The sequence below is a fragment of the Filicampus tigris genome, chromosome 9, assembly GCF_054856515.1.
Source record: "Filicampus tigris isolate MCC_2025a chromosome 9, RoL_Ftig_1.0, whole genome shotgun sequence".
Taxonomy (NCBI): Eukaryota; Metazoa; Chordata; class Actinopteri; order Syngnathiformes; family Syngnathidae; genus Filicampus; species Filicampus tigris.
This window is the reverse complement of record NC_141225.1, coordinates 25,406,722-25,524,419: the sequence shown is the minus strand read 5'-3', so window position 1 is coordinate 25,524,419 and position 117,698 is coordinate 25,406,722. Positions and strand designations below refer to the sequence as shown.

The 117,698-nt window shown below is 50.0% G+C and overlaps 1 protein-coding gene and 1 pseudogene across 13 annotated transcripts; both read left to right on the top strand.

Moving 5' to 3' along the window:
• The first annotated feature begins 1,894 nt into the window (after window positions 1-1,894).
• LOC147142777 (gamma-glutamyl hydrolase-like) lies at window positions 1,895-3,474 on the top strand (annotated as a pseudogene). Its single transcript, XR_015088100.1, has 4 exons — window positions 1,895-1,980; window positions 2,434-2,543; window positions 2,646-2,736; window positions 3,041-3,474. The product of XR_015088100.1 is annotated as a gamma-glutamyl hydrolase-like (transcript).
• A 6,051-nt stretch (window positions 3,475-9,525) lies between these two features.
• Window positions 9,526-116,855, top strand: ptprt (protein tyrosine phosphatase receptor type T). Of its 12 annotated transcripts, XM_086039690.1 has the most exons (38): window positions 9,526-10,771; window positions 22,891-22,989; window positions 27,337-27,497; window positions 27,618-27,728; window positions 27,882-27,963; window positions 28,593-28,708; window positions 29,862-30,036; window positions 37,448-37,741; window positions 45,112-45,227; window positions 45,424-45,604; window positions 48,126-48,235; window positions 56,075-56,276; window positions 58,521-58,623; window positions 60,926-61,202; window positions 62,400-62,436; window positions 64,332-64,388; window positions 71,686-71,821; window positions 75,709-75,741; window positions 80,542-80,571; window positions 85,278-85,432; window positions 88,048-88,128; window positions 88,758-88,793; window positions 92,500-92,592; window positions 93,271-93,380; window positions 94,367-94,454; window positions 100,703-100,779; window positions 102,406-102,442; window positions 102,746-102,843; window positions 103,046-103,162; window positions 106,222-106,376; window positions 107,976-108,111; window positions 109,740-109,889; window positions 110,242-110,415; window positions 110,996-111,127; window positions 112,086-112,211; window positions 112,780-112,943; window positions 114,470-114,605; window positions 114,694-116,855. In XM_086039690.1, the coding sequence occupies exons 1-38, from the start codon at window positions 10,684-10,686 to the stop codon at window positions 114,745-114,747; spliced, it is 4,527 nt and encodes a 1,508-aa protein (XP_085895816.1). In that variant the 5' UTR covers window positions 9,526-10,683; the 3' UTR covers window positions 114,748-116,855. The 12 variants fall into 12 exon arrangements, with proteins under 12 accessions (XP_085895816.1, XP_085895807.1, XP_085895810.1 ...); XM_086039681.1 differs by lacking the exon at window positions 75,709-75,741 and having other exon boundaries at window positions 9,548-10,771; window positions 80,545-80,571; window positions 100,694-100,779; XM_086039684.1 differs by lacking the exon at window positions 75,709-75,741 and having other exon boundaries at window positions 9,548-10,771.
• The last annotated feature ends 843 nt before the right edge of the window (window positions 116,856-117,698 follow it).

The window sequence follows — 117,698 nt, the reverse complement described above, 5'->3', positions numbered from 1 at the left end:
TACTTTGGAGGCTGAGCTATTTGATTTGATGGACTGTGACGTCACGCAGCGGAACCAATCATAGCACCTTGACTGACCAACAATGAAGTGACGGTAAATCAAAAGGAAAGACGTCCTACCAAAGTCATCTTTTTTTGTCAGCAGGAGTATTTTCCAAAGCAAGTCCTTGTTTGAAGACGTCCGACATGCGAGAGCTCACTGCCATGGAGGACTCGCACTGTCACGGACCAAAATTAATTCCCTTTTTTTTTTTAACTTAGACCCCACCTAAAGATTTGTTTATCACAGACAAACAAGCTTTAGGTTTTGCTGGCACGATATCAGACAGGATCCTTAGATTTCCAAAATCATCACTCCACGGGAGACCCCCAAAAAGCACCAACATTGCTTCAGCACCATTTTCAACTCTTTACATTGGTCAGTGACGTGTAAAAATAACACGCGGACAGATCAGTAGTATAAGTTGTGACTTTTGAGTGGGGGCCCCACGCCAGCGCTTTGCATCTATTTTGTTTGCATGTGTAGTGAACGTGAAATGTCATAGATCGGGAGAAATGGGCTTCCGAGTATGTTTAATTTGCCGTTCCGTCTCACAGGCGCTATGCCCCGTCTCTGGTGTTTAATAGGATAAATGATTAAATATACGGTACCATAAGACGTAGCTAAAAGTTCTCGGTATCGAACGTTAGCCGAATGTTAAGTATGGCAGAGCCTGGCGTACCTAATTGCGTCCGGAAGCCTCGGGTGGGCGGGGCTTGCATTCCAAGAGGAGACTCGCGTGCCCAACTGCGAATTGCAAGTCGGTCTCCCGGACAGCATCGTCGCGTCGTGTGGCCTCTGCGTCCTCCATCTGGCGTCCGGATGCGCTTTGCGGGGGTGGCGGCTCTGCTGACTCTGCGGGCCGCCGCCGCCGTCCTGCTGTGCTCGGCGGCGGCGGCGGTCAACGTTTAGTGTGATTGATGGGGAAGTCATTCAAGTCATGGCAAAAAATGTTTTCGTTCTTCACAATTCTAAATGCTGCTTTTTACTTGACTTTAGATTTGTTTCTGCTTGCACTTGTATTAAGAATGTACCGAGCAAGGTTCGTGATTTATGTGTGCGCGCGCATTCGATTTCATGAAAGCATGAACGTTGATGGTATGCTAAACAATGACATCTCAGCCATCTTGTTTTTTGGCTACGGCGTGAAAAGAACGATTCTGATCAATCGCGGCGAAGAGGAGTACGTCCAGATGTTCTCGGCTATTAACGGGTGAGCTGAGCAGCGTCGTCGCCGTCGCTGCTGGCGTTCAAAACGTGACAGCGTTTTGTGCTTTCTTTTGCCGAGGCTGCTGTTGCCGGGCGGAGACGTCGCAGTACGCGCGAGCCGGGATCTTCTACCGCCTCGCTCTCAAGGTCGCTTCCAAGCTCCGTCTCGCTTCCTCCGACACATGGAGCTATGTTGTTGGCAGACATTACGGAACCTTCGTTGTCTAAGATGGTATTGCGCGCACGTCCTTGCGCCCCCCGCAGGCCAACAACGGCGGTGACTACTTCCCTCTCTGGGGTACGTGTCGGGGTTTCCAGCAGCTGACGGTGCTGACGGCCAACAGGGACCTGCTGGCAACCGCCGACACCGAGGCCGTCGCTCTGCCGCTCAATTGCACGCCGGGCGAGGCAGCGCGCGTCGTCGCCGACCGAGGCTGAGCCATCGACCGCCGTTGCAATAATGTCAGCGTTTGACAAAAGGCGATTTGCGAATGGCAAAGCCTGCGATGGGAGTGCTCATTGTGCGGCGCAGGCAGGGAGAGAAGTCGAGGCGGCGCCGGAAGGCCGTCGCGTCGGGCGCGCGTACGTCACTTCTCCCGCGAGTCCTTGAGGGGGAGAGCTGAGGCTGGCCGCCGCACAGCGCCCGATGCCTCCGCGCCCGACTTGGAGCGCACCGCGGCAAGGGAACGACGGCTACGACTCCCGACACACACGTGCCAAAATGGACGTACAGTACATCCGGAGAAAAGTTTCATATCATTTTGACCTGCTTACCTGCGCTGTATCACTTCAAAAGACGGACTTGTACGAAAGTGTGCAACTGCCAATGTAAAGTCAAAGGTTTGGACTGGGCTACGTCATTCCGTTGCACTGCAAAGTCGTTCAAAATATCGGTGAACTCGTTGAAACACGTTGGAAAAGTTGATGCGACGTATTGCTACAGTCGTTTGAACGTCACGGTAAGAGGTCGGCTAAATGCTGAAAACATGAGCTTTTTTTCGCTCATGCCACGAGCCACTGACTTAGGAGCGCGCGATTGTGCTCGACAAGCCAAGCTCAGTCGTTCTTTCTGGAAAATGCTGCAAATTTCAAATGTTGTTTTGTGCATTGTGAAATTGTTAGCAGGCAATGAGGATATCCGCCAGTTGTTTCCACACAATACCTCTTGGCGTGATGGGGAAAAAGTCTTCTTGCCTCGCGCCCGGCGTCCTCGTCCAGCCGTCTGTTCCGTAGCTTCCCCAAGGACTTGATGAAGTCGCACCGCCAACTTTCACAGCTGGAGTCTCTCACTTCAGGTACTTTGGTCGCCAGTCATCGCTCGCCCGCGCGTGTGCCTCGGCTTCCTGCCTTCTAAATCTACTGTCCGGCCATTGGCTGCCCGCGTGCCCACCCGTCAGAACTTCAGTCGTAACGCCAAGCTGAAGAGGTTCTACAAGGTTCTGTACACCAACGCGGACGGCGCCAGGGACTTCATCTCGACCATGGAAGGTTCTGTGCCGCCTTGTCTTGTTGGCTACAAACAAGCAGAGCTGGGCCTGTGTGACGCACGCACATTTTCTCGGCCATCAACGGGAAACTTCCAAATATAGCATCGCACTAAGCATGGTCGGAAGCCCATCCCCCCCCCCCCCCCCCCCCTCATCTATGTAATCGTCTATTTTTGTGGTAACCCTGCTTTTGGACTTTGTCCCTCCTTGCCGCCTTCCTTTCTGCCTTGGTTTCCTCCGCGCCTCCTCTTTCCTTTCTTCCTCCCTCGCTTCCTTCACCATCCTCCTCTTCTTTTCTCTTTCAGCAATGAAGAACCAGCACAAGTTCTTGAGCCCTGCACAGGAGGAGCGAGCCCTCATTTACAATTTCTCTCCTGTCTTCACCGGCGCAAGCTCCATCTTTGTGCAGAACGACTACTTTGACTGATGCAACATTATGTACAGTACACTGCAAAGGAAAATGTGCGATGGCAATTGTCTTCCACTAGATGACGCCATCCGACCACTGGATGTAATACATGTCCGTTTGCTGAAGGAGTGCAGCGTGCCTTTATTGAATAAAAATTAAATCACAAAAAGTTAAAAAAAAACAACCTATAATGATGACATAATATGTTAAAAAGAAGTAAATAATCAAAATAAGTAATGTACTTCAATACAAACAAAAGTTTCATTTATTTTGTACCTGCTTACCTAAAAAAGCAAAAGTATATAGCGCCAAATATATGCTGTCTACGTGCTTGTGTGGTTATGTTTTTAGGGGGGGGGGGATGATTTTTTCATAATTCATCATTTCCCTGTTATCTCTCTCAGGCAGCCACATCTACTCAGGCACACACACGCATGTGCTCACTCCGCCGCGTGCGTGTATGTGTGTGCGCGTGTGCGAGTAGCGGGGATTAGATTTAGTGGCGAGGATTATCCTGTGTGAGGATTTCCCCAATCTTTCTCACCTATCAATCATTCTCAGGAAGCCCCGCGATGAAAATGACGCCACCGACATCATCATCTGTGCACCTCCGCCACGCAAAAGCACTTTCAAATGCTTCCATGGGTCCAAATGTGAGAAGCAGCCGCAGGCACGTTGCCATCATCCTCCCTCCGGTGATCGACAGCGTGCGCGAAGAAAAATTAGCATTCGCAATTTCAGTTTGTGCATGTCATGAGCTGGTGTTCCTGATCAAGTGTCCATGGCAAGAGCAGGACGCCACGCACGCGCAGGCGCTCCTGCGTTTGCGGCCTAATCTCGTCTCAGATCTAACGGGATTGCGGGGCCAAACCGGGACACGGGTGCGCGTTTAATGGGGCGAGCCGGCGTGGGCGTGGGCGTGGGCGTCAACCCTCATTTTAGCGAGGCGAGCCCAGAACACATGCGGTCGGGAGGGCGCCCGGTCGCATCGACCGTCGTCGTCCCCATCAGTGAAGCTCCTCATCCGGAACAAAGTTCAGTGGTGACTTCGCGTGCGAGTTTGCTGCATGGCCGCCTTCATGTGTCTTGATGGGCACAACGTTTTGAGACTTTTGTGGGTCTACTCATATTAGAATTGTCCATCAAATTTTGTGTTGCTACGACTAACTGGCTCTGGAGGCCGAAGTCTTTTAAAAATCTAGTTTGGCATAAGTGAGCCAAAATGGCCGACGTCCTGTGTCTGCTCTGGCATGGCTTCACGAGACGTTGATACCAATTTCATGTTGCAAAGTCAAACTGCTGACTTTGGGGGCTGAAACTTGATGAATATTATTATTAAATAGCATAGTTGTTTATTTTATAAATAATTTCGCTGAGAACGTAAAACAATTGTCAAAATGGAGCTAAATGCCAAATGTCCTGTTGCAAAGTCCAATTGACTTCGGTGGCTGAACCAAACAACAACAAAGAAAGAAACCCGGCGTGGCTGTAGGGATGCCACACTCTCTCAGTCCACTCGGTGGCGCCATTGCACCTGGAAGCTACTGAAGTATGAGGACGTGAAGAAGCCGGAGGAGGAAGTAGATGAAGGTGACGAAATGGAAGGTCTTCATTGGAGCACGCCTTTAAGACTTTAGAAGGAATGTAACTCATTCACTTTGAATTGTCACAGTAGCTTAGCAAAAAGGCTAACAAACCCCCTTTCACTTTCAAGCCCTTTGAAACCCCAACGTTGCTGGCAAGCAAAAGGCAAACATTTGAGAAAGTGGGCACTCAAAAAAAGTGTAAACGTCATACAAAATGAATGAGGCAAATGTGGATTTTTATCACTCTCTGATGTTGAGAAAAGGCTGCGTGAATAATTCAACAGAAATGGAATCAAAAGCTACAAACAAAACAGCAATCAAACGGGAACGCTGCCAACGTTTAGCCCGCTTTGAAAACGACTCTCAGCAAAAACACCAAGGACAGACGAACGGGAGGAGGACGAACAAGAAGGCGAGCGACAGCCAAGTGAGTACAACAACAACAATGATCACAATAATGACAACAGTGCTCACTCTGGACTTCAAAATGTAGCAAACCAAAGTCAATTAAAGTCCTCTCACCTTTAGTGGCACCTTTTTTGGACATTTACAGGCATAAGTCACGTAACTGTGGTAAAATATATAACGTATTAAAGTAAAATGCACTTCAGGTTTTTAAGAATGAATTGATTCATTTTTTAAAAATCAAAGAAGACAATTGAGATGACTTTTTCATTTGCAACACTAACCTGACCGCAGCCAGCAAAAATAAAAAAAGCAAGTGCAAAAAAAAGCACAAATACGTATACAACACACGGTTTAGAGCCTTCATTTTGACAAAAGCAGTGCTTTGCTACCGCATTGTGGCATCTGTGTGCCAAGGAACTATGTTGACCTCAGTTGAGGAGCGTCATTTGGACCGGGATTGTGCTTTGCCACCATCTTGTGGCATGTCGAGGCAATCTTAAGCCTTTTTGAGTGGGCGTAAAATCCGGCACGCATGGCGTGCACGGCATATTCAAGGCGTTCAGGATGCCGCCTGCGCTTTTCCGGTCCGGCGGATGGCGCCGAGGAGCAGGCCGGGGGACAACATGAGAAAAAGAAGAGTGTCAGGTGTGAAAGGCGTTCCCGTGGCAACCACACCTCGCCGGCGAGGTTAAGCCGCTAACCAGATTGACATCTGCGGCCGGGTCAACGCGGCGCCGCCAGCTGGACGCGCGCGAACGCTCGGCTTCCTTGCGATCTGATGTTTGCCTTTCATCCCCGCAGCGGACGCCGACTTAGTGGGATTGACCCGCGTGGCCGCGGTCAGCGGTGTCAGTGGCCTTAATCGCCCGCCGACGCCTCTTTGAGTCGCTTGCGCCACGGTGATGCAGCATGTGGCTCCTTATCGTTTGGAGCTCCAAAAATGATGTCCCATAGCACAGCCAAAGCCACCAGCCCTGAATAGAGAGGCGCGGTGGCCGCGGAAAGGACGACATTCGCTCACCGAGCTCACGGACTCACCAAGGGGCGACGGCAGACGTTTCATTAGCAACGCTTCCAAAGTGGCCGAGATGGGGACCAAAGTGCGTTTTGATCCGATTTAGCGTCCGACGTCTTCCCGGCCGAAGCGCGGCGGGCGGGCGGCCGGCCGACAACGCGGCGACGCTTCATTCCCATAAAAGACGGCGAGAGGAAAAAGACCAAACATTTGTACGAGGAAAGGCACCGACTCATTTCCCAAAGGAGACCAAAACGACAAACCAAAAGCAAAGAAAAAGAGGAGTTGCGAAGGTTGAAAGGAACGAGGCAAAGCTGAGGAGAGGACGACTGGTCAGTTGAAAGACGGCTTGGTGGCTAGAAAATGCGCCGAGAGATGCGCAGTTACCTTGTAAACGTAACTTAGTAACTTTACCGATGACTCGCTTTTCAAAGTAGCCAACCTTTGCCTTTGCTCTTTACTTAGGTCTGACTCACTGGTGGCGGTAAATTGGAACTGCTTTTGGTGATGAAAGACTTCCAAAACCTTCAAGTCAAAGTCAATAGGTATTGCACGCATAGTAACGTTTTGTACCTTTGATGAGGAACTCTAGTCTGATGACTTGGCTGGAAAAAAAAAAGTCTAAGGCGTGTGACTGGAAAAGGCACATTTTAGAGGAGCGAGCTACCTGGAACGCGTTGCTAAGCATGAGAATGACTGAAAGGAAGATGGCGTCGGTGGCACAAAACGATCGGGATGGATGGAAAAAGATGCGTTTTGATGGATCAATCAATCAATTGCTATAGAGGAGGAGACCGGTGGATCAATAATTGGGTGGATGGCTGCCCGTACATTTTGGCTTCCGTTCGAAAAGCAATTATGGAGCGACGAGCCCCGGCCGCGGGTGGCGGATTTTCAAAATAAGAGCGCCTCCTGCCCGTGGCCCGCTTTCATTTTGACAATTGCGGAGTCACGTGACGACGCGTCGTAAAAGTGGACTGCATGCTTATGAAAGGGCGGGTGCGCGCGCGCGCGCGCGCGCGCATAACGGCTTTCTGCGCGTTCGTGTGATAGGTGCGTGACTGGAGGCGTGCGCGTGTGTGTCATCGTGTGCGTGTGTTGCGAAAAGAATCCCCCAATAATGATAGCATGAGTAACAAGAATTGCAATTGTGAGCGTGCCGTTGCCGGTGGAAGGTGTTTGAGTGTCGTCGTCGTAAACATGCTCTCGTGACGTCAGCCGTCTTGTTAACCTGTTGACGCTCTACGGGGTCGACAGGACGTCGGTGTCATTAAGTGTGTCCTCACTAATGCAACTGACTTTGAGACGTGCGCGCGCGTGGTGTTGATATTTGTGCGCGCGCGCGCGCGCGTGCGTGTGTGGCAGCAGCCGAGTATAAATCCGACATGAGAGTCTTTCACATAAGGATCTGAGGATTCCGATTTGCCCTTGGGCATTCCCCACCCCACGGACACGCGCGCGCGCGCACTCATCAATAACAAATACAAACTGCTGTCCACCCTTTTGCCATCAGTTCGTCCTCATGCTGGTTTTTGCATCCGCGTTGTGACGTCATTGTGTTTTTGAGACGACCTCTTGGATGTTTTCGCCCGTCGCGCCTCATGACGAAACGGCTGGCGAGTGTCGTTGTTGTTGTTGTTGTTGTTGTTGTTGCTGTTGCTGTTGCTGTTGCTGTTGCTGTTGCTGTTGTTGTTGCTGTTGCTGTTGCTGTTGCTGCCGCCGCCGCCGCCGCCGCCGCCGCCGACGCCCCAGCGTGCCTTCAGCGCCATCCGTCACGTGACATGCATGGGCCCGTCCGGACGAACGCAAGCAAAGTGGACTCATGGGCCTGCCGAGGACTGATGCGCGCCCACCTTGAGGGCGTGGTCAGGACGCCACCGAGCGAGCACGTCAAGGACGCGCGCGCGCGGGCGGGCGTCGTTGCCGGGACAAAAACAAGTTGCTATGGAGACTCCTAAAGTATGGCGATGACGTCACCGACGGTCACCTTTTGTTTTCCTTCTGCGGTCACTTTCAGCACTGTGAGCGATTACACAGCCGAGTAGGGCTTCAACTCAAGCCCGGGTCAGGCGCGAAAAATGGCCTGTCGGGGCTTGAAGTTTAGTATTTCACGTTCGGGATTCAAATTGGCCTCTCGAAATGTCACATGAGGCTGTGCGGGCCCGAAGGTTTCGCATATGGATTGGAACCGGCAATCGGGCTTCCAAACTCAGGTTTCAAGCCAGGGTTGGCCTTTAACGACTACGGATTTAACTCTGTGTTAGGGCTCCAAGCTTTCAAATGAGGCTTTTAAGACAAGTGTCAAGTCTTACGTCTCGGATGAGGATGACGGGTTGAAATTTGGGTTCAAGGTTCAAAATAGGATTTCAAGCAATATAGCCCATAATTACTTCCTTCCTTCTTTCCTTCCTTCCTTGTTCCCGTTCACCCTTCCTTCCACCTGCTTTCTTCCTTCATTTTCCTTTCTTCCTCCCTCTATCCTGCCCCTTCGCCTCCTTCCTTTCATCCCTCCTTCTTTGTTTCCTTCCTTCCTTCTTTCTTTCTTTCTTTCTTTCTTTCTTTCCTTCTTTTGTTTTTTGTTTCCTTCCCCCTTGCTGCCTGCCAGCTTTCAGTCCTCCCTTCCGTTTGTACATCCTTTCTTACTCACTGAAGGAAGAAGGAAGGATAGAAGGAAGGGGTCCTTCCTTCCACCTGCTTTCTACCTTCTATCCTTCCTTTGTCTAGTCTTTCTCCCTTCCTTCCTCTCTTCATTCATTTTCCTTCTTCCTTTCTCCATCCTTCCTTCCTCCTGTTTCCCTCCTTCCCTTTTTCCCTTCTCCCGCCCTTCCTTCGTGCCTTCTGTTTGTACTTCCTTTCTTCTTTCCTCTCCACCTCCCTGCCTCTCATGTGCATAATTGATGAGCGATCAATCAATAGTGAAGTAGCAAAAAATCCAAAGTGACGCTTCTGCTTTGGCCATGCAAACGAGCCATCGATTGGTCGCCGCTTAATCGAGCGAAATATTCGTCAGCTGTCAGGCGAGCGGAGGGCGACCAACCGAGAGGAAAGGTCGCATGTGGAAACGTTTGTCGTGGGACGTTTGCTCAGGTGAGCAACTCGTCGGCCTATGTTTCGGGTTTCAAGCAAGGCTGAGCTGCGTGGGTTAATGTTTAAATTATGCCACGTGGGTAGGGTTTGAATTTCGGATCGCGTTTGAAATACTTTTGAGTGTGTAGCTTAGGGTTTCAAACAAGGAATATGCTTTCAGGTGAGTTTAGGCTTATCGCAAGGCCACACGCAGAAGTCGACTTTGCTTTGCCGTCCTTCATCTTGATGAAATCAACAGCAGTAAGATGACGTGAATATTCTCGCTGAAACCAGACAAACACCATGAAAATCTGTGTGTTTCAAAAAATATTTCATGCGCTTTTTTTTTTTTTTTTGTCGTTCATTAATGAGCGCGGATTGACGTCAGTGAGGCTGCTTGCGGAGGCTTCGGGCGCTAGGACCTGGGGCGGAGCTCGTCAGGCTGGCGCTAAGCGGGGCCCGCGTGAACGGAAACGGGACGTGCGCACTTACCAAAATAAAGGCTGTTGACTCACCACGTTTTCAAAAGCAGAAAAGAAAACATGGAAAAGAGATGTTGTCTTAATTACTTTCGTCTTGTAGGAAACAAAAGAGAGAAAAGAAACGTGAAGACTTTGCACTTCGCTTGCCTTCCGCAGCTGCAAAAGGCAACCATGGCCCACGAAGAGACAGTGGGAAGATGCTCATTTGCACAAATCCAAATTGTGTTGGCATTCAAAAATATTTCCCTGCTTTACGTCCTTCCTTGTTTCTCTTCTTCCTCTTTTCCGTCCTTCCTTAAAACGTTTCCTTCCATCTTTTCCTCGTTTCTTGCGTCCTCGTTTCCTTTCTTTCCTTCTTTATTCTGTTCTTATTCTATAACTCCCTCCCTTCCTTCCTTCCTTGTATCCTTCCTGCTGTCATCCCCTCCTTCCTTCCTTCCTTTTCTAATTCCCTCCATTCTACATTTTCTTCCTTGTGTACTTCCTCCCTGCCTGCCTTGTTCCCTAGCTCGCTTCTGTTCTTCATTTGCTTCCTTCCTCATCCCAACCTGCTTAAAATGATGCTCTTATTTTGAAATCTCCGCGCGCGCGACCCGCTGGTGCGGGCGCGAGCGCGAGCGCGAGCTCGAGCGCCGCTGTCACTGGAGGTACGCGATCCGCCTCCTCCTCCGCCGCCGCCGCCGCCGCAGCCGCCGCCGCCTCCAGCAGCAGCAGCAGCAGCAGCAGCATCCGTGCAGCCAGCCGGCCAGTCCGTCCGTCTGACGGCAAGTCAGTCAGTTCAACTTTCCCGCTTGGCGCAAATGTGACCCCAAAGTCCACCTCTTGGATTTCTCCCCGACTTTTTTCCTTTTTGGAAATTGTTTTGTTTTCGTTTTGCGGGGGTGCCGAGTGCAATAGCTCGGAAGCGCGAGCATGTGAAACAAGTTACGCGAACGAAAGGATAACAAAAAAAAAAAAAAAAAAAAAAGAAGAAGAGGACGAGATGGACGCGAGGACTCACATGCTGATTTGGCGCCTGCTTGCCATCTACTTGGCGCCTTTGGGACTTAGTGGCGCGCAGTTTTTCCCAGGTGAAGTCCTGAGCATCACCATCATTCTTTCTGTATTTGTCCATTCATTCTTCTGATGTCTTCTGCATTGTTTAATTGTCCTATCTACGCTCGCCATGTTTGCTGTGTGGGTCGGGTGGGTGCACCTTGCAGCTGCTGGGGGTCCCGCAACGCGTCCGTACCCCCCAAAATGAGTGTATCACGTGACGGCAAATCGCAACAAATTGGGGGGAATTGCCTTTTTGAATCTCCTATCCATCTCCCTCTATCCATCTATCCATCTATCTATCTATCTATCTATCTATCTATCTATCTATCTATCCATCTATCCATCTATCCATCTATCCATCTATCCATCTATCCATCTATCCATCTAGCCATCTAGCCATCTAGCCATCTAGCCATCCAATCCGTCCTTCTGCCTGTGCAAACTTAGTTTCTTTTTCTCACCCTTTCCGCTTGGTATTCAGCCCACGATTGCACGAGGCGCACGCAGAGCCCCCCACCCTCCACCCCCCAACCCCCACTTGTGTTTCCTTGAGCGAACGTCGTGACACTTGCTTACCTTTGACACATTGACTACACCTTGAATTTCTCTTGGTGTGAACTGATTGCGAAATAGCGATACTTGAATTCGTACGGACTGCCCAAAACGTTTTGTGCGTGGCTGCGTGTTTTGGGAGCTTTGGACGAGTTGTTGCATCTGCAGGGCACTTTTGTGTCGTCAGGGGGCGGTAGTGGCCCATCAGATCTCACGCGCACACACACGTAGTGTGAGTGTGTTTGTCGATGACATGTTCCTTGGCTTGGATGTGATTAGTTATTCTCTGCGAATTGTAAAGCTATTTTCAATAGTGTTAAGGCACACAACACTTGAACTGATGTTTTGCCAATGCTACTTTTTTCTATTTAATGAATTGACCGCCTGTAAGCGTGTTACGAAAAGATATGAATTAAAGGCAACATTTTTTGTTGTTGCTGTAACGGTCTAATTTTTATATGATTTGAATGTGAACTTTTTTTTTTTTTCTACTTTTAGAATTTTTTCAAAACAATATTTTTCACAATGGTTCCAAGACTAGGCTGACTGATAGTGTTTTTTTTTTCTTTTTAAATGTTGATGATTTCTAATGGCACAAAAAGGTAATACAAATATTTTTACAAAACAGGACCCCAAAAAGATGTCTTTATCAATACGGGAGCTTAACATGTTTGCAAGCTTCTGGCAAATATGAGATGATTTGCTTTGTAGTGCACGTCTTTGTTGGCCTATTTTTGTGTTCAAGTTTGGATTTGAAATGAAGGCTTTAAAGCCAGATTGTCACTGGCCCACAAGATCATGTGTGCGCGCGCGCGGCGTATACGTACACGTACTGTGTGTATGCGCGTGTGTGCCGGTAGGAGAGCCACTTGGAAAGCACGTTAATGTGTCTTCAACCGGCATTGTTCCGTCCGTCCCACTCGGAAAGCGTTTTGCGGCCTTTTGAATGATCCCGCGACGACGTGTCCGGTCAAAGTTGACCTTGGGGGAGGTCTCGTCTTGGGAGTCGAAATTGCACTTAAGGAGATTTGTTTGACACCGCGTGTCCGTGTCTTCTCCTTGACGGCCGGCAAAGGAGGACGAAGGAGGGAGGGCGGGAGGAATTCAGGAAGAGGACAAAGAGGTAGAAAAGGACGAGGAAACCGAAAGGAAGCCTCACGACTTGGGATGCAGTCACCATTTTTCCATCTGTTTATTTGCTGAAACAATTTGCGCCGTTTCTCTGCTCCAGCCGGAGCAATATTCCTTATTCCTCCTGCAATGAACGAAACAAAATGAATGCATTCAAGTCCACCGAAACAATACGTTAATATGAATTAAAGAGCAAAAAAAGCAGTGTAGGGATGCGGAATGCGAGTAAATGTGCCGAGGGTCGCCGCGTGTCGACATACGTAGACAGACAGTTGACTTGAAGCATACTCTTGAATGTGCTCATTTGCATCAAGTCATTACAGAAAAAAGACGATGACATTTTTCATGCAATCATTGACTGAATATTATGCAATAAGGTCGACCTCTTCAACTATTTGAATCCTTTTTTTTTTTTTCTCATTCCTGCTCAAACTTTTTTTCCGGTAATGAATTAATTCAATGAAAGTCTGTAATTCAAATGTTTTTCCCGTGTGCCTCATATTGACATTGGCGGGGTTTTTGTGTCTCACCCGCACCTCAACCTCTAGCCCCCCCCCACCCCCCCTCAATCCGAGGCAAATCATTTTGAGGCCATCATTGTCAATTTGCCGCAAGTGAACGTTGAAGTGCGTACATTCATCCGCATTAAAGCCGCGGAACGGCGGCAAATTGCGGGGCGCACTTAGCGCTCTCTGCGTTGTGGCATCAGCGCAGATAATGGAGACATAAAACACTGGCAAGCGTCGCGCGCCAACCCCGAGTGCGCGACCCATTTGGCGGCGGCGCTCGCTCGCAAAGCGGCGAGTCAAGTCCCAATTATTGAGGGAGCCGCGTCGAGTGGACGCCTCGGGCGGGGAGCTTCCAAACACCGACCACAAAACAGCAGTCCGACGTTAGCATTAGCGCTAGCAGGGATTTTAGATTGCTTTCATTTCTTCACATATTTGAAAAATGTACACATTTCAGCAGTACTAATGTTTTTCCCGTTCATTTCATTTGAAATGAAATCGTCATTGATCAAGTCAAGTCAAAGCGTCCTTGACAACGATACGTCGGATGCGGCCCCGCTCGTCAAACGACGACCATCTGACGACTCTCGCCTTTGGCGCAATGGGAATGAAGCGGCACAACGCGGCCGTTTTCGTCACGCATTAACATTGACCATAAATTCAAGCCATTAGCATAAATCTTGGCTTCTACCTAGCTTTCAATCTGAGTTCGCCGGCACCGTAAAGCGCTCCTATCTCAAGTTTGTGCTCACAAGTCTAAGCGAAAAATCGCGGCTCTTGACGTGCGTCGTGGTAGTCGAAACTAAACCAATTGGGGAGATAGGAAGGAAAGAAGGAAGTGCGAGCACCATGGCGACTGTGCCGGCCAGCGTCTGCGCCAGCTTGGATGCTAATGAAATGTTCCGCTGCGCCCCCATCGCACGCTCCAGTGTGTGCGTGCGTGTGTGTCTGTGTGGAGACACCAGTGGGACGGTAACAAGGCCCTTGTCTTATTGTCTAACCCTCTTGAGGTCCTATTAACCTTTGCTTAATGCGCACACACACACACACACACTTAAGTGTGAGTTAATTGGCTGAGGCAAATATTGTGCAGTAAGTTAATGCCACTGTTGCACATGGCTGCCCGGGGAGCCATTGCGCGCGCGCGTGCTTGTTTCAGCGATTGACACAAAATTTGCAAAGCCGCTTGGTCTTGACAGGATGCACAAGAAGGTCTCAAGGAGCCATGTCTGAATTTGAACACAAGTACGCTTCCATTTGGCATTCACTCACGCTCAGGTGAAGTCGGGAAAAAATGGCCCCCCCGACACCAATTTATGTGATGCGTGAAAAAGTCTGAAGGAGTCGGACCATAAATTGAACAGGAAATCCACCATTTTGGTTTGAAACTACACTTTCGCACTGAGGCGAGCTCCCTGGAAAGTTTGAAAAGATTAGCGCCCGACACTAGTAAATCCAATCGACGCAAAATGTGGGCCACGTGTCGATCTTAACCAGATGAACAAAAAAGTCTCAAGAGGAGCGGAGATGGCAGCCAAAGCAGCTCGCTCGTTAGCCTGTTAGCGTGTGCTAACGTGGATCTGATTTTCCCCGGGACTCCAAAGTCGTTTTGATACGAAACGAAGCGCAAACAGACAGAGAGCGCGCAGGCGGGCGGGCGCGCTCGTTAGCACGTTAGCACGCTTGGCTGCTAAGTAGCTAATGAGGGTGAAAACAGCTGCAAGAAGACGCCAGCTCGCTTTTCCATGAAAGCCAGTCGGAGCGGAACGTTTAGTCCCGAGTCATTGAGCTCACAATCTGGATGAGGAGGAGGAGGAGGAGGAGGAGGAGGAGGAGGAGCGGGGCTTAAAAAAAAAACAACAAAAAAGCCCAACAAATCTCGGGAAGATCAGGGCTTCAAAGCAGTTAGGGGTGCAAAGAATGCGCAGTGTTGCAATTTAGATTTTCAAGTCCGGTATATTGTTTTAGATGACTGTCTTTGCAGACAGGCTTAAAATGTCAAAGTTAGGGTTTCGAATTAGGGTGTCAAGCCTTGGCTGTGGTTTCAAACAGCCAAAGAACAAGCCAATGCAAGTGAATTTTTCCTTTTGTTTTTCACTGAACTGCCCTATACTTTGTCTAGCTCGTGCGTGCGTGTTTGCGTGAGCGCCAGGCCGGAAAGACAAACGGAAGTGAGTGAACGCGTCCTCGGGCTTTTACAAGTGGAGGTTCTGACCCGAGCCCGGGGCGAGCTGTCCGAGGCAGTCAAGAAGATGACAGGCGGGCCCGTGCGTGCGTGCGTGCGTGAGGTAGCGAAGGCTGTCATAGCCAAAGTGGAGGTGAAGAGAAGTCCCCGAGGTGTTGTGTGCGCGCGAGCGCGCGTGCGCGTTCCGCTCGAGCACCTCGGTCTAGACCGTCTGTCAATCAAATAGCCTCCCTGCCGGCCCACCACGCAGCTGCTGGGACCTGAAGGGAAAAAAAAGGGAAAGACATTGCTTGTGTCAAGTGTTGAAGGGAAGAAAGACGAACAATAGAAATAACGCACAATGTCAAAGTAACCCAAAATCCAGTACGTGTCATACAATGAAAGAAAGGTCCTGTTGGCAGTGGCCACAATGGCTTCTTCAAAAGATGTGAGCTTCGTTGACACACCTAAGGCCCACTCATTAACATTGGATATGCAAATGAGCTTTGCTCCGATTGGCTCGCTGCTCTTTTTAATTTCAGATGGAATACCGCTTTCCTCCGATGGGCAGTTGGCGAGATGCGCGCGTGTTGTTGCCACCATCGAAGGGTCGAGGGGATCCCAGCTGCGCGCCATTGGCGACGCTAAGCTAGCAGGGGCATCGGCACATTGCGCCGCATATGCTTGCGCGCGGTGCCTTGAAGCACAAGCCAACTGGGGATAACCTTTCCGAGGCAAAGACATTTTTGCGGCTAATGATAGCACACATATTGCCATTGACAAAATGAAAATCATCAAAACCGGTCGAGAAATGAGCGAGCTGCGACTTTGTTTCCATTTCCATGAATTGTCTTTGGGAGCGTCGCCCCCGCCAACATGGCTGCCACGTAGGCACGTCGCTGTCTTCATATCTGTGGCAACAGGACGGCTTGGGGTCCCCCGAAGTCAATTTTTTTCCACCTCCGCTGTGACGTCTGATGACTTTGCGGCCGCCCAGAGACGACTGTGAGGCCAACTGACCAATTTGTGTCTACGTGCGGCTGTGTCGCAAGACGCAGGCGCCTTGTCGCTGTTCGGCCATTGTCTTGAGCCGAGTGGGCGCGTGGCTAGCCAGCCGCAACTCATTACCGCGATTTAGCTAAGCGCCTAGCATTCCTCTAGCCGAGAAGGCAGAAGCATGTGTGACCGTTGGCCGTGTGTGACCGTGGGTGCACCTTTTTCACCCTTAGCGTGACATCTTCAACATTGACATTGTTGCGATTCGTCGGGAGAGCCCGAATGGATGCCGCGGTCCCAATTTCGAGCGTCCGCCGTCTGCGCCGTGCAACTCTGCCTTGTGCAATGAAAATAGAAAACACAACCACAGTTTCCACAATAAAAGTGGATGCGAGAAGGCACCCCCGGCGGCTGCGTGGGTCCAAGGTCACTGAAGGGTTAGCCAGGGTAGACAAACAGGAAGTAGGCCAACAAAACACACACACACACACGCACTCGTGTCCAGCTATGAAAGGTGCGCGCACCTGTCTAAAAGTATAAACATAAAAACAGGCGCACACGCGCCCTTGGCTATGACTGTCCTTGCTCTCTCTCTTACACGCACGCACATGCACATCACAAAGCGCACTGTTTAACCTCAGGTAGTGAAAGCAAACACATGTACATAGACACATAAATGCATGTTAGTGCCTTTGGCGTTCCATCAAGGCGTTGTCTTCGGCTTATCCCAGGCCGGCTCGCGGGGGCAGGAGCTTAAGCAGAGAAGCCCAGACTTCCCTCTCCCCAGCCACATCGCCCAGCTCCTCCCGGTGGGTGGGGGGGCGGGGGGGGGGGGGGGGTTCCCGAGGCGTTCCCCGGCCGGCCGGCCGGCCTGGAGACAGACGTCTCTCCGGCGTGTCCCGGGGCGTCCTCGGGGCCCGCCGCTGGGACGTGCCCGGAACACCTCACCAGGGAGGCATCCTAATCAGATGCCCGAGCCACCTCGTCTGGCTCCTCTCAATGCGGGGGAGCAGCAGGTGGACGCTGAGCCCGTCCTAGATGACGGAGCTTGTCAGCTTATCGCTAACGCTCATTTCGGCCACTCGTGTCCGGGATCGTATTCTTCGGGTCACGGCTCACGGCTCGTGAGCATAGGCGACGGGGGGAACGGAGAACGGCCGGTAAATCGAGAGCTTTGCCTTGCGGCTCAGCTCTGCCTTCACCACGGCGGACCGATACAGAGTCCGCATCACCGCCGATGCGGCACCGATCCGCCTTTCGATTTCCCGTTCCACCCTCCCCTCGCTCGCGAACAAGACCCCAAGATACTGGAACTCCTCCCCTTGGGGCAGAATCTGGAGAGGGCACTCCACCCTTTCCTGACCGAGGACCATAGCCTCAAATTTGGAGGTGCTGCTTTTCATGCCAAGCGCTTGACACGCGGCTGAAGAAGTTGAAGAAGCCAACGGCACGACATCATCTGCAAAACGCAGGGACGTAATACCGAGTGACACCACCAAACCGGAAGCCCTCAACACCTGGGCCGCGCCTAGAAATTCTTGGCCGCCGCCCGGCTCACAAAGCGCCCGACCCCTTTGACCCCCCCCCCCCCGCCCCAACCCATTTACACACACACTAACACCAAGGTGACATTTTTTACATCAAGTCTTTACTGCGAATGATGAAATTATTTGAAAAAGCATCCATAGACATGAATTACGATGTACTGTCGAGACTGGAATGGTCTAGAAACAGAAAATGATTGAAGTATTGTACATTCCAAACAGGTACATTGGACTCAAATACACATTAGCTCAGCTTTCTTTTCTTTGCTTTTTTTTTTAGTTGTGCGGTCTTTTCTTCTGCTTTTCATCTTTTCATCAGCTCACTAAGGAATAAAAAAAAGAAACAGCCCATGCAGTAAAATGAGACTTTTCCTATTCAAGGCTGCTTGAAAATGATGAATAGATCCATAAAATAAAGGCCCAAACTCATAAAACGTGTCAGCTCAAGATGATTAGTGCCACACACACACACACGCACACAAACGCAGGCGCGCGCACACCCCCGCACAGTGAAGCAGCTTGGGGAAATGCAGGCGAATAAATAAAGCGCACCTTCACTGAGTTCAGCGAGTAGATGCATATCCACAGACACGACCCACACATTAGGATGTGTGTGATGAAATGTGCATAATGTCAACGCAGCTGAGATGCGATGAGGAAAAGGTTGACATGTGGGCACTAGCGAAGATGGCGCTGGGCCTGCGGGGGGGGGCTTCTGGCCGGGGTGTTGTCGATGCTACCTTGTGTGTATTTGGGCCGCAATTGCGGCCTCGAGTCATTTGGAATCGGATTCCCACAAGCTTGGCACACCCACTTTTGGTCCATTTAGCCCCTTGCTAATATTCGCTGCGTCTCCAGGGGGCGCCTTTCAAGACTCGTTATGAATATTCACGTGAATTTCAGGACCTCGGGCTGCGTTTGGAAGTCACGCCAGCAAACAACAACAAGCTCGCTGGCTGGCTGGCTCGCTGGCACGCGCGCCCGCCCGCACGCACGCACGCCCGCACGCACGCACGCACGCACGCGCACCCTGCAGTGTTCAAGATGAACGGCGCTCACGCTAACCTCGGGGTGGCGGCCGCGCAGCGATCGGCGGCCTTCCCGCGAACCGGCGCTAACGCGCGGCGACACGAGGCAGCCAGTCGCGAGAGGCGAGCCGACGAGACGAGCGGCTCGGACGGGACGGGACGAGACGAGAAGAGACGAGAAGACGCCTGCCGCAGGCGCGCTAAACACTCTCTTTGCCGCTCACTTAGATCACGACGCACACGCGTGCGCGTCGGCATATGCTTTTAAGCGGCTTAATGGGAATATTTCAAGACGTGGGCCTGCTCGCTGACAGCTGATTTAATGGCTGCTAACAAAGAGCCCACGTCGCGGCGAGGCGCACGGAGAGAAGGAGACGCGCACACAGCGATCGAGCAAACGCGCGCACGGTCGACAATTTCACGGCATTTGTGGCCGGCTCGCTAAACATGATTGGGAACACGCCGCACGCTCGCGCTCGAATAAACACGGCAGGTGTCTTTGAAATTACGCTGATTGAAAAAGACTTCCCGGTATTGGGAGGTTATTATGCGCACATTCCTTGACGTTATTTTGGCTCTGAAACGGGTCCTCCGGTAATTCTGGGCTCGGCCGTTTATTCCGACTCGAGTACCGGCTCTTTGACATGTAGAAGAAGTCGAGCAACGATGGTTCTTGCGCCACCTGACACAAGACGCCGCCAACGCGGTAAGAAGGCCGACTTCGCGATGAAGTTGCCAAATATTATATCAACAGCAACACTTGGAAGCGCTTTTATTTTCCAATGTCCAATCAAGGGCGCTAATAAAAACAATACAATACAATTGTATTTATTTAGTGCATTTCATAACAGCTAGAGCCGTAACAAAGCACTTTACCACAAAATGGAATCAAGAAATGAAGATAAAACACTATATACGATAGACACCGGCCGGTAAAGAGCCGAAAATTTCAGCCGAGAAAAGAAAGGTGCCTTAAAAGTGGACAGAGAGGGAGCTTGCCTAACGCCCAATGGGAGCTCATTCCAAAGGGAAGCAATTTGAAAATCTCCAGCGAAATTCGCACTAATGCTTCTCGAGAGGAAAATGAAAACCAGCTTGTCCTTCATTATTCAGTGGAAATAATGGGGTTTTTTTGTCTCCTGTAACCATATATGTATATGTTATGTGTGTATATGTATAATCCGAATACCTGCTTATTTGAAGAGGATATCCCAATAGCCAAATAGGGGGATAGCTGCAGCCCTATATCTGATTTTGTAATACCACAGCATTGAAGTTGCAACCTCCAAATGGCTCTGCCAATTTTGGGATGAAAGTTCCCTCTCCTGCCAGCTTTGTTTGGCGTGCGCGTGTACAAATGCGTGTGTGCGCGCGCGCACATATGTTTAGGAACTTTAATTATGTGCAACACGAATTGGGTTCGGCTACCTAGTAACCTTTTGTTCCACTTGAGCGAGCGCGACAAACGCGCGCACCTGCTTTGATTAATGTGCTCGCCTCAAGTTGCTCTAATTGTTTTTCGGTTTCCCAAAACGCACGCGCGTGCACGCGCGCGCGCGCGCGGATCAGGGCCCGTCACCGTTGCGCCTCATCTGGCTGGAGGATTATGTCGTCGTGACGACTTTGGAAGTCTTCAAACAGCTCATTATCTGGCCACACTTGCCGGGTGCTTTGGAATCAAGGGGGGCTTTATTTGGCAGCACACACCTAATCCCTGTCACACACGCACAGCCGCGCGCGCACACACACGCGCACTGGCATTGATGCTGATGCGGCGCGTTTATACAAAAGTCAAAAGATCAGCAAGGCTTTTTTTTTCTTTTTCTTCTTCTTCTTCTTCTTCTGGCTATTTGAGCCCATAACGATGATGTCATAGCAAGAACACGGTTGATCCCACCCCCCACCCCCACGCTGCTGAGCTTATCTTGTTTTCCAAAATATTTGCCAGACAAAAAATGTTGTCTTGTAATTTTTATTCATGCGTGTGCTTGTGTGTGTGTGTGTGTGTGTGTGTTTTGAAAAAGTGGAAGCATGCCCCGGCTGCGGCCCCCACCCCGTTGCCCTCCTCCCCCATGGAATATTGATGTTGCTGCTGTTTACATCCCCCGACTTTGATTTCTTTGCTTGCTAACGAGATGAGTGAGGGGGCGCGTCATTAGCATGACGCGGCGCCACTTTGAGGAAGGCGTCAAGCTGCAGCTTCTTTTCATACGCGCACGCCTCACCTTGGACTCCAATTTTTCAAGTGGACGCACACGCACGGCAACTCCACGTGCGCATGTGCACGCACACTAGCTCTCACGCAGAGCTCCGCCAACACGACGCACATTCGCAAGACATGTATTCCAAAGATAATGTACACCCGCACACACACATTCTTGACGCAGGTCAAACACTCTGCGCGCGCACACACACTCACATAGCCTACACGCACGTATGCCACATTCTCACTCCCTCACTCACACTTTCCACCGACTCAACTATATGCACACACACACACACACACACACACACAAACGCTGATTGGCACGCACGCCCATCTGGCTGCGCACGTTGATGCAAGCGTTGCGGTTGAAGACATCAGCGATGACATCATCTTTGTTGGTTTTTTTAGTTCGGTTTTTGCCGGTCAGATGCACAAAAGTTTGACAAATGGATTGTAACGAGCGAGCGAGCGAGCGAGCGACTGGAGCCTCGGAGGACCATCAAACGTTGACGTCCAACCTGACCTGGACTTTTTGGAGACACGAGCCGTCGCTCATCTGCCCTTGTTTGTTGCGTTTTTTGGAGTTGCTGGCAAAAACAGCCACCTAGCCCTGAACCACATCCAGCCACTTCCAAAAGTCCATTAGCTTAATGCTCACAGACAATGAAAAACACCACGGACGGGCTAAAGAAGCTAGCATTGATGTCGCTGTAGGCATCATCCAGCCGTGCCGGTTTCAAACCCTAATTTCCGTTTCAAACCTGACTTGAAAGCCTCACCCGAATTTGAAAGCGTGACCCCTGTTTGCATTCCTAATCTGCGACTGTGATTTGAAAGCGTGAAAGCTTTCATGTAGTGGCCCCCCGCCAAGTGTCTCTCCAGCGTACGCGTGACAGACGCCGCCAGCGACAAAGCGTAAAGACGAAGCCAACGCTAATTGATTCCACAAATACATCCACGCAAATTAAACGCCGCGCGTCAGAGCATACGGCTAATTAGCGCGGCGCGTGCGGGAGTAGGGGTTGGGGGGGAGTAAGGCAGCGAGGGTGGGGGAGTGTTTAGCACCCCCGGGCTAGCGGCGAAGGCTAATGCGGCAGAAAACGTGGCGCAAAAGTAGCGGAATGGAGCCGCGTAATCGCCCTGACACTTTGGCCGCCGTGTGGAGCAAACGTGCGCTGCGCACGCGAGCCCCGCAGACACGTCGTTAGGTACGCCGATACAGCAAGTGGCTCAAAAGATCATTTGAAACCCTAACTCAGGCTGGAAACCCTAATCGCAAAGCTTACTTGGAAATTGCTTAGCCTGACCTTCTTTCAAAGCGCGCTCTTGGCTTGAAACTCGCAAGCGGCCGACGCCCTAACTGGAAAGCCGGAAGCCGGCCTGACATTTTTTGCCTGATACCCAAATCCTTGTTTGGAGCCCCAACCCTGTCTCGAGAACGGAACCGTGTGCACGAAAGCCTGACTGAAGTCCCCACGCCTGCAAGGAAGCCGAAATAGAAAGCATGAATTGCTGCCCCTTATTTGGAAGCCAGTTTGTAAGCAGGACCCCATTGGAAAAGCCTACCTCTAGTTCGCCACCTTCATTTCCATCTGAGGGGAAAAGCCCAAAGGATAACGACAACAACGACGACAAGGCCGACAACCTGTGCTCGCAGGCATCTCCTTGTTTGAAAGCCTGACTCGGTTTGGAAACCTTCCCCTGGCTTGAAGCCTTCATTTGAAAGCCCAACTTGCGGCTGTGTAACCTTAACCTCCTTACTCTAGTTTGAAATGTTCATTTGAGGCCCCAACCCTACTGTGAAACCCTAAACACTGTTTGCTACCTTAAGCTTTGAAACCCTCATTTGAAAGCAACTTTTATTTTGAAAGGCCCCGCTTCCTTCCTGTTTACCGGCACTGAAACTCTCTTGGTCCGTTTGTGGCGTGTGCCTGACGGTTTTTTGCCTTTTTTGGCTCCCGAGCGTTTTTGCGCTTCCGGCGGCTTTTTTGTCGTTGTTGATTTTGTTTTCTGCCTCGCAGGCGGCTGCACCTTCGAGGACCCGTACAGCAGCTGCGGCTACAGCGTGTCTCTGGGAACCAGCGGCTTCACGTGGGAGCAGGACCGCGCCACGCACGCAGGTACGCCCGCTGCGGCCGGCTGAAGCATCGGAACCCGAATCTGGAAGTCTGGCGTCGCGCCGGCAGAGGTCGAAGGCCCTGCTCAAAAGTGTCTTCTTTATGCCAATCGCCTCACATTTGCCTTCGTTAATGTCAGAAAGCACTTCATTGTGACCAAGCACATCAAGTCAATTCAAATTGACGGTCGGTATTCGGCCAATATTTTCTCAAGGCAAATAACCCTTTTTTGCCCAAAGTGTGGCCAAATCTTTGGAGAAGCCAACGTACACCACCAAAACGCAGCAAAGCGCCCCGATTCTTTTGTGCGAATGCACCGGCGTGTTGTGCAAAAATCCTCTTTTTCAGCTCACAAATGTCAGCGTGCACGCTGGCGGAGGCTAATGCACGTTTTGAACACAGGTGCCGCGTCGGGGCGGCTCTTTGTCAAGAGCGTTTCTTTGGCAGCTTTCAGCAAGCGCTTAACACGCCGCCGCCTCGCCTTCGACGGCGGGCGGATGAAGTGCGCGTGAAGAGACCGGCTGGCAGACGCACGCCTTCTTTCTTTGGGGAGGAGCGGCGGCGGATTTGCAAACGACTGGCTGGCAGGCAGAGAGGCGGCGGGAGGGCGGGCGGACGGGCGGGCGGGTGCGCGGCTGTCAGCCGACCGCTTTGAGCTCTCGGATGGAGCTTGTGTAGATAGAGCTGTCAGCGGAGAGCGCGACGCGCGCGCCCGTCGCCGAGCGCCAGCGCCGCTCTTAACCGCCTTGGCCCGCCCGCTGCTAACTTTTGGAACCGAAGCCGTTTGCCTTCACGTCCTTTGCGAGATCAACGTGGCTCTTTTCAAGCTATTTTCGTCGGGCGAAAACAACTGATTGGCAACGCTCAAATATTCAAGCTCCAATTGGCTCTCTGTTGCCCTGATTGGCGGGTGGCAATTTGTGGGCATCTCTTGATGCGTGGGCCTCGGGCGACGGCCGTCCTCCATCTCCGTGGCGACAGTGAGGAAAAAGTGCACGATGTTTTCATTCTAAAAGTTTCAAGCAAATTTGAAGCATTCAATTTGAAGCAAAACATCAAAGGCAGCATCTTTGTACCATATTCACCTTGCTTCTATAGTTTGTGTGAGTGTGTGTGAGAGAAATGCACTCAGACAGAATGAGTTAAAAAAAAAAAAAAAAACTAGAGGCAAAGCAGACAGTGGCAGAGCATCCATCAGGGGGAGCAATAAACGAGCATTTTTAAGAGGCAGGCAGCGTATAAAAGCCGCCGCGCTGGAGTAATGGCTCCCCGCGGGCCCCGGATAACTCTCGCTGTTTATTTGCCCGTCTCGGAGCCGCGCCAATAATGGCGCGAAATGACACGCCAGCCGCCAGCCGCCAGCCGCCAGCCGCCGCCGCCGCCGCCGCCGCCGCCGCCGCCGCAACAAAGAGCCGCCTTGGTATTTTTCTCCTCCTTCATTTGCAGTTAGCACGCCAGATGATGATGCGGCGCGAGTCCTCATTGCGCCATGCGACCCGATGCCAAAGGAGCCCTCCCACCTTGAGCCTTTGTGTCCTTTTTGATGGCGGCGGCAGAGTCCCAAAAGTCATTCCCGCCTTTCGGGGGAATGGAAACCAAAGAGCCACTTGCGCTGGAAAACCGCAACATTCGCGGCAAACGCACGAGTTTCAAAGACAATTTAGGCAACGCAGTCCGATTTGGAATGTCAAAATCCAGTTGGTGTTGAACTAACCCATTTTGTTGAACTTTTAAGACAAAAGCATCAATCAACCCAACAGACAGTTTCTTGGACTTGTCATGAAACTATCATACATGTTTTGTTTTTTTAAACGTCTGGTATCCATCAAAGTCAAGTTGTCAGTGAACCTGTTCAAATTGTTTGTAAACGTCAGAGAAAGAAGCCCCCGACCAGCGGTCGTGGTTTTTAAACATCAACGCCCATTTTTACTTGTTTTTCAACAAACCAAGCGACAAAGTCGTCAACGAACCTGAACCGGTCATTGGCAAGCGTCAAAGAAACTCCTTCTCAAGTACGGCCTCGTTTTTTTGTCAACATCAAAGACGATTCTGTGTCGGCAGCAAATGTTTTTTTTCCTTAACATCGGTCATCGGCGAACGCAACGCGGACCTTTTGACAATCGTCAAAGACCGCTTTGAGATGTCAACGGAGCTAGCGTTCACCTTTTGGGGAACATCGTCGACAATACACTCGTTTTGTACACATCGACAATGGGCGCTAGTTAGCGGCTAGCTCGAGCGTTGCTTTTTTCCCCGACCGTCTTTTTTTTCTTCTCTGGGCTTTTGACAGTCGCTGCTCTTTTCGTTGACTCCGGCACAAACCGTTGCGTCAGCCCGCTGAAGAAGATGCTTTTTCTTTCTGTCTTTTTCCCCCCTTTGTCCTTTTTCTCTCGTCTGCTGACAACCGGCATTGAGACGCGTAAATTATCCATGTGCCGTGTTGCCGTCACAAGCGGCAGCGCAAAGTCAAACTCTTGCGTCGCCGCCGAGTCCCGCGGGTGCTAAAGAGACGCGTTTTACATCTCGCATGAAGAACAAGAAGCAGACAAAGATGAAAAACAACAAGAAGGAGAGAAACAAGAAGAAGGTGGCGCTCGCTCGCTCGCTTTTGACGCTAAAGTTAGAAGAAAAAAAAACGCCGCTCAACTTTGCTGAGTTGGACCCGCTTCCTTCAAAGAGTCAAAACCACTGGCAATTAGCTTTAAAACAAACACACCAAAAACAAGATACATTTGATGTCTTTGACCTGGGTGAAGCAGCGGGCGGCCCCTTGCTCTCTTTCATCAGCTTTGTGTCCATTTGTTTTCGATGAATTGATAAATCCGATAAAAAAAAAGGGAAAAAAGAAAAACATTCAAATACATTCTACCTGAATGCCCAGCCCGTTATTCTACAAAACGGGTCGTTCTTTCAAATCGACGGTGCAGAAAATGCCAAAACACCCGTTACGATTCAGTCACTGGTTTGCTCCATCCGTAACGTGCGCAGAGTCAAGGAAAGGGTTGAGTGATTGGTTTTGGTGATTGGCAATGAAAGACATTGATCCATATAAGCCGATCGCGTACCGAAATCACCCCATCGCGATCGATGGCCGATCGATTGAAGCGCCTCTGTGTGTATTGAACCCAGGCTTGATCGCCGCGCCCCCCCGCGTCTTTGAAGAGCTCCAAATGTGTAACCGTCGACATCAATGAAGCGCGACAAGAGAAACATCAGTCGGATCCACAAGTCGTGCATAGCGACGGCGTGCGGAAGCTGCCGCTCAAGCTCAGCACACGCGCACGCGCGCGCTCACTTCATAGCATTGTTGCGTGTTTAACAAAGCACATAATCACACCAGTAAAAGATGAAAGAAAGAAACAAAATAATACAATGCACAGAAATATCCATCGGCCGGTCTTCGCAGTTTGATTGATTCTTCGCGTATACCTTTTCATTTTCCTGCACCATATTTTTTGGTCTGTATTTATTGTTATGGATGAATTCTTTCATCGGTTTTTATCTCCACGCACACGCGCGCGTGCCTGCGTAGTGATTGAGGATGTGCTGCGGGCGGAGTAGCGTGTAAATCTGGCGCTGGCCTGTGGCGGCGTTCCAGAGAGCAGACCCGCGTCGTAAAACACCTTCAAACGCACTCGATGGCCAGAAGGTTTTTTTATGTGGCGGCTGCCGGCCCCCGGGGAGGGGGTGGGGTGGGGGGGGAATGGGCTCTGGGGGGGCGCTTGCGTCGTGTGGAATGACCGCGCCAATCTCCAACGCGTTGTGACCCGGGACACGCTGTGTCATGTCCACCCGTCTGTGTCTCCCAGAATGCATCGCGTGGCACAAAGCACCCCGTTTTGGACCGCTCATATATGCGCCCTGAGTTGAATGCCTGTCTTATTTATCTGCAACTCTTTTTTTTGTTTGTTTTTTTGAAACAAATGGTAACTTTTGTTTGTGTTTAAAATGGTGCCTTTTTGGTCAGGTCAAAATCACAATCCCGAATGATATGTTTCCATAGAGTCAATGAAGGACTGTCTTGAACTGATCCCTGTTGCATACAGTAAAGCGCTCAATGTTTTAACCGAGTTTCCGGCGTACTCGATTAGAAGATCATCGTTATGTTTGGACAAATGCTTCGGGTACGCGAAGGGAAAAAAAAAAAAGGTCCAATTTCCGGCAGATTTTTTTTTACCAGCGTCGGGCGGAGGTAATCGGCCGATTGAATCGGCCAGTTGATCGATCAATCGGCTGGGCCTCAAAGTAAGGATGTGAAATCACCAGTCATCAACAGTTTTGCGTAGCAGCGCATCGTGACAGCTAGCGCCTAAGTGTCGTTCCCTTTGGGTGCGTGGTGTTCCGGCGCAGGCGGCGTGATGGCGGTGAACGCCTCGGGCCGGGCGTCGGGTCAGCGCGCGCACCTCCACATGCCCAAGCTGAAGGAAAACGACACCCACTGCATCGACTTCCTCTACTCCATCCGGGGCCGCGACGGCGCCAGCCCCGGCACCCTCAACGTCTACATCAAGGTCGGTGCGCGCACGTGCGCCGTTAGCAACAGCGGCTGAGCTAGCGCTCGGAAGTGAAGCGCCGGCCGGGAAATTGCCTTGCGGGCGGGTTGTGAAGCGGCTCAAAAACGCCTCCTTCAGGTGAACGGCGGCGCTCAGAGCAACCCGGTGTGGAACGTCAGCGACGCGGTCACCGACGGATGGCTCAAGGCCGAGCTTGCCGTCTCCACCTTTTGGCCCAACTCCTATCAGGTGAGTCACGCGCACACGCGGACTTGAGGGCGCAGGCACGCGCCCCGGACTTTGCGAGTTGTCTGGCAAAAGCTCCCGCAAGTTGTCGCAATTCGAGCCCGGCGCGCCCGCGGGCGCGCTCGTCATCTTCCTCTGCCTCCTCTTCCTCCCCAGGTCATATTTGAAGCCGTTTCCGTCCAAGGCCACCCGGGAGCGATCGCCGTCGACGACGTTCGAGTTCTGGCCCATCCCTGCCGTAAGTGAGGGCGCGCTAATAGCCCAGCCGGGCCCCGCCGAGCGTCATAGGCATTCTTATCTTATATGCGCTTCGGCGCGCACACGCCGACCGATTGCGCGGCTTGTGGACAGATGGCACAGAGGCGGGACGGCAGCTCCTCTTTCTCAGGGTTTTCATCGCTCAAATTTGACAAGAACAAAGTGGAGGCAGCAGACCTCTAATGCACCCTAATTCCATCCCACCTCCAATGTTTGTCATTTATCAGTTGCGCACCTCTAAGGTGGCGTATTTACATCGCGTTTGCTTTTCACAGTCTAACTCACGTCCCGTTTTTTACTCCCGCATTCGGCGCTAATGTTGCATATTCAGTGCGGACTTGAGCACATTCAGCTCATGTTTAAGTTCGATGCCATCGATTGTCGCATGTTGACATGATGTTTTGGACGCATCAAATAGCACTCTAATGACATCATTAGTCAAGTCTGTAGGCTAATTCTATCCGATTTGCGTACGCGTAGTCCACCTCTTCTTTGATGATGCGCATCATATTTATTTGCATCCTATTGAATGCGTCCGGCGTGTCTTTTTGCGCCCGCCTCAGTCCGCCGATTTTGCCCACTTTACTTTGTTTGTTTCCGCGCTCTCAGGGAAAGCGCCTCACTTCCTGCGTCTTCAGAACGTGGAAGTCAACGTGGGTCAAAACGCCTCCTTCCAGTGTACGGCGGGGGGCAAGTGGTCTCAGCACGACAAACTCTGGCTGCAGGTCCGTACCCCTCTGCCGTCGCCCACATCCTTTTCCCTCTACTCATTTCTTTTTCACACCGTTTCACCGCACTGCAACATTTCCTGCCACCGTGCCGCCGATTTAGCAGCGAGGTCAGGCGAAAAACGGCAGCGGACCAGAATAAGTCGCAATGGCAGCCGCAAAGCAGTGAAGTCGTACGTACGACGACGGTCACGGCCGGCCGGCCGGCCGGCTTCACTGCGTCTCGATGACGTCATCGCAAGCGGGCTCAAATGCTCTTTGCTCGGTCACGTCACGTTGGCAAGGCGCTCGCGCCGTTGGTTCGGGCCCCCGGCGGAGGGCGCTCATGTCCGACACGCGATACAACCGATGAATTCTTCTACGGACGCAAGAAGACCGCAAGACCGCCTTTGGATGGCCACTGACACATGCAAGCGGCGAAAACACAAAAAGGCTTGGGAAAGAAAACAGAGCTCATGGACTTGATGTGCAATCCAAAGTTGTAAGCTTTAAAACGAGCGCCGTCGCGAGTGTTGTGTTTAGCGTCCGCGGTTGCCCTGAGAGCATTTTGCCGCGCAGAGCCGACTGAAAGCTTGGTGCCGGCCAGTCCCGCCGCGCACTTTGCCGAAGGCTTCGCTAGGGAGGATGAAAAACGGAAGAAGGGAGGATGAAAAACGGAAAAAGACAAATACCAGAGCAGATGTTTGGCTTCATGAGGACCGGGGAGACAACAACTCGTTCGTGTCCGCAAAGAAGCACGGTAGCAAAAGTGACGCAAAAGCAGGGGGGGAAAAAAAAGCACAGAGTGAGAGCGTGACCGAAATATGCGACATAAAAAGCGAAAAAAGCGGCGCCAAGTGACTGTGACACCAAGCATGAAAGCATCACGGAACACAAAACCCCCCAAAAGAGGCACCGAGTTAAAGAAGCGCGACGGCAGTTTGTTACGCTTAAGCCTGAAAAAGAAGCGCGGCCCCCCGACAGATGCCTGAAAAAGGAGCAGCGTGAGCACAGTGACGGAACAGGACAGCGGCGTGTTCAAAGTCTGACAAAGGGGCAGAGTGACCAATTGGGGAAAAATGAAAAAGACAATCAAATCAAATGAGAAGTCAAAAGTGTTAAACGATGATGACCGTTTGTGCGTGCGTGCGTGCTTGTGTGCGGCGCGCAGCAGTGGAACGGCAGAGACACGGCCCTGATGGTGACGCGGGTGGTCAACCATCGGCGCTTCTCGTCCACCGTCAGCGTGGGCGACACGTCGCAGCGCGGCAGCGCCCGCTACCGATGCGTCATCCGCACCGACGGCGGCTCCGGAGTCTCCAACTACGCCGACCTCATCGTCAAAGGTAAGACGCCTTCCTTTCCTTGCGCTCAACGTAGACCATCCACACGGCGTCCGCTCCATTTTTCGGACTCGTTTCGTGCCGGGACCGGATAAATATGCCGGATTTCCACTTTTCTCCACAGCGACTCAAGTAGTCGGCGAAGTCGTCTTGCTTTGTGTCTGCATGAGTGTTTTCCACTGCCCCCCGCTGGCCAAATCTTGCGCACCAGAAGGAGCCGCAACAAATTCATCGAGGCCCACAAAGTCCATTGAATGACGTTTTCACCTCCCGCTTGTCCCCATTTTCCCTTATGGTCGAAAACGTTTCGTTTTTGGGTGGGGGGCGGCTGCGACATAACCCAAACATCTTGGGGAAAAAAAGATGTTTGGGTTGACTTCCTCCTGAAGCTTCCGCGGGGGTGCATCAGAGTCCAAGATGGCCGCTTCAAACCAAAAGGGACAAATTCCCTTCTGATGCTGTTGATCTTGGCACGATCAACTTTTGCACCCAATTTTGTGTTGAAAGCTGGATTCTTTTCCTCCCCAACTTTCCAGTGGACAAAACAACATGACTGAGTTCCTGTTCAATTTTCAGACTTTTTTGCGTATCCTGCAATGCTAGTAGACACGTTCGCCAAATTTTGTGGTGATGAGTGAAACTGATGTCGGGGCTTGATTGATGGATTTTTTTCGAATGCCTGACTTCCTCTTCGATTTGACGCATGGCTCCTTGCGACTTTTTCATCTGGCTTGTTGAGCTTAGACGCGTCCACCGGATTTCAAGACTCTTTGGGGGTTGAAGCTTGCAAAAATTTCAGGAGATGTTGTGCATTTTTTTTTTGTCATCCTACCTTAACACGCGAGTGGCCCGCAAATCTTTATTTTTTTTCCCCCCTCCAATTCAGCCATCTTGACTTGGCAGCATGACATTTGGTCGACCCGCCCGAAAAGTCCGAGTGTCCATTTTCGGTCCGTTTGCAGGTGCGCTTGAAAGATGAACTCCTCGGAGAGATTTTGCGGCGTCGCTCAAAAGTGTGCAGCGCGTCTGCTGGACAGACGGACAGCGCCGGACCGCCAAGCATTTGAGCGTCGGCTCTTGCGTGTTGCATGGCCAGAGCCGCTCACGCCACCAAAAGGAACGCGCAGCGCATCCCCGCTTTGAACGTTGTCTGGAATCGTCTGACAAAAGATGCGGAAATCGGGAGGCAAGCCGGGGTGTGTGCGAGCGCGCACGTGTACCCGCGAGCGTGTCACGTTCTGATGAGTTCAGGGAGCCAAACTGTCATGACCATCTGTTAGCGCGACACACGCTCGTGCACTGTGTGTGTCTATTTGTGTGCGCGCGCGCACGTGCTCAGCTCAGCTCAGCTCAGGTGTTGTTAGTCATGCGTCGTGCCAGGGGAAATAGTCCACGATGCCATCAGTGAACAATATCGCGCACACACACCCTTTTCCCGTATATTTGTGTGCACGCACGCGTTGCTAAATCCGGCTCCTCTGTTATCGTCCCTCTGGCAACGTTTGCCTCCCCCCAGATTGTGACGTTCAACTTTATTATTTGAGGTACACGCACCTGTGTGTGTCCTTAAGTGTTCCGACTGTTGTGTGGCCATTTGTGTGTTTGTCGTCCTGCGTGGCTAAGTGAAATCGGGGTTAATTAGTGTTGAGAGCGCTCAGGTGTGACCAAAGAGGCCAACTGCGTCTGCGTGCGCGCGTGTTGCATGTCGCTACCTTTTCAATATATGGAGCGTGATCACATTCACTTTTTCCTTTCTAGTGGACTTTGAAAAGGGCATTGTTGTTGTTGTTGTTGTTGTTGTTGCGATGAGAAAATGCCCTCGACGGCAGAGCGGATGACTGGCCGTTCGGTCCACGCCACGGCTTCTTGGACTGGACTCACGTTGCGGCAAGGTAGACCCGCGCAGCAAATGTGAGGTTGCTGAGTAGCGCTGAATTTTTCAAAACATTCAATGAGCTTGTTCCAGCAGTCATCAAATTGGCGGCGATGCTGCGAGGGCCGACGCTTCAAACAAAATCCAGGCCGTCGTCGCTGCAAATGTGCTGCTGTCAAAAAGAAAACCACATGCTCCTTGGCACTTTTTGGGGTCCGTCTACGCGTGCTGGACACGTCTGCTGAATGTTATGTCGCTACCTGAAACTGGCCCTAGGGGACTGCATTCCCCCCCCCCCGACCCCCCCCCCCTTCAATCCAGTTGGACACAGCTGAGTCAACTGAACCCAAAATGTCTGCTTGAAAGCATGAAGGCAGACTTTATTATTTGACCCTAAAATATCATCCACTCAATTGCAGACTTGCTGCGTCTTTTCGGAATTGGCCTCTTGAGACTTTTTGGTGCGTCGACTCTTGCTAAACGTCGCTACCAAATAGTGCACTGCTCATGTTGCCATATGTGAAACTGGCGGCCTTTTTCTCGAATGCAGTTGGGTGCAACGCAGCAAAATCTGCCTAAATTGTCCCATTTGGACCAAAATGGCTTCCTGTGCGCACCTTCTTTCAGACTTTTTTTGTGGGTCTACTCATGACAAAGATTTCATATTGAAATTTGGCGAAACTGTGTTTTGTCGGCTTCACTTTTAGTCAGAGTTTTGCACAACTGCGCAATTGAACCTTAAATCTCCAGTTTGGACCAAGTTGTCCGACTTCCCGTGTCTTTTGCGAATTGGCTTCTTGAGACTTTTTGCTGAGACTCGTCATGATAAACATCTCTACTAAATATCATATTGTCATTTCAAACAGGTTTTGTGGGCTGCGTTTTTTGTTGTTGTTAAATCCAGCTGGGTGCAAGTGAGCAACTTTGGCCTAAAAATGTCCGGGTTTTGGAGCAAAAGGTCTGACTTGCTGCGTCTTTTGGGTCGTGGCTCCCGGAGACTTTTTGGTCTGTCCTGTGGCGATCGAGTGCGCTTTTACATTTCGCGTGGCTCAGTCAAGCTGGCTGCGGGGGCTGAATTTTCAAATATTTGGCAGTGTTGTGTCCACGCATCACCGTGTGTAGTTTGTGCTGTCCTGCTTTTATTGTGTTGTGTGTGTGTGTGTGTGTGTCGTCTGTCCGTCAGAGATAAGACTCAGTGGGGTGGAGCTTAGATATACAACTGCCAATCAAAACCAGTGGAGGTGCGCGTGTGTGTTCAAGTGTGTGTGTGTGTGTGTGTCCCTCTCCAGACACTCCTGGTGGTCCTGATTGTGGTCCTAAAATAAGACCCCAAGTGTGTGTGTGTATGTGTGTGCGTGCGTGCGCGTTGCTATGCCCACATACATCTTCTATATATTTGTCCACATACTGTAATAAAAATCAATCGACGCGTGGCCAGCACTGGTCCTGTGGAGGCTTGTTGGGCTCTGCAGTCCGCCCACAGCCCTGCGTTGGAAGCACGCACAACAGCGCCACCACGTGGCCACTTTTAGCGACGACCGGAGAGAGCAATTTGTTTCGAAATGATGAGTGCGATGGCAGATGCGCAGCTGAAACGCTGCCGACTGAATTGACTTGTTGGACATGTTGATGACGAGACTTGAAGTTGCATCCATATCCATCAAGAAATGTGGAAGGAGGAGGTCAATATGTTAGACAGCTGCACTTGCACGTGCTGGAAATCTCTCTCTGCAAAATGTGGAATACATTTTTCAAAAAGGAGGGGGGCGACTGAACAGTTTCTAATTGGAAAGATCTGTCAAGAAATGAGGAAGGAAGAGGTAAATACGTACAAGGGCTCTTCATTTGGGAATTTTGGCAATGTGACCAATAATAGGCAGAAAAATCATCTTTTCCCATTGAAATGAATGGAAAGGCCGTTGATTGGTTCCGGCCCACTCCCAAAACGGTCACAATGTGTATTTGTAGGAGGGAAATTGTACTTTTGGGAAAAAATACAGCCAGGCAGAACTGAAAAGAATCCAACATTTTTTTTTTTTTTTTTTTTTTTTTGCCACTCTTGATCCGCTGAATGCTGCTCCTCCGCAGCCAATCGTATATTGTCCTACCTTTAACTCAAGTAGAGTTCATAATATTGTCTCAAATCCTGTCTGAGCTCATTAGTACGGCACTTATATTAGTCGTTCTGCACAGAGGATGAAGAATATATGAGTGTGGACACTCTTATCTTGTCTATCTTCACGTTGCTGCACTGTTTGTGTTCACTTTGTTGCTGAAAGGGTTCCATTATAAAGATGCTGATTAGCATTAAGCGAGTAGACTCGAAGGCTATGTGGCTGTTGTTGTTCTTTTTATCTTAGTTTTAGAGTAAAGGTCAAGTGGGTGTGGTCCAATATAGTATCCTCCCACCCAGCCGGCCGGCCAGTCGCTGTTCCGGGTGCCGCTATACTGTTGTTGTTGTTTGTACAGTTGGTAACTGCGCTTTGTTGGGCCATCCTTCCATGCAACCAAGCGTTGCCGGATCCCATCCCGGCGGTAGGCGGGCTCCACCCACAACTGCTTCATTCTGGCTCCCATTTCGCTGTCGATGCTGGCAAAGCGTCGGCTTCAGCAAGTTTGAAAGCAGGAAGTATTTTAGCACGGTCGTAGTTACCGTACGCCACATTCTCTTCAGTCCTGCATTTTACGTCAACAGAAAGCAACGTCTTTTTCCGTTCCCTGCATCTTTAGGCATGGTTGTTGATGTTGATCAAACGGAAACACAGAGAAATTGGCTCAGTTTTACACTGGGCAATAATTTGGTGATCCCCTCTCCTTATATTCTCGCTTGTAATGTTTTCCTAATCTATTCAAAGTGCGTTTAAAGACCTTGAAAGTAATCGAGCGTGGTAAAAACATGCCGAGACTTCTTGCGGGGCTTGGTGCGGAACGTCATCCCCGCCCACCAAGGGAGGGGGCTCTTCGGTCTTTCAACGGCAAAATGTGGAGGGAAAAAAAAGGCCGTGCTCTTTTTTTCCAGCTCAGGAAGTTGTAAAGTCAGTGGCGTCGTTGATATTCGTGGCCATCCTTCCTTTCCTTTCCTTTCTTTCATGTGCATCACCCTCGGTGTGTGTGCGCGCGCGCGATGGCAAGATAGGACACTTGTGAGAGAATTGCTGAGGAGCAATATAAGTAATGCATGAGCAGGTATGAGGTGGAGAGGATGACTGAGGAAGAGGAGCAGTGGGGTGAAAAGTTGAAACGAATCAAGCGGAGGAGCAACATGGAAACACGAGCACGAGTCACTCCAAGACATGGGAAGGTTTCAAGCCTCGGCTAGGCGGCCAAAAGTAGGGCGGTCGGTGTCAAGCCACGGCCGGGCCTCCAAACAAAGAGCGAGTGGCCGCGTCGAGGGATGGGCTTGGAGGCGATCGAGGCTGCGCCTTATTTGGCCTTCCGAACAAAGGTTAAGCTTTGGAGCCAAAGTTATTGCCTTTCGAGTGGAGGTTGCGCAACTGCCTTTCAAATGACACCTTCTACCCTGGATCGGAGTAACATGCGCGCACACACGCAGTGTTCACACTGGAGCAACAGTGTGAGTTTGACTTGAGCAATTGAGACTAAACCACCGCCAGCGCCTCCTCCAGACGCTTGCCAGCGGCTGTCAATCAAACGCTCGCTCGCTGGCTGGCTGGCTGGCTGGCTGGCTCGCTCGTTCGCTCGCTCGCTCGCTCGCTCGTTCGCTCGCTCGCTCGCTCGCTGGCTGGCAGCTGCTGATCGTGAAGAGAGCTGATTATTTATGTGCCGGTTGTGTTTATTTCTCTTGCGCAAGATGGCACTGCCTTGAGATAAGGGCGCAATTTGTTCCTTTTTTTCAAGGTTCTCTTGTCTTAACAAGCAATACGTCAATCTGTATGACACTAAATACATGTTTTGCGTAAACTAAAATGGAGGCAAATCAAGTACGAATGACAATGAAAGACAGTTGACTCAACTGCTCCCGTTAGAGTTGTCAACTTAGGAACCACTTTGGACTCTGCTGCGCGTTCGCAACTTGACAAAATGTGAGTGTGGTGTCACCAAAATGTCCAAATATTCTGCTTTTCATCAAACAATGCCATGAATGAAAATGGCATTCTACTGATGCGCGTTGCATGAATTGTTCAGTCCCGTGCCGCCGCAAAGCAGACACTTGCAATTGATGTTGTCAAGTTGGCTGTTGCCATCTAGTGGTGGGAGTCTGAAGTGCATTCATGTCTGGAATTTGCCGTTCAAGCTAAAATCCAAAACATCGGTCCAGGCGCTCGTATCTCTGGGCACCGTTGTGTTGCGAGTGGTTGCGCAAAGGTGTCAGCGAGTGTGTGTGTGTGTGTGTGTGCGTGCGTGCGTGCGTGCGCGCGCGTGTGAGCGAGTGATTGACAGCTGGCCGGCCGGGCCTGCAGACTCCAGCCATAAATTGTATTCATAAATATTCCGAAGCGGCCTTGAGGGAAGCCAAATATTCGGGTCAGCGCACCTTCTCCCACATGTTAATAAAGCCAGTCAGTGTATAAATCTAAATCCAAATATAAATATGAATATAAATATACAAACGTGTGTGTGTGTGTGTGTGTGTGTGCTTGAAATTGAAGTCGTAAAGCAGCCAAAAGCTTTTAGATGTGACAGGCTGCTTTTCAACATGCTGTCAACAAACGTGACAAATGAGTTTTACGGCCAAACACTTTCACTTCTTACTTTTGATCAACCCTTTTTTTTTCTTTTTTTTTTCTTTTTGTTCCTTTCACTTCACATCAGCGTCACTTAGCATGGAGCCCGAGGTGGCCTGGCCTTTGACGGACAGCCCGGGCAGCGCGAAAGATCCCGGTTTCATTTTGTCAGCATGAGGAGAACCAACGACGCCACCAAACTGTCCACTTCCAAGCAAAATGCTCTGAGACTTTTTCCGGGTCTACTTATGACAGACATGTTTACCAAATTCATCAGGTTGATAAGCAAACTTAACTTTGGGGGCTGCCTGATGGGGGAAAAAAAATCAAATCAAATAAACCAAAATGTCTGCAGCGTGTTATCAAGAGCATCCAACTGGGCCGGCATGCCAAACGACAGCAAAATGGCGGCCATCTTGTGTCTTTTCAGGCATGGCTTCTTGAGACTTTTTTCGCGGGTGGACTCATGGTCGACATATCTGATTGAAAATTTCAGCGTGGCGCCACCAGGAGGCAATAAACTTTGCCGTCACGACACGTCTTCCCCTCATGTCTTTGACGGTGCGTGTCTTTTTGAGACATATTTGCGGCTTTTCTCATGGTAGACCAAAATGCCGAATCGCAGAGTGAAAGCGAATTTCCCCCCCCAATCCACGCAGTGTTTACAAGCCATTTGTTGGCGTCGCTAAAGCCGAACGGGGATTCGCGAGTATGGGAAGCACGTGCAAATGTCGATTTCTATGGCCCCAGATTGGCAAGGACAAAGACGTGAAGCGTTCCCAAGAGGGCCGCAGCACCTAGTAACTCTTTTTTTTTTGTTTGTTTTTTTTTGGTACCTTTTTGTTGCATTTCCCAGCGCCACCCACCCCCATCGCCCCGCCTGAGCTCCTGGCGGTGGGCGCCACCTACCTGTGGATCAAACCCAACGCCAACAGCATCATTGGGGACGGGCCCATCATCCTGAAGGAGGTGGAGTACCGCACCACCTCGGGAAACTGGGCCGAGACCCACGTGGTGGACGCGCCCACCTACAAACTGTGGCACCTGGACCCCGACGTGGAGTACGAGATCAAGGTGTTGCTGTCCAGACCCGGAGAGGGGGGGACGGGACCCCCGGGACCGTCGCTGGTCACCAGAACCAAATGCGCAGGTATGTGGTCCACCTCTCAGCTCTTTCCGAGCGTGTTGCGTCTTGACACTTTTGGCTCCTCGACAAAGCCCTTTGGAGCAAATTTCAGCTGCCATTTCCTTTTCAATCCAGTCGGCTGCGAGCGAGCGAGCCAAAACGGTCCGCCTCAAACCATAACGGCGGACTTCTCGTGTGCTTTGGGGCAGGGCTCCTTGACGCTTTTTTGTCCAAACGGCTTCGGGGGCGGGGGGTGCTGAATGATCTAATATCCCAGCCAGTGGGAGGGCTTCAACGGTGTCATTTTCGCCGGGCCTCGAACAGCCAATGAGGTTTGGCTGCCGTAATTTTGCCGCGGCGGAGCGCCGCTGACTGCCTTGAGTGTTTCTCAAGCGTGCCAACGCAAACGTGATCAACCAGCGGCGCGGAATCCAAACGGCGTCCGTTGAGGAAACGCGACAGCGGAAATCAATCTTGCGCCCCCCGCAGGTCGTCCTCTTTCCCGCTGATTCGGACTCTGCGATTAGTCAGCGACCAATCGTCCTCATCGGTGGTCCTGATTTCCATCACTTTTGTCTTCTCGCCACTCGTTTGATGTTTAAAAGCAACAGATGGCCCAAATAAAAAAAGAAGTTTCAATCCTGAGCATTTTCCATCAATGAAATGATCACAAAGTACTTACAAATATTCCAAAATTTAACTCGAGTAACTATGAATTAATTGATTAAATAATTAATTAATTGACACTAAACCTTGTCAATTTGTCTACTCCCAACTATTGTAAAATAATGATTTTTTTTTTTTTTTTTATAGAAACAAGACATTGTTTTCCTCATAAAATGAACTGTTTTGTCACGTAAAAAAAAACAACAACTTTATGTTCTTGAGATTACGACTTTCTTCTTGAAAACAGTATGATTCTTCTTGGAGAATTTAGGTATTTTCACCTTGGGAAGCATAGCAAAGATTATCAAGTGGAAAACCCCCCCCCCGTTATGCTCATCAGATAATGACGTTCTCCTTATGAAAAAAAGATGGCACGGGGGCGGGTCGGAAACCTCGAGAAGCCGTCAAAAGTGCACGAAGGGAATAGCGGCCAATGAGGAGGCGATTGAGGCGGAGGCCGGCGAGGTCGAGCACCTGCAGGCGCCGTCTAATTGGCTGACAAAGGAAGAGTGACGGGCCCCCCCGGCCCACCTCCCGCCCGTGGGGAGCTGACGCCAAATGTCAGTGAAAAACCTCGCAATCGGCCTCGTTAGGCCAATTAGAGCCCATCGCAAGCGAAAGGAAAGAAAATGTCTTTTCCGGTTGCTTTTTTCGGGCCCTCCCGCCGCAACCTTTCATCAAACCAAGAAGCCGTAAAGAGCAAACGGATTGATGAAAGGCGTCGTAAAGTCACAGCCGAATGTCTTTTGACAAGCGGGCGCTCGTCAATCTTTAGCGCCGCTCTCGGGGCTTTTCATCTTGTTTTAGGACCGTTGTTGTTTGACATTAGTCGAGGAAAACAGCAGGCTGGTCGCCAGTCAATGTCAGGCCACCAAAGCCAGCCCAAAAACTCACATTCGAAACAATCTCCATGACCTCAAAGCTCAAAATGAGTAAAAAAAAAGTCACAAACCTGGCCTGAAAACGAATGAAAGCAACTGAATTGGAAAAAAACAAAGTTGAAAAGGAAACGAAAAGTACCACCAAATGAAAAATCCCAAAGTCTTGTGACGCAAACGACATGGAAACGAGACTTTGCGCGTAGCCAGTTGTGATGGTGACGGACGCTCGCGGCGCTGGTGCGATGAAGGCGTTTGAGCGGTGCCAGCCTTTTGAAGCCTTCTTGCGCCAGCTTCACAATCATCTCAAGAATAATCCCGTCGGCAGCTTTCGGAAAGCCGACCTTCCGAATCCGCCGGCGGGCTCGAAAGGCGGCAATTTTTTGTATTTATTTTTTGACGTCCGTTGACGCAAAGCTACTCAAGCGCGTGTCGACAGGACGGCGCCGTTTGAAAAGGAAATACATCCCCCAAAAAATCAGCCAAGAGTCACGTTGTGGTGGCCCCGCGCATTTCATACTTAGCGTCTTCATACTGTACCATTTCACCTTTTTTTTTATGTCAGCAATTTGCAAATTGAATCCAATCGCGCATTTGATGCACAAGGAATTGTTTTCCATGATGAAAGTCCAGCTAGTATAAAAAAAAACAAAAAACCCGCAATAGGTCACCGTGGACGTTTTCTACGCGCTTTCTGTGAGTCATGGAAGGATTTCATTTGACGCGGAGAGAAACAAAAGGGGGCGGCGTGGTTAAAAGCTCAGCCGTGTTTGATCCGTCAAGTCCAAAATATCCAGCATGTCGACGCGGCGGCCCGCCAATGACGTCAAGGGCGCAACGGCCAAACCGTTGCCGTCTTCCCGAAATTCGCCAAAGTCAACCCGAAATGTCCACTCAATCATCAGCAATCACGCGCACGCAAAACAACATTGCCACATGAGTGTTTTGTCTTCCTGCTCACAGCGAGTCAGACAATCTTTTTTTGCCCTCCGCCCTTCCTCTTCTTTCTTTTCTTCTTCTCTTTACTTTCCTTGTTGTGTCCTGTTTAGTGTGCGCGTGTGTGTACTTTCCATGCGTCTCTTTTCCCTGCAGCTCTCAGTGCTCGTTAGACGCTGGACAAAGAACAGAGGGGTCACTCGAGTCTCTTAATGAGCTCGCCGCCGCGCGCACGCGGCACAACGCGCTAGTTAGCGCGGGCGCACCACACGCGCGCGCACGCACGCACGCACGCACGCACGCACGCACGCGGCTGCGATGGGTGAGCCGTCTTCATCTTGGTTGCATCCCTGCGTGCGTCTGCGCGTTTAATCTGGAAAAGGATTTGAAAAAAGTGTCTACCAGCGTTTTTTCGTCCAACATCCGCCAGGATTGTTCGAAAGCGCCGACGTCGGTCGGCCTCTACAAAGCGGCTGCGACCTTGCGTAACGTTCACCGATGTTGTCGCCTGCGATCGAAACCTCGCTCGCGTCCTCGTCCAGCGTTGAGCAAGATTCGGAACGGTCAAAACGTCGGCAAACTTTCTTCTCCCGAGGGCTGCGACGTTCGCCGACACGGGCAAACTTTCTCTCGGCGAGGGCCGCAGCGGCTCGTTGATTTTGAAAAGCGATCGCTCTGTCCATGACTTTGTTGATGAATCAATGAATCGGATACAAAGTAAATGGCAAAAGCCTGAAAAGGGATGGATTGAAAAAGAGGAAAAGATCATCTGCAATTGGCAGTGCGGAAAACGTGGCCATTGGAATGAGGCTCCAGTTGCATGCTGGGTCCAAATTGAGCCAAAATGTTGCTGGGGATCCTTTTCCAAAGTAAAAGCTTGTCAGCTTTTGTCTTGTGTCTTACTTTGGAACAAATCTTTTTTCATCGACTGTGAATTTGATGGGCGATCAGCTGGCGAGTCACGGTCGCACCGCCGCCGCCGCCGTCCGCAATGTTCCTTTGTTGATAAGGTAAGATAAGATAAGATAAGAATGCCTTTGTTGGCCGTCGTCCTCCGCCGTTGGACGTTGCAAATTCCAAACAAACGGGCGAAAACCGCCGCAACATTGGCCAACGTTGATTCGCGTCTGCCGATGACCAAAATCGGACGCAAGGCGAAGGAAGCAAACGCCGGTGCGGACCTTTGTTAGCCGGCCTGAATGTTTTTCTGCCGTTGGCTTCACGCCTGGCCGCCGCTCTCTGGACTCGTCTCCTCCGCGCGAGCATCATTGGCCCTCCCGAGCCCTGCGCTCTTCCTCCCCCGCCGAGGCTAACTTTAGCCAAACTAGCTGGTTGCCCGGGAAACAAATGGGCCCCAATGGGCCAATTATGAAAGCGGGCCAATTAAAGCCCAACCTGTGTGCTCTTTAATGCCTTTCATGCTGTCAGCCCATTGGCTAGCGCGCGCACACGCACGCACGCACGCCCCCACACACACGCGCGCACACGAGCACACTATTTGAGGCATCAAAGACTGAAGATGATATTTCACATTTTTATCCTCAAGTTGCTCAGACACACCCGCGTACGCGCACACACACAGACAATGGTTGTTTTTCTCACACTGCCCTCAAATAGGTTGTGCGCGCGCACACACACGCACACACACACACACACACACACACACACAACTTGTCCTTCGTTAAGCGCTGCCTGTTGGTGGCCCTGTCTTGCACTGACGCGCGCTCACGCACACACGGGGATCCCAATAGCCCCTTATCTGGCTGCAGGCAGCACCAGTACAAAGAGGGGGCATGAATCGAAAGACGGACAACGCACCAAGAAAGACAAACTGAGACGAATAACGACAACTCGGGGTGTGTGCGCGTGCGTGTGATCTAGAACGTTTGGGGCTGAGTTGCAAGAAGATGAAAAGGCGAGCACCAAAAAAGACTTGGAAGCTGCAATTAAGTTTGAGTCCGAAGTTTCCGAGGTGGACCCGAAGGCAGATGACACGTCACTCGGCTTCAATTTGGAAGGCAAAATCTGCTTTCCGTCCGTCCGTCCGTTTGAGTATTTCAAGGGGGGCGGTTGCGGCCCTTGTTGCACACCTGCCTGGGCTCGTTAATCCGGGTGTGTGCTTCAGTCTCCCGCCGGGCAGTCAGATGATCCGTCCAGATTAGCTCCTCTGCGCCCGCTGCCGGATTAAAAGATGGCGGCCGTTCATCTGAGCGGTCAAGCGATTTTTTTTTTTTCGGGGCTAATCTGTCTCAATCGCATTATTTGGCCGCGTCTCCGGCTGGATTGAGCAACGGCCACGCCGCGAGCTGCTACGTGTCGGCGAGTCCAAGGTTTCTTGTCAGACTTGGTGAAGCAGCATGTGGCTCCTTCGCCGGGGTTATTTCAAACGCCCTGTTACAAGTGCACTAGTGTGTGTGTGTGTGCGAGAGCAATCCCGGACCTTGTCCGCAGTCTCTCGGAGGAACTGGAAGGACAACGCCGGCTACGCTGGTTTGCCGTGACGCGCTTGTCTGCTGCTTTGCTATTTGCTTTCATTTACAGTTTGTTTTGCCTTTTGCTTTTCATTTTCACTTCATTTCATTTTGATTTTAAAGCGTTTGGTTACCGGTAGTTTTTCTGAAAATGCTTTCTTTTAATTGGAATTGGTTTTTGTCTGATGTGTATTTGTTTTGGTGTGAGATTTAAAAAAAAAAAAAAAAAAGGGGCACACAGTAAGTATTGTGTAGGGGAAAACAAAATTGGAACAAACAGATCAGAGCAAGCATGGCCGCATGAAATGTTGATGAAGTTCATGATGCTGCTGTTTTCCACTCCATGCGTCACAACCTCGGCTACTATGGCCGTACGTTCATGCCGCAATTACGTCGGCGTCATGTTAAATAGCGCGTTCAAAAACGGGTTTTGCCTTGTATGTAATGTGAAGTACCGCCGACAAAAGCAACTTTTGTGCATTCAAAAATGTCTTTGCCGTGTACAAAAGCGTCCACGCGCACGCACAAGATGCTTTTGACCTTTGCTTGCGCTACGCGTACAATACGCCGATTCGCGCTTGCGAAACAGGCGCGATAATTGCGCCACAATTGTTCAGCAATCAGGAGTCGGACACTTGGGCTCGTTCTGATGAAACGCCCCCAACAACAACAACGACGTTTTTGTTCCTTGTCTTTTTTACGACATTGCAAACAATCGACTAGCAGAGAAGTTGTTGGCGTTTTGTAAGTGTGTGTGTGTGGGGGGGGGGGCCGTGTGTGTGAGATGGCCGCGTTTCCAAGATGGCGGACATCAGCTGGCGTTTTGGTCACAACAAGACCTTGCGCACTCCGTGCGACTGCTCTTCCAAATGTCCATCTTTGGCGAAAAGTAGATTAGACGGATCCAGTCGCATTTCCTTCCAGTAGGCACGCCGACTCCTCGGGGCCCGCTGGGGGTCCTCAAACAGGGCAAATTTGCAGAGCGCCGCCGCTTCCCCCTGTTTTAATCCCGCTGCCCGATAGGCCAAAATGCCAAAACGCAATCCCGATCAGTTGGCTTTGATCTGCGTCTAATCCCGTCTCCCGTCGGGCTAATCTGGCGCGGACGCTTAAATCCATGTTCAAACAAAGGCTCCGCCGCAACATTGTGCAACTTTATCAGATGGCCTTTTTTTTTTTTTTTTTTGTCTTCCTTTGTATTTGCTGCTGGCGGTGGGGATGAACACATTTGGGGGATTTGAAGAAGAATCCAATCAGACAAAATGTATAATGGCCACTTTGTTTGAAATTGAAATGAATCTGTGCTTTTGTGCCTTCTTTTGCGTCCTGCTGCTTAGCGCACACAAACATGCCATGAAGGTTTCGTTCAAGTGTCGCACGCGGCAAAAGTCATCGTGTGGCAATACCTTTGCATTTTTCTTTTTGACATATAGAGGCCATAAAGTCATCACTTGAAGGGGAAAAGGCATACGATTACACGTCTTTGTGTGGGGAAATAAGATAGGGTCTTTTTTGTTCAAAGATAAAGTTACAAAGGTTTTCTTGCAAAAGAAAATTGGAATGATACGAGCGTCCCTTTTAAAGACATTGGGGAAGATTGTTGATGGCTACCGTATCCAAAATGAGTCACTAATTCCGAGAATAAAATGACATCTTTTAGAAGAAAAAAAGACATCCATCCATACATGAGTGTGTATGGATGGATGTGCCGTGTCTTTTCTTCTTTCTTTTGAGTGTGGCTGCAATATTGCTTGATATTAGGTCAGCACATCGACAAAATGTCTGCCGCCGCAATGTTCAGCCGGTCGTTCCTATCAATCAGATTGCTGTGTGCCCATTTCAATGTTTGTTTTTTTTTTGTCACTTCATGTAATTGTGAAAGATTGAAATGCGGCCGCGTGGAACGGAATGACGGCCTGATTGCTGATGAGCTGTAAAGACTCGTCGGTTGCGGACAAAAAAGATGCGCATCGGTTCATTAGTGGAACACGGCTAATTGCTCGGAGCTAATGTGTGTGCGAGACCGTTGACCCCTTTGCATTGTTGTTAAGCGGCTGAAACTAATTAGCCACAACCCATCTTGAAAAAAAGCGGCATCGAGGGGGGCCAACATATGGTGAGCAAGCACAGTGTGCGTGCGAGCGTGCGTGCGTGCGTGCGTGCGAGCGAGCTGTTTGACTGTGATTTGTCGTAGCTGGAATGGAAATTCTGAAGCGGAACAGGCCGCCACTTTATGCCCGGTGAAGCAGCATGTGGTTGCTTGCCACGGATTGCTTTCCCTGGCTCCGTTTCACCTTCGGTTGACTACTGCATTCCTTGCTCTGCTCCGTACAACCTCTCCTCTTCTTTTGCCAGAAAGGCAACTTTTCCTCGTCGTCTACATTTGCGCTCTCAATGTCAATCAGAAGAGCGGCCGCTTTCATTTTCCACCCTTTTCCTCCAGATCCCGTCCACGGCCCGCAGAACGTCAAGGTGGTGGACGTCCGGGCGCGGCTCTTGACCATCCAGTGGGAAACGTTCGGCTACGCCGTCACGCGATGCCACAGCTACAACCTGACGGTAGCGCGCCCGCCGCAGGCCATCAGCGTTTCCCTCTGGCCGTTCCTTCCCTTTGCGGCAGAAGCGTCCCAATACTTTTGTCCAAAGTGCAGCAGGCGTGCAGCAGACGTGCAGCAGGCGTGCAGCAGGCGTGCAGCAGGCGTGCTGCAGGCGTGCCGCAGGCGTGCTGACGCGCACGCTTCGCCCCCCCCCGCAGGTGCAGTACCAGTACGCGTTCAACCAGCAGGAGTTTGCGTCCGAGGAGCTGATCCAGACGTCTTCTCGCTACACCCTGAGGGACCTCCGGCCGTCCGTCACCGTCAGACTGCGACTGGTCCTGGCCAACGCCGAGGGCAGCAAGGAGAGCGAGGAGATCGTCAAGCAGACCGAGGAAGACGGTGAGAGGGCCGCAAAACGCCACGCCATCTCGCTTCCTGCAGCAATGATTTATTTTCACATGAATCCACATCTCCTTCCATTTTCACATCCTCTTGGCGTCCCAATACTTTTGTCCATGTACGTTTTCTCTTCCTGGTGGTGTCCCAATACGTTTGTCCGCACTCCAAGCACAGACACGCAGCTTGATTAAAAAAAAAAACAATCCAAACAAACAACAAGCCCAAAATCAATCGTGTAACAAATGGCAGACGCATGTTTTTTTTTCTAATCTGCAGCGGACCTAATCCGGGCAAATGCTAGCGTAGCTTAGCGCCGTTCCGCGCGGGAATCGTCGACAACATGACCAAAGATTGCGCTCGTCCGGGTGGATTAATGCCTCGTGTCATCGCTGACGAGATACACGCAATGAGCGATGAGAAAAAAAATAAATAAAAATGGTATACTGTATTATAATTATTTGGTGGCACAGAAACCAAAGAAATCATTCAAGACGGGAGCAGCAAATATCAGGAATTGTCTATTGTGAAGTTTAAAAAATACGACAAAAATCATTCCAATGCAAAGTAACAAATATACAATTGCTAAGTAATCATCAAAAATCAAATGCTTCACGTGTATTTTTATCCAAACAAATGAACAGGGAACATTCACTTTTGGGATGGATACAGTCAAATTCATTATTAAAATATTAAAAAAAGATGTAAATACATAAAAAAAACAACAAACATGCGTCAACATAACGCATTAAAAATGACAAAAAAAGAAAATGGATTTGAAAAAATGGATCACACGAAAATCACACATTGGGTTAATACGGGGGGTATAAAATACAAATAAATACATTCAGAAATCATACAGTTCAATTCAATAAAAGACAATCCAGTGCAAAAATAACAAACGATACATAGAGTAAATCATCTTGCATGCATGAAAAACATCATTGAAAACAAAAAAATCATTTCATCAGGTGAATGCGGGATTGGAAGGCGGGAGGAGAAGTGGCAGGAAATCAGGCCAAACGTCCAGACCAATAATAAGAAACCAAGATTTGAAATGCCACTGGTTGACCAAGGGAACATGGAATCCAAATGAATACAAATGTGCTGAATACAAAAAAATCAATTCAATGAAGAAGAAATGCATTTGTGACGTTTGGGTCCAAGTCGCGCGCAACTAAACGAGCCGGCTCTCATCCTCGACAAATGAGCGCACGACATCATTAGGATTCCAACCAAGCGCCAAAGAGGCTCCCAAAGTAGGTTGAGCTCAGGATCAAACGAAAAATGTTGGAAGGAGACGAGAGGAACGTCCTCGCATCCACGCCTTTATTTTCATATTTGACGTGCTCGTCTCCGCGCAAAAGAGACGTTTCGGCTTTTGCGGCCGCCAGAGAAAAAGCAAAGCTAATTGATTTCCCGCCTGCTGAAAGACAATTTCAATCAACCCAAAAAGTAGGACTTGATAAGAATTTAAAAAAAACAACAAAAAACCCCCCTGAAAAAGCAGCAGGTCCTTGATTGCCAAGCTGGAAGTTAATCAAGTTTCGGTCAGCGCGTTGAATAAAAATGCACGCACACACTCTTTTAACGCACTCCTAAACATGCCTCCTTCGACACACACACACACACACACACACACACATGCCCACAAACTTGTTGAACCGACAGACACAGACGCACCCCCACAGCCTTGAAGACGCACGGCGCTGAATGATAAGGTGGCCGACGGAAAGGACGCCATCTCATTGCCTTTCTCCGTGCGGCCGATTTGATTTGCAGGGCGGCCTCCTCATCAACACATTTTAATTACCAAAGCAAAATGGTCTTTGTAGCGCTTTGCGGCCTATTTGTTAACGTGTCCGTCTCCGGGAAAAAACATTCTTCATTACATGGCCAAGGTGTCGCCGCAGCGCCGCTTGATGGATGGCACTCATTACGCCCTCGAAAAGCCTCGCAAGCGCCTGCAAACTTGATTCCACTTTGCTCTTTTTCTCAGCCCAAAGCCAAACGTGCTCCGACCCGGGCAGCTAGCTAGCAAGGCTAGGAAGGAAGTAGCATAGTAGCTAGTAGGCCTGCAACCAAAAACGCTTTGAACCGGAAAGCCATTTTGGCATTTCAGAGGTGCGAGTGCATTGAACCGAATCCAGTCGGTCCGCTTTGAAAGGAATTTCCAATACCTTCCGAGGGATTGGCCCCTTTGCAGTACTGAGAAATTCATTCCAGCCTACGTGTCAAATGGCAAGCCGAAAGTCATTGCGTCAGACAACGGAGCCACAGCATAGCCGACACAATCTCACCGTTCCGCTCTCAAATGGAACCGTCCTTGAATCCTGTCGCACCCAACAAATCCCAAAGCGTATGCAGTCGTCTTTTTGCGGAGAGATGCGCACTCCCAGCGGGTAGGCGGGAACCAGGAGGGTGGTGCCACAAGGTGTCAGGCGGCCAACAAATCGGCCTTGTCGCTAGGCAGATTTCCTTCTGCGGTCCCCTTATGGTTTGGTGTGCGTGTGCGTGTGCGCAGTGCCCGGCTCTGTGCCCAAAGAGTCCCTGCAGGACACGCCCTACGAGGACAAGATCTTCCTCCAGTGGAAAGCGCCCAACGAGACCAACGGAGTCATCACCCAGTACGACGTGAGTCCAAAATCCGCTGTGATGGGAGGGGCGGGGCGGGGCGGGGCGATTACTTTACGTCACATTCACGTCTGCCAATCCACACCGCAACATTCTAGGATTTGGAGTTCGAAAATGTTGCTTTGTCCAATTTGAATCAGCGGCGGGCGATGGGTGCGCAGCGCCACCGTGTGGGCAATGTCGCCAGGTGGGCCGGTAGCAACAACGTTGGATACTCAGAACGGAGCGTCGCGCCGCGCCGCGCCGCGCTGCGCCGCATGCTGCTTCACCAAAGCCGCGCTGCTTTTCCATCACATCCCGGCAGCCTATTTTGCACACGGTTGGCTCGTTTCTCCAGCAACTGCCGTGCGTCTTGAGCAACACCCGGTGTTTTTTTTTTTTTTTTACTCGGCTTTCATTAACGCAGGGCCGCGCGCCCGCCCTCCTCGGTCGTCATCTACTAAACATATCACAGCCCTGGCACAATGCTCCCCATTAGAGATAATGACTATAATTGCGCCTATTGTGCCATTAAAGGCATCATCTGCTACATCTAAAGGCCTCTGTTGTCTCTTGTGTCTTCTCTTTTGAACCCGCCTTTGCTTTGGAGGACCGGACCCCCTCGTCCTTGGACAATGGCAGGGGAGTGCAGGTGGAGAGCGAACAGTGAGGACGGATAAGAAGAAGAAGAAGAAGTAGCGCTTGCCGCGATACGGGAATGCAAATCCGTCGCCGCTCTTGAATGTGTTGAGATAATTGCGGCTAATTACGGGATTAAAGCGAGTGTGTCGGGCGGAGGCCGGCCGGGGGAGGGGGAGCGGGGCGGGGGCACTGTCATGAATACTTTGCTGCACGGAACTGCAATAGTTGGTCAAAAAAGGCTTTGCTTTTGGCGCAAAATTGCGACACTTTGCAAGCGAAACGCTATCTGCCAACTTCAAAACATTTTCTCGCCAAAAGTCTTCTTCTCTCGGCCTGGGAAGATTTTGCCTCGAAAACAAAAACGCTTCAGGAAATGGCCTTCATATCGTCGTTGTCATGTGAGAAACACTCCAATTTCTCCAATTTTTTCATTTTTCTTATGTTTACATGAATGCTGTTTCTGCATTCATGTGAAAAAGACAAAAGTTTCCAGAATTGGACAAAAGTTGTTTTTCACAGGACAGCGATGATTTGTTGCCATTAAAATGATGCACAAAAATGCGAGGATTGATCAGCGAAAAGTAAAATTGTATATTTGGGCAGGAAAAGGCAACATTGTGCCATTCAACTGCAAATCTCCTCACAGAAGGCGCCATTTCTCACACTTCATCTTGTGAAAAGTGGAAGCATTCGACAAAATGTACGGGATCCCCCCCCCCCAAAATGGTTTTGGAATAGAAATAACGTCGCACAGCAAGCCGCTACTTTTCCCCCTGCGGCTTTTAATGCGGCCTGCTTCATTTATGAATCTGGACCGACGGGCCAATAGAAAAGCTTTAGCGATGTAGTCTCGTCGCACCTGACCAATGAAATGACCAAACACGTGACAGCGGACCAATGAAATCGTCCGAGTCCGCCGCGGTGCGGAGATGGTATCATCTTTGACCCAAAGTGCTCGCAAGCATGCCAAGAGCTTAGCACAGCCGCTGCCTCCGCACCCACCGCACCCACCGCCCCCGCCGCCTGGCGTAGACGTGCGGAAAGGCTGTGCAATGCTGTCATTTGTGCGGTCGCCACTCACCAGCGTCGCTCCTTTTTTGCAGCAATAAAGTCACACCTTGCTTTTTGGGTGCCAACAACAAAAAGGCGTGTTTTTCTTGCGCCCTCTCGCAGCGTTCAAGGTGAACTGTTAGCACAATAAAGGAAAGCCACTTGTCAAGCCACGACTTTCCTCCCACATAATCCTCGTCGCATACTTTGCTGAATATCATTGTCTTTTTGGGGAAACGTACCTTTATTCTCGGGGCTCAACAATGCTCCTTGCCGATGGTGTGCACTCTGCCGCATTGTTCCGGCGTCAGTGATGGAGTCGATTTCCTCGGGCTTTCGAGTCCTTGAGCCGCTGACCTCGTTTAGTCTGTCGCGCCGCCTTTTCTGGCCTACAGGGGCGACGGAGCGCTATCGCTTACACCCGCGTCGACTCTTGCGGGCCCGTCTCACATATTCGTCGCAGAGGCCGGGCCGGCTCGGCCCCAGTCCCCGCGGAACATTTCGGGCGGTAAAAGGCTTCAAGTTTCTGCACTGCTGCAATTTTCAGCCCGACAAAGCAGCAGGAAGAAGGAAAAGAAAAAAAAAGAAAAAGGAAAAAAGCGGCGAGCAGCCAGGAATCAGTCCCTCCGCTCCAGCCTCAAGAGTGGAGTGGCCTTAAAGCTTGTTTACCTTTCTGTCAGTCGGAGGCGCCGATGAATCTCGACAGAAGGGCGCGTTTGTCGCACGTGAGACGTTTGGTCAGGCAAACCAAAATAGAAAATGGCCCTAAAATGGACCCTTTGACGCAACATGGTGCATGGTGCCGGACACTTTGTAGGTCTACTCATGATCGACATGCCCACCAAATTCCATCTTCCAAAGTCAAACTTTCTTTGGGGGATAAATTAAAAAAAAAAAACTTTCCTAGGGCGCTGCTGCTGCAGGTGGCAACAAACAAAAATTGCCACCCGCCAAGCTGCTTCTGACCAATATGGCCGCCTTGTTGCGTCCTCTCAGACACGGCTTCTTAAGACTACGACCACCTGGATTTTGCTACTATTACAACTCCGAGAGCAGTCATTTTGACGGGTTGCACTTTGTTGCGCTCTAGCAATGATGTCATCGATTCAAATGATCATTATTATTTCTTTCTTCCTTTTTTTTTGACTTTTTTGTGGGTGTACTCGTGATGGACATTGTTGCTCAATCAATGGCAACAATTCCAAGGAAATGTCCGCTCCCTTCCTACCATTCCCTGGTGGCGCGTAGCAGCTTGCGCTGCTCAACGTTCATTGCGGTCCAATGGCAAGAAGAACGTTCCCGAAGCATAATGGCGTCGCTGATTTCCAGCACCCGTTTCAACAGGCGGACAAAAGATACCGACCGTGTTCTTTTGCATGTAAATGTCACAGAGGAGTACGAAAAAAAATGGAGTGTTGCGCTCGAGTGGGCCGGGAGAGAAGAGCAATGTGCACCGGAGCGCTTCATGAACACGCTTGAAAGGGATCTTCAATGGCCCTCTGATGCCTTAGAGACCGGCTCCGAGTGTCCTTGAGCAAGACACGTTTATGGCCCCCATGAAGTCGTTCACACCGGCGGCGTGGGAGAGCGAGAGAGCGTGAACGAGGGAGGCCGAGGCGTCTGCTCTTTAAGTACCATTAAGGGAGCGCCGGTGCCGTATGAATGCATCCATCTCCATTTCGCCACACGCAATTATCCACTATGCGCTCATTCGTCAGCCGCGCGACAACTTGCCCGCCCGGACGGGCCCAAATCATCCCAGCCAATCAAAGACAACGCGGCTACGTAGCTGCGTGTAGCTAAACGCCGTTGCGGCTAGGGGTAAATGTCAGTCGCGCCGTCGGGTTACATGGCAGCTCCACGTCGGTTACATGTTGGGTAAACATCGGAGAAACGTCGGTTGCAACGCAGATCCGGATCAGGTCGATGTGGGACATGTCGGTTGCCTGGGTAGGGCAAATAAATGCCAGCTACTGCATGTCAGCTACCGAGGAAGGTCACTCACGTGGCAGATACGTGTCAGCCGAGCATGGCTTACGTGTCGGCATGTACGCACGCGTCAGGTGCGGCTGGGTTCGGCGGCCGATAAATGCCAGTGTCGGTTGCGTGTCATCAGAGAAATGTTAGCTAGGTGGTTGTAGGACGCTAGCTTGTTACCCTAAAAAACATCATGCGGACTCGCTCAACGAGCCAATTCCGTTGCTGACACGTCCGCTTCTTGTTGAACACATGCAAGAAACAGCTCATAACTGCGACCAACTTTGGCCGAAAAGGCCGGCGGGCCGCCTCTGCCCGTCCGAGCGTCGGCCGGAGCGATTGCGCGATTAGCATGGCAGCTGCTCCCGGCGTTTGATGAGCATCGCTCCGGCGCGCGTTGTCTTTGCGGCGCTCTCTTGTGTTGACTTGGCGGAGCCACGTGTCATCACAGCGAAGTGACGCTCTCTTTTTTGGAATACGCCTTGAGGCTAGCGCACGTAACGCGGACATCGTGGGTGTGTCGCACACAAAATCACATTGGCTAGGTTTGATAGCGCTTGAGTTTGTTGTGTGGCGTGTGGCGCAAACCGTTTTTTTTTTCCCCTTTTCCCGCGGCGTTACACAACTGCAGCAGGGCCGAGGAGGAGGTGTTTCAACACCAATTTAGCTGCGAAGCGTGGGCGTCAACGCCGGAGGGACGCTGCCCAGCCGGCCCACCGAGGCTTCCTTCCTGCCAGCTCGGCTGCACGCCTTTAATTTGCTAACAAGGCCTTTTTTATTTCCTTCTTTCCCTTTTTTTTCCACGCATAATAGCGTACTGACGTCTGGCTGCTAGCTTTCAACGCAACCCTGTGATGCTTGAACCAATAGATAATTGACAGAAAGTCCAAATGATTTCAACCATGAAGCCTTTGGTGTCCCTCGAAACAAAACCAAAAAAACCAAATGTGTGACTTTGTATTTGTGTACTGTGTTTTGCTGTTGTATTTCAAGCCAAGTTGACGTGTCTCTTTTCCTTCACTGTGGCCGTCTTGCTGATAAAAAAACCCAAACAATCATGTAAGCGACATGGCAGACACATGCCCGTGAGCTGTCAGATTCACGCAGGTCACACGAGTGCTATCCCAACGATTTGCGGCAGACGCGCGGCAGTCAGGCTGCATGCGAGCGAGGAGGAAGTCAGTGGCGACTTCCGTGTTAGTTGGGCGTCAGCTGCGCGTCAGTTACACGGCTGCGTCAAATTGCACTCAGGTGGCATTTGGGTGACAGATGAGTGACGGTGACGTGACAGGCGCGTGGCGGTCTTACGTGCCCGCCGCGCGCTCATGACATACTTGAGGTGCAGGTCGAGGTCGTTAGAAGGCAGCTCCATGGCAGAGCCGCGGCGGAGAAAAGCGTCTGCTGCCCGGATTTCTTGCTCTGAACGTAGCTTCTCAAGAAAAAGCAAACCACTCCCGATGATGACGTGGTTGAGGCTTGACAAAGTCACCAAGTAAAACACGTGTCACAAACGCTACGTTTGGCAGCGCGGGGGGAAAAGGTGATTTTCCTGGCAGAGTTGTCCCGATTTGATTGGCAATCAATAGCCGGCCGGCTGACTTAGTCCAGCTTACGTCGGCTGCCGTCTTTTATGAAGATGCTTGCATTGGCTGCTGGCGATGAGCGCCTTTGCTAACGGCGCATCCCGAAGATATTTGAAGAAACCTACGCGGCTAAAAAAAGCTCAATTGCACTCTTGGAATCAACAGAAAGAGCAAAGCACACGTTGTGAGTTGCTGTGTTTTTCTAATAAAAACAAACGCCAGCAATCATAAAGGATGGAAAATGAAAACAAGTCAAGTGAAATAAGGTTGCCGCTGCCGCCGCCGCCGCCGCTGTTGTTGTATACACCTCCCACGGCACAGCCTCGTAAACATTGTTGATTACGCGCGCACACTGAGCAGCAATAGCTTCTTGTATTTGCAGGGGTCCAAGCGCAGTCCACCGCCTTTGTCGTCATTAGGCTCAATCACGCCGGACAGTAGATCAGAGGAAACAACGCCGGCTTGGACAGCTTATTAAAAAGACGTCGAGCGCGTTTGAGTAAATGTCAATACTTCATTATTGGCCCTTGATGAACTCGGCCGAGGCGGCGCAGGACTTGCGGCGGGAAGGCTGAGCTGGCGGCCACTGAGCCGCTCGCCTCCTCAACGCAACTTTCGACCGCAACCAACCGAGGTTCCGTCGCAACCTTCATTTAAGAGAGGGAGGCGGACGCATGAAAACTGCCATCAAATGTCATTTTCAAGTTGAATGGAGAAGAATTCCAACGTATTTCCTAAGATTCATTCTAACCTCAAGCAAAACGATGCACAACTGTCAACGACGCAAAGTGTGCTTGGCTTCTTCTTGGGTTTTGGGCTTTTTTCGTGGTTGCGCTTACGCAGAGAAGTGTCGGCCGCACTGCTGCCGCCAGTCTCTTCACTGCTGGTCGCGCGAGTAAAAAGCCAAAGCCAAAGCCAAAGCCAAAGCCATCCAAAGTAGCAACGCACCCAGCAGATGATGTTTGATTGCGGCAGCCTTTCAGCCGCGCAAATGCCCGTCGATCGGCCACTCGGGCATCGCCGCCCGCTGGCTTTTTATCAGCCAAAGGTTTTGTCCCGAGAGCCCTTGACTTGTTTAGCGGCGCCGGAGTTAAATGCCATGAAAGGAAGACCTAAGCGTATTGTCTGTACCTGGCGCAGGTGCATTCATTCCGAGCCAGGATGACCTCCGCCAAGGCCCGACAAACGACTTTGCAAAATGTCATCCTGACGGAGACCATGCCACGGCAACGGCCCCTCGCAGGGCGACGGGGCAGCCAACACGTTAGCTGCGCCCGAGTTGAGATGGCGTCTGTCTCGCTCACTTCTAAACTCGTAAAGACGGTCGAGTGTTTAGAGGGTTGCGGAAAGTGAATTCAGAGAAGATAATTGCTGAAAGCGTGCAAAGGACGAGAATGGAAGTACTCCGTTTTGGAGCGTTAGCTTGCTGTTCACCAGTTTGGTTTTGCTGATTTTTGGCCATCTGACTCGACAATCGGCATGTGGACCGGGGCTTTGCGCTTGTGTTAGAGCGCTTCGTTGTCAGCCTCGAGTGTGCGCGCGTTATGAAGAGGAGGCGGAGGACAGGTAAAAAAAACCAAGGCCTTTGCTGCTGATGAAAGACAAGCACGTGTTGACTTGCGCTTCACCTGGCCATGATTTCTGTGATTGCAGCCTGCCATGTAGGTGTGCGGTGGCGTTTCACATGAGTCATCGGTCTGTCTTGTTGTTGTGCTCGTTGTTCCCACCTTGCCTCCGCACTCACTCGCGTTTTTGAGGCTGACATTGAACGACTCGCGCACACACATTCATACACGACATGATGGTTGGTTGAGGCAGGTGCACTCTGCCACTGTTTTTTTTGACAGGAGCTTTATTGAAGCATATTGTGGCTGAAAAACATTTTGACACTGTAGTAAAAAAAAAAAAAAAAAAAAGAAACAGTCTCAATGGAAATTTAGCATGCACAAGGTCAGGTTGGAATTAGCTATTTGTTTAAGACTCGGAGTAAAAAGTCAAGTGTTTTGGGTTAAAATTGCGAGTGAGGCTTGCGCTAGAGTTGACGGTCGTGGTTGTGATTAGGTTTGGCTCGGGATTGGGGTTAGGGTTAGAGGTGAATGCTGGGGGTTAGAATAATCGGTTGGGGTTCGGTTCTGGGGCCTGGAATAAGATTAAGGTCGGGAAGTTAGGTTATTTTAAGATAGGGTTTGAGATTGGTTGGGCTTTGGGATTAAGGTTTGTTTTTAGGGATTAGTCCCTGGAATCTGGGATTTGGGATAGGAGTTTGGTGGTGAGTGTTTGAGTGTTAAGGGGTTGAATTTAGCGGATAGGGTAAAGCTAGGGCTTTGATCACCCCCAAGTGCAGTGTGAAGAGGGGTTTTGGGTTAGGCTGCCATCCCGCTTCTGATTCCAGTCCACCATTGTAATCCCTCCGACAAAACAACAAGGTGAAAAAGAACCACGGCTTTATTGGCAGCATGAAAGACTTGAAGTGACATTGTTACAACTTCTGGCTCTTGAGTCTTGCTCCCATCAACATGTGATGACGCACGAGTGCCAAAAAGTTGGGTGTGGCTTCTGGCGGTTTCAAGAGTGTTTGATTTGAGATTTGGTTCTTGTCTCCCTCCAGATTACCTACAAAGGTCTGAGCTCTCTGGACCCCAGCGCTGACCTGACCACCCAGTGGGGGAAGGTGACCAAGCCCACCAATGAGACTCACCACCTGTTTGTGGCCCTCCACCCGGGCACCACCTATTTCTTCACCCTCAAAGCCTCCACCAGCAAGGGGGCCGGCCCAGCCGTCAACACCCACATTACCACCAAGATAGCAGGTAAGCATCAGGACGCCATTTTGGAGGCATTTGCGGAAATCCCGAACAACAAAACCACTTTGACTTTGTGACATGACGCTTGGTGGACATGAGGAGACCCGCCAATACCTCTCAAGAAGCCGTACCGGAAGAAGACACGGGATGTCGGCCATTTTGGTTTCAAGATGCCACTTTGGATGCGTTTCCGGGGAATCGAATGGATCTCTTTTTTCTGATTCAGCCCCTGAAGCCAGTTTCACGCAGAAACCTGAACTTGGCGACACTTGTCCATCATGAGTCGACCCACAAACACGTCTCAAGAAGCCAGGCTTGAAAAGACCCTGGAAATCAGCCATATGGATTCAAAGCCGCCATTGTAGGCTGCGGCTCAGTTTGGTCTGTTGCCAGTTTTAACAGAGGCATGTTATTTTTTCCGAAGCCATTTGGACCAGGTTTAGGGTTCGGGTTGGCTGCCGTGAGTTGACCAGCGAAAAAGGTGTCTGGAAGCCATGCCTGAAAAAGACAGGAAGTCAGCCATTTTGGTTTGATGCTGGCATTTTTGGGTGCATTCTCAGGTTATTGCATGTTTGTTTGTTTTTTCAGCCCCTGAAGCCAGTTTCACTCAGCAACGTGAAATTTGGTTGACATGTCCATGAGTTGACCCATAAAAAGGTGTGAGGAAGTCATGCGTGAAAAGAGGGAAGAAGAGGCAAGAAGAGGCAAGGAGAGGCAAGAACCCCGCCATTTGGCCTCAGTTTGGCCATTGCGGGGATGCTTCAAAGACAAAGTCGGTCGAATGGTTTTGTCTGATTTGCGATGCTATGTTGCCAAGAATTGCGTGTGGGTGGAGCATGTTGGCAAAGTTTGATGACTCGCCATGAAATATGACTCAACTAATTGCGCAATGGACTGCCAACGTCTGAGCATTAGCAACAAACAAAGAAAAGCCGTTGATCAAGATCGACTTTGACTGTGACTTCTTTTGTAGTCCAAAGTCAGGGCTGACCTGGTGTTGTGATTTTGTGGCGCTCAGTGCTTTTGTTCCTTTCTTTTTTCTCTGCCTTTCTCAATCCCATTCCATTTTTATCTTGACTTTTACCATGTGATTGTCAGCCGCCTCACAAATGTCAGCGCAATAAAAGCCACGCGGTAAACTTTGCGGGCCAGATAAGCCGAGGAAAAAAAGGGCCAGCGTGGCTCTCAAAGCTCAACACAATGGCAAGGTCTGCTTCGCCTCGCACGAAGTGGCCGCGGCAGTGCCGCCGCGCGCGTGATCGAGGTTGCAAAATTGGAGCAAATTTCCGCATTGGAAACTTTCCGTGGGACACGTGAAGCCTTCTGGCGCAATCACACCTGAGCTGGCACAAGCCGAGAGCGGCGGCGGAACGTCCCCGGCCGGACATGCGCCGATGTCACCGAGTGGCCCGAGCGTTGTGACGCCCGCCGCGACCGCGTGGCCAAAAAGATGAGCAAAATACTTGCTGCCCTCTCTTCAAGTCATTTTCATACAAAAGGCCACAGGGGGGGAAGACCTTTTAACGACGGCCGTGTCCTCGTGCCTCCTTCCGGCACACACCCGCTCGCAAAGCTGTCATGATTCTTGGTGATCTGTGAAAATTGGAAAGATTTTATTCTTGTATGCATTTGTAACATGACATATGAAAACCATTCTGGAATGAAAGGACACCTTTGCCATCAAGCCAAGAGTCCGCTAGATGTCTAAACCAGGTGACCAATTGTCGTCACGTCGACCTGGACTTGTCTTTTCTGAATGGATGAATTTATTTGGAGCATGCATGCTTTTGCGGAGAAAGGCCCTGTGACGGAACCGAGCGACGGCTCGCCTCCGCTGTGGCCGCGGGCAATTAGCGAGACCTTTGCCGCGGCCCGCAGCGGACCTCCGCTCGTCCATCTTCCTCTGCGACATGTTGCCGAGAGACGGCAAGTAACGAAAGAAGAGTGGCTCCTTTTTTTCTACCGACGGCGACGGCTCACTTGAAATGTCACGCCGTCAGCCATCTTGTTGATCTCCCTGCAGAGCGTGAAGATAATGAGCTTTCAATTCAATGTCCTGTCCAGAACCAGATTGGGGCCGGGGTGTTAACGACTTAAAGGCCACAGCAAACCTTGATGTTTTTGGGGCACGTTCACACTCGGGCGCCCTTCCAAAGCGCGCAGTCGCTCACCCGTCGGTGTCACATCCGATTATTGGCGTTTGGCTTCGCGCAAGTCTGACTTGTGCGTTCTTGTGCTCTTTTCCCTCAGCTCCCACGATGCCCGAGTACGAGTCGGAGGCGCCGCTCAACGAGACCGAGTCCACCATCACCGTCCTCCTTAAGCCTGCCAGGTCACGGGGAGCGCCCATCAGGTCGTTTACCAGACACATTTTGGTTGTTCAAAGGTTGGGATTAGTTTTGTTTGGGCGTGCCATTCGTTGGGGTACGTTGACATTTTGGCAGGAAAAGGATCAGTGTCTTGCAAATCCTATCTTCGTGTTTCTTTGCTAAAATACCCAAATTGCCAATTGTCTTCACACTTCACACAAAATCTTGAGATATTGCAAGGTTGGGGTTCCTTGGATAGGGCTGGGCTCAGGCTGCAAGATCGGGGTTAGTGGCGTTTGGATTTCGGGTTAAATTGTCGGTCGGACGAGTCAAATCGAAATGATGCAAAAGGGTTTGGTGAGGGATTAAGTTTGGTGGTTAGAGGTTTGACTGGATTAGCAGGGTTAGGATGAGCTTAGTCGGACAAGCGTTGGGTTAGAAGCCTTCAAGTTGGTGGGGTTCTTGTCGGGATCCGTGACATTGCGGTGAAGTTAGTGGGGTTATATTCTCTAGCGCACAAGTTCACATTGACTCCAATAAGCGGGAAGTGCGAGTGATTATCCCGATGAGGCGTCACCAGGGAGCGTCATTCACTTTGAAAGGCCGCAGCGCAGGTTCATTTGCAACCCATCTTGTAGTTGTTATTGCTTGTTTGTGTAAATCCCCCCTGCAAAGCCTCACCATTTACCCAAAATACAATTTCAAGTCTTTGTGCCGCGGAGGAGGCCTGCTCTCTCTAATTAGTCAGACGAATCCTATCAAAGACAGAAGGCGAGCGAGCGGGCGGGCGGGCGGGCGAGCGGGCGGGCGCGGCGCCGCTCATTTGATTTGATTTGATTTTCCCAGCTTTTATTTAGTCGGGGAGACAAACGTGCTCCCCGGCGGAGGTCGCGGAGGGGCTTGGAAACGGATCTTTCATCAACAAAAGCGCGAAGGGGAAGACGGCCCATCCGGCTCATCTTGTGGTCATCAGCAATGTGCGTCTGAAATGAAAGCGGGCCGGACGGGATCGGGCCGCCATTGGTCTCGGCGAACGCGCGTTTGCCTAATTGCGTGTAATTGCTTGTAATTGCGCGATGGCTTGGCGAGGGAGCTAATTGCGGAGGGACGCCGCTCAAGAGCCCTCAGCCAATCGGGAAACAGCAAAGCGGAGGGCCTGGCGGGCGCAACAAACAACAATAGCAGACATTTCCATGACAACACGCGTACGTCGAAAGATACGATTGACTCCAATGGCGTTCATTTCCGTGCGATGTGATACAATTGACTCAGTTTGAAATCTCTCGTGATCTTGTGAACCGCTCCAAGTACGCTGGAATGCCGTTCATTTCGATTTTGAGACCAGACGATTCACTCCAATTTGGATTGGTTTATCGTTGGCTTGCCTTATGATTTGATTTGAAAACATTTGCTCACATGATGATTTGATACCATCTATTTTCCAATTGCAGCATGATATCAAGAGTGAGTCACTCCAATTGTCGCGGAACAATGTGAAAATGGAGATTGACTAAGATTCCGGCGGAATATGACTCGGTGCAATTACAAGTCCAAAAAAGAAAATCCTTCCGTTGACTATACGATTCGGTTCGCTCCCGTCATGATGCAATGAGCCACTTTGATTGCACATTTTTAAGATTTGATTCTTTCTAATCGTGATGTGACAAACTTCACTCCAATTCCATCGCGATACGGCACGGTTTATCATGCTTATGATTGTTTTTGGTTTTGAAATAAAACAAGAACTGCGATGCGATTCGCTCCGATTAAGATGTCACATTACTCCTCGGAAGAAGTAACCACAATGAAATAGAATTCATTTTTAGACCAACTTAAAAAAGTGCCATTTGTTACGGCTACATTACCTCAACTCAACTTGATTTACAGGGTTAGGGTGTCCATTTGAAAACTCAAGTCGGAGACTGTTGGCTTTCGATAAGACGCCAGGGGGCCCGAGTTAACAAGGTGGGACATGCAAGGGCCACTGGGACCAAACACCTTCACTTCTCTTATCTTTTGGCTGAAATTCAAAGAGTTCAGTGCCACGCAGGCCTTGATTTCCTCCAGGCAGGACAAAAGTGGCCTTAAGGCGAAAGCATACTTTTTGCTCAGCGGACCGCAGAGCAGTGGAAGGAAATTCCTTGCTTCCTTAAGATGGAACCCAGGGCCGGTGGAAACAGCAGGGGCCTCCACATTGAGCCCTGTGGAACACCACATGACAGAGGGGCAGAGCGCGTTTCAGAGCAACCAAGGCCAGCACAAAAATGTCTGTCTGACAGCCCTTTTTTGGGGGGGAGAGAAATTGTTTGCAAAGTGAACTAATCACCTTCCGTGTGATGTCATTAGTTCCTACCAGCTGGTGGTGAAGGAGGAGCGCAAGTCCAAGTCGCGTCGAGCCGCCTCCGAGAACCCCGAGTGCTTTGCCGCGCCCTTCAGCTTCCGCAACGCCTCCGCCGCCAACTCGCCGTACTACATGGCGGCCGAGCTTCCGCCTTCCAATCTAGCGGCGGCCCAGCCCTTCACGGTGGGCGACAACAAGAGCTACGGAGGCTTCTCCAACCCGCCGTTGTCCCCCGCCAAAAGCTACAGCATCTACTTCCAGGCCCTCAGCAGAGCCAACGGGGTAAGTCCTGACTGAAATGGACGAGCGGCCAATTTGTTAGGGACGCACTACTCGCAGGCCAACATGAAGCCGGACACCGTGGACACTTCAAACCGGAACGTCAGACTCGCGGCATCTTTTTCAGCGTGGCTTCCAGAGACTTTTGTGTGCGCGTGGGTCTACTTATGATCGGCGTGTGTCCCAAATTTCATGTTGCTAAGTTTCGGGGGCCGGCTGCATTTTCAACACATACCAGCGGGTGCAAACCAAGGAAAGTCGGCAGCTCAAACTCACAAGGAAGTTCCTTTGGAATAAAAGCAGACAGCTGAATCACTGCTCCGTGTTAAATATAAAACAGCCCTCACGGGAATTAGTGAAAGTAAAAGCAGGTGCCCCAAGTATGGCGCTGCTGTCCATCACCCTCGGGTGCTCCTCTGTCGCCAATCCGCATTGTTAATGTCGTTTCTTTTCTTTTTCTTTTCTTTCTTTTTCTTTTTTTTTTCGGGCATCAAGAAGTGAGCAGCTGTTGCGAATAGAAGACGATTGTTTCGTCCACGTTCTCCTTTTCAACACCTCCGCTATGTAAATGTGTCGCCGGCTTCAATCTTTGGCCACTTCTGCGGCTTTTTTTCTCGTCAAAGAAACAAAAGTATTTCTTTTTTTTTTGCGACGGCAAAAGTTAGCCAGCAGGTGAGTGAAACCTCTGCAAGGAAGGAGATGACAATGACACTGGAGAAAAAAAAAAAAAAAAAAAAAAAGATGTAAAAATAACACCCGCTGGTTTTTGACCTCCCCCCAAAAAATGACATTTTTGAGGTTTGGGGCTGACTGGGGCAGTACTTCACAAAAGCAAATTGTAGTGGCGACGTCATCCGTGCGTCGGATTGAGATTTGCACGAGTGATTGTCGTGGAAAAGACAAAATGTTTCAACCTCATTCGGTACTGGGCGGCTCTTTGGAAAGCCCCCCAAGAGGACGACGCCGGTCCCGAGGCGACAAGAGTCGGCCAGAAGCGCCGGTGGAGTCGTGCAGTAAACGCGTGTGCGAATAATGTGGCAAGGTGCGAGCGTTCCGCTCAGCGTCAGGCGCGGCAGAGCCGTCGCGGGCGCCGCGTCAACATTCCAAGCTGACGTCGTGCCAATCTCGTGAAAGCAAGCCGATTGCGACGTGTGACTGAAATGTGACTTGAATGCTGCGCCTGCTCTCTTCTGCTTGCAGGAAACCAAAATCAACTGCGTGCGACTGGCTAACAAAGGTACGAGCGTCCTTCCACGCCGCGCTCTTGTCCTGCTCTTTGTTTAGCAAAAAGGCTGCGGTGCGGATGCGAGTCACGCGAGCCCGGCCGCTACGCTCGTGTCCAAAAGTATTGGGACGCTAACAATCAGCAAATGGGGGGCCTCTCGCCGCCTTTCAAACTTGGCTTGGGGCTTTCTGGGCTACACTTTCAAGTTATGGCCTCAAGTTCGGGGTTTGAAAGTAGGGCCTCAAGCCGGGATTAGGCTTTTGAATGCAAATGTATTAGTTGAAATCCATTGGGATAAATGAAGGCAAAAAGCAAGTGTTGTCACTGTCCAAATACTTTTGGCCACAAGTGTCCCCCGTGCTGCTCAGGTGGGTGCTAAATCTAATGCACGCATGTGCACCTGCACACGCATGCGCGCACACCTAGCAACCCCCCCAGCATCAATCCACAATCACATGTTATCCTGCATGAACTCGCCGTTATTTGACCCTCGACGCACCACCCGCTCCGTTGTCGTTTGTGTGTGTGTGTGTGTGCGCTTCGTGACACTTTGTGGCTGGCTGCGCAAAGCATCACATTTTGCAACTCTTGGAATGGAAAGAACCACAAGCTTGCAGGTAGATGATGACGAAGATGGTGACGATGATGACGATGATGGGTGACGACCACGTAGACGATGACAACGCTGAAAATGACAAAGACAAGGATGACGATGACGACGGTCTTAGACACATGGATGACGACGGCGAGCGAGCGGCTTCCTGATTGGCGCCGGCAGCGTCGGCGGACGTTTCGGACCACCCTCGATGAATATGAACGACATCCCCTAATCGTAACCACCAGGAGGGCAAGAGGGGAAAAAACAAAACCCAGCAAGTGGCGGAAACGAGCAACCTTGAGAAGGGGGAAATCCCCTTTTCCGGGAGGGGCAATGGATTGCCGAGTGGGCTAACGTCCGACTTCCCGGAGCCTTTTTTTGCGGGTGGACTCATGATGGACACGTCAAGCCAATTTCACGATGTGGATTCCAACTGGAAGCAGACGATGGGTTCTCCAAACAATTTGAGGAGGTGGTAGCGTGAGGCAACAAACTTTGCTGGCCACGCACCTACTTTTTGGATTTGTTCCGATTTTTCGGGTGGGTCTTCTCCTCTTGCCTAGCAAATTCCATGACCGAGTCAAACTGGCCTGAATTTTCCAAACCAATTTCAGGAGGTGAGCATCCCAAAAATGGACACCTAAAATGTCTGCTTCCAACCCAAACGGCCGACCTCCTGAATCTATTGGGGCAGACTTTTTGGTGGCTCTACTCACGATAGACTTATCTGCCAAATGTCATGGTCAAAGTAGCTTCGGGGGCTGACTGTGTTGATTTTTGCACCTTGCCTATTTGACTTTTTGCCTGCCTTTGGTGTGAAGGTTGCGTTTTGCCTGTGAAAAACACACGGATGTCCAATTTGGTCATTTTTGCAAATGTTCACATGAATGGCATGTGTGCAACGCGGACTCCCCATTCACCCAAAAATGTAAGAAAGTGAAAAAAAGGGGTGTTTGCCACAGGACAGGACAGCGCCGATTTGCTTTGACGTTCAATTTCAGCAACCAGCCACAAAGTTTGTCTCTTTTTTTTTTTGCTCCATCTTTTTCCCCTTCATTTGTTTTCTTGCAAGGCTCCATCCATCAAGCTCCAAACGCGGCGGCACCCGGCACACCTCCTGGCCTTCCTTCTCTTCCGTCTTTGTTGATCTTAATGTTGTCAAATGCGCCTTTTTGCTTAGATGATTTTTCTTCTTCTTTCTTCTTCTTTCCTTTCTTTTTGTGCGTGTTTGTTTTTTCTTTTTTTTCCTTCTTTCTTCCCCCTCTCATGCTGGCCGGCGGTGGGACGTGCGGCCCGCGGTGCTCCTTAGTGGTGATAGGTAGGGGACAAATAACCACGCCGTACATTCTAGTCATCCCAAGCGAAGGTGATTATTGCTTTACAGGCCGAGTATTTGCTTCCCGTGTCATCACACAATCACCGTCGTCAACACGCCGTTCACCCCCCGCACCCCAAAAAAACAACCCCTCCCTCATGTTTGACAGAGCCACCCGCCACCACCGCCGCAAACCAGAAGCAGCCCTCCCCCCGTCATCAGTGATCGTGATTTGATGTGCCGTTTTTTTCCTTGCCGTGGCCGCCGTGCTGCATTTTGTCGGTGGCGAAGCGTTTGAGCCTTTCTTTCATCTGCCGCTGCTGCCTTCAGGTGCCCGTGCGCACTGACGAGTCAGGAAATTCAACTGGGATTCGCCACTTGCCACGGCTCCGGTTTGAAGATCACCTGGCTCTTGTAACATTAAAACACCTGCATTTATTGTTGGGGCCATTGCAATGTAAATGAGCAACGTACTCGTGGTAGGCACACCAGTCACATGACACGTGTGACTCGCCACTCGTGTTCTGTCCCACTACAAGTTACGCATTTGGCCAACTCGTACACAACAAAGCCATACGGGTAACAATGCAAGGCCTGCAACTGGTTGGCATGTGTCACGTTCTAGTAGCCTCGTCATCAACATTGGGATGCTAGTAGGACATCTACATGTTACCGGTGCGGAAAGAAAATGGCACTCGTTCTCCCAGTGACGCTCTTAACATGTTACATATGGACGGCCAGCGCCTCGCTCGGAAACGGAGTAACACGCAGATGTCAACTCGTGTGCGGATTGTCCTCGGTTGTCCAACAAGGATGCCAGCGTTGACCTTCTCGTGTGCACAGTAACATGCGCGCTTGGCAAACGCACAAGTGGGAAAGACATGACTCACAAGGCACAAAAAAATCTCCCGACGCCTTGAATTGAATTACCAGCGTGAACAAATTGCATACCGGTACCTTGACCTGAAAGGGGAAGTCAACCCAAAGACATCTTTGTTCCAGAATATGTTCTATGCAGACCAACTAGTCTGCAGAAATGCACCCGTTTTTGGCTAGCTCCGGGGGCGGCCATTTTGTCACTTCCGTCGACTGAAGATGACGTTCGAAGTTGCTCGGGGCTCAGGTAGCGACCGATCGCGGCTCAGCTTCAGAAAACAGGTGAGCCGTGATCGGTCGTTACTTCGATGTCATCTTCGATGTCATCTTCGGTCAACGGAAGTGACAAAATGGCCGCCCCCTCGATTGGCTAAAAGTCAACTCGTGGGCCTGCGTAGAACATATTCTGGGGAAAAAAATGTTTGGGTCGGCTTCCATCTTAAGCTGGATCTCAAGGATTTCAAGTGAAATGCTCAAACGCTTTTCCGCCCTTGTCGGCTTTCGGTGCGGCTGGCTGTACCTTTTCAACCCATGTTTGTCTTGCATGCGTGTACACGCACACTCGTACGACTCTCTAATCACGCTGTCATGTGATGCGATTCACTCAGATTCACTCCCATCACAAATGGATCCAATTTACTTCGATTGCGACACGTTCACTCGGATTCTGATACGATAAAGTGCAAAGCGATTCACTGCACTTATCGGAAAAAGCGAATGGATGTGATACGATTTACTCCGATTGGGATATGGAAGAATGCAGTTGACTTTGCACGCTTTTATGATTCGTTCCAGCGACGGCGCGATTCACTCCCATTACGATCCGACGCGATTGACGTCAATTACGATCGGATTCGATTCGCTCCCGCGATGTGATACAATTCCGATTTCCACGTGATACAATTCACCCCACTCCTCTTCCGATGAAATGTCGTTTGCTTTGTCCCGATTCGAATGATATATGATTCACTGAAATGACAATGCAAATACTATTTACGTCAATTCCGACAGGACTCGATTCGCTCCTTCGGCGATAGGATACAAGTCCGTTTTCCGCTCGTGATGAAAAACCGCACGCTTCAATCGGATTCCATCGTGATACGATTTACTCCAGGCCCGTTGGGAAAACGTCCAATTTGCTGTGATTTCAAGTTGGCATGATTCGCTCCACTGACAGTGTGATACAATATGATTCAGCGGCAATTCCGGCCGAATTCGATTGGCTCGCATAACCATACGACACAATTCCAATTTCCGTGCGATATGATTCACGCCGACTATGATGAAATGCCGTAGGATTCGTTCGGATGTCGAGGACAAATTACGATCACTGTAATTACGATGCAATACGATATGATTTGTGTCCATGTGGTACGATTCACTCCAATTCCGCTGTGACACAAGTTGAGTCCCTCAACTCGTGTAATCGCTTTCACTGCGGTTACGATGTGTTACTGTTTTACTTGATCAGATTCCACTGTGATGTGATTCACTCCACTGACAAACTGATACGATTCACTGTCATTGCGCTTCACTCCGATTCCGCCGCGAGCTGATATGCGTCCATTATTCTGTGATTCAATTGGATATCGTATTGGATTGCAGTTCCGATGAGACGCGATTCAATTACAATGTGAGAAGATTCGCAACAATGAAATGGATTCGCTGCCATTGCAGTACGACACCGTCGTACCAGTGACCCCAAACGAACCAGTTTTGTGGCAATTTAACATTTGTCTCTTGTTAGTCCAGAAATCAATAGGCTAGGCTGCGGTAATGACGCTAGCGCTCCTCACTTGTAATTGGAAATGACTAGTTGTAGATTCTTCATGGAAAAAAAGTGCGCAGGAGTGCGTGTGAGATGTCACTTTCAATGCGCATTCCCATTAGAGGCCAGGTCGCCCGTAATTGTTGCGGTCGCAGGCGCCGAGGCAATAAGGTGCCGCCGCTTAGCTGAGGCGGCCGGCGTGACGGAAATGCAAGACGAGTCAAAGAGGCGAGACGCAAACCCCACCCGGACGTGAAGACCAAAGGCAGGACAAAGTGAAAATGACCGTTGCCATGCAATTGACCAAAATGAAGGTACAATGTGATTGGCTCGGTTTAGCTTGCGATCTGATGGCTACCGTACCGTATGATCATCAAGATCAACAGACCATACGCTTCACTCTAATCAAGTGTAAACAAGACTCGACTCTCGCGCCAGTAGGATTCACTCGTGACAATATGATTTACTCCAATTACCTTGTCAAGCGATGCTCTCCGTTCACTTGCGGTAACTTATTGTTCACGCCACTTTATTAACGGGATGATACGATTTGATTCACTCCAATACATACAATGCAAGGTGATTCACTCCGATTAGCCTGCGATTTTGAGTCATTTGAATTACGTTGGAATGCAATACCAATATGGAGGAACATCAGTTCATCAATTCATCAATAACTAATCAATGATCCAATCAAACAACAAGTTCATTATTGAGTTATTTAGAACTTCAAATTGTCCAAAACCTTTTGTAGTCCTCCATGGAAGCAGGCTGCTGATATTTGTTTTTCATCCAAATAAAACAGCTGCTTTTAAACAATCATGAGCAATTTTCCACCACGTCATGAGCCAAATCAGTAACTGCATCATAATCAATGTCTTTCATTGAAAAAAACGTTTTCTTATCCAATCCATTGATTCATCGAAAAGATAATCGACAGATCATCAAAGTAATGACCCGCTTTGATCTCAACATGGTCTTATTCACGCCAGACATCGTGACTGACTCAAATTATGACGATTCACTCCTAATACAATACGATACACTTCACTACCATTATGACACAATCCGATTTGTTCCAATGTTGTAATACGATGCGCTACGTCGACAATATGATACACGACGATTCACTCCACTTTCGATGCAAAAGAATTCAGAACTGGCTTCGCTCCAATCACCGAGTCAGAAGTGTCACGCTAATTAGCATGTGATGTTTTCGTTTTGGGAACGGATTTTGCGAGTCACCTGATCCCGCTCACCCAGCGGACTCACAAAGACGGATGAGAGACTCGGCAACAAATATTTTGTGCTTACAAATGTGCACGCGCACGATACATGCCGGAATCTTTGAAGTACACGCACACACACACGCGCGCAGGGAGCATGCTTCCGATCCGTAATCCTGTTAAACATACTCAGTCATGCTGACGCTAATCCATACAGGAGGCAACGCACACGCACGCAGGCACAAAATACACACACGGCAGCATTTAACTTGAATAACACACACGCACACACACTCAGACTCGAGTTGCGTTGAAACGGCAGCAATGTCTGTCTGTACATTCAACAAGGTTTGAGTAAATACTCAATAATGGATGACTGCTTGGCGGGATATTGCAAACATGTTGAGCGTAGCCAACAAACAAACGCACGCGCGCACACGCGCACCGGCGTAAAATAAAGATGCACCTAATATCTCATTCGGGGCCAGTGCGAGAAGAATCAATCTCGTGTGTTTGGATGAGATTAAGTTTTTAATATCTGCGCTCTACGGCGTAATTCCCCTCGGATCGAGCGAGCGAGCGAGCGAGCGGGCGAGCGGGATAAACAAAGAGAGAGGGCAAATCAAAATACATGTCCAGAAATGCTTCCAAATGCACGTACGCAGGAACAACACCTACGCGCCCGCCGGAAGAGGATCAAGACAATAGTGGTTGCTTCAAGGGGATTAAGTCCCGCATTAATAATGCTCATATGCTGTGCATCAATCGCCAGATTAGAGACAAATAGAAACGGTTATTTTAAAAACAGGTTGTTTTGTTTTGCCTTTCCATCGTGGATAGCATACAGCACAGCATGTGCAAGCAGAAACGAGAATGTGTTCTCAATTGCCTGACCTGGATAAAGAGAGCTGGGGGAAAAAAAATACAGTCGGTAAGAATTGCGAACGTGCTAACAGTTGCAAAAGTCACAAAGGTTGGTTGATTTGATATCTTGCCCTGTTTTGTTTGTTTTTGGTCAAATGCTAACATGCTAACAACTGGGTGGCAAATAGCAAGAATAGCAAGAATAGCGAGATAGCAACCCGAGTACCGACATGCTGAATGAGAGCGCTCAGGATTGGACGCGTCGCCCCGCGGCCGCTGGACCGGGTCCACAACGGCATGTTGTTTACTTGTATCCGAGGCAAAAAATCGGAAAAATAGCCAAAGAAATCCTCCTGGCCGCTAGTTGGCCGTTTGACACGGGAGAAGATGCTCTCTGCACAATTAGGACATTTTGATAAACTGGAGCAAAAACATTTTGAAGTCTGAAAAAACACACTTGGCTGAAGCTTCCTTTCAAATCAAACAGGCGATGCCCTAGTTTGCGTAGATCAAAGCCAAATGAGCCACCTCGGCGATTGGAAAATGCCACCGGCGCCATCATTTTGGGGCATTTGAAGTCAGTCCTAAGATTGATTTCAAAAGGACAATTTCACTTAAAGCCAATGAAAACATTTATTTCATCTTGCCTTTTCTCGGATTTATCCACGTTTAGCTTAATTAATCCTGAGGCCGAGTATCAGACATCGACGCGTTTGAGGCAAATTTTCCAAGAAGACAAACGTGGATTTGAATGTCGCAACAGCTTCTTCCAAACGAGCAGGGCATTTGAAAAAAATCCAATCCACAAATTTCAATTGAAATTCATTTTCCAAAGTCACTGAGAGCCTCGGCGGAAGGACGCAAAAAGCGGCTCGCTGACACCCTGGCTCGGACGGCGGAGTCGGTGTGACTTGAGGCTGAGATGACTTTGATGACAAAAACTGCTCTTGAACACGCCCGCAGCGCCTCCCTGAGGGCAAACGAGGCGCCAGCTCTCCTCGCGAATGTCGCGAGGCAGCGTCGGGTGGAAATGGTTCCAATGCTCACGTTTGGCCAGACAGTCAAGTGCTAAGCAAATGGGGGTCGCCCGCTTGGCGTGGCCGACGCCCTGCGGGCAGGAGGATGAGGCCGCGCCACATGACGGAAGCGCGGGGCCGCCGCCGTGGCCATTTGATGAAGCTCTCGCCACCATTAGGAGGGCAGGGAGCACACGGAGGAGCCGGAAATCGCCGCAGGCTCTCGCTGAATGACAAACGCGCGGCTCGACGGGCCGTCACGGGACCTGGTCACGTGTTGTCGTTAGCGCCGCGCAAAGGCACAAAAAAAAACACCAAAAAAACCACAAAAACAAAAAAAACGCGAGCGACGGAAAAAGGCCACATTGGAGCAAAAGCGACGTCGGATGAAACAAAGCAGAAGAGCACAACTAGACGTCACCGCAGCAAAAATGTCACCCGTCAAAACGCAGGCACAGCAGCGGAAAGGAGCCGCAGCAGCATCCGCACACAACAACGTAAGACAACAGCAAACTCGAGAGCCAGAAAAAGACCTGTCAAAGTTCAAGCGTTAACGATGGAGATGCATTTCAATTTTAGAACGCCTTCCAAAAAACGTTCGATGAACTCGCTGCGGCAGCCGAGCTGACCTCTGCTCACTTTGCAGCCAAACTTGGGGGGGGGAGTCACTTTGACCGAGTTTGACCTTCAAAAGTTGCTCGACGGCTCTTTGGGGAAATCGAAAATCATTTGCGCGGATACCGGGTTAGTCGCATCGTTCAACGGTCGTATTTCACGGCAAAAGAATCGTATTCGATGATCGGAGACAGCTATTAAAACAGTCTTTGAATTGAAATATACTTTGCGTTTTTTTCCCACGTTAATTACAAGATTTGACTCAAGTAAAAATCGGCTCCCAAGTTTTCGGAAAAATTGGAGTCGGCAAATGCGATGGAAATTTTGCCAAATGTTCATAGGCGCCATAAAATACAATAGGGGGAAAAGGTGTATGAGACAAAAATGAGATACAACAGCAAAAGTCGACATGGAAAATCCGCAACAGCAAAAATGGTAAACATCTGCCAGCAGGAAAGCGAGCGGCCAGCCAAAACGTCTCGATTGGCCAAGGTGACGTACTCGCCCGTTATTCCCTTTTTCCATCTGCGGCGTTTTCTGGTCGCTTTGATTGCGTTTGCGGCGTTCCCGAGCGGAGGCCGGAAAGGCCGCGCGGCCGACTCGCCAATGTCACCAAAAGCTTGAAGGCATTCCATCGATTTGGACAGCGAGTCCAAAAGGCTAAAAGCTTTTCCATTCGTAGTTTGCGTTTGGTTTTCCGCGCCGCTCGTTCCGCTGGCAAAGTGGAGCCCATTCAAAGTGGCCGTCGGTCCCAGGCAGGCCGCCGGCAAACATGAAAGGCGCCCCCCGTCCCCCCCGCTTCACGTTGCCCTTGACTTCATCCCAATGCCATGCACAACATCTTCACCTTGGGATTGTTGCCCCAACCGCCCGCCCGCATGCCTTTGGTGTGGTTTTTGTGGGGGTGGGTGTGGAGCGCCTGACTTTTGATGAGCTCCCCGTGACTTGGCGCGCGCGCGCCCGTGTGTATGTTTCCCGCGTAGGCGCCTCCACGCAGGACTCGGACGCCATGGAGCCGGAAAAGCCCGTGGACGGCACGGTCAAGTTGGCGGGCGTGATCACGGGCATCCTCATGTTCATCGTCATCCTCCTAGGACTGGTCCTCACCTTCAAGCGCAGGTTGGTTGTGGCTTTTTTTTATCGATATAGATATCGATATCGATATACTGAGCAAAAGTGAAATACAGGCAAATGTAACTGCTCTTCGATATGAAAAAGAACAAAAAACAAAACGCCTGCGCTGCACCTAGCAAAAGGGCAAACGATGAGCTTTTGCACACAATTTTGTTTCGATGCTTGTTTTGTTTTGCTTGATTGAATCAATTTCAAAAGTAGACAAAAAGGTGAAATGGAAGCGCTTCAAACTTGAATTTTTGCATACATTAAAATAGGTGCAAAGTGTTTAGGTTTTGAGCACTTTTTTTTTTCCTCGCCGGCTTAAATGAACACATTTACAAAATAGACATGCCGAAGCCAAAGTAAAGAAAAGTGACATAAAAGTACGCTCAACGCTAATTTACGAGTCGATGAAAAACACATGGCCAAATATTTTTGAGTTTTGTCCGTCGCCACTGCTTACCTCTCCTTGCTTTCTTTTTCTTCCTCATCTTCTTTACTCTGCCGCAAATGCAATCGACGTCTTTTCTCGCTAAAACGTTGTAAATAACTCGTCTCTTTCATACTTACTTGATATATCGTATTACATTTGGAACATTTCTTCAGACTTTGTGACGTCAGATGAAACCCGGCGAGCTCTTCAATCGGATCGAAAATGGCCGGCCTTCCTGCACGTATTCATGTATGGACGAGTGTTCCAAAGAATTTTACGAGCTCTTACCTCGAAAGGGTCATATTTTCAAGTTTGCCTGAATGTTTCAAATGTTTCATTTGGTGCACGTTGCCAGGCAGAAAACCACGACGACAACCAACAAGTCTTCGATCGCACGCCGTAAAACATGATAAAAAAAAAAAAACGGTTCACCTGGTAAAACAGCGAGAATCCCCCCCAAAAAATAACCCCGACGCAAAAGGGACTTTTTGTAGTTGCGGGTGACGTCATCGTTGGGCTCACTACGCTGACTCCAAAAACTCCGCTTAGAACCGGAAAAAGTATCGATTTGAAGCTAAGTCGGGATCAAGGCTAACGAATTATTGATGGATGGAAGCACTTGTGCATACTTTGTGTCTGGAGGCAGAAAACAACAAGTTCAAATCCAGCGCGAGCGACCGAGGCGGCGCGAGCTCGTTAGCCTGTTTTTTGTTTCGCCGTTTTTTCAAGCGACTAAAAAAAAGTCAATGAAAATCCGTGAAAAAGTTGTGCTGGAAAGACGTACGTCCCCTTGCCGCATGACAACAAAATAGCGGTGGGCGTCTTTCCAAAAGAACTCTCCACCTCAAATAGATCCCTTCAAACGTTGGGGCCGCTATTACGGACAAACAAGCGGTAGTTTGTGCTCGCTGATTGCTTGGACGTCTTGTTTTTTCTCTGCCGCCCGCCTCCTTTCAGACCTTGACGCTGCAGCGCTCAAAGCCTCCCACGTTATTCGGCCAACGTGCCATTTTGTTTTCATCGGCATGAGAAAAAGCGCAACGCGCAGCCCGAGTGGCCCCTCGCCGCGGAACGTTGCCGACTCGTGATTGTGGAGCATCTGACAAATATGCTAATGCAATCAGCGATCGGCGGCGGCGGCGGAGCGCTTGTTTGTTGTGATTGCGCCGCAGCTCCGTGTGTACATTTGGTGTCAAAAGCCTTAAGGAGCGCAAGCGCTTTGCGTCGATTTGGGAAAGCCTTGGCGGCCGCAGGATTGGCTGGGGCCGATTCCGAGGCGCTCGGCCCGCTGGTCGCGCTTCTGGGAGCTCGTCGCGATTTGCCGCCGCGCTCCAAATGAGCAGCTTGTGTGCACTTTTGTTCGGATCGACCCGATTCCAAAAGCCGAGCGATCCCGCGGTCGCTTTGTCTTTGACGCAAGCCTGCGAATGGCCAAGCTCGCCGTCAAAGCAAAATGGCAGACTTTGTTTTTGGTGGCTCTACTCGTGAGAGATTCGCCCCCCCAAACGTCACGTTGTTATGGGCAAGCGGCTTGACTTGATTTGATTTAACCCCGTTGAGGCACTTTGGCCTCAAATGGCCTACTTGGTGCGTCTTTGCAGGCATGTGGCTTGTTGAGAGCAGCTTTTGAAACACGCCTACCACATTTCCTCTCGCTCAATTATGAACCGGGCTTTGGCGACTGCACTTTTCGGGGGCTGGATCTGGTTGGGCGCAATGGAGCAATTAGGCATAAAGTGTCTGCTACTTTCTGTTTCTGGCCTGTTGAGACTTTTGGTGGCTTTACTCATGTCGGCCAAATTTCATGTTGCTGAATTTTCAAAAGCCATTCCACGGGGCTCGAATCCCTAGAACGTCTGCTTCAAAGCAAAATGTGGGACTCCTCCCGCCTTTTTTCGCGGTTCTGCTCACCAAGTGGTCAAAAGTCAAACCAACTCGAAGTGTTGCTCATATTCCTACAAGAACAACTAAGAAAGTATTTATGTCTTGAGTGCGTTATTGCGACGTCCCGCCCGCCGACAGCTGAGCCACTTATTGGCTTCATCCATCACACTTGATCCTGATGTCTCCAAAAGTGCTTTTGGCCTCTGTCAGACAATGTCTCGCAAGCCTCTCAGGGCCCATCAATTATTTCCGGGTTTAAAAAGAAAAAAAGGCCCCAAAAAGAAAAGCTCTTGAAACGAGCGCGGGCAACTGTCTGATGAATCTTTCAGGGAGGCGTTTATCTTGGCCGAGAAGGCGGCCGACGCGGCTAATAAAGACGTGAAGTGAAGCCTTAATGGCAATGTGATGTTCCCGCAAGCAGGTGGGCCCTCGGGGGGCTCCGGGAAGCGGCGCCCCGGGGCCCCGAGACCACCGTCTATAAATAATAAACGCAAGCTCCAAAACCTGATTGATATGACATGTGCTCTCTGATGGAAAACGCTTGTTATTTAAACCTTTCCAAGCCCGAGGAGCTTTTCTTGTCGCGGGCTGCTCTCCCAAAATCTTCAAGGCAAGATTGCACGGAGCGCGGGAAAAGGAGCGCGGGAAAAGGAGCGCGGAAAAAGGAGTGTGGAAAAAGGAGCGCGGAAAAAGGAGCGCAGAGAAATGCGCGCAATGCGCGACGCTCGACGCTTGCTGTCAAAAAAAGACATTGGAAACCGTTTGAGTAGTACTGTTTATTGTGCAGCTGACATAAATCAAAAGGCAATTCAACATTGTATATTAAGTAGGGGTCTCCACAAAAGATGATTGGATACGGTTTTGGATACGTTGGGTGCGAAACGATTCAAGGACGGTTCGATTTCAAAGCGGCACCATTCGGTTCGGTTGGACTCGGTTGATTGCGATTCAATCGTATGGCGCAATTCGATAGCGTGTGACGCAGTTACTTTTTTGTTGTTATTTTACACACATTTGAATGAATTTGACTGTACTGTAAATGTGCCAGTTCCTCCTAAGATTCATATCTCTCGATTCGATACATTTCAAAGTGGAGCGATTCGATCCGGTTGCATTGGATGCGCTCGCACCTTTTAAATCACAAAAGCGCTTTTCCGGTTCTAACCGTTTTTGTTGCACCCCTAATATTAAGCATCAAACATATTCCAACAGCCTACACGTCGTGGCAAATACGACAGACGGCGATGGCAACGTACATATGTATATACGAGCCATAGGTAGATAGATATATCTGTATACGTATATTCTTTTTAAATCAGCGCTAGTTGTATAGAGGTGCGAATGTGAGCAAAAAGTCATCGAGGGCGGCGGGCAACGTTTGTCTTTTTCTGTATTTGCAGACAGCCAACGTTTTGGTGCAAATAATGAAAGCGAGGCGCGGGCCGACTGTGATGAGCTCTCTGACTGTGCTCTCTCGCCCTTTTATGTCTCTCTCCATCCTGCTTCCTGGTTTTGGCTCCGCCCCTTCCCGTCCTGCCCCGCGCCTGCCTTCTTGCCCTTCTTGCTCCGATAGAGAGATTCACACGTGGAGAACTCTGAGCGTGGGGTATCGTATGTTTGCTTCTCCGCATCCGCTCTCCTCCTCCACCTCCTTTCCTGGCTTCTCTTTCTCTTCCTTTTTTCCCCTCAGAAAACACACCTGTGATCCATTCACAATTCACTCGTTCTGCCCCAATTCCATCTCAAGCCTACTAAGAGCCTGCCTTCACTTTAGGATTTTTTTTTTTTTTTTTGGTATTTGCATACATTCCCACTTCCCACAAAATTGCTGTCATTTTGCCACCCTAGACCAGATTTCGTTTTCAGGGTCAGTTACCATTGGGTATGATTGACGATATTTGGACAAGGACACAGCGATTGCGGGATAATCAATGATTGACAGGCACACTCAAGTAAAAACGTCTCCAAAAGGCTTTGGTCAGAAAATGATTCTTCTTGTCATTATTTGATGTTGTGCAAACATGTGTTTTGAGGGCTTCCCCTGACTTAAACACTCCCAGAACAAAGGCTCGGGAATCTGTCATTTTGCCCAAAAGCGGAGGCACACCGAGCCGAAACAACCGTGGAATGTTTTTGGACAATTCAGCCCCCGAAGCTCGTTGGAAATCCGCTGGACTTAGAGCCACAAAAAGTCTCGAGAAGCCACGCACCAAAATGCGCCGCAAGTGGTGGGCCTTTTAGTTCAAAGAGAACATTCCGCCTTCCGTTTCACCATCTCCATAAAGTCAATATTGCTGGCCTTTGTTTTGCCCATGGTGCAAAATAATCACAAGTACATGTTTGATGCACTTTTTAAAGGGGATCGACACATTTCTTGTGGGCCAATTTTCTTGGTTCACAGCCGCACAATGGACACGATACCAATATGGACCATTTTCTGCTTGTTTGGCGTGGCGACCGACCTCCCGGCCCCACCCCCGGCATGCCCCCTCCCCGGACAGTTTGAGACATTGTTCAATGGCTGATTTTGCGCCGACCTTTGACCTGGTCTAGCGCGCTTGATTGGCTTGTGGCTAAGTGGCTGAAAAGTGTCCGTTTGACTCCCGCCTGGGAAATGGGCCGCCAGTCGTTAGCCAACATGGACCCCCGGTCGTTAGCGTGCCGCCGTTGTCGGGAGAACGTTTCTCCTTTCTAATGGCCGAGCGGCACGAGGCAACGTCTTTACAAAACCAAGCTGAGAGGTCTGAGGGAAAAAAAAAAACAAAAACGAGTTCGGTCATGTCTGACCTTTTTTTTTTCCCCACCACACCCCCTCGCTCCCCAAGCACTCTTTCTGCTCTATTTATGTCCTTTGATTTTTTTCAACAAAAATGCAACATCTCAGTCTCTGGCTTTTATTTTGCCCAGATTAGAAAAAGATCCAATAGCAAATAACAAATGCAAGTTTACCTTTTTAAAACGATGGCTCGTCACATTGCTATATGCTAATCCCGCCAAATGAAATGTTCCCACGTACTGTTCGCTGCTGTTGTCATGAAAAAAAATCAAACTGAACGCTGCTGCTTTTAAAGTGTGAACCACCTTGCAGATTTTGCTCGTAAAAGTCTGATTTACATGCCGTCTGGGGATTTTATGGTGTACTTTTCCACCCTGTGATCCTGCTAGGTGGGAATGACGCACTTCATGGCGCTCATTCAGGACATTTCAATATGTTGTTTTTTTTTCGTTTTTTTTGCCCAAGCGTGCCGATTTGACCGCTCGCCAGGACAAAATCTCCCAAATGAATCAAGAAGTTCTCCAGGTACTCATTTCGTGTTTCGCCAAATTCCCAATTTCCCCAGAATTCCAAAGTTGTCCTTTTCAAGATTTCTCACAAATTGAGCCTCTTTCCAGAGTTCTCAACCCGTTCAAACGAATCAACTCAACACTGTTGACTTTATTCAGGACATCCCGGCCATTTGGGATATTCCAACAATTCACATTTCCGCCAGAATTCTAAAGTTTCTCTTTCAAAATTCCCCAAAGGAAGGGGGACGTTTCACACTTGAGCTGCTTTTCACAATCCTCTACCATTTTAAACCAACAAAGAAAATGAATTCTGGACATCCAGGCTACTCTTTGCGGTGTTCCAAATGTCTTCAATGTTTCAAATTGTCCATTGCAAAATTCCTCAAATTGATGGAAACCTTTTACAATTTTTCGATGTGTCCAGATTCCTCAACAGATCCAAAGCATCCATTGAGGACATCTTGGCAACTTTTTCTCACATTTGAAAAGCTTCCAATTTTTTTCCCCCCTTTGAAAATGTGCCCTCTTTGGAATTATTTTCCCACATTTTCGGCATTTGGCATTTCCCACTGACCACCACTGGCAATTGAAAGCAGACCATCGACAAATGAAGTGAATCATTGCCCATGGCGCAGCGACTTGAAATTCTTCCAAATGTTCAGCTCAATCGGGATGCGTTGGAAATGCGTTTCACATTTTTTGGCGGTCTTGCAACGATGTCCCGTTTTCACAGAATTCCACATTTTCCATGCATACATTCACGGAGAGCTTTTACTTTTGAAGGTTTGAGCGCTCAATTCATTTCCAGCCCTCAGCATTGCCCTTTCTCTTGTCTCGCTACTGACAAATGCGTTCTCTCGTTCCTTTAATGAGGATCTCGTAAAACGGCTTTAGGATGCGATGTGCGTGGTGGATGAGCTCAGCGAGCGCTGCCTGCCTGCCTGCCTGCCCGCCTGCCCGCCTGCTGCCTGCGACTTCAAATTTGCCTCTTTGTCTTCCGTTCTCACACGCACACAAGCCGGCCGAGTGTTTTTTCGGCGGCGTATGAATATTTATGGCCACTTTGAACATGTGCGGCTTTTACGGCGGCGCCGGAGGCGCTCTGCACTTTATTAACATCACGAGGAGGTCGTCGGCAGAGCGGCCCGTTAAAAAGCTTCCCGCCGAACGTCGGCGAGGAGGAGCTGGCCCAATGGTGTGGCGCCAGCCCATTGCGCCGACAAGCGTGGCCGCTCCATCTCGCCAGAGCGCAAAAGGCACCGTGCAACCGAAGCCGTTATGCTCTCCTCGACGACTTTTGGCCGTCTCAAAGCTTTGGGCGGGTGTCGACGTATCGACGTCAGGGTCCGAGTCCCGGCAAGGTTCAAGATGTCAAACGTAAAGCAAATGCATTCCAGCCATTGTCTCCAAACTTGCTGGACATGAAGGCAGTGCACAGACACGCTTTTTTGGTGGCGTTTGATTGTGAACTGTGGAATCTCCACATCATGTCAATACCAGCTTGCGTGATGATGTCATCACCCCAAATCTCACCCCAAACCTCGACCGCTTATTCAACTCGCGCAATTCAGGACGATATCGCATGAGGGGACAAACAACCACATCAAAGCGCGGGGTGAGCACCTTGCCCAACGGTCGTGATTTGCTCAGTACCGCCTTCCATGGCGACGCACTCACCAACGGCGTTTTGGGCTCCTCATCCACTTCGACGGCTTTTGACGCATGCCCCTCGGCCTCGAATGAAAAGGCTTGACAAACACATTCCAAAACTCATCGTGTTTTTGTTTTTTTTCAAGCCAGCCTCATCCGATGACGCCATCACAAAAAGAAAAAACGGGATTGGTTTGCGTGCAAATTTCGTCCAATTAGATTCAGCAATCATTTCATCCGAGTCGTACCTCAAATGAAAGGTCTTCACGAGCGCTTCGCCGAACTCTGGCGCTTATGAAGCAAAGTCAACACGCTAAACGACAGCGAGTCGTAGCTCAACCTACAGCGCCTGACAAGTGCTTTCCGCAACTATTTAGTCAATGCAAACTTTCTGTTGGCGTAATGGCCAAACCCCCCAAAAAAACAGGTTGCTCTGTTTTTGCTTGGATGTCAAAGTCGCACATCCCTTGATGCAAGGCGCACCTCAAATTACAAGTCACAATAAGGCCTTTTTTTTTCTATGCGGCCTTCTATGTTGACGCCATGACCAAAAATGTGCTTTCTTTGCTCAACCAGTAACCAAAGGAAAAAAAAAAATCAATTCTGTTGTGAACAGAGTGGTTGAATGAGTGACACGGTGGGTGGGCGGGGGGATGCGCGTGCGCTCGCGCCGCTCTCGGTCGGGTATGCGGGTATCGATCCTGGAACCCGACATGTCATCACGCCACGCGTTCGATTCTCCTTTCATCTTCTTTCTTTGTTCCTCTGTCTACTCTTTTCTTCTTCTTTGCTCTCGGCGGGTGGTGGAAAACAACATCGACGTCTTTTTTCTTTTTTTATGGCCGCCGATCTTCTTGACGGGGGGAAAAAACCTTTAGCGGAGAAAAAGAACAACACACAAAACAGAAAGACGGAATATGAACCGAATGGCTTTTTTAGACACATTTCCAATGAAAAGTGTTTTGATTCCAACACTTTTTTCATTGCTCTGAAAACTGAGAGTCCACCCGCGTTTGCATACAAGACGTTAAAAAATATCACATTAAAACAAACATAAAACATTGGCAATGGTACAATAGTACAATTCCAAAACCGTTTTCGCAAACGAGCACCAATGAAGTGCATTCAAATGAGTAGCGGTAGTTGATAACGATACGCCGTTACCGTACTTGCAAATGATATGACTATATGTTGCTACACATTGATTCAAATCTTTTGAAAAATCTATATATGAAGCAAAACATGATGACAATGACAGCACTTGCTAAATCAAATAGAACATAATCAAAATATGACTTCCACTAGAACTAGCAATAGCACTAGCGCTCCGGATAACAATGGCAATATTGCTCATGATGGAATCCAAAGCGGAAGCGGAAGGTGCACTAATCCATTGACTGGTTGTGTTTGTCCTTCTTCTGGGTCGTGGCTTCTTCTTTGCTCATCGCGGGCCTTCACCACGCTTCAGAAGACATGCGTATTCCTACTCGTATTACCTGTAAGTAAACGCATCGTTACCCGACATGCTCATTCCTCCTCTGCTGACCTGACAAACACCCAAGCAGGCGCGGGCACGAGTACGTGTGCCAGTACTTTTGCAACAAAAAATGCCCACGTCCACGTCCATGTCCATGTATGTCTCGATATCGACTCTACATCTCGAGGATTGTTGGAAGCCCTCGTCGAATGCAAGAAAAGCCCGGAGCGGCCACAGAAATAACATGAATGGACGAAAAGATCAAAGTCCGACATTTTCAAGTGTGTGTGGTTCAACAGAATTAGTTGCAAAGACAAAGCCAATGAAAGAGGCCCCCCAACCCTCAACTTCAGACTTTGTTGCGCAATCACCGTATTCCGTTCTGACCGATTTGGACTTGGGCCCCGCTCTTCATGGTCGCCGCACGTTCGACGGCCGGCCTGGCCGCTTTGTCCCGGCGGCACGTTTCGGCCGCAATTCCGCCGGGGTCGAGATCTGGGCTCCAACTTGACAAAGGTCCAATCTCAGTCACTCCGGTGTGTTTCGGCTCATTGGCGCGCGCGTTGCAAGACGACGCAGGCCAAGCTTTGTGCCACCGGGCACATGGCACGGTAGTCTTGGGACTCGAACCGATTGTCCGATTCTGCGGCAGATGTTGCCCCAGAACGGAACCGATCGCACGCCCGAACAGGCGCTTCTTTTCTTGCTCGGCTTGAGTTTGGCATCTGTGAACTCGGAGCCGATGCGCCTCGTCTCGTCTGTCCTCAAGACATTCCCCCATGAGAAGCCTTGCGGCTCGTCAAACATGCAATTTGGAAATGGTTTGCCATTTCGTTCTTCCGTGACGTGCGCTTTGGCCGGTGTGATCCGACACTGGGGTTGGAGTTCACCTTTGATTTGTGTGGAGCTTGCTTTTGTTCCCATCTGTATTACCGGTCTGTTCAATGCGTCATCGATTTCCTTCCTGTGGCCACGCCCAAAGTGGTTGGATCTTGGGACAAGTGTGTGCAACTGTAGACGAAGGAGCGCGGAGCTGCTTTTGCCGCTTTTACCTTTCACGTGCTTCTCTCTCATGGTCTTTCCCAGAGAGCTGTCATTGACATCCTCTGTGCCATGTTTGGTGTGCTCCGCACCATGTCACCAAACAGCACGGCAACTACTTGAAAGAGGCCGACTGACTGGTTACAAGTTTGAAGACACCTCACCTCGCGCCTTGTCCCTGTGGCCAAACGATTTCCAATCTTTTCCAGGGGCACCATCATCTTGGTGCAGGCCCGCTTCATGTCTTTGTTTTTTTACGATGATTCTGTTGAACCGCAAGTCAAATCCAGTCTAATTTCCATTGGTTGATTTTCATGAAAGTAGCTTTTTCTTCAGTCAGGTTCAAGTCATTTCTGTTCCCACTCTGCTGTTCTGTTTCCTGAACAGAGGGGTAGCAACAATGTTGTCCACGGATGTGTCCAACCTGTCCCCTTGCATGCGCATTTTTATTCCAACGTAGCCCTCAATCTTCTCAAAATGTTTGTCTTGACATGAAATGATCTGACATTTGTACTTTGTCCCCATGAAAATGCTACATTTACTCCCAAATCCTGGCCGACAAATACTCTCTTTGGCATTCAAGTGCAGTCGTTTGCTTTGATCATCAGTCAAAATGATATCTACTACTTGAGAAAAGAGAGATGTTTGTGCTCAAAAATGCTCCTCGTGACAAAATACGAATTACATTTGGCTCAGAAAAAGGGAGGCAACAATTGGACTCTCTGAGTATGTCCAAATACTTTCAACCGACCCAGTCAATTGAAATCTTTTTTGAGTCTTTTTTTTTGGGGGGGGGGGGGGGGGGTCGGGGGCGTTGTTTTTCTTGTGAATCAACATTTGCCCCCCGCTGGCACGCTTGCTGATGTGCTCCCGTTTCCCCCGAGCTGCGTCTGCCTGCCACCCTGTGACGGCAACATGAAAGTTTGTTTGGCTTTGGCCTCCAGCCGCCCCTCCAGCTGCCTCCAAAATCGGGGGCTTGGCTTCGGGATATTTTGAGGCGGCTCCCGCCTTGATCCGCCACGTTTGGAGGTCCCCACTGTCAGCGCCCGCCGCTCTCCGAGACAACCAAACAAAACAAGGCGGCGGCCAACCTGCGGCACCCTCGGCGGGACGACTCCATAATCCCATCCCACGTGCATATTCCTAAAAGCAGCCGCATCTAATCGAGATTACAATCAACGAGCGAGAGATGTCAAAGGGACGAGATTAAGGAGGATTCAATCCACCGCCTCTTCTCAGATTTTCAGATCTTTGTTTCCGAAGCGAGAACCGCATTGATTTTGACCGACAAGATATTCCAGCCGTTACTGTGAGTCTTCGTTACCTCATTGTCTCATTTTTTGGAGCCGCGGAATGTTTTCCAAAATTCAGCCCACAAAGCCAGTTCGACTTAGCAACATCAAATATGGTCGACGTGTCGTTGACCCGCAAAAAAGTCCCAAGCGGCCATGGCAAAGACACACAGTAAATCCTCCATTTTTTGTTAGAAGCGCTCATTCCAAGTTCGTGTTGCTTGAAGGGCTTTATTTCGACAAAAGTAGTACTTTAGCAACATCTTGGCACCAAGAAACTATGTTGAAGGGAGCTAGGGAGCTTCATCGAGACAAAAGCAGTGCTCGACTGCCATCTGGTAGCATCAACAGGCAGTTGAGTTGGAAACCGTTCTGGGGCAGCCAAATGCTGCAGCTGTGGATTTTTTTATTTCCATAATAGGGGTTGTTTGCAATCCATTTTTGATCCACCCGCTACGATTGTCATCTTTCCACAGATCTAATCTGATTTTGGATTGTGAAATGTGTCAAATGTTATACGTTCATATCTATTTTTAATGAACTCTCGGGGGCGACTTGAGCCTTTTCGAGAGAAACGTTCAAAATGAGTTGAAAGGTGCTCTCGGCTCTCGGCCTTGCGCTTTCGCAACACAAGACGGCTTCATCAATCCTTCACCCCCGAAAAGCCGACAAAGTAGTTGGGATGATTTGAACCCGGAGCTCGTTAGCTAAACGAACCCTTCAGGGCAGCTAATGTAGCAAACCGCCGCCAATTAAGAGGCAGTGTTTTCTCTCAGCGGTTCCCCCAAAGTGGCCTGGTTTCATCTCATCCGGCTGGACAACGGCGCCCAACGGAGAGGAAGGGGGCGCGCCGCTCGCCTCGTCGCCTCCTAAAAAACATGCGCGCGGCGCTCGTTATCAACGCTTCAAACGGCGGCAATTAACGCTCCGGGGCCACAAAGCGCTCCATGATTCCCGGAGCGGTCGGCGCCCGCTCGCCTCACCTCGCCGCTTAATGAAGTGCCGCGTGCGTGACATTCATTGGAGAGGGATTAGGCCGCGCTCATTGCCACTTACAATATGCGCGGAATTTGTCATTGAAAGGAGTCCATTAACGGGATGAATGTGAGCCGGCCGGCGGAGACCATTGCTCCTTACGACTTGCCGTTAGCGCGTCGACGCCACGCCGGCCTGCGCGCTGTAGAACCCTCTGTCCGCCTCCGTTGCGTGTTTACAAGCCTTCCAGCGGTCTTCATGCAAATGCAGGCCAACTTCCCAAGGGTGGAGATTTGGAGATACGCACATCAGTAATACTGCCTAATAATGGACTGCTAATTCTTCTTTCTTGGAGTCGGTCCTTGTTCCGGCGGTATTCTCGACACTGCCCTCCGTGAACCGGCAAATTTGAGCATGCGGAAATGTGCAACTTGGTCAATAGCTGCATCCTTCCTGTATGAAATGTTTTACGAGCGATTCGTTGTTCTTCGGTATCATTTCTCGGAGTCCGTGTCTTCATCCGCCAAACGTCCGGGCAGCTTTTACTGTGAGCGTCTAAACTCCGGGATGCTCCTACTTAAGATCTGCTTTATGGAGAAAGGTGAAAGTTGGGCAAAACCTGCGTCCACCTTTGATGTAGTGTGCTCTTACTTTTCGAAGCAATCCGCCATTGTTAAGTCCCACGCCTTGGCGGCAAAGACCCTCGGGGGTTTTAAAAGGTGCCCCGGGGGTCTTAAACAAAAAGTTAGTTTCCAATTTCAGCACACTTGTTGTGATCTGAAAAGACGCTTCCACCCTCAATGAAATGGACGATTACTTTTCGGAGGGATCCGCTAGCCTGGCGTCTCATCTCACTCAGCCAGTGCCTTCATCTTCATCTGCCAAATTTCTACAACTTGTACTCGTGAACCGTCTAATTTCAGGACACTTGTACCTGTGATCTGCTGCGTGCAGGAATGTCAAACTTGGCCTCAACGTGCATCCGTCCTGCGGGGAATGCGCTCGTACTTTTCTGTGACGACGACACCCGTTGCAGACGCTCGGGAATTTTGCCACATTTCGATGAGTGAACGGCGAAATGGGAAACTTGGTGAAAACGCGCATCCCTGCGGCGCGTTGACGTTTTCCCAGCAATTGGCTGTTGTCCGGCAAAGTGTTGTCCACCCGCGAAGCCGTCGCCGCTAGTTGCCAACGGAGCTGTGAAGGAGGGTTGGGCTGCGTGCGTGTTGCGTAGCCCTTCATCTTTTCTCTCCCTTCATCACCTTGACCTCCTCCTTGTTCCCATCATCCCTCCTTTCCCTGCTTCGCAATTTGAAAGCAAAGTCCGGCCTAGCTTTGGATCCGGGACGACGTGTTTTCTCTTGTTGTCAACAGCGCAGTTTCATTCACACTCGCGCTTTGTGTGCGTGATGCCAACAGGAAGTTGGCCAAGAAGCACAAGGAGACGGCGAGCAGCTCCACTCAGCAGAGGGAGATGGGGCCCGTCAGCACGGCCGACAAGAGCGCGGCCAAAGTCAGCACGCTGCACAAGGACGACCCCTTCTCCACCTCCACCCAGGACCTCAACGGATTCAGTAAGTTCCTTCACGCTCTCGTGGACTGCGAGGGACTGTCAAATTCCTGCTCTGTGCTTGAAACAATCGTCCTGGTATTTGCTCTCCTTCACTATCGTGGTGACAATGAGTTCCGCAGTTGTCTGTTTGCTAAGAGTCGTGTGATCGAAATGTTCCAAAGTGGAGTCCCCCAGGGTTCTGTCCTTGGTCCCACCGCTTGTGGTCATTCACTTTTTCATTCCAGGTGAGTCCAAATACATTTGTCTGGGAGTTACCATGGAGCTGACCCAATACTTTTGTTCACTTTTTACTTGGCGGAAGTTTCCCAATACTTTTTGCGTACCTTTTCCACCACTAAAAGTCAAAATCATCCATCTACTATACGCTTTTAGACTTCTCTCCGCTGTGATGATTGCGCATACACACAGTGCGCGCGCGTGTGTGTGTGTGTGTGGGGGTGTGTGTGTGTGTGTGTGGGGGTGTGCGCGTGTGTGCGCGCGGGCACGTGTCCCCCATAATTAGACAGAAGTATATAGGAGGGCATTTTTCTCTTGAAAATGTCACGCTGGCCTTTTGGGAGTGCTTAGCCATTGAAAGCCAAGGTTAGCAGAGAAGAGCGAAAGAAAGCAAGAAAAATGGTACTTTGTCAGCGCTGCACTCGTGCAACACACCCTCGCGCCTGTCTCGCTTTCCTTCATCTTTAGACTTGGCTTACTAACGGAGTTGCGCATCTCTTTGCTCCCGTGTCTCAACTTGTTACAAAGAGAGTCGTCGTTGCGTTGTCGTTGTATGCGCCCGTGTCACTTCCCTTGATGTTTAAAGTTAAGTTTAAGGCTTACCATCCAGGGGCGTCGTGGCCATCGGGAATTCCGGGAGAATCGCCGGTAATCCGGTGGCTCGTTCGCAGCACCTGCTGGCCATTTGCGCAAGGGCTCTAGAATGCTTTAGACCAGGGGTCACCGAGTCCGGTCCTCAAGGGCACCTAACCCTCATGTTTTCCATCCCTCCCCGCTGCAACACACCCCATTGAAATGATCAGCTCATCAGCGAGCTTTGCAGAAGCCTGATGACGATACAGATCATTTGAAACGGGTGTGTTGCGGCGGGCAGAGATGGACACCATGCAGGATAGGTGCCCTTGAGGACCGCACTTGGTGACCCCTGCTTTAGATCCTATTTGGCAGGCAGGACTTTTTTTGCTCCGAGTCTCACTCTGCCCCACTGTCATGTGGAGTTCCACAGGGTTCGATTATGGGGCCTTTGCCTTTCTCGTTGCATTGCTGTCCCCGGGTTCCCTCTTAAGAACGTATGGCATTTCCTTCCAGCGCTATGTCAGAAGGATTTCCCGCCAAGCTTAAAAGGGACACTTTTTCCTGAAGGCTACTTTTGTTCCGTCCAGAGAAAATCAAAGCCTTGTTGGCAATGAATTTCTTGAATTGTAATGAAAAGAAATCAGAAGTTGAGGTGTTTGTTTGTCCCATCCTGCTGACTTGGGCCCCCTGGCGCCTTATCTAAAGGCTCCAATCTCAGTCTTGGGTCTTAAAGGGGACAGTGACTTTCAATTGGACCGGCAAGTTGGTATTGTTGTTGAATTCATCTTTTTATTTTTTATTTTTATTTTTTATCTTCGGCACCTGTCTTAGGTAACAAAGCTTCTCCTTTCACAGCAGCACTCAGAAACAGTAATCCATGCCTTTGTTACATGTTGGCTGGATTAGTGTAACGCGCTCACTTTTGGAGTCAGCCAGTCCTCCTCGAGCGTCTCCAGTTAGTCCAAAAAGCTGCTGCTGCTGCTGCTGCTGCTGATGATGATGATAGGAGGGAGCACATAAGTCCGATTCTGGCCTCCCTTCACCGGCTCACTGTCCAGTTGAATTTGAAATGTGTTTATTTGTCTGAAGTGGTGTGCCTGGCCTCACGTTAGCCCTGTGAGCTCCTCCGCCCCTGCGCACGTGCAGCAGACGCTGCTGGACGGAGCGAAGACTCAGCAGAGGGGATGGAGCTTGGCCGTTGCCCGTGGCTCTCTTTGGAATGAGCTCGCGCTAAACGTTAGGCAAGCCGCCCCCTCTCTGCCGACCGTGTACGGCACTCTGCATGCAGCCGCACTTGTCGTTTAGTCAACGCAGTGGCGTTCAATGTGACACAGGGAGTTGTGTCTTGATGCCACGTCACTTGTCGCCTTCCTTCGCATTTCCAGGCCGGGCAAATTAAGGAGCACCGAAGCGCACCGCTTTGTTGTTAGCACTCGCGAGCTAACTTGGGAGGGAGAAGAAAAGGATCAAAGCTTTTTTGCCGCCCGTCTTTGCGCTCACAATCAAAGTGTGGCGTGTTTAAGTGCTCTCTGCGACTTTCCCTTTGGAAATTCAATATTTGGCGCCATTAGCGCTAGCGCGTTGTTGCTGCTTGTTTTGAATATGGACGATTGAGATCTCTACATCCCCCCCACCCCCACCCCCCTTCAAGGCGTTCTGTGTGATGTTTTTTCCTAGGAGCTTACTTACGCCGTTTCTCCCCCCTCCCCTTTTTCTGCATCCTCCTGCTTCCTCATCTTGCTTCCCGCTGCTGCTGCTGTTTTCCATCTCGCCTGCTCTTCACCTCCCCTTCCTCATCCTCCGCTTTTTCTTCCTCCCCTTCAGCCTCCCCCTCTTCCTGCTCCTTCTCCATGCAGGGAAGCAAGACGCTGCAGAGCAAATCCCTGCTCAATTCCTACTACTCAGGTATACACACACACACACACACACACACATCCACCTTTTGCGGAGAAAAAAAAGTGTTTGAGACATTCTAGGTGGAAAATTGGATGATGGGATCCTACTGGGATCACGTAGCCAGCCTTCTAACATGTTTTGGAAAAACATTCAAGCAAAATGAGTTTGAATTATATTCAAGTATATGATATAGCAAATCATTCAAAATAATATAGGCGCCAGCATACTCGTCCGTGCTTCTAGTGAGGATAAGTGGGGCAGAAAATGGATGGACGGATGGAGATTTTTTTTTTTTTTACTTACTTTATGGAATTGTCAGTATTTTGCTTTCTACCAAAGGAAAATCAATGACTAATGTATGTATACTAGAGAATAAAAAGTTGTCTTCTCTCATGTGGAGACAAGAGGCGCAAAACCACCAGGATCAACTCTCAGCCCCCCAAATCTTTTTGGGTGCTATTTGTTGTTAACTGCAATGCCAATTTAGCAGAGCTGACTGGTACTAACCTAGCTATTCGTACTAAACTTTGCTGTCGTGAAAATCTGATGCGATCAATGACATCGCATCTCCTCGGTTGTCATGACGACGCCGGGGTTATTGTTTCGGTTATTGATTATTGTGTTGTTTTTTTCCACAGTGTCTAAAGAGCCCGTACCTGCCACCGCATCTCTGGGTAAGACAAAAATCACCTGAGCATTAGCATTAGCATTCACTCCGTGTGTGTTCCCGCAATCATCCCACCAGTGACTGTGCGTTTTTGTTTGTTTGTTTTTTTTTCTGTGATTTGGAGCCCTGGATTTGCAGGGGTCCTTCAAAGATGAAGTGCGAATCGAGATTTGGTCCAATTATTACAACATTTCAACCGTGCAATCTAGATGGACGAGTACAGATGCGAGTGAGCAGACTTTTGAGATACAAGCTAGCTGTCATTTGGCTGATTTTGTTGTTTTTGTTTTGCTTTGACTTGTGGCTGCAAACTTGAGATACGAGCACTGTATGGTGGTGGAAGTGAGCTCAAATCAAACCACTCTACAGTTGCTAAACAGAAAGGAAAGACAATTGCACGTTGTGTACGAGACTTTAGTCCACTAGTCTAATGCTAATGCTAACGCTTGAAACAGCGGCTATTTGAACGTAAAAAGTGAAGCAACGCCTTTTGACATTCAATGTAACATACTATACTCGCACTCATGTTCTTTATCCTCTGCGAGGAGCTGACGTGTCCATGTACAGTATATCATACGTCTGTCTCGTACTGCCCCCGGGTGGCCGAGGCGCGCCAAATCAAATCAAATCAAATCAGATCAGCACAGTGGCCGTTCAATTGATGCAAAGTGTGAGAAAAACTGTTTCGTTCATTTGAATTTCGTTTGACCACCTGCGAGGAAAACGTTCTTGTACGACAAAGAGAAAGATGCGTGCACATTGACGGATCAAAGGTGGCACCCGGGAGCTTGGCTAAATTTGCCAAGTCAATGGCGCTGGGGTTGAGCTGCGTGCGTGCGTGCGTGCGTGCGTGCGTGCGTGCGTGTGGTGGGGGAGTCATGTTTTTGTGTGCATAGATAACTGTGAGCGAGTGTTGCGTTGTGATAGCCTTTGTGTGTGTGTGCTGTACGTGGGTGCGGCTTCAGCGTATGTGTGCGTGTGTGTACGGGTGTTGTGGTCTGTGTCTTATGTTTTGTGTTTGAGAGTTTGTGTGTTGTGTCACGTGAACGTGTTTTTTCTTTGTGTATGTGTTGTGTGTTTTGTGGTGTGTATCCTGCCTTTTTTCCTGTGTGTGCGTGTGTTTGTTGTGTGTGTGTCCCGTGGATGAGTGCGTGCTTGTTGTGTTGTTTTGTGTGTTTGTGCACACGCGGCGCTGCAGCCATCCGCCAGCCCGGCCGCCTTTGTGCTGGGCTCAGGCGTTTGTCTCGGCCCGATTGGCCGCACAACAATGCAATGGCGCGAATCCTCAGCGGGAAAGCGGGAGGACGCGCCAATGTTTCCTGCGGCGGCAAACGGGCTGCGTGCGCCAGCGTTTCCCGCAGGCACGGGCGCACGGGGGGAGTTAACGCTGATGCCATGCAAATCCCGAGGATCAGGATGAAGGCCGGCGCGATGTCGCGTCTTTTATGTGCAAACACGTCTGGTTCTCACAATCAATTTCCTTCGCTGCGTCTTGGTCATTTGTCATCTTCGTCAGCCTTTTGTGTCGCCGCAAGGACGGCCCGTCGCAGCTTCTCCGTGGCTAGGCGGCGCAAAGTCACCCGAGCGGAAGAAAACTCCAGAAAAGAACCAGACGTGGCAAAAAGTGAACGAAAATACACGTGGCAAAATACAAGCGCAGACGCTTACTGTACTTCAGTAGATTCTTTACTCGAGTGTTAAATTGTCCGACAACTTTTGAGTTTTAGTCACTACGTTTGGAAATGTAAAGACAACGCTCATTTTTGAAGTGTGTTTTGAAAACACACTTGCGTCCTTGCTTAGTCCGTCCTTTTTAAAAATCTTCTCATCCCCTGTCCCCGACCGACATGGCCGTCCGTGGGACGGACTGCCCATCTCTGCTCTTTTGCAAAAAAGAAACGAGCACTCTAGAATATTGTACGTTATAATAATATACAGTGCAGTATCAAGATGGCAATCAATGCTAATAATCAATCAGCCTGTTCATCGTGATTAATTGATGCTTCTGGTGTGTGTGACTTGGCCACTGGCTGTCATGCAGACGCAAAGGAAGAAGAGTAGTTTCACAACCACTGTAAGTGACTGGCTAATCTCCAGTGAACGTAGTCGGTGTTTGCAGAGGATAAAGAATCGATGTCCGTCGGTGTGGCTGTACATGCCCTGTTTGTGTTCAAATATCCGTTGTGTTCAAATATGCGGTGGTTAAAACACTACGACTGCCGATGTCGTTCATTAGCCCGCCGGTGGCTTTTTGCATTGTGCGTTAGCATGACGCAGGCGGAAGTTGTGTGGTTGTTTGATGTGCGCGTGTAATTCTCTTTGGCTTGAATTAACTGCCATAAATGTGTTGAAATGTAAAAAAAATAAATAATTTAAAGAAATGCAGTACTAAAGTAGTACCTGAAGAAAAATTGACCAAGTACATTCACAAAGTATTTGTACTTGTTGACTTCCCACAGCGTGCATTTTTTTATTTTTCTTATTTGCACCAGGAACATCTTCTTTGGAAGATGCTCAGGACTGGTTCAATGTTTTTTTTGTTTTTTTTTTCCCTTGCTCCCCCCGAATGGGCAATTATTCTCCCGCCGTCTCATTCAGCATAGCATTAGCTGAATGCAGGGTGATTATAGCTAATGGCAGCCATTTTGTGTGGCTGTAATGTGTCAGTGCTGGGTAATTGAAGGTGAGAGCCGGGTTGAGAGAGAGTCATTTCTAACCTTTATGTGCGGCCGCTCGGTGGAGACGCATCTTGACTCTCTGCTTACACAGCTTATATTTGATATTATATATATGACGCATTACATTCACACCGCTCTCCACTTTTGTCGGATTCCTTCTTTCGGTCACTTTTGCTCTTTATCCTTTACTAGAGGGTAAAGAAAAGCTTTTTCCATTTTTATTCTTGGGAGGATTCGCATGTTTTGTCCTGTGCCGAATGACACACCATTAAGATAAACAGTAAGAAGTGTCTGTCAAAAGTGCACTATTTAGACAAAGAGTGACCAAGTTCAGCCAAATAGTGCACCATTTTTTACAGCGACGAGCTTCAGCCAAATAGTGCGCCATTAAAGCTCAGCAGTGAGGAGTGTCTATCACAAAAAGCGCACCATCGCGTTAAACAGCGAGAAAATCTGGCGAAATAATGCACCATTCATTCAAACGGTGAAAAGATTCTGCCAAATGATGCGGCATTTACTTCAACAAGGAGAAGCTTCAGCCAAATAGTGCACCATTGACTTAAACAGTCAGGACGTCAGCCATATAAATGTATCTTTAAGATGAAGAGTGAGACGTTTAGCCCAATAGTGAACCATTAACGGACAAGAAATACAAAGGTCCCGGCAGGCATAAGTCGCTCACGCGCACCTCACACTCGATGACAATTTTTTTCCCCGTAATTCAGCTCCGCCCATCCGTCTAGTTCGATGTGCTTCCAATTTGGTAGCCAATGGACAAAACCTTGAGGACAAGTTGATCTCCCAAGTTGCTTCCAACCAAAATGGAGGACTTGCTGTGTCTTTTCATGCATGGCTTCTTGAAAATGTGTTGTAGGCCGTCCCATGCTAGACATGTCTAGCAAAACTCACGTTGCTTATGATTTTGTTGGAGTGCTACGCCATACCATCCATAGCAGCGTCTACATGGAGCGAAGGCTGTTGTCGTTGTTGGCGGTAACCCTGACGCCGTTTTGTCCTTGCTAACTGGCTTGACAGACAGCAGCCAGCCGTCGCTCGCCCAGCCCTCGCTGACGCTGCAGAGCTTCCCGTATGGCGGCCGCGAGTCGGTGGAGCTCGCCTACCAAAGCGGTACGTCGCCCAGACCATTGCGGCGTGCCTCTTCTTGCAATGGGGGAGCAAACCGGAGTCCGTGCTTGCCTGGCTTTTTCGACAGATACTCCGCTGTCCAGACACTTTTGAATCACCTGGGGGGAAAAAATGGATCAATGGCATCATCCGGTAGACAAGTGAAACTTCCGATTGTTGAGTCTAGAATGGAGTACATTTTACCCAAATCATTTGACTCAATCCAGTAAATTTGAAAAATGGAGTTTTTGTAGGTTTCGATTGGCCAAAAGTGACCACAGCCGAGACCATTTGGTGTCGACGGCATGTTATCGATATTCGGTGAAACCTGGAATTCAATTCAATTCTGTGACTCTTCATCAAGTCAAAACAGAACGCAGGAGCCCAGGTTATTTTTCTTTTAAAAATGTAGTTTGCAAACGGGCTTGTTTGTAAAGCAATGGTGCCACTCTATTTGAAGAGCTGTTTATTTGGAAATGACACAACAACAAAAAGCCCTACCCTAGTACTCTTGGGAAGGTTCATTACTTTTGCAGTAACAACAACAACAACAGCAAACAAAACAAAGGCGAAGTGTCCAAAACGTGAGAAGAAAAGAGCAACAATTGGCTCCAGTGGGTCCTCTGATTGGTTTCTTCACTGGGCGTGTCCCAATACTTTTGTCCGCGTGCCGATCCTCAGGTCAGTTCCAGGCGGGTCAGTTCCAGCCGGCCATCCGCGTGGCCGACCTCCTCCAACACATCACGCAGATGAAATGTGGACAAGGTTACGGCTTCAAGGAGGAATACGAGGTGAACGCCGACAAGCGGTCAGATTTGGTTTGGGGATTTTCTCAGATGAGGGGATAAAAGGCCAGAATAAATCCTAGATTTGAAAGAAGAAGCCCGATTGTCTTTTTTTTAATTGTCATCTAACCAGACAAAAATCACAAATTTGCAACATTGGTTTATACATTTTTTTCCCCTAAAAATAAAGTTGTTGTTTTTGGGGGGGGTTTTTACGAGTAGCGTTAAAATTGTAATCTCATGGGGAAACAAATCTTTTTCATTACAAATGTTTCACTATCATGCCAAATAGTCATTTTACGGAATCAAGTCGCATTTTTCTTTTTTAAGAAAAGTCTGTTTTTCAACAAAAATGTGTACCCTTTTGATTTTGATTTCAAGTAATTGAGAATGAGAATAAAGTTGTATTTTTTCCAAGAAAAAATAAGAATAATTATAAGGGTGAAACAGTTTTTCCCATAAAAATATGTATTCAACTTTATTATTTTTTCTTCACCAAATTAAAGTCATAATTCAGAATTGTAGTAGGAAAAAAAGTTTTTGGGAAACACAAAAATAGTATAAAAGAATAGTCAGACTTTTTTAAATTACAAGAAAATGTTTTAAATATTACAAGATATGACAAGAACAAAGACACTTTTGTAAAGTAAAGAAGTAATCTTACAAGTAGTGTAGTACCCCCCAAAAGTAATCTTTGAAGAATATAGTTATTAATCAATCAATCAAGCAACGTTCATGAAGCAGACTCGTGGTCCATTAAAAGACACATACAATACAGAGTAAAATAATCCAAATATGCGACTGGCTGGCGACCAGTTCGGGGTGTAGTCTGCCTTCGCCCATTGACGGCTGGGATAGGCTCCAGCAACTCCCCGCGACCCTATATAGGATAAGCGGTTTGGAAGATGACATGACATGACATGACATAATCCAAATAATCCTAACTCGTGTGTGTGTGTGTGTGTGTGTGTGTGTGTGTGTGTGTGTTTCAGGCTCTGGCGGAGGGTCAGACGGCGCCCTGGGAAACCGCCAAAAAAGATGAGAACCGCAACAAGAATCGCTATGGCAACATCATCGCTTGTGAGTAATGGCACACTTTTTTCCTGTTCTGATTCTTCTTGTTAGCATCCTGTGCTGTTAGCATTAACTTGCTAAGTTGCCTTTTCGCCATGAAGCAGTAACGGGTATTTTGGTTCATCCACCATTTGAGGCGCAGTTGGTTCTTTGGTGCCCAACTGGAATTTTTTTTTTTTTTTGTAAATTTTTTTTATTTTTTAAATGCGTTGTCTATCATGAGAAGATCCACAAAAACCGTAGCAAAAAGCCTTTTCTGTAAAAACAAAGGCAGTCTGCCATTTAAGTTTAAAGGGGCCATTTTAAGCTAAATTGGCTCATCGGCTCAAAAAAAAGAAGAAGAAAAGAATCCCCTGAGCCAGTTTCATTTAGCGAGGTATAATTGGCTAGACACATTTATCATGAGTAGACCCACCAAAAAAGTCTCAAGAAGGCATGCCTGAAAAGAGGCCGGGAGACTCCCCTTGTGGTTTGAAGAAGAGCTTTTTTGGTTCCGTTGTGCCCAACGGGTTTGCAATCGAAACGCGCCCTCCCAAGCTAGTTTCATTTATCAACATGACATTTGGTGGATCTGTCAGTCATGAGTCGACCCACGGAAATGTCGCAAGCAGCCTCGCGAGTCTGCCATTTTTGGTTTGAATTGGCCATTTTTGGCTACGCTGGCTCTGTCGCGCCTCGAAAAAGATTGTCTTTTACAAAGCTCGCAGAGCCACCTTCAGCCTACATGCTGTAATTCGGTAGGCACCTCTGTCATGAGAAGACCCACAAAAAAAAAAAGTCTCAAGAAGCCGTGCCTGAAACGGCACTGGAAGTCTGCCATTTTTGTTGAATGGCTTAGTTGCTTCCAACCCAGGATTTGTTCTATTTATTTAGCCTCCGAAGACAGTTTCACTTGGCAAACGCGAAATTTGTCAGAAAAGTCAATACTAAGTCGAGCGACAAAAAAGAAGTCACGTCCAAAAATTCACCAAAAGTGTGTCACTTTGATTTGATTTCCAAAGACCAACTTAGTCCTTTTCATCTAATCGGCGCCAAAGTTGACGCAGGTATACTAGACGGACGCGCGGCACCTCATGGGAAGACGTGGGCGGAGCTTGGCAGCAAGCGTTGACGACTCACCATGAAACGAAAACCTCTCTCAACTCGGCGCCAGCCACACGCTGGGACTTTTTGTTTTATTCTTCCTTTAATGTTCCAACAATTGCTGTGGAAGGGTCATGTCATCTAATGAATCATTGCAAAACACAGGCAGATTATGAAGCGATGAACAGCGCAGTGCGTGTGACAATTGTGTATCGTTGGCTCTGACAGGTCGGAGCATGCGCGCGCGCGCGCAAGCGCTTGAGTCACGCGCGCATAATTCAAAGTCTCGGTGTCGTGTTGGCCCCTCGACACGGAGCGCTGAAGGCTCTCGAACGAAAGCGGGCAGAAATGAAATAAGCTGTCAAAGTGTGGATGGCCTGCAGGAATGATGATGAATTTGCTATTAGCGCAGCAAATGTTTTAATTACCGGCCGCCTGGTAATGGAAGGTGTCCATCTGGAGCAAAAGCTCATTTTCTTCAGAAAATGTGGTGGCAAGGCCCCCCAGGGAGGCCGCGCAGGAAAACATTTGGCTTGAACTCCACTTCACCTTTTTCCATCTTCCTCTTCTTCTCCTTCCTGGAAGCCAAGCAAACATTGTGTACGATTTTGCGCATTGATCTGCTCGTGTTTGCTGCGCGCGGGGAAAAAGATTGTTTGCTTGTGCTCATCAACAGCGCAAGCGTCTTCTTGAATCCTTTTTAACCTTCTGGCTTCTGTGTGGGCCGTTTGTGTCCACCTCGCTTCCCTTTTATGTTTTGTTTTGTTTTTTCTTTTCATTTTACTGAGCCGCGTTCAAGCAAATGTAATGAAGCTTCCCAAGGGGTCGGCATTGCTCCGATTCTGCCATTTCTAATTGTAAAATGATCTTGCTAATAATAATGATTGAGACCTTAGGGTGACCATTCATCAAGCGTCCTTTTGTTCTGCTGCCACGTTGTCAAATTCACGCATAGCTTGGAAATAACGCCGTCTATTTGGTTGTCTGCTACTGTGTGAGGGCACCTCGCAGATCCCTCCGGTGGCTTGCGACAACATCACGAGGCGCCCGCCAGCGGCAGGAGCAGGAACTTGAGGAGAGCTTGAGTGGCAAAGACGGACCATTTGGAAAAGAATCACAAAAGAAAGGAACTCCAAAGACACTCAGTGCATTTGTCTGTTGCCGCCAATTAAAGGGCAACCCAAAGTCAACCCAAACACATTTTATTGCCATTGTGCAATATGAGTTACGCAGCAAAATCCACCCGTTTTGAGCTAGCTCGGGGGGCGGCCATGTTGTCACTTCTGTCGACATCGCATTAGCTCAGGGCTCAGCTAACGACCAATCACGGCTAAGCTGTTTTCGGAAGCTGAGCCACGATTGGTCGTTACCTGAGCAACTTCGACGACATCGTCGATCGACGGGGACGACAAAATGGCCGCCCCCTGAGCTAGCTAAAACGGGTGCATTTCTCATGTTCCACAAACGCAATATTCATCAGAATGCCACGTTCAGACCAGTGGGAACACATTCTGGACAAAATACTTTCCCTTTAACATTCCCCCCCAAGATGGTCGTCACTTCATGATGCAATCGTTCCGTCGTCACCAAAGTAAAAGTGGCAACATTGCAGCTAAGTCTCTCTTTTAAGTGTCAAAACAAGTGCGAGTAGTCTGCGCGCTGCGGCTAATAGCGTTAACCAACTGCAGCGCTGCGCTGCGCTTCGTTAGCGCTGATTGCGGCGCAGTTTGGAAGCACCGCTGCGTTGGAAAGATGACGACGATATGATGAAGTGAACAATTAGTGCGGCTTAATTACCCTTCCGGGGGAGGAGGATGAGGATGGCTTGAAACGTTGATGCTGTCTGATGAGCCTGATGAGCAACGTGACATTTGCTCAACGTGTCTATCACCAGTCGACCCACCCAAAAAGTCTCCAGAAGACGTGCCCCAAAACACAGGGCAGGTCAAATTGGACATTTAGCCGTGTCCAGAAGTCCTTTGAATGTTTCGGACAACTCAGCCCCCACATGTCTCCCCTCAAGTCTCAAGACACCACAAGTGTGCCGTTTTGGGTCGCGCTGGACATTTCCAAGGCTTTCAATCTTTTTGAACTGAATTTGGACAGTTTAACTTAGCAGCATGAAACTTGGTAGACATTTCTAGAATGAGTAGGCTTTGAAAATTAAACCAACCCTCAAATGACAGGGGAAGTCTGCCATTTTGGCTCTTTTTCGACTCATCCTAAACATTTTCTTCCCCAATTTTGACCAGATTTGAAGACGGATGGACGACTCCAGAATTTCACATTTGGTCAGTGCGCGTTCAAGTTTAGTCGCTCACCCAAAAAATGAAAAATAGAAATGTAGGCATTGTTTGCTATTGTCCTTCAAAATTCGGCCTTTGAACCCATGCACTTAGACTTAGCATGATGAATTCCCGCCCACAAAAACGTCTCCCGAAGCCGTGGCAGAAAAGACACCACAAGTGCGCCGCGGTGGTTCCAAGCGCACTTTTCAGGCCATTTGGGTTCAAACGTTTCCAAGGGCTGGTCGAATGTTTTCAGCCCCCAAAGCCTGTTTGACTTTGCAAAGTGTCATTTGCTAGACATAAATATTACGCTCAAGAAAGTCTCACCGAGTCATGCCTGAGAAGTCACAGCGAGTCTGCCTGCCAATGTGGTTGCAAGTGGCCACACGAGCAGGGAGAGGGTTCTTCTTCCTTACGCTGTGCGTGTGTGCGTGTCTGTGTGAGTGTCAACATTCCAAGTTGTTTGACACATCAGCTGGAGGGAGCTGTGGACTTAATAGGCTATTACACACTTTAATACCCTCCACCACACACACGCACACACACACACACACACACACACGCTGCAGCCTGTTGTAGGCGGATGGATATGTGGTACATACGCCACACAAACAAGTGTGCGCAAACACACGCGCACACACACACACTCGGCAGTCAGTCTATGAAAGTTGCTAACGCCTCCAGCTTGCACCACTTGGCGCGGCGGCGAGTGAACTGATTAGCGAGGACCATGACGGACGCAAGCCGAGCGGATGAGGTGTGTGCGTGTGTTTGTGTGAGTGTTGAAGATTTGGGCAGAGGAGGCAAGCAAAAAAAAAACCACAAATCAAGAGTGTTGTTCAGCACTTCTAAGCTTTTTCCAATCAACTTAGCACGCTAGCTCCTCGTTAGCTTCCCAAGGAACTTCCGCTAACGAGAGACCGCGGCGCTCGCATATCCTATCCATGTATTTTATTGTTAGTGCGTTTATTGTTGATTCACATCTACAGTTGCCTTCAGCCACTCTGCTAACACAACCGCAGCGCAGCCGCTCCACCTTCACGTCTCCAATTTAGAAATACAAAAGTAAATCTCCTTCTTTCCAGCGGCCGCAGCAAAAACACCGAGGTCAGCTCCGGTCCAAGTTTTCCTCCGCTAACCTCGTCCAGTAACCGTGAGGAGATGTCGTTTTTTTTCTGAAAGTTAAAAAAAAGATGCAAGGAGGTGGACAAGGTCGAGAGGAGAGCAAGGCTCGGCAGAGGCGTTGCGCTTGCTAATGGCTGAATGGACTCGTGACCTTTTGACCTCCAAAACAGCAGCTGACTGGCAAAGACTCTGCATTTGCTACTTGCGCACAAAACACTTTAGTGGAACACAAGATGGCTGAAAATCAGGAGCATTCGATGAGCATTTTATTTGCTCAAACAAGAAAATCATCCCAAAATTGAGGGCGGGCATTCTACACGGGTACGAGTGACCCAAGAAAATTCACGCCGGCCGTTGTGTAAACGTGAAGCGGGAGCCAGGGCTCGGGACAAAGCTCAACTTTCAGTCCAATGTATGTCATGTTTAACATTACAAATATCATAATGTGATCGAGACTCGTAAGGGCCTGTCCCAAAAGACGGAAACGCGTCTTTGTAAAAGTGGCTTGCGCGGACGCCGGCCACTATTCTGGCAACGGCGTGGCCGCGTGGCCGGGACCTTCTGCTCCGCTTGCGCTTTTGCGAGCTCACACCGGCGTTTGAGCACAAAGAAAAATGGGCTTTTCAAAAGGGCAAATTTCAGTTTGCATAAAATGCAAGTGCATCTTGCGCTCGAGAAATGACAGTACAAGCAACCCTTGGATCAAATGGAATCCAATTGTTTTCCAGGAGCTTGTGAATCAAATTGAAACCTAATTGTGGACACTTGTTTGACAAAGAAATCAATCCCAACTTATTTGCCGGCAGCCGACGAGCAGACTTCTGGTTGACACGCACGCGCTCGCGCGCGCACGCATGCACGCACTCACGCACGCGCACGATGCGCCTGTTCAAACCTGTGGACTGTGTCCAGCTCTTCTGCTGTTTCGGAGCCAGCACCTCCTGCCAAGTCGGCCCAATTAGAGGCTCGCCTTCCCAGGCTGGAGAGGAGTGGAGCCGACCCCCCGGCCCCCTTGCGCCCCGCGACCCCCCCGCCCCGCAGGCTTCTCCACGCAGGTCGCCGCGGTGTTATGACACGGCCCCGTGCAATTAGCAGCCAACTGACGAGTATGATGTCAAGTAGGATGATTCACCAAAACTTTGAGCTTCCTTGAAACGCACCTTCAAACCGACAACTTTTGACACCACTTTCAACAATTTTGCTAGGCACGGACGGCTATCATGTCAGAAATGACCCTCAAAAAGTCACAGACGCCTTTGTGTAAAAAGAACAGAAAATCTGCCGTTTTGTTTTCAAGCCGCCATTTCTCATTCCGCCTGACCGAGTTGTACACTGGACTGCCGAGCGATCGGAAAATGAGAAGCTCTTGAGTTTTTGTCGTTGCGCGTGGGCGGAGCCAAATGTGATGATCCACCCAAATGTTGAGGGTCCTTTGAATGCACCTTCAAACCTTTTGGCAGCAGTTTAACCAGTGGGCACACCATTTTGGTCGTTAGGGTCCACAAAAAAAAAAACTCCAGAGAGGGCGTGACGTCTTCCATTTTGCTCATTTCGCAGTCCATTTGCAATGCGGCGGGTGCCAAAGATGAGTTCCAAAAGACTCTGCGCAAAAGTTGTTTGCGAAGCAGGCCGAGCGTGTGGCAGAAGTCGGCGGCGGCGGCGGCGGCAGCGGCGGCGGCTGTGCCGCACGCTCGCCTTGTGGGTCGGCGTAACTTTAGGCCCGTTGTCTTTTGTCTGCGCTGTTATCTGACCCCACAGACGACCGCACCAGAGTGCGACTGCAGCTGCTGGACGGAGAGCCCCACTCCGACTACATCAACGCCAACTTCATTGACGTGAGTTCAAGTTCACTCGCCGGTTTCAACGTTCAGATGCCCCGCAGAAAAAAAGGCTTCCAAGCCATGCCTGAAAAGACACAGGCAGTCTGTTATTTTGCTTTGAAGTGGACATTTTGGGGGGAGGGAAGGGGGGGCTTAAATCATTTAGCCCCCAAATCTTAGCAACTACCAAGAAATTTGGTAGGCGTGTCTATCCGTGAAGCGACCGTTTTCGTGTCCCGCCGAGAGGAACTTTTTTCAAACGTTTTCCCGATTGCTTGTAAAATGGCCGCATTTGAACGGCGCCAAATTGCTAATATGTTGCAAATACTTTTCACCGCTGAACGGAACATCGCAAGCACGCTTACATGCGGAATGAGAACAGGAGGAGGGAGGTGACCAGGGGGAGAGGATATGAGGAGGACGTCCCAGATAACAAACAAATGTGCTCTTCTTGGAAATGAGAAAATGAAAACCCTAACAATGCGGCCCCGTCCACCTCCACCCCCTCCCCCGCCGGACCCCCACCCGAGCGCACGCGCTGATAATAAAAGCCTTCTCAGAGCGCGTTTTTAATGAAAATGTGAAAGTGATAAATGTTTTCATCTCTGACGCGAGGATGAGGAGGGCGAGGACGAGGCTTAGCCGCCGTGCGCTCGTCACTCCCACGTGCCCCGTGGAGGGAAGATGAAGCCCCCTCCCCCCCAAGACCCCCCGCGATTATTTCATCGGATATTTATGCATGACTACAACCTTGACTTGTGCAGCTGGGAGGCGGAAGATGGCTTGGAGATAATTAGGAGAGGAAATGGAAATGCGGGAAGGATGCGAGCTAAATATGACAACAATTCATTTCAGTCTGGATGTCGCTCTGGACAAGCCGCTGCACGCGATACGCGAATCAAACCGCCGGTCATTATTAGCCAAAAAGAAGTTGCGAACGCCGAGATCATCGAAGCCGGTAAAGAAATGGATCTTTTTATTGTTAGGAAATCTAACGGAGCTGAGCTGGTTCCAATATTTTGGGCCGTCTTCTGTGGTCAAATAAGTTGAAATGGACCAGGGACGTATTTGGAAATGGGAAAAACTGTCACTCCAGAACACTTTCAACTGATATTGAATAGCGTTACTATTATTGTTATTATTATTATTATCCAGGTATAAATATTAATGCTGTGATAATTACTAAAATCACCACTGATGACATGCAGTGTCAATTGTTGAAGTCACAGGTGTGCAACTCGCGGGCCTTGGGCCAGATCTGGCCCAGCACGTCATTTTGCGTGGCCCGCCAAAGCAAATGATGTGCTTCAAAAACAACAACATTGCAAATTGTCTTTCCACTTTTGCAAATGTTGAGCATTTTGTGTTACCGATCCCACTTTTAAAAATGACCGGTGTAGTTATTGTTAGTCGCAGTTATGTTGAGGCCGTCACACATCTATTTGGCTTCACGGTCAAAACGACTCTTCTGAGGAAAGAAGAACTCCGATGTGGCTCCTGACAAAAAATGGTGTATAAATGATAATGACAAAAACATCCAACAGATTAAGTGACAAATGTTGCACGTTTTGGCGGCGGGCGGACGTCCGAAGCCAGACATTTTGAATGTCGTTCAAGCGTTTGTGTTTGTGTGTCCCTCAGGGCTACCACCGGCCCAGACATTACATCGCCACGCAAGGTGATTCAACGCAAACGACGCCTTTCCTGGGGGGCGGGGTCTGTGTGTGTGTGTGTGTGTGTGCACGTGCTCATCGGGGTCCTTTTGGCCAGGATGCTATTACCTCAACCTCCTAAATTTAAACCAGCCGATTAAAAAAAAAAAAAAAAAAAATCCCCTGGACAAATTTAAGAGGCCATTACCTCAACGCCCCAAAGCTGCACTCAGCTATTGATAGTGCGAGCGGGTTTTAGCGTGTGTGTGCGCGTGAGTGTGTTGGTGTGTCATGTCTGATGCATGCGTGTGTGTGTGCGCGCGCGTCAGGGCCCATGCAGGAGACGGTGAGGGATTTCTGGAGGATGGTGTGGCAGGAGAACTCGGCCTCTATCGTCATGGTGACCAACCTGGTGGAGGTGGGCAGGGTGAGTGGCAATAATGGCAACGCCGTAACGGCGTAACCCACGTCTAGTCGCGCGAGCCCGAAGTCGGCCGGTCTCGCAAGTCAACTTGAAAGCCTAACCTCGATTGACTTTGTTGTTTCTCTTGAGGCCGTCTTGATCGTTGCGAGCCGGCGTTTGCACGTTTGACTGCGGGCTCACTGGCGGCGTGTGCGTGCGTGTTTAGGTCAAGTGCGTGCGCTACTGGCCCGACGAGACGGAGGTTTACGGCGACGTCAAAGTCACCCTGGTGGAGACGGAGCCGCTGGCCGAGTACGTCATCCGCACGTTCACCGTGCAGAAGGTGAGCCGCAGCAGATTTGCGCCCTCGCCGGCCGCCGCCGCCGCCGCCGCCTTTACTTTGCGTTCAAGTTGAGAGCCAAAACGCTTTCTGTCGTGGCGGAACCAAAACAAGACGACGATGCTCTCGGCGAGCTTTTGGGATTGGCTTTGCCGTGCTGCGCTTCGGAGGCCGCCGTCAAGCGGCAGCTTGGTCGTGCGACGGCTGCCAATGACTGACGGCGTCTTTTCCCACTCGATCAAACCGATTCTTTGTTTTTTTTCCTGACTATGATTCAGTGACTGGTTTGGTCCATCACGCCTGTCCGAAAATCGGCAGAAATGCTGCCGATCATCGTTTTCCAGCTTCAAAGCAAATGTTTGCAGATGTCTTTGTTTGGGGATTGATTGATTGGTTGACCATTTTGTTCGGCTGTTGCACGGCGCGAGCAGTACGAGCTGCTCGTCTTGGCCCCTCCCACGAATCACGCCTTCCTCGTCAGCCGATCGACATCAACATCTCGCTCGCATTCACTCGAGCGGGTCCAAAAGTACACTTTGGATCCATGAATACTTTTTGAGCATTTTGCCTTTTTCAAGACTTTTCGAACGGTGCCGAACAATGAATCGTCTTCAACGTCTCATCCGAATGATTCCAAATTTGAAGGAGGACAGAAGGCGGTCGCTATTTGGACCATACGTCGATAATGCTCCAAATGTTCCTGCCGATATTTCCTGTCGGCAGGAACATTTGGAGCATTTGGACAAGGTCAAGTTCAACAAGGTCTGAAAACCGTTCGGCGATCACGTTTCGGGGCCAAGAAAGGCTTTGTGGCCGTTTAGCCGAAAATGACCTTTTAGCCGATCGGCGCTCGTTTTTCAACGATTCCATCATTTTTGTTTTGAAACAAAAATCACAAGTTCTGACGACGTCGGTCTTCTCATCATGCTACGTGTCTTTTCAAGCACGTCCAGACAGGATTTCTCATCCTCACCAAGAGCCTTGCAGATGCAAATCATGTTTCTGGAGGGAATCGACAGCCGGCATTCGGGAGAACCCCAAACGAATTAGCAATCAATTCATTGTCCCCAATATTGACATCTCAAAAATGAGAGCCGAGTCCAAGAAACGGACGTCATTTTCCAATTCGGCTGCCCAAACCTACTGTCAAAGCAGGAAAAGAAAAGATTTTTTATTTTGGGTTGGCAAGCGTCATTAAAGGCAGTTGTGGGTAAATTGGATCGTGCGGGTTAATCGATTAAAGGTGGCACCTCGGGACGTGACGCCGTTAGCGCAACCTGCGAGCGTAGCAAGCTACGCTGTGCTAGCAAGCAAAACAACCCACGACAGAAAAGTGCTCAGGCAACCGTAGCACATCAGTCCGCTTGTGTGTGTGTGTGTGTGTGTGTGTCTTTCCACACGTGTGTGCGTGTGCATTTGATTGGGTGTATTTTTATATCTGTGTATGTGTGTGTCTGCGCATTTTTATGTATTTGTGTATGTGCTTGTTGTTTTCGGTGTGCATTTGTGTGTGTGCGGGCAGGTTTGTGCATTTGCAATGGTTGTGTGTTCGTGCGCACGCACGAATACTGCAAATTTGCAAAGCGTGACACTGGGATTCGAATGGGCCAAATTTGGCAACACCCAAAGAGGGCAAAGAGCCGCGCGGGAAGCGGGCCGAGTTTGTCACCTGCTGAAGTCGTTTGATTGCCAGGAGGCCTGGCCTCCTCGTTCGTTGGGAGCTAATCCGCGGCGAGATGAAGGCTCGTCACAACGTGGCGGAGCGAGAATTGGCTCGGGAAGACGCGTGGCGGCGGAACATCTTTGCAAATGACGCGCCGCGTTTGTCACATGCTCAAGAAGGCAAAAAGGCTGCCTGACGCCCGCCCGCCCGCCTGCCTGACGCCCGCCCGCCCGCCCGCCTGCCTGACGCCCGCCCGCCCGCCTGCCTGACGCCCGCCCGCCCGCCCACTCGGCCGCCCGCCCGCCTTCAACGGCGGAAGAACATGAACGGACTTTGTCCCATGAACAAATGCGCTGATGTCCTCCCGGATATTTTGCTCCAGCTTCCTCCATTTCTAGCGAGGCGAGAAAAGCAAATTGACATCAAAACCTTTGTCGCCAACTGAGTGTTTTCTGACAATAAGTGCAGACCAGCTTCCGCATTTGGATCCGAGCGAGGGGGTTTGCTCTTCCTTGGAGCTGGCACCAGTTTCTTTTCTATTCCTTGGACGTACATCACCGCCACCGTCCTCGTCCTCCTCCTCATCACCCGCGGTTCCCTGGGGACGAGCCATAGATTTTACAACATTTGCGGGGAGACCACTTCGAGAGGAAGCGCGCGTTGCCGGGTTTTTTTTTTTTTTTTCCCCCGCCCGCTCCCAGTGGATCCATACCACTGCGCGCCTCCCTCCTCAATAATTCACCAGGATCGATTGCAGCCGCAGACCGAGCGGCTCCTCGAAGGAGAGGTCTCGTCCTTCTCACTTCAGGGTCCCTCAGGTCATTGTCGCCCCCCCCCCCCCGCCCGCCCCTCCTCCTCCACTCCGAGCTCAGGTGGAGGATAAAGGGATGAGCAGGCGCACCCCCACAGAGGACAAACACAAGGTTACAAGCGCGACAAGGAAAAGCTTCGGGAAGACGGAAGGTCGTCGCTACGCCGTCGCATGCCTTTCTTTGGATTTGTTGACAATGATGACCAAATGTCGCGTAATTCACTCGACACGGGTGCCTTGACGAACAAGTAACCCGACTTACTGTGCGAGCGTTTCGAGATACGAGCCGTCGTTTGGCCGCGCCGTTTCCAAATTGTCTCCCGACAACCAGCATCCGTCTTGCTGTCTGCTCTTGCGTGAAGGCAAAATGGCTGCCGCCACGTCAGCTCACGGGGCCCTCTGGCGTTTTGCGACGACAAACACCGTCTTTTGCCTTATTGTTGAAATGTTGCGAGAATGACCCGCATTCATGCGTTGCAATTCCAGCTGGCCAACGCGATGCGCCACAGCAGCGACCAAATAACCAAAGCCAGCTTCTGTTGTTTCTTTTCGTTGTTAGTTTCCCTCATCATGTTTTTTTTCTTGCAGAAGGGCCACCACGAGCTGCGAGAGCTGCGCCAGTTCCACTTCACCAGCTGGCCCGACCACGGCGTTCCTTGCTATGCCACCGGGCTGTTGGGCTTCATACGCCAGGTCAAGTTCCTCAACCCGCCAGACGCCGGGCCCATCGTGGCACACTGCAGGTACAACCGCACGCGCAGAAATGGAGCGAGCGGACGCACAATGCGCTACGGTGCACGAGGTCTACCGATCATAAGAGAGCCACGTTGACTTGGCGACAGCACGTCTTGTCTTTGTCGTTTCGAGAAATTGTGCCCAGGAGAAAAAAAGTCAGCGAGTTCTCTCACACTTGGCCTCTTGATCGCAAACATCCAATTGTTGGTCCGCCGCGTTGCGTGTGGGCTGGCGACAATTTCTCCTCACTTGCTTGCAAGCTTTCCCAGGAAGCGAGCGTGCGTTGGCAGCGCCTACTCGTGTGAGTCGGAAGCCCTGGCGTAGCGCTTTCCGTGTCTGCTTCTTGACTTCCTTCAAGGAACTTTTGGTGTTTCCCAGAAAACATGAGTGTGCTTGTCATCTGAGTGTTGAGTAAAAAGGTGTGACGTGGCGTGGCGTGGCGTGGCGTGGCGTGGCGTCACACCGCCCTAACCCGCAGAGCCTCCATACTTGTCTGTACAAGCTCTCCTCTTTCTTGCAAGGAATTACGCAATGTTTGTCTGGTCGGCCACAATTTTTCATTCCTCTATGACGTAAAAAGTGCTCATTTTTTCAACTTTTTTTCGAACGCGCGCGCACGCGCACACAAAGTGTTGCCGACATTAATCACTCAGGTGACAGGTAATCTGCAGAGGCTCTCCTGCCCTCCCTCCCCGCCTTTCTCTCCTCCGTCTCGTTCATTTCTTCTCCTCCTCACACCTCCCTTCTCATCCATCCATCCTCACCTCACCCGCCTCCCTCCCTCCCTCCCTCCATCCGTCCGTCCGTCTTTGGCACGATTCCCTCCATCCATCGCTCAGGACGTGTCAGCTCAACGCTAGGCGTTGTGTTATTAAAGTCTCCAGTGTGCACGTGCGCGCCTCAATCTGTCCGATTTTGCCGGTGACGATCTGTGGCAGCTTCCCACGGGGAGAACAAAAGTACAACGGCCACGCAATTCATCAGGCAACGCAACAAAAATACAATTGTGGAGTGGTTGTGAAATTGTGTTGGGGGAGCTGCAATAGATTTATGCCATTTACATTCATTTCACTTTGAAAACTTGATTTGAACCACACCAAAATATTTTTTTCTCTTTTTTTTTTTTCAATATAAGAAAAAGCACTCCACAGTAATGAAAAAAAACCTTGAGTGGTCATGTAGCATTTGTCACATTTTCTTTTTCCTTCATTTTTGCTGTCCTTAATCAGCTTGACTTTTTTCATTCCTTTTTCACCACGTTTGCTCAAAATCTTTTATGATTTCATGCTTGAATTCGATGGACATAATCCACTTCTTCACACTGCTCACTTTGTTTTGTTTGTTTGTTTGTTTGTTTGTTAGAGAAAATGCAAGCTCAAAATACAAGCGATTCTTGAACCGTAACCGAGGAGAACTGATGGAGGTCGGACGTTTTTTAAGTGACATTTTTGCTGGCCAACCAGAGGAGTTAGTTCAATTGTCCCAGCGGCACAGCCCGTAACGCCAAACACTCAAGAAACTCGGTCACGGAGCCGGTTCAAGTGCAAAGTCAATACAGCAGCGTTGTCCAAAAGTGTCCGGCGTCAGCCGTTGCTTTGTGCCGACAGCGCCGGCGCGGGCCGGACCGGCTGCTTCATCGCTGTGGACATCATGCTGGACATGGCCGAGAACGAGGGCGTGGTGGACGTCTTCAACTGCATCCGCGAGCTCAGGTCGCAAAGGGTCAACATGGTGCAGACGGAGGTGAGGACTGCAAACTCACGTGGACGGAAATGCACGCTCTGGAGACGTGACGTGGTGGCTCTGTTCCGGCAGGCCCCCTTTTTTGCTGGCTCTACTCAGGACGGACATGTCCACCAAAGTTTATGTTGCTCACTCGCACTGTTCTCCATAGTTTCCAAATATGAAAGGACCGCTGGCCCAAGAGCCCCTAAAATGGCCGCTTCAAAGAAAACGGCAGACCCACCCACCGTTGGGACTTTGCTGTTGGCCTATTCATGATGCAAATGACTTCCAAATTTTGGGGGGCCAATTTCTTTTCGTTGGCATGTCAAATATCCTCTGCAATTGACAATGGCCGACCGGCTTCCTGTGTATTTCTCGAGACTTGTTTGTCCACTCGTGACAGAAATGTGCACAAAGTCTCACGTCGCAAGTCAGCGGCCTCCGAAAAGCACCTTTTGGCCAAAGGGCAATTTGTGCGTTTGGATTTTGAGTTTGCTGAAAGGCCTCAAAAAGGCTGAATAAATGATGGCAAACGCGATTTGGTGGCAATCACGCAAAATGTTTGTATTTGAAGGGCACCCGGAAAAGAACCTTCTTCAATGCAAAATGCCTGACGACCGCAACCAGCCGCCCCCAATATCTCTCCCCCCCGCCCCCCGCCGCCCCCCGTGGGCAAATAGAAGCCGAGCTAATCCGACGCTTTGGCACTTTATTTGAATCAATACTTCCTTTAGAAGCTTGGACGTCACCTCCAGAAGAGAAAGACAACAGCGCACGCTTGCTGCATGCGGCTGAGTGACAGCCGTGAACAAATCGCTGGTGAAAGCTGCGCGTGCGTGCCTGCGTGCGTGCGTGCGTGCGTGCGTGCGTGCGTGCCTGCCTGCCTGCCTGCCTGCCTGCCTGCGTGTGCGCATTAACTGAGTGGGAGTCATTTGTGTCAGTGTCAAGGCTGCTGGATGCTGCTTCTATAATCCTCATCTAAACTGCACAGAGCAATTAATCTTTTAAAAGGCAGAGGTGGAGGACTGTGTGTTGCCTGTGCGCGCGCGGCCTGTCACGAGCGCAGACACTGGCCCGGGGGCGAAATCATTTTGAAGTCTGCCCTCCGCCGGGGCCACGATCAACATTCAGCGCAGCAAAGTTGCAACAACAGATGCGGCGGTGTAAGGCGGGCCGAGAGGGCGGCGACATTAGCATGCGGCCGGCGCGCCGCTTCCAGCACAAAGAGCGCGCTTGATCCCGAGCGCCCGAACGTTGCGGCGCTCCTTCATTTTCGCTCGCCGGCAAAGGCGAGCCAACAATGACTTGCAAAATCACTCGCAACAGTTTGGATTTCAAGTGGCGCCGCAAGTGGGGGGAAATGGGCCAACGTTGGCCCCGCTAAAAGCAAAACGGAAGACTTACTGTGTCTTTCTGGGCGTGGCTTCATCGGACTTGTCGGTGGGTCCACTCGTGATAGGCGCGGCCACCGAACTTCACGTTGCTCGGTCGGACCGGGCTGCCGTTTTTTTTTTTTTTTTTTTTTCTAGTGATTGACGTTTTTCTGGGGAATCTCACCATGCTAAGTCAAAGTGGCTTTGGGGGCTGCGGGAGGACGCGACGCTAGCGACTGAGCATGAAACCTTGTCGGCGTTGTCTTTGTCCAGGAGCAGTACGTGTTTGTCCACGACGCCATCCTGGAGGCGTGTCTGTGCGGCAACACCGCCATCCCCGTCTGCGACTTCCGAGCCATCTACTACAACATCGGCAGGCTGGACCCTCAGACCAACTCCAGTCAGATCAAAGACGAGTTCCAGGTCAGAACCTCCGAGACGCTTTTCCAGCTGCGCAAGGAACCTGCGCAGGAGATGTGTCCGACATTTGAACGCTCTTACCTCTTCAACCTCTTCTGACTCTGGCTGTCAAGGGATGGGAGATTACTGAATAGCATCACCCCCTTAGCTGGATGCTAACGTACGAAACGCCATCGGCGGGCGGCTGGGCTGGCTCGTGAAAATGAGTATCGCTGTCACGCTAATCACATCCAAACCTAGATGCTCCGTCATATATTTCGTCCATGCGGGAAGAACTCTAAATTGGGACTGGCCTGTCGAAACTGTCAAAGCGAGCCGTAGCACAAGAAAGTCGCAGCTTCTTCTTTGTTGTCAGACCCTCAACATAGTGACCCCTCGAGTGCGGCCGGAGGAGTGCAGCGTGGGTCTGCTGCCCCGGAACCACGACAAGAACCGCAGCATGGACGTCCTCTCGGCCGACCGCTGCCTGCCCTTTCTCATCTCGGTGGATGGCGAGAGCTCCAACTACATCAACGCGGCGCTCATGGATGTAAGTCAGGACTCGCTCGGGGTAGGCCACAGGGCACCGGCGCCTCCCGCCGCCACGTAACCGCCGTGGGACGACGTCACCTACTCTCCGTGCGAGTCGGGACTTACGGCGGTACAATTTGTAGTTATTTGTTTCTTTTTTTTTTTTTTTTTTTTACATCAAGCAAGTCAAGTCAAAGGTTTGAGTCCAAAGAGAAAGTTTCACTCCCTAGGAAAGGTTCTCACCCCAAGAGAAGTGTTAAGTCGCAAGAGAAGGTTCTTGTCCACAAAGACAAAACCTTGGGTCCCAGAGAGGAAATTTCCTGTCCACTTTTTAAGTTTTTCGTTTGGGAAGAAAGAAGGTTCGAACCCGAAAAGAAAGTTTTAGTCTCGGTCCAAGTCCCGAGAGAAGCTTGTAGTCGGTCGGGGGCAAAAGAGTTCAGTCCCGCGAGAGGGGGGGGTTTCAATGTCGGTCCTAGTCCCAGGTGCGTTCTCATGAACGCGTTTCGGATTTGCAGCCGTAAACACACGAGGCAACCTTAAGTGGACTCTTCTTTCGACTCCAGTCCCCCACCCCTGATGTGCGTGCGCTTCCCCCGCAGAGCCACAAGCAGCCGGCCGCCTTCATCGTGACCCAGCATCCTTTGCCAAACACCATGGGCGACTTCTGGAGGCTGGTCTTTGACTACAACTGCTCGTCCATCGTCATGCTCAACGAGATGGACGCCGCCCAGGTACCGGCGCCGCCGCCGCCGCCGCAACAAATCCAATCACCGCCTCACCGCACTTGACAAGTGTCAATATGCTGAAGTCCACGTGGGAGGTTCACGCCACAAGGGATTTGGAATTCGTAATCAACACGCACTTAGCCTGAGCAAAATCGCACTTTTCTTCCTCTCGACTCAAGTCTGAGTCGCGCGCCCGCCGTTTGCTCCCAAATTGAAGTTTTACTCATTTGATACTTTGGGATTTCTTGTGTTCGGAGACAGTTTGACAGTTTCTTCTCCGCTGTCCAACAATCACCACAGCCCGCGAATTGATTGGTCCCAAAAAGGGTGGGGCCAAAGAATGCGTACATTTAACCAACACGTCTTGGCCAATGTCGCACACACAAATGTCCAGAAGCATTTTCCAAAGCAAGCTTGCTTTGTCCAGGCCCTCAGCTCAGACATTCAGTCGGTCGAGGCGGGAGGCGGACTTTCCGTCCGTCTTGTTTTCGTGACGTCCCGTGAGAGGACTCGGTGCGACATCCGCCAGCACCGGTTCACGGCCGTCGCCGCTTCCTGACGTCGGACGCCGGAGTTGCCATCCCGCTCGGCTGACGTGAGCGCCCAAGGGCTGAAAATATCGACGGCGTCGAGCTCGTCAGCCCGGAAAAAGTAGCCCGATCGTTGTTGGAGCCGCAGGCGAGAAGCATGCCACAAGTCCGCGATTGTTCGTCTACACTCAAAAGTCCGCGGCGCACGTGTGCGTGCGCATTTTGTCCGAATTCACTTCTGCTCAAAGTTCCTTGTGATGGAAGCTGCCTAGTACGCTAGAATTGAACGGTCCAAAACAAAGTGCGCGGGCGGCCCCGTTGGGTCAGGCACGGACACAATTTCCGCGTCATGAGATTAATGCGAGGGCGCCTGCCGCCGCTTTGCTCGCCTCTTGAAGCGCAAATAACCCACGGCTCCTCCCTCCCCCCCCCAGCTGTGCATGCAGTACTGGCCGGAGAAGAGCTCGTGCTGTTACGGTCCCGTCCAGGTGGAGTTCATCTCGGCGGACATCGACGATGACATCATCAACCGCATCTTCCGGATCTGCAACATGGCCCGGGTACGAGTCTCCGTCGTGCCCGCCCGAGACATATCCCTGACAAAACATCCCAAAGCACTTTGTTTGGGGGAGGCGATGGTGTTCATTGTCGGTGGGATTTTAGGCATTGTGAAATTGCAAGTGTGAATTGTGGCCAAACGGCGCGGGGAAGACGGCGGCCGACGCCGAGGCCGCCCCGGGGCCCGGCGCAGCCGTGAAATGGAATGAAAGCTTTCCCCAAAGAAAAGACGTTTAGCGCAGAAAGTCACGCTGACTCATTTTTCCCGCCGGCCGCTCGCTGTTGGCCTTTTTTGCATTTCCGCTGTGAGCTTTCTCACAATTTCATGAGCGCCATGTCGGGGGGAAGGAAGCTTGAGTCTTCACCCTCCGTGCCAACCCTAGCCTAATCCTCACCGGACCTCCGGACAAATCCCCCAATTCACTGGTCAATTCAAAGCCCGGTCCGATTTCAACCCCCACGTCCCAAATCCCCGACCCAATGAAAGCCGCGCCCCAAAGCCATTTGTGTGCGGGCAAATTGAATGTCAGGCCCGCTTGAGTGTGTCCGTCATTTTCATTTTCCCCTCAGCCCCAGGACGGCTACCGGCTGGTGCAGCACTTCCAGTTCATCGGCTGGCCGGCCTACAGGGACACGCCCCTTTCCAAGCGGTCCGTCCTGCAGCTGGTACGGCGACTGGCCAAGTGGCAGGAGCAGTACGACGGCGGAGACGGACGCACGGTGGTGCACTGTCTGTAAGTTGCGCCACGTCACCGGACAAATGCGGAGAGCGCAAAGCTAGCGCCGCGTTTGACCAAAGATGACAAATAAATTGAACAGCAGAACTTCGTTCCTTCCGTGTTGGCGGCCCTTGTCTTGCTTCAACTTTCTCTCTTTTGCTATTTGCGTCCTTCAACTCCCCCAAGCGGGCGTTGTAAAAACTGGGCAAGCCGCGGCCGCAGCTCAGACGCTTCGGCGCAAACGGCGGTTCCGCGACACACCGTTGCCGTTGTCAACAAATCGCAAGTGTTGAATTGGCAGCAGCAGCACGTTGGATTTGCGCAAACGTCGTCACAGCTTAACATGGCACCTCTCGCCTTTTGATTTTTGCGCCCACCCTCTTGTTTGACAACATTGAAATTCTTCCCAACTGTTGATGACTTGAACATGATGATTTGCGTTGACTACTGCAAAGTCTTGATTTGCACGAAGACTTGCAAGGCCAAGAGCAAAAAAGACCTTCCCTGGCCGCTGCTTTCCGCGCACACGCTTGCGGACAACTTGTCCTCTGTCTTGCAACCATTCAACTGAAAAGACAACTTTTCGCCATTATGCTATTTCTCAGCTTTTCCGTCCGAGTTGAAGGCTTGTAAAGAAAGCGTGCGACTCCTGGCAAGGGCCGCGCGTGCGAAGGCTTTTTTTTTTAAACGTCTGAAAGAAAAGCGAGCATCGATGCCCTCCGAAGCAACGGCGAGCGCGTGGACATGGAGCTAAGGGCTAACGCCTCAAATGAAAAGGACACCCTGCAGCGCCTTTATTGCAAAGTCTGCTTATTAACCTCCACTCACCCACACGGGCATCCATTCACTAACGACTCAAAGACGTGAGTGGTTTTTTTTCCTCATGAGGAAAAAAAAAAAAAAAAAAAAGAATATAGTGCTTGTTTAAGCATAAAAAAAAAACCATTTGAACTCATCCCAATACTGTTAAATGCAGTGCAAGTACTTTTCTTCTACATGCATGTGTCTTTGATGTCAAATTTGGGCACCTCTCCAGTGGACAGATATTCAAAAGGGCTTCTATATGTACGTGTCTTTAAGGTTGAAGTTGCGCGTCGCTACTTTGGACACATAGCCAAATGTTGTATGTCTTATTTGTTTTTGATGGGCATCACACTACAATCAGCAGATATTCAAGCACTTCTTCGCTCATTGCGGTTAAGATATTCAAAAGCTGCTTTATATGCATGTGTCTTTGATGTCTTTGGCTACAGTAAACCAATATTCAAAATGTTCTCTGCTGTGCACGTGCACATCTTTGATGTCAACATTGTAGATCTGTCCCTACAGTGGACAGCTATTCAAAAGTGCCTATTTTCCATATGCCTGTGTCTTTGATTTAAAGTAAATGTGCGGATGGGTTTCTACAGTGCGCAGCCTTTCAAGAGTCTTTGATGTGAAACTCGCGATCAGGCACGAGGAGCCTAACGACCGTGCCATTGATGCGCAGCGTGTCTTTGCTGTCCCGTGTTGTCATTTGTCGCCTTCTCGCTCCGGCGCAGCACCGGCGGCGGGCGTTCGGGAACTTTCTGCGCCATGTGCAGCATCAACGAGATGATCCAGCAGCAGAACATTGTGGACGTTTTCCACACGGTCAAGACGCTGCGCAACAACAAGACCAACATGGTGGAGACCATGGTCAGCCACCGGCCGCGCCGCGCCTCCATTGCTGACGTTTCTCTCCGGCCAGACGCGTGACTCGCGCCCGCTTTGTCTCTTTGTCCAGGAACAATACAAGTTCTGCTACGAGGTGGCGTTGGAGGCGCTCAGCTCCTTCTGAACGGCCGGCTCGGGCTGGCTCCTTTGGCGCGCCGTCACGGCCACGCTTGGACGCGCAAAGCGAGCGCTCCGTCTTGGCTTCCGTCACATTGAGGGACGCAAAGCGAGTTGAACGGAGCCTGCGAGCCTGCCCGCCTACCCCCCCGCCCGCCCCGCCGGCCCGCCAGCCTGCCCACCCGCCCGCCTGCCCGCCTGCCGTCGTCGTCGTCCTTGTACACTCGCTTCCCCTTTTGAATGTTGTCTCCCCCTGCAGGCACAATTGTTGCCTCTTCGCCCCTCACACGCTGGCTGGCCGCCAGCCAGCCGGCCAGCCATCCAAGATGCCACTGTTTTCCCAATTTGCTCATCCTACGTGGGTGTAAGGTGCCCGTGCGCCGTGACTGCCCGACAATTTGTGTCTAAAGCCATCAACATGAAATTGTCTAAATGCGTGAAGCCGTAACCATCAGTACCTGAAAGGGGCGGGCCAAAAATCGCCGGTTCTACCGTGACGCGCCATTTTTTTTGATCTGTCTCTCTCCTGTGTGCGTGAAAGGTTCCGATGAAGGATGGGGGGAGGTTTGAAGTCGACCTGCAAATTCGATCTTAATGCGTGAAGCCGTAACCGTCAGTACCTGAAAGGGGCGGGCCAAAAATCGCCGGTTCTACCTGTGACGCGCCATTTTTTTGCGTCGAAAGCAACCCAGAAGAGATTACCTTCAAGCGCAACGCCGCAACAGCGAGTTCCATCTGAAAGGGGTGGGCCCAAAAAACAAAAACAAAAAACACAGACTCTACCGCAATCACCGACCATCGAAGCCGATTTTATTTCCTGCGTACGTGCTTTGATCGATGTAGATCGATCTCACTCGGGAAAGCCGCAACAGTGAGAAAGTGCGACACCTCAAGGCGGCGCCAAAGCGGACGTTTTCCATGCCTTTGAGCGCAACCCGCCGAGCTGTCGATAAGATTGGGCAACCGGCATTTTCAGATGCCTGGTTGACTCCCACCAGCCGAGTTTGACAACCCTTTGTTGTCCTGATGTTTTTTTTTTTTTTTGCTAAAGCTGCCCCCGAAGCCCGTTTCGCCTGACATTTGGTGGACACGTCGACCAGGAGCGGGTCCACAAAAAAAGTCTCCAGAAGCTAAGCAGGCATTTTGGCTCGGACGGGAGCGTTCCTGCGTCACTTTCCGAAGATATGCTCAACCCGATACGAGTACTTTTGCAAACCCAGCCCCCACTTTCTCTTGGCACCATGAATTTTGTTTGGCATGTCCAGCATGAGTAGACCCGCAAAGAAGCCATGTCTGATAGGATAACAGGAAGTGTGCCATTTTGGCCCCAAACTGTCATTTTAGGCCAATTTTTGTCCCCTTTTTTTCACTCTGAGTTTTGTTTGTCAACTCATATCTCAAGAATGAGTATTGAAGCGCCATTTTAGGCGTGTTTCTTTCCGTTAGCCGCCATCTTTCAAGCACGTAAATTGCCAACATTGTGATTTTATTTGTTTGTTTTGTTTTGTTGTGCCGGTCGTTGCTTGCCGATTCATTTTGTCACCCGAAAACAAAGTGTTGATGTGCGCCCCCTGCTGGCCTCCTGAGTCGAAGCGTGAAAGTGGCTGATGTGCTGCGCTAGCGAAACTTGGCGACTCGCCAGTTGCGCCGGCCGGCCGGCCGGCCGGTCGGTCGCCCGCCCGCCCGCCCGCCAACGTTTTTCTCGTCATCGCCGTGACGCGACCGTTTGGTTTGTTTTGTTGAAGATGACAAAGGCGAGCTCTCCATTTACTTTTTGTCTGCAGCATGTGGCCGTGCGTTCAACTGCTTTATTTATTTTATTTATTCTCGGTGATTATTTTACTCCCTGTCATTTTATCATTTTTTTTCTTTTCTGCTTTTCTTCTCTGTCTGTTTTTATTTTAGTTTGTGGGCTCAGTAGTGACGCTTTTGAGTGCTGCACTCAAGACACTTGATTTAATTTCATATTTGGTTTCTTTGAGGATTTTTCAAGAAATTTGTTTTGTATTATTAAAAAACAGATGATTTGTCCATCAAAGTGTTTTTGGATATGCTTGTTTGTTTGTTTGAAAATGTGCTTAAGGTATCAAATAATAAAGGGAGCAAAATGGTGAATTGTTTTCATTATTTTCTCCTCATGAAAAACGTTCACATGACACATACTTGAAGGAAAGCCTAACCCTTGTTTTAATCCCTACTTGGAAAACCTAACTCTGGTTTTCAAAGCGTCACCCTTTGAAGAGTCATTTGGGTTTCAAATGGAGGTTTCGAGCAAGGGTTTGAAGCAAAAGTTGGAGTTGCAAAAAGGCCTTTCAAGCCCAAATCCTGCCTGCGTGCGTGCGTGCGTGCGTGCGTGCGCAACGGATTGTTGGCATGAGTAATCTGCGTTGTGTTCGAAAGCATCCGCAGGTGCACGCGCGTTTTATCTCCTCGGCGCAGCTGCAAGGAGAGCGATTGGCCCACCAGCTCCAAATACTTGCTCCAAGAGCGTCTGGCGTGCACGCGCGCAGCATAAATACACCTTGCCGCTGCACTCAGCTGCCAAACGTGATTAAACGGGAAATAAATGGGTGGGCGCAGCTTCCTGCACGCAAGCGAGCACGTTAGCATCTGTCATGCTCATTAGCAGCATTAGCAAAATTAGCATCAAGCCGTTGCTCGTCACTGGTGATCAATGTCAACCTTCCTTTGAGTCTCTCGCTCTCTCTTCTCTTTCCAGCTCTCCTCCTCTTCTTTTCGTCTTTGCTTCCGTCTCTGTTGCCCTTCCCTTTTTGGTATGATTCCTTTGTTGGATCTTTTCCTACTTTTCTCCCGAGTGTGTTCCTTAATGATCTTTTTTCTTTTCCTCTCCTTTGCTAGGCGTTCCCTATTTGAACCTTCCTTCCTTCCAACCCTTGCGGTCCTTCTTTTCCGTTTTCCTCAATCTCCTTTTCCCCGCTTTCCTTTTGGCGGGATCGT

What these genes read in the sequence shown, in the direction of transcription:
- ptprt (XM_086039690.1), top strand. Translation starts at nt 10,684, where the DNA reads ATGGACGCGAGGACTCACATGCTGATTTGGCGCCTGCTTGCCATCTAC. An exon ending in CCCTCAACGTCTACATCAAG is followed by an intron (nt 27,498 to 27,617) that starts GTCGGTGCGCGC and finishes CGCCTCCTTCAG; the next exon opens with GTGAACGGCGGCGCTCAGAG. An exon ending in CCAACATGGTGGAGACCATG is followed by an intron (nt 114,606 to 114,693) that starts GTCAGCCACCGG and finishes CTCTTTGTCCAG; the next exon opens with GAACAATACAAGTTCTGCTA.